Source organism: Miniopterus natalensis, chromosome 4, assembly GCF_054644295.1.
Source record: "Miniopterus natalensis isolate mMinNat1 chromosome 4, mMinNat1.hap1, whole genome shotgun sequence".
NCBI lineage: Eukaryota > Metazoa > Chordata > Mammalia > Chiroptera > Miniopteridae > Miniopterus > Miniopterus natalensis.
In genome coordinates, this window is record NC_142084.1 from 73491981 (window position 1) to 73636159 (window position 144179).

At 45.9% G+C, this 144179-nt stretch overlaps 1 long non-coding RNA gene across 1 annotated transcript; it reads left to right on the top strand.

Moving 5' to 3' along the window:
- Nucleotides 1-6496: 6496 nt before the first annotated feature.
- Nucleotides 6497-109866, top strand: LOC107535433 (uncharacterized). Its single transcript, XR_015714374.1, has 4 exons — nucleotides 6497-6632; nucleotides 105478-105728; nucleotides 108481-108570; nucleotides 109830-109866. It is a non-coding gene; the product is annotated as an uncharacterized LOC107535433 (long non-coding RNA).
- Nucleotides 109867-144179: the final 34313 nt, after the last annotated feature.

Consider the following 144179-nt stretch of genomic DNA (forward strand, 5'->3'; position numbering starts at 1 on the left):
TACTTTGCAAAATGTGGTGAGAAAATTGCGCTGGGATGGTGTGCTCGAGTTGAGCATGCAAGTCAGGGTTTTGCCTTCCATCTCTGAACAGACTGTTTGGAATGGAGGGGCCTTGCCTGCCTCTAATTTCTCTTAGGATCATTTTGATTCCACAAATCCCAAATGTGCATAGGAAGTGAAATGAGCGTGAGAGCCGCCTTGTGATAGAACAAGGTTTAGGAAAATGAGTCCCCTTGTTTATAAGGGAAAGAAAGAAATGGCTCGAAGCTCCTTACTGGATGTGGAGAAGAAACGGCCTAAAACTAAAGCCTAACTCAGCCACCGTAAAGCCTGTTCAAAATATGGCAAGATATCAATCGATAAAAGATTAGGCAAGACCGAATCTTTACAAAGAAGGCTATGCTGAACTGCAGGGTTCAAGCACTAGTAGGTCTTAACTGAAAAAAATTGTATGGTGTGCATACGAGATTGACAATTGCTGGGCTGAACAAGATTATTATTTTTTTCTTCTTGGAGTCTCTAATATGCTGATACTAATGTTTCCAAGAGAGTTAGGTTAATATGCAGAGTTTGCCAAATATTTGGGATTATGGAACTCTGGTCATCTCCCTGAGTAACATTTCACCTTGAGAAATGCTGGTCTAGACCCCAAGAACATTCCAGGCTAAAATGTAGCAGAAATGGTTAAAGGCAGGAGCACCTTTTACCCAGGATGGGGCTGTAGGCGGTTCTTGCCTGGAGGAAGGTGACTAGATCAGATAGTATGACTTCTAACCACCAGTTTAATGCTTCTTTTCGTTTAGATTAAATTTAACTAATTTTTGAGCTATAACTAGATGCCAATCTCAGAGGTCTGGTGTAGACACCATTTACACCTTCAGGATGTTTTCAGAATTCCATGCAGGAGGCAGACAGCATAGGAACATTTATTTGCCACACCGCTTGATAAATGTTATCCTCAAGGTATGTACAGAGAGTTGGCAGACAACTGTTCAGAGAAAGAAAGCAGCATTGTAGATGGAAATATGGCAGATTTTGGAGGCAGCAGACACAGGCTTGAATTTTGCCTTTCCCTTGTAGATGTGTGACAACCTGGTAGGTTGTATAAATTCTCCAAGCTATAATATCAACTAAATATCACTATGATGCATGGTTGATTGGGAGGATTAAAGGACATACATTAATATGCAAGCTGGCCTATAAAAAGCACTTAATAAATGGTGGCTGATGCAATGCTATTAATAGTAATTATAAACAAACAAAGCAATGCCAACAATATTTCTGCCTGGACATTATGGTAAGGATGGGTTCAGAAAACTTACTGAGAGGAATTGACATTTCATTTACTTCAAGAATAAAGACTGTGAAGATAAAATAGAAGATCGATTTGAAGGATGAGGGGGGAAAGAAAATAGTATGAGTTTGTGCCAGGGCCAAATTGTGAAGATACTTTTGTGGCAAGACTAGACAAGCTGATACATGCACTGGGGGTCCTACTGATATATTTTTTTAAAGAAATGGCATAATCCAGTTACACAAAGGTGCACTGGGACCACCCTCTCTTGCTAAGTGACAGATCACACTCGTTCCACATCCTTTGATCACTCGAGTGTTGATGGCGTATTACTCTCCCATGTATGGCCCACTGAGATTTAAAGTGGCATAGCAGCCCACATTCCACTCCAGCTGCCTCTCCGTATCTTAAAATATGAGTTTTCATGTTGTGTTGTCCAGAATTTTGAAGTTTAGTTGAGACCATCAATTCAAGAGTTTCACATTAATTTGATTCTCATTTATTGTAATTTAAAAATATTTATTCTGATCAAAGCTGTAGTAAGCACATACACATGCGCAAAAACACACATACACGCACGATTCAAATGTCCTATATACCAAATGATAACACACGAGAGCCCACTAGGATATAAGATTGGGCTGCTAGACTAACATGTTTTATGCATATCTCAGAATAAAGCTTCTCACACTATCTTCTGCAAGTATTTGAAATTCTTAAAGCTAAATCAGTGATTAGTATGGGTGTAGCTCAAGACCATTTTTTGCTTTTTATGTTATTTCATTTTACTTCATTTTCTTTTAATTCAGAATTGTCTGTATTTGCTCAAGTAAAATTTTATGGGCAAGTACCCTACTACCTAACCCCTTGGATTAGGGTTTTCCTGGTAATATGCAGTCAACACAAAATATAGAAACTGACTCTTGAGATGCATATGACTACCCCTGTCATCCACAATCCTGATTTCAAATTTCTGTGTTCCTCAAAACTTTTTCATTGGGCTGGATTTATATTAAGTGAAAGATAAAAATTTAAATTGATAAGTATCTAAAAACAAAATATCATTTTCTATCTTTTATGCGTTAGGATTCCCCATTAGATATTACTTGGGAGAAAAGCATATTTTTTGCTGGAAAATAAAAGTTAGAAAATTATTGTCCTGGACTGCACTTCTTTTCAAGTCCCTGTATGTTCCTGGTGTCTTTTGAACTGCTGCCCAGCACTGAAGCTCCGAGGGAGTGAATCTGAGTAAGTCGGTGTTTGGGCCCTTTAAGTGGAATGCCTGGGACTCCAGCTGCTCTCCATCTCACTCAGCCACAATCCCTGCCGGTTTCTATAGACAGAAGTTACGGGGACTTCTCTTCCTGGCACTGGAGCCCTAGGCTAGGGGGCCTGGTGTGGGGCTGGGATCCCTCGCTCCTCGGGGGGACCTCCAAAGCTGAACTATACCTCCTGATTTTTATGTGCTACTCATGGGTGTGAGACTAGCTTTTTCTATGTCTCTGTTCCTCCTACCAGTCTTGATGTGGCTTATTCATTACATCCTTAGTTGCAGGACTTCCGTTCAGCTCGATTTCAAGCGATTCGGAATGATGGTTGTTCTGCAGGTTAGTTGTAATTTTGATGTGGTTGTGGAAGAATATGAGCACCACACTTACCTCCACTGTCATCTTGACCAGAAGCCGAGACCTCATTTAAATTGGAGTTGGGAGGGCCTGTAGGGGGAGCTCTCATCAACTTCAATTGCCCCAAACAGGAAGAGATGCACTTTCCATCTCCAACATGAAGATGGTTTTCTATTCTACTACTCCAGCAGGAAGAAGGAAGATCATCTTCTCCTCAGGCAACCACTCAGCCAATGAACGACTATTAAAATTCAGCCAATGAAAAGTCACTACCCTTCAAACTTCCAGGTTCTTCCAGTAGACTCTTTGTTTACAACAGGCCCTCTGAACACCTCTTTTCTTCTATAAAAGAACATTCCTCTCCTTTGTTTTCTGGACTTGTGTGTGGTTTGCCACTACGCCACATAAATTGTAATTTTTGTTGTTCCCAAGTAAACCCATTTTGCTGGAGAAATATCTGGCTGTCTACTTGTTTAAGGTCAACAACTCACACACACAAGCACACACATAGGCACATACATAACTCCACATCAAATGCAGCCCACATGTGCTTTATGTGATAACATTGCAAGATGCATGGGAAGTACTGTACAGAGGCAGGCACAGCTGTCTTGCTTCACCCAACACCATGTCAGAAATAAATACAATTTCACCAAGCTATTGGAAAGTGATATTTACAGGTCTCAGCAGGTGAGGCTTTCTTTCCGACTTAGTGCTGCTTTATCCAGCTTGAATAAATAAAGTCTGGATTTCCAGGCTCCAGCCAAATGATGTTTATGACAAAGCTAACACACAATGCTTGAGAGATTTTTTTAAAGCCCAATTTCTATTTTAGAGCAAAGTTGAGGAAAAAAACAGCTGTTCTTCCCATTCTACTGATGAAAAAGAGAATTTATTGAATACATCAGTGATGGCTCCTTGGGTGAAGGGGTACAGAGTGGAAAGAACAACTTTTGAGACAGACAGACAGGAATTCAATGTTCAGTTCTGCTCTCATTAGTCATTGCATTTGAATAAGTTATTAATCCCACCGAGCCTTGATTTCTTTACCTGAAAATGTGATTAAAAGATGAGACTACATGGTTATTTATTTATTTATTTTTGTTTTTGTTTTAATTTATCTCTATTGTTGAAAGTGTTACAAATGTCCCCTTTCCCTCCCATTGATCCCCTCCACCCTGTACCCTCCCCCTCCAGACCTTCACCACACTATTGTCTGTGTCCATGGGCTATACATATATACACATAAGTTCTTAGGTCATTCTCTCCCCACCCATCCACCCACCCCTGCCTTCCCTCTGAGATTTGTCAGTCTGTTCCAGGCTTCTATATCTCTGGATCTATTTTGTTCATTGGTTTATTTTGTTTATTAGATTCCACGTATGAGTAAGATCATGTGGTACTTGTCTTTTTCTGACTGGCTTAATTCAATTAGCGTAACACTCTCCAGGTCCCACCATGCTGTCTCAAAGGGTAAAGGATCCTTCTTTTTTATAGCTGCATAGTATCCCATGGCATAAATGTCCGAGAAGATGTGTGATGTGATTTCAAACTTCTTGAACTTGTAGAGACTAGTTTTGTGTCCTAACATGTGATCTATCTTTGAGAATGTCCCATGTGTACTTGAGGAGAATGTATATTCTACAACTTTGGGGTGAAATGTTATGTAAATGTCAATTAAATCCATCTGATCTAGTGGGTCATTTAGAGTCATTGTTTCCTTGTTGATTTTTTAATCTGGAAGATCTGTTGGTAAAGTCAATGTAATATTAAAGTCCCCTACCATGACTGTATAGCTGTCAGTCTCTCCTTTAAAGCCCTCCAGAAGTGTTTGTTGTTGTTTTTTCCAGCCTGTGTGAGTCTTTTGTTCTGAGGTGGGGTTCTTGTAGACAGCATATATTTGGGTCATGTTTTCTTATGCATTCAGCTACCCTATTTTTTGATTGGAGCATTTAATCCACTTATATTTAAGGTTATTATTGATAGGTACTTATCTTTTACTATTTTATTTCTTTATGCCTATGTTCCCCTTTCTCTCTATTTCAACTTCTTATTACAGCAGTCCCTTTAACATTCCTTGCAATGCTGGTTTGGTAGTGACAATCTCTTTTATGCTTTTTTTGTCTGGGAAGCTCTTTATTTTACCATCTATTTTGAATGATAGCCTTGCTGGATAGATTGTTCTTGGTTTCAGATCCTTGCTTTTCATTACCTTGAATACTTCATGCCATTCCCTTCGGGCCATAGAATTTCTGATGAGAAATCAGCTGACAGCCTTATGGGGGCTCCTTTGTGGGTAACAGATTGCTTTTCTCTTGCTGTCTTTAAGGTTCTCTCACCCAGCCGGGCATGGCTCAGCGGTTGAGCATTGACCTAGGATCCAGGAGGTCATGGTTCAATTTCCGGTCTGGGCACATGCCCAGGTTGTGGGCTCAACCCCTAGTTGGGGGCCTGCAGGAGGCAGCTGATCAATGACTCTCTCATGATGTTTCTCTCTCTCTCCTTCTCCTTTCCTCTCTCTGAAATTAATAAAGATATATATATATATATTTTTTTTGAAAAAGATTCTCTCTTTGTCTTAAATTTTTGGCATTTTAATTATGATGTGTCTGGGCATGGGCCTCTTTGGGTTCTTCTTGCTTGGGACTCTCTGTGCCTCCTGAACTTGTGTGACTTTTTTCTTGATGAGGCTAGGGAAGTTTTCGGCCATTATTTCTTCAAACAGGTTCTCTAACCCTTGCTTACCTTCTATATCTTCTGGGACTCCTATGATGTGAACATTGTTATGTTTCATGCTGTCCCACAGCTCCCTAAACTGTCCTCCTGTTTTTTAATTGGTTTTTCTTTTTGGTTCTCTGATTGAGTGATTTTTTTCTACCCTGTCTTCTAATCCTCAGCTTCCCCTAATCTGCTGTTTATTTCTTCCAAGGTATTTTTTTATTTCTGCTATGTCATTTTTAATTTCCTTCATAGTTTCCATATCTTTTCTCAGGCTGTTGGGCATCCTTATGATCAGTATTCTGAACTCTATATTTGATAGATTGCTTATCTCCACTTCATTTAGCTCTTCTGGAGAATTCATTCTCTCACTTGGGGCTTGTTTTTTGTCTCCTCATTTTGGCTGTTTGGATTTGTTTCTATGTATTAGGTAGATCTGCTAGGACTCAAAGTATTTTACATGGACTCTGGTGCAGACCAATGTCAGATGCTGTTTGTAACTGTCCTTAAGTACCCTGTTTGAAGCTGTCTGCACTTCACTGCTCCTGGTTCCCTCTGCTGGGGCTGGGTGCGTCTAGATAAGACCAAGATGTGCACCAAGGTCTGCTTTTCCAAGCCCTGAGATCCAAGGCAAATCTGGCAAAGACTCAAAGCACCCAGAGGCTGATTGTTATTCACATTCTTAATGAGCCTCAGGCTGTAGAAATTCCACAGAGTGGGGCAGCTGATTTTTATTCAGTCTGAGCATCTGGCTGTAGAAACTCCAGAGGGTGGGGTGAGAGGTTCTCAATGGGCGGGGCAATTGCTTCCCTCCCAGGCAAAAGCTGCTGAGATGGTAAATGTCTGCCTGAGAAAGATGTCTTCTGCCATATGGGGGAACAACCCAGCACAGAATCCAGATAGCTGCCCTCTGAGCTCTATCCTCCCAAGCCTCACCTGTGGATTCTCCCCACACAGCTCCAGTCCATGCTGCCCTTGCTCTGCTGGAGCCCAAGGTGAGTGGCTGCACACAAAACTTTGTGCTTTGGCTCTTTAAGAGGGTGCCCGCATTTCCAGCTGTCTCTCCCTAGCAGACAGAAACCCTGCTGCTTTTCACAGCCAGATGTTATGTGGGCACCTTTCTCAGTTCTGGCGCTCTTGGCTGGGAAGCCCAGGCTGGGGTTTAGGCCCCAGAGTCCTCAGTGGGAACCCCCACAGCTGAGCTCTCCCTCTGGACCTTCAGCTGCTGCCTGTGGGAGCCCGGCCAGCCCTCTGGTGCCTGGGTACTTCCTACCAGCCTCTATGTGGTCTCCATTTTTCATCCTTGGTTATGAGGGTGCTCTCCTGCTAGTTTTCAGCTGATTATTTAGGATGGTTTTCTGTATTTTAATTGTAATTCCACTTTGGTCCTGGGAGAATGTCAGTGTAGCTTCCACTCAGTCTGCCACCATTTTGGAATCCAAAATCCGAGATTACATGTTCATTGATGAAAGAATGGAAAGAGATGAAATGAGATATTATTAAGGTCTCTATATACAGCCAAGGACAGAGATAGAATTAGAAAAATATATGCTTCCTCTCCATTATCCTTCCCTTCCCCGTATTTTCTGATTGCATATCACTAACATGCAGGGTTGCTTGTGAGGATTAAACAATATAAATTCATATGTGAGGTGACTCATGGTAGGTCCTTAATAAATGGTGGTTAATACAATTCTACTAATGGTAGTAATTATCAAACAAAATGGCCCAGCACTGTTTCTTACCATTTGGTCCAACCATGATATAAAATATGTCTTCATCAGTTAGCAAGCTCCTTGCTGAATGCTAGGGGTGAAGTGTGTGGACAGAACATGGTTCTGTGTTAAACCCCTTTCTTGGAATGGGCTAGAGCATCCAAAGCTTGTGAAGAAGCTGGTGTCTGAGGCCGCCTTTGTGGTTTAAAAATAATTTTTTTTAATGTTTTATTTTTTATTGGGGCTGACACTAGTTTCCAAAATTCTATAGGTTTCAGGTACGCAATGCTATAACACATCATCTGTACACTGTACTGTGTGTTCACCGCCCCAAGTCGAGTCTCTGTTCATCACCACTTATCCCTCCTGTACCCTCCTCCACCTTCCTCTATCTCCCCGCCCGCAACCACCATACTGTGGTCTGTGTCCATGAGTTTTTTTTTTCCTTTTTTCTTTTTTGCTCCCTCTCCAGCCCCCACCCTGGCCCAGCAGCCTTTGAAGGAGAAGAAAGCATAGGATGAATGAAATGAAAGGAGAAGGCATTTCAGGCAGAGGACCCAGCAGGGTCAGAGACCTGGAGATAAGAATGGGGTAGATATATCTGGGAGTATAGGGAGGATTCTCGCTTGGCTAGAGAATAGGGCAAGAATCCAGGAGCAGAAGACATAGGTCATGCCCCAGTGTGGAGGGCATGTAGAGGGTCCTGAAAGCCTAGTTGAGGATTTGGGGATTCGTTTTACAGGCAACAGAGACTCATCTCGGATTCCTGAGTAGAGACGTGTCATGATGGAAAAGATAATTTAATAGACAAGTGGAGGGAAAGAATTCTGGATGGATTGAAGGATAAAGAGATTGAAACAAAGTAGAACAATTAATGAATAATTGCTCTTCAGAAAAATGGTGATAAGGGTGTGGGCCAGGGATCAGCAGTTACTGTAAGAAGGAACAAGATAAATAGATGTTGGGGAAAAGGAGAGTGAGTCTTTCAAACGCCATACAGTGCAGCCGAGGATGGGTCCCCTATAATGAGGCGATGTTATTCATTTGGCCAGGAGAGATGGCACAGAGGAAAGGGAACTTGGAAATGGCTGCCATCGGAATTGCAATCAATTGGTTTATGTAAATGTTTAATTTCCCCCGTCTCCTAAAAAGGAAAGACTTATAATTTGCACAACAGTGTTATTAATATCTAGAGCTTGGGAAAACAAAAGTGATGTTTAAACTTCAGAGTTTTAAATCTTCCAATTTGCGCTGCTCTCTGCCTTGTTAAATTCACCGCACTGGAGCCCATTTGATGTTCAGCAAGCCTCGCTCTACACTCTTTTCCTCTCGATAAAACATTAAATCAGTGGATTTCCTACCCTCACCCTTCCCTTTTTTCCCCTCTAAAGATGAGTTTTTCTGGTAACTGAAATTCTGTTTAAATATGTAGAGTTCTGAAGGGAACGACGGCTGCGGTAGTGATATTTCAAATCGTTAGACTTTGTGACTTTAGGCTGTAAAATAGATGCCTATTAAAGACCATAATTCAAAATGTTCTGTCAGGCGGGTAAAGGCAGAGCGGAGACAGACAGAAAGGCAGAGTAACTGGAGGGTGAGGCCGAGTTTAGACCTGGCTCTGCCCCATGACTGCACTGGTCACTCCAGTTAAACTTTAAATGAAGCATCTAAGAACAGGAGGAAGGCAGATCTTTGTCACTAATTTATCCAAGCCATTTTTTCTGTTCTTAGCCCTGTGCTGGTGCTATTGGCATGTGAGTATGTGTGTGCATGGGGGTGGGAGTGTGGTGATATTTACAAGGATGGACATGACATGGTAACTACCTTTGGGGAAGAATATTCTAGTTCAGTGTTTCTCAGACTTTTTTTTTTCTATTACCAACCCCTACCTCTCATCCCCAGAGTCTTCTTAGGCTTTCCCCCCGCTAATTTCCTCCCACCATGAAATTTTAATACCAGACATAAACTGTATATTTGTCCATGTACTGTATGTATAGCTGTACTTTATAAAAAGTTATCTCCTTTCCCTCCTCGAATGATTTTCTCCCCCTTGGGGGCAATATTCTCTCTGTTGAGAATGAATGTTCTTGTTGGAATAGAATCAGTTATGATCTCCATTATTTGCTGTATTGTAGGTAACTGCAAAGAGATGAACAAGCTCAAAGGATGGGTAGGATGTTGACTAGTGGCCCCAGAAGGATATGTCTGTGTCCTCACCCTAGAACCTGTGAATGTTACCTTATTTGGTATTTTTACTAAATTACATTTGTATATGTAATTTAATTACGGATATATAGATAAAATCATCCTGGATTATTGGGATTGGACCTAAATCCAATGACAAGTGTCCTTATAAAACACACGTAGAGGAGAGACAAAGACACAGATGAGAAGGCCATGTGAAGACAGAGGCAGAAACTGAGTGATGCTGCCACAAGCCAAGGAAAGTGGAAGAAGCAGGGAAGGATTCCCTCCTAGAGCCTTTGGAGGGAGCCTGGCCCTGTGGACACCTTGATTTTGGACTTCTAGCTTCTGAAACTAAAAGAATCTGTTTCTGCTGTTCAAGCTACCTGCTGTGTGATAATTTGTTACAGCGGCCCCAGAAACCTAATATAGGAGACAATAGCCAACTTAGCCTCAGAGAGTATGAGGCAACCTCTAGAGGAGATGACTTTTGAGCTGGATCTAGACAAGTAAGAGGCTGGCAAATAGAGAATAGGGAGAGTTTCTAGCAGAAAGAGCTGCATGTGGAAATAGTGAAGGAGCAATGTCAATGTGGTTGTGCTTCTCCTAGACCTCTACTTTTGGAAGACCTGAAAAGTTGGTGCTAGGCCCCTTTTATTTTCCCTCCCTAAGTGAGCTCTCGCTTTTCCCAAATGCATTCTACATGCTTACGACTTCCAAATGTTCATCTTACAACCAGACCTGTCCTCCACAGTGGCTACTTACATCCAACTGCCAACTGACCTTCCCAGCTGCTGGTCTCCTAGGCATCTCCACAGGCATCTCCAGTGTCAGCTCTTCATTTGCAACTCATACTGTTCCTCCTCAACTTTCTCCTTTCTCTGCACCACCAACAATAAGCATGTCTCTCTAACAGACTGATCAAGCAAGAAACTGTGGAGTGCTCATTCATTCCTCCCATCTCCCCAGTCTTTGCTTCCAATCCATCAGCAGTTCCCCTCGGTTCCTCCTCCATATGAATATCACGTCAGTCTTTTTGTCTCTGTCATAAAGGTAGTACAACATAGTGGCCGAGAGCAGGCCTTTGGAACTGCCTCATGTCAAAATACCTTCTCTGCTCCTATCTTTGCCTCAGTTTCTCATCTGGAAAATAGGATAACATAGTACCTTCCTCACAGGGCATTGTGAGTGTTAAATGAGTTAATCCATGTAAAGTAAACCCTTCCCCGCAATACTGGGTTAACTGTTACTGTGCTCATTGCCAATACTTTTGTTCAAGCCCCTATCTTTCACTTATACAACTACAATGGCTCCTAGCTGCACTCTTTGAGTCCCGTTTTACAACCCTGGGAACCATTCTTCACATAGGAGTTCCCATTAGTTAGAATGACATCCAACCTTTTTACCACATCCCACAGGCTTTGTATGAGCAGCTGTGTCTGTCTCCTCAATCCCATCTCATGAAGTATCCCCTCACTTATTAGGGCTACACTATCCAGCGTGGGAACCACTGGCCACATGTGGCTCCTGAGCGACTGAACTGTGTCTCATTTCAGTTGAGATGTGCTCTAAGTATAAAATACATATTGGAAGAATTAGCACCAAGAAAGGTATATAAAATATAACACTAATTTCTTTTATTGACTGAATGTTGCAACAACAATATTTTGGATTTATTGAGTTAAATAAAATCTATTAATTTTACCTGTTTACTTTTTCTTTTTCTTTTTTTTTTTAACATGGCTATAACAAATTATAAACATTATATTGGGTTAAATAAAATACATTAATTTCATCTGTGCATTTTTATTTTTTAAAAGGTGACTGTGAGATTTTAGAATCCCATACGTGGCTCACATTACATTTCTTTGGAGCAGTGCTGCTTTATGGCTATTCCAATGCCTGGAGCCTCCAAGCCATCTCCAAGCGCAGTCTCTGCACTTGGACTTCCTTGGCCTGGAATGCCCTTGCTCTGCTCTTGAAGTAGCTAGTTCCCCCCCTTTAAGATGCCTCTCCTAACTACCCACTGCTGCTTGTTTCCTTCTGTGCACTAATTGTTTCTTTCTTATCTACTCCTCCACTGGAGAGCAAGGCCCATGATTCAGGAACCAACCTAGAGCACATCTCAGCTGGAACGGGTCCTGTTCACTGTTACATCCCAGTACCTGGCAAGGAGCCTGTGCACACAGTCCATCTTCCATACACATTTGTGGAATACATGAAGCAACGAAGGCTTGCTCCTTAAAGAGGACATTTCTTGCTATTCATAAGGTTCTCTGAGCTCTGTGGAGGGCGAAGAAATGGTGAAAGGGGCCTTTTAGAATTATCCGTTGAAGACAGGGGTGGTCACAAAATATATTCTAAACATCATCTCCTAAGGAGTCAAAAAACACAAAAATGAAATAGTACAAGAATTAAGATCTAATTAAAAGTAACTGCCGTGGGTGCAACAGCTGTCCTCAAGGGCCAGGACTGGGATATGGGTGAACTTACCTGCAATTACAGGGCTCTGCACATCTCTAGGTGAGATGTGAAGGGTGCTAGAGCTGAGCCCCAGAGTAATGCAGGCACCCACACAGTGTCAGAAAATATTCCTAATAGCCAAAACCAAGTGCCAGACACTGCATAGGTTATCTTATTTCATTCTCATCATCATCGTGGTAAGGTAAATTCCAGCACTTTCCCCATTTTTGATAAAGAAACTTAGAAAGACAATAATTTATTCCAGGCTACATCATTAGTGAGTGACAGAACCGGATTAGGGCCCATGCCATCTGTGTCTAAGTCTGAGCTCTTTAACAGATGATAGAAGGCTGCAAAGAAAGGACCAGCACAGCTGCCTGAGTTGTGGTTCCTGTTTGCCATTACGGGGCAATTTCAGATTAGTCCAGGGCCCAATATCTCTTGCTCAATTGCACCTCAGAACTGCTTATCTTCAAGGTTTCCTGGTCATATTGTCCCTGGACATGGATTACTCAGCTAATTCACTTTGGAGTTAGGCTTGTCTGGCTTCCCTTCCTCACTCCTATCAGACGTATTGTTTTTATTTATCTGACTTCTTCTCTCACTGCTTTGGATCAAGCCCCATCATCTCCTGCCTGGAGTGGCCCCATAGGCTCCCAGCTGCTCTTATCTCTGATCTTTCCCTCTGGAACCCTTCCTCCAGTTGCTGCCAGAGTGATCCAATCTAAAATACAAATCTAATTGCATCAGGTATTTCACTCCCCACTGTTCGAAATTTTTTAGTAGCTTTCCATAGCTCACAAAGTAAAGTCCAAGTTCCTTGGCTGAGCTTATATAAATGCCTTCGCAATTCCCTAGCCTAGGAGTGGTAGGCACTCTCCTCATATCCACCCCCTGTGCAGTTCTCTCCCCTGACCAAGTTCTCACCAGTGGGATATGGCAAAGGTATGCGATGGTACATCTGAGATTAAAAAAAGACCTTGACTTTCACCTTGCTGGCACTGCCGTGCTCTCTTACCTCCACTTTGCTCACTATGATGAAGCCAGCTGCCCTGTCCGAGAATCCCACATAGCAAGGAACTGAGGGAAGTCTCAGTCCAGCAGCTAGTGAGGAACTGAATCCTGCCAACAGCCCCATGAGTGAGCTTGGAAGTGCAAGTCCCAGCCGATCCTGGAGACAGCTGCAGTCCCTGCTGACACCCCTGACTGCCCTTGTTGGAGACAAGACTGAATCAGAGGCACTGGCCAGGCGCATGTGGATTCCAAACCCACAGAAGCTGTGAGATAATAAATGTTTATTGCTTTAAGCTAAGTTTTGGAATAACTTATTAAGCAGCAATAAATAATGACACTAGGTTTTTAGACTCACCTTTTAGCCACTTCTTACACACCCAATATTTCCTACAGAACAGTGAACTTCTAATTAGCCCCTAACACACCATGCACCCTTCATCCCCTGGCTTCTGCATACATCAGTTTTTTCTACTTTTAATGCCATTCTTTCTTTTTTGCCTGGTAAACACATGCTCCTTCATCAAAACCCATCTGTAATAACACAGCCGTTCAGACGCCTCTCTCAGTTTACCAACCAGCCGTCCCTCCTCTAGGCTCCCAACATTCTGCATGTGCTTTGCTCAGAGCACTTAGTGCCTGGTGGTTGTATGTGGGTGAAGGTCAATGAGCATGCGCACAATTTATGTTCAGTTCCACAAAATTTAAAAACTGACATTGGATGAATGAAACTCTTGGCTCAGTTTCTTCACGTGTAAAATAATAATAATAGTAAAATAACGGTATAACAATACTAGTAATAAAATAATCTGGTAATAATAATTATAATATTATAATAATAATACTACCATACTCCTACTCCTATTACTCCTACTACTAATAAATCCATGTGCTAGGCTCCACACTAAATGTTTTTACATTGACTATCTCTATACCTCAAGACACCCTGCAGGTAATTAAATTATATCCATTTCACACAGGCTCAGGGAGGTTAACTAACTTGTCTGAAGCCTCAGAACTAATGGCAGAGCTGGACTTCAATCCCAGATCTATCTGGTCACCCAGTCCATTCTCTTTTCACTTGTAACCTTTAACTGAAGGATTTCCAAGCATAAGGTTTTGAAGATGTTGTGGAGAGCCTTTTGGCACAGAAATGGCAGGTTCTCCAGGTTCTGAGAAAAGAATGTAAAGGTCCTTAGGTGATAAGTGGGAGAGGGGATCAAGGCAGAGGCACTCCTTCCCCGGTAAAAAACAGGAGAACAGATCCAGAACCAGGGTGGTGGAGAAGGTAGACTTGTAGGGGAAGGCATGGGGGAACCCCCAAACCTATTAGGAAAATGCTCTCCCAGGGCCTGAAGCGGATCCAATTAGCTGACTTGATGTATGGATATATGCAGGTTGGAGTAATGTTGGAAAGGGTTGCCCGTGACCTTGGGAATTTAGATGAGCTGTTAAAATTCAGTGGACACCAACACAGAAATTGCGGATGCAAGCTCAGTCTGAGTTTTGCTGTGCACATTGCGAAGCATGAAGCTCTCTCAACACACGAAACTGGTGAGCATCGTCACTGCTGGACTGTTGCCACTCTGTATTCTCTGACATTCACTGGCTTCCCAGGGTTTCCTTTGGGAAAACCGTCCTCTCCTACCCTCTGCTACTTGGTTCAACAAGGTCTTTACCTGGGCTGCAGCGGATCTAGGACAGCTTTCAAGGGAGGGACCTTTCGTTCCAGCCTATGGTAACATCCTGACCTTAGGAACAGGTTAGCCCATCAGAGCCTCCTCCAGATTGTCCACCAAGAAAGCAGCGCCCCAGGAAAGGAGGGTGTCTTCCCTCCTGGTGGCAGGGTGCTGTTGCATCTATTTTAAAATGGTATTTCAAATTACTAAACAGGACTGAGGGAATCGTTTTTTCGCTGTTGGACTTTAAGTCTGTTTTCTTTTTCAGAATTACCTGGTTTTCCTAATCACCTCTTTCTGCTGGGGGATGAGCTGGGCTATTGAGAGGCAAATATCCAGGTGGGGCTGGGGAGGGGGGCTGAGCGGCAGCACGTCAGACCCACCCGCTGACCCGAGTGGGAAACTGCAGCCTCGCCACTCTGAGGCCCGACGCGCGCAGGCGAGGTTATTGTGACCCTGTCCTTTCGGTTTTAAACAAAAAACAGGGAAATAGAGTAAATCTTATTCCATCTCCCGCTGTGCCCATCAACATTCCTCCCCCGTGGCGAAAATAAAAACAAGAAAAAAAGGAGGGGGCGGGGAAGGCAAAAGGAGAAAAAAGTATCCCAAACATGTTAGTGAAATATATATGTATATTCCCTGATATATAACTTAATAAAAGTTTATGGACCCAGGATGAGGAAGGCACACTGAACAGATGCACTGCGACTGAAATATGGTCCAATTAAGTCTGTAACAGGGTGAGCTTTACTTTGAACATTCTCCAAGTTGAAATGAAAGCTTCACAGAACAAATAAATCAGGCAACAGAAAATAAAAACGCTGATCCGGCGCCGCTCCCCGAAGGAGGGCAGGCGGGGTGGGGGCCTGGAGGGGGAGGGGCGGGAGGGGGGTGGGAGGTTGGAGGGGGAGGGGCAGGAGGGGGGAGGGCCTGGAGGGGGAGGGGCGGGAGGGAGGAAGGGCCTGGAGGGGGAGGGGCGTGGAGGGGGAGGGCGTGGAGGGGGAGGGCGGGGGGAGGGTCAGCGAGCCCGCCGGCTCCCCATTGGAGGCGCAAGCCGTTGCGGCCCTGTGACGGTAAATAAACAGCAGCTTTTAAGCCGTTCCAATGAATGCCTTGTGTGGGCAGCTATTCATCTGTTGAGGGGACGGCAGGGATTGCCTAGTGCAATTAAACCGTTTGCTAGCAGTGCCTTCAAAAGTGCTTTGCCTTTAGCCAGAGGCCTCTGCGGTTTGTGGCCAAGCATCCTGCTGAAGGAGCAGCTGGGTCCGAGGCAGCAGACACTCTCTCTACTGTGCCGAGTGCAGCCACAGCCCCGGGGCATCAGGGCTCCCAGCTCAGCCTCACCTCCTCCAGGAAGCCTCTGCTTCCGTCCGGCTCTTAGGACAATGGACAGGATTCCTTCTGGCTTTTCTCCCTCCTCTCTTCACCTTGCTAAATGTGGTCACCCCCACCCCCACCCCCATCCTGTTCATCTGTCCTGCAAAGTTGGTGTCTCCTCGGAAGGTGATCGGTGTGGAGAAAGCGACCTGGTTTGGTGCCGCCAGACCCGGGGTGGAAGCTCCGATCCCGAGCAAGTCCTTCTCTGACTCTGGTTCCTGCTGGGATGCTGTTGGGGTGAGGGTTTGTGAGGTAACAGTGCAAGTGCATTGGGTAGTGCCAGCGCTTAGAGCCCGGGGAGCCTTAGTTTCATGATGCACCTCCTTCCCTTGCCAAATGGAAGCGAGACCCAGTGTGTTTATTGTTGGGGTTCAGCAAAGCTATCCTGATTTCATCTTTCAGAAGGTCGAATGGTTTCCTCACTGAAAATCTTTTTGAGTGTCTGTGTGGCAGCATATCTGCATTTGATGCCATTTCCTTCATCTGTAACTAGGCAGCCTCGGGCTGCCCTCCAGTCCCCTGAAGCCTCATTTTGCTCTTCTGTGAAATGGCAATAATAACAGCAATAATAGTACCTTCCACAAGGGGTTTGTGTGACAATGCAGCAGGATCTTGCATGGCAAGGATAAGGCATGCAGGGGCTTAGTTGTGGTTACTCTGGTGATTATCTCTTTGCAAGGACTGTCTCTAAGCCTCACAGCAGCTGGATCAGTTTCCCTAGGTGCCAGAGAGCATCTCACAGAGCAAGAGCTCCCCCATGGATCTTTAGCTGTCCCCAAATTCCTGTTGTCCTCTGATGAAGCCCTGAGCCCCTTCTGCATCGTTGTGTGTCCCAGAATCCAGCTGAGCTCTGGCACATCTGGGCACTAACTGAGCCTTTACTGAATTAGAGTATGTATGCTGTGTGGGGCCAGTGTGAGAAGGTCGGTTTCCTTCGATAGACACTAGGGGAAGCCTTTTGCCAGGACCCAGATGCTGAGTAAGTGGCCTTTTTCTCTGGGGTAGTGGTGCCTCCTCTCCTAGCTCTTTTCCTCTGCTTCTTTCCTAGGCCAGGAGTGCATCCCCTGTCTTCTTCACCTGTCCCTGGCCTCAGGGACAAAACAAGATCCCTGGTACTTGGTGTCCTCTCTCAGGACTTACTTCATCTGAAGTGTGAGATCCCCTAGCAGAATGAAAGGCTTCACTCTCTGGGGTGCTAGATCCTGCCTCCCAGCAGGGCAGGGTGCTTCCCCTGACCTCCTGGGGAGGCTTTGGTCACTCCCAATTAATCCAGTGTCTCAGAAGATTGGACCTGAGGACCCTACTGCAGGGGGTGGAAGCTGTGATTCTAGTCGGCCAGCTGTGACTTTGGGACTGTTTCCTGCAGCGTTTGGATTTCAGGTGGGAGGTCAGAGTTCAGGCTAGAGTAACCTGGCTGGAGAATTAGAGCTGCAGGGCCCCTTTAGAATCCTCTGGAACTCTGGTCTGCAAATTGCTGCTGTTAGGGTTGCAGTGGACGGAGAGACAGAGAGAAAGAGAGAGAGGGAGGAGAAGGAGGGAGAGAAGAGCCAGTTCCAGGCCCACAGGTCCTTTCTCTCCTCTCCCTGTAAAAATTCGAGAATTTCAGCTGGAAAACAGCTGACTTTCCCAACATCCTATCCAGCTCTTCTGTCTCTGATTATGTTGGAGAACCTGCCTGCACACCAGGTGCCCACCTTCATGGCGCAATTTGCAGATGAGGCAGGGACATCTAAACTGGATCCCCAGGGCCTGTCACACCACTTGAAAATCCAGGCTTCAGATTTATTCCTTCGGGTTAAGTGTTTCTTTACCAGAGCCCCTATTAACAGGTATGGTCCCTGGGAGCGGCTGGCCTTACAGCCATGTCTAAGACTCTAGTAGGGCTTGAGCGCTCAGAAGAGCTGGGCACAGTCTCTGGGAGGAGAGGGAGGGCCCACGAGAGAGTGAATGGGTGAGATGGAAAGTAACAGAAACAAACTTCCTTTGTTTGTGGCCTCCCTGAGGAACTCCCGGACAGGCAGAAAGGTGAGCATTTCTTCAGCACCTACTATGTGCAGTTATATTTAATCCTTACAACGGCTCTATGAGATAGTTACCGCCTGCCTTCTCCAACGAACACACTAGAATATAAGTTCCATGAGGGGAGAGGATTCGTTTTACTTGCTGCTAAAACGAATTCCCAGTGTCTAGAACAGTCTCTTACTGCTCAGTAAACACTTGTTGAATGAATAAAGACTAGCCTCATTTTACTGATGAGGAAAACAGAGTCCCAGATGTCTTTCCTGATGGCCAGGGACCACACAGCTGGCACAGGCCGGATTCAACATAGGCCTCCCTGACCCCACAGTTTATGTTCTTCCACTCGCATTTGATGGTGATTCTGCCCTACAGTTGCCCACCGTGGAGCAGGGTCTCAGGGCCCCTGTGCCCACCTTGCAGCTCCACTGGTGCTAAAGCTGAGCATTGGGCACTAGCTTGGTTAATTAACTCTGGACTGTGACTAGGGGAGCAGTGTTCTTGTGTCCTGTGCAAACCTTGGGTGTGTCGCTAATGGATGCTGGGCCATAGTTTCCTCCTCTGTGAAATGGGTCAGCAGCTGCTTCATGGAGAGGCTGTGAGAAGCACATGAGACCAAGGGCAGGGATGGGAGCTGAAAAACCATAACGTGATATATACACGTGTTCAACTCGAAAAGCCTGCAGCTCCCTTGGCGAAGAGAAGTATAAAGAAAGGTGAGTTGCCATCATCAGTTCTCACCGTGGTGATTGGCCTGCTTATTAGCTGCTCCATTCTGAACCCCCTCCCCTCCCTATCCTCCAAGAAAAGCAGATTATTGTTAATTGCAGTTTTACACTGGATTAATGAATCTCCACAATAAGTTAATGCGCAGGACACGGCGCCGCGAGACAGCACGTCGGATTTCTTTCGTAGCTGTTCTTAAACTTCATTATCCCCAGGCTCCCTGTGGAGTCAGTGTGGCCTGTGGCCTGGCGGAGAATGTGGGAAAGATGCCAGGATTTCCTGGATGTTCCTTTATAATACCTGGGACCCTGCTGTGTGAATCCAGATGGGAAGTGTCTTGGCTGTTCTCCAAGGGAGAGGTTTCTTTGAGGTAACCTAGTCGCCCAAAGTCCCCTTAGCAGAATCATTGGACAGAAAGGAATATTTCTGCTTCTCTGTGCCCATTTTCATTTCGATTTTTATCACCACACACCTGGATTGTTGCAACAGGCTCCTGACAGGTGCCTCATTGTCACTTTCCTTCCGGTCCTTCAAGAGCTGTCCATGGCCTGAAAGATAAAATCAAACTCTTTGGTACATTTTGATCTAAACTTCGCCTTCCTCTCCCCAGACACCACACGGCCTTACTCTCTTTTCGTCTGTGGGCACTGAAATGTTGTCCCTTCTGCCTCGGGTGTCTTTTCCTTTTGCATCTTCATGGCTCCTCAGGGCAAATGAGCTGGGAAGCTTTCCTGACCCTCTGAAGCAGCTTGGGGCCTGAGAAACCACCTTAGAGCACCGTACATATAGGTGCCCTACAGCACGTATGTTGTACACACGTGGAACCCGTTCTCTCTCCAGCACGCCTGCCTTCCTGACTAGTGTGCACACATCGCACAGCCTTACTGCGTATCCCCGCCGGGAATGGACAGGTAACAGAGACTCGGTGTGGAGTTTACTGAACTAAAGAATGAGTGAATGAAAGCAGGGGTGAGTGAAGAACCCCTCGTCTAAAGGGAAGGAGATTACTTTCTTGGGCCTCCCTCCCCCACGCCACCCCTGGGGTTGTCTGCTGGAACCCTGAATTCCGTTCTCATCTCCGCCACCGTCTACCTCACTGCAGCTCTCAGGGTAGACAAGGTTCTGGAGCAGTAACAAGCGTTCCCAAATTTTCAATGGCTTCACCCAACACAAGCCCTTCTCTCGTTCTTGCCGCACGTCCATGGTGGGCTTCTGGAGGGCTCTGTTCCATGCAGTGACTCAGAGACCCAGGCTGGCTGGGGCTCCATCACGTAGCTGCTCCATCGGGCCTGAAGACGAAGGGGACACAAGAGAATGGCACAAGGCTTTTTGCTGCCTCAGCCTGGATGTGATGGAGGCTAGTATTTTATTGGCCAGAGATAATCACAAGGCCCCACCTAAGTGCAAGGAGGCAGGGAGCCGACAAAACATTTCCTGAATCTTACCATTGCCGCCACACTCACCCTAATCAAGCCTCTTTCCATCCCTGGGTTCAAAGAACCCTATGTCCAACTTTCTCATTATGTAAATGGGGAAACAGAGGCTGTCCTCAATTCTGAGATCCATGGTTTAATGAACTCTCAAACGTGACGAGTGTCAGGAGCTTTCTGGGCCTGTAGACTTTATCTAATGGTTCTGAGGTCCTGAATCTATATCCTGGACCACCACTCACAGCTCCCTGAACCTGTCGTGTTCCCTCTCTGGGGTCATCTCATCGTCCAGCCTCTAATGGTTTCAGGCAGGACAGCTCTTCACTTGTCACCATCGTCATCCCCTACACTCTTCCCTATAGGATGCTGTGTGACCATCTCCCTTGAAATTAGTCCTTCACAGCATCCTTTGCTTTTTAGCACATATTGACCCGCATGGGAGAAAATCCTATGGTGAGAGTGAGACCTGCAGGGCATTTGTAGGATTGTAGATGGTCTTGACCTAACGCTTCATGTTGCTTTGCGTGTACACTGCCACCTCATGCCTATAATGCACTCCACCATAGGCCATTCCCATTCAAATCGGTTTAGGATTCTAGAATTCCCCCTGCAGCCTTGGCCAAAGATGGAGAGAAAAAGGAGGGAAACTGCTCATGTAGTACTTTGTCCCTAGTGGAATAAAATGTGGCGCTTAGACAGAATAAGTCACAGAAGCAGCTGTAATTCTGCACCTCCAGCATTCTGGTCATCCAAGCAGAGAAAAGAGCCAGGGCCTGGGAGGCCCAGGAAGGATGCATGCCATATGTGGTTACCAAGGTTTGGAGGTTTATTTTTAGAAGAACAGCATGGGAAGTTGTTATATCTGTTTGACCCAAGAGAGACCCTGGGAAAAAAATGCTGTCTAAATCAACATTGCGGCCGTTTGTGTCTACAGGGAATTTTTTTGTGAGTCTAATTAATAAGCTAACACAATTGTATTGTCTGTTTCCCACATTAGAGAGGCAATAGCACATATGATGTGCCCACTGCCCTCGGTAGCTTCCACGTGGGTTGGAAAACAGAGTCCATCCAGCACAGTCTGCTGAGAGGTGATTCAAAATCCAGGCGGGGACGTGCCCCTCACTGTCATGTGCGGATCTGGGAGGGTGCACTCTGGGCTGGGGAGATGAGGGAAGGCAAACGAGTGGGCAAAGCAGAGTGATAACAGGGAGGCAAAGGCTGCCACAGGCAAGAGGAACAGCACAGCAACGCGTGGTGGGGGGATTATACAAGGAGTTGGGTGGCTATGAAGTAGTCGGTGAAGGGAACAGCAGGAGGTTGAAGGGAGAGATTCCAGGCCAATTAAAAGTATTATCTTTCTCCCCAGAACCCTGAAGACACCTCTCTTTAGTGATCATGACCTTCCCCTTCACTGAGTTCTTTGAGATTTATCGTAGTTGTTGAGTTCAAGCACTCCAAGGAATATTCTTCCCTCCCTCTCTTTTCCTCTCATGGGGCCAAGCATATCCCTTCATATGTGGAAAGCATGCAGTGTATATGTGTCAAGTTGAATTAGATTGGACTACAGCTAGATTTGAATGCCTTAGGACCAGCAGGAGTCTGATGTGAGAAAGTGATGGCCTGTGATCTTTAATACCAAGTTAAGGGGTTTGGATTTTATTCTGAAAGCAATGGGGAGCCATTGATGATTGTGGGCAAGGGTATGATATCTGTAAAAGTCAGTATGTAGCTGGCTGAAGTGGAGAGAGTCTGGAGACCTAGGGACCCATTATGAACGTCTTACAATTGTTCCGGAAGCAGCCTAGGGTGGTGCAAAGACTATGAGCTCCAAATGCTTGTAGGAGCCAGGTGGTTTCTGAGACACAGGAAGGTAATCGGGCATGTTCTCTTGGCAGACACTTTGTTTTCGTGTTAAACATGGGAGACTAGACTTTATAAATAAATAAATAAATAAATAAATAAATAAATAAATAACTCTGTCCCTGTTTCTGGAAGCATGAGGTCCTCTCAATCTGTCTTGTTATTTTCCTGACTTTAGTAGAGTCATAAATGCAAAGAAATTATTTCTTTCCTGTAAGAGAATCAGCAGTCTGAGCATCATAATACATTGTAGCTAACAATTGATCTAGGTGCCAGGGGCATGGTGGGCACTGGGACTGGCTGGAGCCTACATTCTAATGTATTTTTAAAAAATATATCTTTATTGATTTCAGAGAGAAGAGAAGGAGAGAGAGAGATAGAAACATCAATGATGAGAGAGTTTTTTATCGACTGCCTCTTGCACACCCCCGACTGGGGGTCGAGCCTGCAACTCGGGCATGTGCCCTGACTGGGACTCAAACCCCGATCTCCTGGATCCTAGGTCAACGCTCAACCGCTGAGCCATGCCGGGCCAGGCCAGAGCCTACATTCCAGACTAGAAGGGGCAGCTGCTGGTTAGCTGCGATCGGTTGCTGATGAGCTGCGATATAAACCTGACCACCAGATCTTCTTTCTGACAAGAGTGGAAATCCAGAGCTCTCCATGACTCCTCTGAATCTTAAAACATTGACTCCAATGTGTTTGAAACACTGTAGGTACCAAGCAAAAAAAAAAAAAAAGTGCTAATTCCCATTTTTTGGCTTCTGTTTGGGCATAAACAGGATGAATCTGGAATCCAAAGACCAAGGTTCAAGTCCCAGCTCTGACAATCACTGACCTTGAGCAAGCTCCTTAACCTATTTGAGCCTCAAACGTCCAATAGAAAACATACAATACTTTCCTCCTTGCAGGGAGGTAAGGATCAAATGAGATGCTATGTGGGAAAGCATTCAGCAAACTCTGAGTTCTATAAAAACACTTTCGGTCTTGAAGTCAGGGGTGCAAGGACACAAGCCTGAACTCCTGCTGCTAGAGAGTACAGTGCCCTGGGGGGGCCTAGATTAGGAAATGGGACATGTGAGTTTAACTTGGGGGCAGCCGTGAGGCTGAGGCATTAGTGACAGTGTTCCAAGAAATTACTTGGTCACAGAGAGCATCTGAAACCTGGGCATGGAAAATACCTTTGGCCACAGTTCTCTAAAGCACTGTCAGCTGTAATCACTGGTCCATGTAAAGAAAGGTATCGCTGTGAGTGAACCGTATATGATTTTTAGATGAACACAACTGCTCTCAGATGTTTGTTGCCTTCAGAGCCCTGGGAAGGAGGAGTGTTCCGTGGGTTGGAGATGAACAAATAGAAACAGCAAATTCAAGAGGCAAAGGCAATAAGCCTAGGCCAACCTGGTCTCCCACTTCTAGAGAGGCCTGGCATTTGCCCTCTCATTCAAGTTTAGCTTGCATTCGCTCTCAGTTTGATAAGCCCTCACCGAAAACCCCTCTTCATGTCCTCGGCTTCCACCATCGGTTGGCTGGTTGAGCCATCGAAAATCATCCTGCAAAAGAGTCCATGCTCGCCCAGCCAGCGTGGCTCAGCGGTTGAGCGCTGACCTAGGATCCGGGAGATTGTGGTTTGATCCCCGGTTGGGGGTGTGCAGGAGGCAGCCGATCAATGACTCTCTCATCACTGATGTTTCTATCTCTCTGTCTCTCCCTCTCTGTTCCTCTTTCTGAAATCAATAAAGATATATTTTTAAAAAAATAAAGTGTCCGTGCTGAATGGTTTTGGCTGGGCTGCCCCTTCCAGATTTAGCTCTCTCCAGCATCTGCATCTATACTACTCTATTCTGCAGACCTCACAGAGGGTGCAATTAAAAATTAATACAATGAAGGGGTACGCTGGTGTCTTCTAAACCCTGTCTGTGTGTGTGGGTAGATGAGGTTTCCAGTGGGAGCCTTACCTATTTTCAGACATGTGTGGGTGTTTTTGGTTGAGCAGGCCCACCCAGAGGGGATGAACTTCACCAAAGGGCTAATTGGACCTGGGAACAAAGCCTGTCATGCGGGCGGTGGGGTTGGGGGGTCATTCTGAAGACAGTGTGGTGGCTGTCCCTCCAATGGGGCCGCAGGATCACCATGCTTCACATGAGGAGACAGGATGGTGAGACGGCATGGGAAGGCCTGCCTTACTGAAAACCCTGTACAGCACCGAGGCACAGGATTCTGTACCCCGTACCCAAGGGTAACACTGCAGAAAATGCAGAGTACTTATTGTGACAAATATATATATATGTCCCACAATGCCACTCTTGCAAATATTTTTAGATAACACAGTTCTAGTAACTGCAGGTACTTAATAAAGTGATTTTGTTCCTTTTGGGCCCCAGCTATGCTGGATGCCCCGTGGCCCTCTGAGCAAATGGCTTTTGTCTGGTTGGGAACTGGCTGGCTAGCGTGAGATGCTGTGTTACCTTGGGTTAATCATTTCCTTTCTCTTCGCTTCAATTTTCTGACCTGTGAAACTGGGAGGTGGGATAGTTGGCTGGCTTCTGACATCTCCTCTGGCGATTCTCTGATGGGACTGCTGCCCTTGAACCTTCTCAAGGCCAGAGCTTGAACAGAGCCTAACAGACAACAGCACCCAGTGGACAAACCCTGGTCTAGGGTCCCACCCTGATGTGTGACCTTGCTCAAGTCACTTTCCACCCTGACCTGCAGCTCCCTCAGTGAGGAGTTGTGGTGATTAGATGGCTTCTCAGGACCTTCTAACACTAAACTTTTCCCCTTCCACTCCCACAGGGAGCAGAGAGAAGCTGCTTCCTCATACCCCAAACACTTTTAGTCAGGGCCAGGTACCCACCGGGAAGCTCTCTGATTATTCCTGTTTCAGCCAAATCATTAACCTCTTGAAAAGGTTCTGAGGGCATCATGTTATAACAAGGACATAAAAATTATGAGCTGTATTTGTCATTGACTTCATAGCCTTAAATGACCCTGCTGTCTCCTTAAGCAGGTGGAAAGCTTAGGGAAAAGAATAGTCTGGAAGGATTTTGCACAGAGGAAAAGAGCAAGCAAGGCTGCCCCAGCAGGCAATGGGCTGGTGTGACAATAGAGTCGGTGACAAAAGGAAACATTAAAACTCCCAATAAAAGTCTAAGTGCTTCATCACCAATACTAATGAAAATATATGATTGCTTAATAAAATGCTGCACGCTGGCCTCTGTTATTAACATCTGTTATGGTGACCATCTTCTTCCTGGGAAGAGAAACCTTCTACCCCAGATGGCCCGTGGCCTGGGGGGTTGAGTGTGGGGGAATATTTGGCCAGTGTGTCCCACAGGAGAACCTAGCTGACCTGGGGTCCAGCAGCGGCTGCCTGGCTCCAACAGGGGCTTCCTCGGCCAATAAAGAGACAAGGGCAGTGTCTGGGGAGCCAGACACAGCAAGAAACCCAAGGTGCGATCTGTCTCGAAAGTACCTTGCCAGCTGGGGACATGCCAGCTGGGTTATGAACGCAAGGAGCAAAACCCAGGGGTGCTGCATACATTTCAGGTTTCTTATTAGACATGAAAGAAAAAACTGAATTCTTCCCCGCCCCCCCTTTGTTCTTCTTTTTGATGAGTATTTCATCCATTGTTTAAAACGGAGTCACCAAGATGGTCCAAAATATGAAGTTCCTGAGCAGTTTGCAGCCTGACATTTGGAATTAAGCCTCATGTTAAACTGTGTACACTAATTGCATTTGCACAGTATTTTATCATTTACAAAATGTCTGAGGCTTGATAAAGTTCCCTGTCACCTCCGACACACTTATGATCTCATTTGATCTTAAAATAAACCTTGTGAGGTTGGCAATATAATTATTCCAAAATTTACTGATGGGATTTAGAGCGGTCAGTTAAATTGCTGAAGGTCTCATAGCTTGTAAGAATCAGAGCTGGGTTCCAAAATGTGGTGTCAGATGCCTTAATCTCGTGCCCGTGCATTATGAAGTGAAAAAAGCCCATTCCACCCCAAGGCCACCTTCTTTCCAAGGATGGCTACCCCATCCAAGCTCAAAGCCACATCAAATACTGTTCAGGAAAAAAATCCGATTTATGGATGGTGATGGGAGTCCTAAGGGAGCTACGCTCAGTGAGTGAGAAGTCCTGCTCTAGAATAGCCCCTCGGTTCTGAGCCATCACATACTGAGTGTCATCTCTTTGGGTCTTGGAAAGTATCTGACTCTGTTGCCACAATGGGCTTTCCTTTTAACCTTGGTAAGATGAGAGGATGGGATTAGATGACTATCAGGTTGTCTTTGGCTCCAACCTTTCACGTTTCTACTTTGCAATTACAAAGGCTTAGGTGGTGCTAACGTGGGAGACAACATTTAAGTTTAAAGGGAAAAAGTACACATCTATTATTTGGTAAGTACACGTCTGGTAATACCAGGAACTGTTCATATATTATCTCATTTAATTGTCAAGCAACTCTCTAAGATAAATACAGTTGTCACTTTTCTACACTCAGAATTTGAGTGTTTCAAGTTAAGACATTTGCTTAGACCACTCTATGGATGCCTGAGGGTCCACCCAAGGCCGGGGCTCTCCCAATACACCACACCAGCTCCCGGTGACAGCCCCACCTTGAATTGCCTTGTCTGTCAGAAAGACCCTTGGACCTTAAACCCTATTATCTAGCTGACGATGGCTCTTTTCTTATAACTTGCCTCCCAGTGAAGGCGCTTTATTACTGGCTATGTCCTCAAATACATTTTCCCCTTCCAGCCACTACAATTTTCACAAGCAGAGGGGCGTTGTTAACTCAAGTTTTCCTCGCTAGACTTGACGTTGCTGATTGCATTCGCTGACAGGCACTCCTCCTGCTGCGGGGCCCAGACAGTCCCCTATCATTTCTGCCTCCAAGCTGGCAGGTTGTGTGGCTTTGCAGCACCTTTGTTCCACTCCAGAAAGAACAGGACAGAACTGCTTTGTGGATGGAAACAAGAGGCTGACATAATGAGAAATCCAAACCCTTTCTTCCCCACAAGGAGAGAGGGAAAGTGCACCCCTGTGAGTTCTTTCCGCAGCCCCCCTTCCCTCCATTCCATCTTTCCCACTTCTCTCTTTTTTCTTTATCTTTTTGGAGTGTGCACCACTTGAAAAGCACAGCTCTACAAACATAATGAAAATATGGATAAACATTGAAAGACTTATTAATGGTGCTCCAAGGGTCCATTTTATGGGTTCGAATGTGGTATTTAACCAGAATGTGGTGACATAAAATTGTTTCAACAATTTGTTGAAAATTTATATATCATATTTGCCAATCAAGTATAGGGGCCTTTAGAATTGAGGGCACAGGTCTCTCAGGACTTGCTGAGAGGAAATGGCATTTGGTGAAGGGGCCAAAGGAAGAGACAAGGCTGAGAGGAGGAGCCCTGGCAGAGGTGAGGGTGGGGCTCTGGGACAGAGAGGCACTTTGGGGAGATAATTCAGAGACTTCTGGGGAGGGATGAGCGCAAAGGCTAAGGCAACCGATGACAGAAAGGTGTGTGGTTTCAAAAGCAAAAAACTTGCCCTTTCTCAGTTTGGTGTAGAACCAACCTAGCCAAGGACAGTGCTGGTGTCTGCAACCAGGAGAACACCAGACATCGCAATTGTGTGAAATAAGAGAAAATATGTATATTTGTCTCTGTTCCTGATTCTCCTAGAACCCTTGTGATGTCCTAAGTGGTAAGAGCACTACGAGCATCTTTTGTTCTAATATTTGGTCTTTGACCCCAGTTCCCAACACAGCGTTCCTAGGTTCTTTAGAATTTCCTGATGACAGCAGTGCCTTTGTTCTAATGAGGTGACTCTCGGGGGCTCCTAGATGGGAGCTGGTCACCAGCAAGACCAAGCTATGATTACAAGCTTGGAATTTTTAGCTCCACCCCCATTCTCCAGAGAAGGGAGCAGGGCTAAACATGGAGTTAATAATCGATCATGCCTATGTGATGAGCCCTCTGTAAAACTCCCAAAAGCAGGTCATTCAAAGAGCTCCTGGGTTGTTGAACATATGGAGGTGCTGAGAAAGTGGAGCCCAAAGAGAGGGCATGCAGGCTCCATGCCCCTTCACACATCCCTTACACTGTGAGTCTTTGCCATTGGGCATTCGTCTGTGTTCTTCACCACAGCCCCCTATAATAGACTGGTGAGCAGTAGGTAAACTGTCTCCCTGAGTTCTGAGAGGAACTCCAAAAAATTTATCACATCCGAAGACAGGGTCTTGGGAACCTCCAATGAATAGCTGATCCATCAGACGTCCAGGTGATAACCTAGACTTTCGATTGACATGTGAAAGGGGAGGGTGGTCTTGTGGGACTGAGCCCTTAACGTGGGATCTGACCCAATCTCCGGGTCAGAACTGAATTAAATTGTAGGACACCCAGCTGGTGTCATAACCCCCATGCATCTGATGTCAGAACTGCTGGGAGCATGGTAGTGCTGTGAGAGTCAAGGAGAAACACGGGAGGAAGACCGCATTTATCCCAACCCGGTGACCCAGGAGGGAAGAGAGGGCAGTGTTAACAGAAGGAGGCTGCACCCAGGGGTGATGAGAACCCCAGCTGGGCTTTACCACCAAGCTGCCTAACTTTTAGCAAGTGACAAACTCTCTGAGGATCGATTTCCTTATTTGCAAAATGGGGAGATTATCACCTATTCTGGGTGATTATTAAAATTATTAAACGGGGAGCTATATTTAAAACACAATGCACTTAAAATTATTAAGATCAGCAGGCAGGTGTTTTTTTTCTTTTATCAAGGTCATATTATGGAACTTATAGAGTCTGTAGGTCTCCCCCCCTTTTCTCTGCAGAGGCTGGGGTCCTTCAGTCCCTGTGCCTAGGTCTGGGCTCCAACTGCCACAGAATCAGAACCAACTGTCAGGATCCAGACTTCATCCCAGGCCTCCTAATGGTTTCTAATTGAGCTTAAGGTGCTACTGTCCTAGGACACAGAGAGGCCACTTGGTTTCCCTGTGAGTCAGGTGGTTTTTGCAAGGCAATAGTACTTTTAGGTAATGAGCAGCCAAAGCAGGAGGCAGCAGTAAGCTTGGGAGGTCTACGAGAGGTGCCGATCTAGACAGGGATGGGCTGTGAGGGCTCCCTTTAGGCATTCATTCATCAACAAACATTTATGCAGTGCTTGCTCTGTGAGTCATTGATTTCACCACGTTGCTGCTTTTGTGCAAACCTGACCCTTTCTGTCTCAATGCACAGCTAGAGAGTGAGGGCTTTAGGGTGGGGGGTGGGGGAGAAGATGTGGGGAGCCCACACAAGACCGGCTGCACACATGCATGGCATTCTCAGAGCGACATTCAGTCCACCTTTATTGAGACCTCCCCTGGCCAGGCATCATGCTAAGCACTGTAAGAAAAACAAAGATGAATAAAACATACTCTTTGTCCTTGAGTTTCTCTCAGTCTAGTGAGTAGGGTAAACAAATACAGAAGTAAGAACAATATAAAGTGACACATTCTGAAATAGAGAGGGAGGGGAGGTGCCTGGGAGGAACCATGGCTGCCAAGGGAGATGTGTGGGAATCCAGGATTCTGTCCGGTGCTTGGCGACTGACCCAGGACCAGGGTGCAATGTCCAGGCTGGAGGGAGACCTTGAGTTTGGCCAGGAAGGGAGTGAGGATGCACCCGTGGGATGGGGGTTCAGGGATCACTGAGAAAGACATCAGGCTTTTTTATAGATTTGGGATGGTTTGTTTTATATAGTGAAGAGTCAGTCATTTAAACATAGTGTTGAAAAATCACAAACTCCAGAAAGATTAAGCGACTTAGAGCCGTTCAGCCAGAGACTTCCCAGAACCCAGTGACAGCCATCAGTGGTCTCCGGGCTGCTTCTCAGGGCTTTGCAGCAAACAGCAGCTGTTCCCAGGCAGGTCAGCGTGGCTGTAAACTCCCCAGCCCAGCCCTCATCCCTGTAACAGGTCTGCTTGTGTCAGATATTCTGCTAGTGCTTTATAAATGCTTACTGTTACTGCTAATAAAAAACATCTAAACAAAAGTCTTGCACAATGCAAGTAGCCCCTTGACCAGTTATATCTTCCCTCTTGCCTAAACCTCTATCCATTCTGTGGCAACTGGGCGATCAATTAAAATGTGGAAATTTGGGGAGACAGGAGGAAGTTCTATGCCCTTGTGTGCAGGGGACCCTCTGGAGGCAGAAGACAGACCAAGGTGAGAAGTAGCATCAGAGCACTCCTGGCATGGCAGGCAAAGTCCTTGCAAAGCTTGGCCCACTGAAATCTACTGTTTTTTGCTCTCAGCTGCAGAATTGGTCCAGCTGAGGGGTGGGGGTGGGTGGTGGCTGTGTTTCCTACTTAGGAAACAAGAGCATGTTTCCAGAGGTCAAATAACATCTTACTTTTTCCTCTCTGACAGCCCCCATGTAACCAACACTCATTAAGTGAGGCTTCAATTATACACCCCAAGGAAATGAATTTGACTTAAGATTTCAATAGCAATGAAAATGCAATTACCTAGAATTAACATTTGGGAAATAGACAGCCTCCCCCCACAGACACCTTTTTCTAAATTTTCTAGATAATGCATCCATAATGTTCTGGGTAAGTTTTGGCAAAGAAAATATAGAGACCTGGATGATCTAAATAATGGGCTTAACTCTCCTTTTCTATAGGAAGACAAGACCACCCATAAAATTCTATCTCAGAGCCTGGCAGACAACTCTGCTAACAGTTGGTGTTTAATAAATGCTGATTAACTAAAATGGCACTGCTTTTCTACTGAGGTTTGAAAGAATATGTCTTTCCTGCTCAAATGAGCCACCCCAAGCAGCTATGTTGTTCACACGGGATCATCTCTGCAATAAGTCTTATTGAACTTCTACTCAGTCCAAGAAGCAATGATGTTTGCTAACGTGTTAATAGAGAATTCCTACTTTGGAGTTAATAAACTTCATAAATAAATAGTAAAACACAATAAATAGGTTAAGTGTGTAATAGATTTTAAAATGATAAATGCTGTGGAAAAAGAGTCAGGTGGGCGGGGCAGGATTGATATTTTAAATACTGGGCGATCAGGGTAGGCCTCGTTTAGAAGATGACAGCTCAGCAAGGACTTGAAGGAAGTGGGGTGATGGCGATGAGGAAGTGGCAGGCAGCACCCCAGTTAGAAGGGACAGCCAGTGAACAAGTCCAAGGAAGGCCCTGTAAGGACAACGGTGTGACTGGAGTAAGGGAGGAGCGTTGGGAGGAAAGGTCCAAAGTGAAGCTGGAAGCCAGGTCACGTAGGACCCTGTAGGAGATTGCAAGGACTTTGGCTTTTGCTCCATGTAAAATGGGAAACCAACTCAAGAGCTTAAACAGAGAGACGTTATGACCTTTCTAAGCCCTGAAAAGATGATTTTGGCTGTTGTGTTGAGCATAGAGCCCAGGGAGACAGAGGTGAAGCAAGGAGACCTGTTAGGAAGCACTACAGTAATCCAGGGAAATTACTGTAGGGGTGGCTCCACCAGGGCTGTGGCTGAGTAACGGACTCCCCTTGCAGATGGAAGGGACAGGATTTCGGAGTGCAGTGCGTGGCCTCAGGATGTATCATTTGAGAAGACTTCACAGAAGAGATTGAACTTTAGCTGGATCTTTAATAAAGTAAGATTTGTGAAAAGATTGGTGAAAAGGAACAGGGAAGGGGTAAGAAGTTCAATCGGCTTTAGAGGACAGTAGGTAGCTTAGTTTGGCTGGAGTTAAAGGTTTAGGAAGATTAGTAATCCGAGATTGGAACATGGAAAGGCTAAAACACATCACTTTAGGGATCCCTATTGAATGAACCTTGGTCCCTAGGTGACCCTGGTTTATATTATTGTTCAAATCGAAGAATCCCAGAAAGGCAACATTAAGCCAATGTCACTGCCCCCAAATTGTTGTCTACAGCGGGGCTGACAAATGGTTCGTTAGCCTCTTCCTGAGTACCTGCTATGGGCTTCTTCCTTAGTTTGGAATAGCCCCTTCTTCTCGGGGCATTTTTTTTTTTTTTTTTAGATTTCTCGCCATTGAACTAAATCTGTTTTTGTATAACTGCTAGCCATTGCTCTAGATCATTTGCAGTCATTAGTCATTAGTTCATTTATGCAAGAGACATTTGTTAACTGCTAATACAAAATAAGGGAGAGAATTAACATTGCCCAAATTTCTCCCTGGGACCACGGTGAAGGCTATTTTACATTAATTATCTCATTTCATAATTGTAGTACTCCTGTGATACAGCAGGCTTTCAAGTCAAACCGCCCCACCTAGTGGAGGGCGTACATGTGAGTGTGTGTGGAGGGCTCTAGGCAGGATACAACATTAGGCCTTCCTATTAGGGGTTGGAGCTTCCCCAAGAAAGAGCAAATGATATAACACCGCCTTCTTCCTTCTGCTTCATTCACCTCTTGTGTGGTTTGTGGGGGGCTGGGTGTTAAGACAGATCCAGGGACACAGGGCATGAGTCATCTGCTCACAATTACCTCTGGCCAAACCTGATGGGAGAAGAGTGGATATGGGAGGTATTCACAAAATTTGTCCCTCTATCCATTTCGTTTACTAGGTGGCAGAGTGGAGAAATATTTGGGCCGAGGCTGCAGCTAGGAGTAGAGAGTAGGTTCAGGAACCAAATAGAGTGGCTGTGGGGAGCAAGGCAGGAGTTCAGCGACTTGAAGCCTTGCTGAATCCAACAGTAGATTCCATTGTGCCCATTTCACAGAGGAGGGCTGCAGCTAGAGTGGTAAAGGAAAAGTCTGGTCAGAGATTGTAAGTGGAAGACTTCTCAGAAGAGATTGAACTCTAGCTGGATCTTTAATAGAGTAAGATTTGAAAGCCTGGGGAAATGAAGCTTTAACCAACTCCAAGAATTTCCGTGGTTCTCAGGGCACAGCGCAAGGCCCAAGTGGGGAACCAGAGAGGGAGGGGTCAGGCCCAGACACTGTCTTCCCCGGAAACAAACCAAGGTGTCAAGGTCTAGGAGTCAGACAGGCACGAATGCTGAGGGAGATCATAAGGTGCAAAGTGACTTCTGACTACATTGCTTAGAGGTTAAGAAAGGGAATATGACTTTGATAAATGGAAATGGTCAGAGTGAAGAGCAAATGCGATGCCTACAGATTGGCAGGTGGAAACTGTAGGCGGCCTAAGCATATCTTTCCATTTGACTCATGCACAGAGCTCATAAAGGGAAGTTATGTGAAGGAAGGTTGAGAATTATTGCGAGGGCCAGATTGCAAAGGGTCATGGGTGACTTGCTGGATTTGATCCCACAGGTAGCCAAAGATTCTTGGATGTTTTGAACATTGAGTAACTGGGTCAAAGCTGTGTGTGTCAATTCTGGCCTCGGTGGCCAAAAGAATAACTTTAATTCCTCTGTCCAGAATATTCCCTACAAATTGCTTAACACGGGTGGTTGCTCTTATATCTTATCTTGAGGCTTAGTATCTCCATTTCCTAAAAACCCTCTTTTCTTTAAGGCATGGTTTCAACCTCCTTAGTGTCCTGGCCACTCCCCCCAGGACACTCTACAAGTTATTTGTAAGCAATGAACAGTTATTAAAGTCTTACACTATGCCATATCGTATGATGGAGATTTGACGTGGGTTATCTCATGTAAACATTATGGTAGCTCTACAAAGAAAGTGTAGTTTTATTCTCATTTGCAGATGGGAAACCTGGCATTTACAGAAGTTAAGTTGCCCAAGGCTAGTGAATGTCAGAGGTCGAATCCAAACCTATGCTTTCCGCCAGCAGAGCCCAAGCTCCTGAACACATCACCTCCCTAGCCCCTAATCCTCAATAACAAAGAGGCTCTCTGAAATTCAGGTCTAGACTCCAGAGCACCAAGATCATTTCCTTTCCTGGATCTCAGTTTCTTTACCAACAAATAAGAGGTTGGACCAGAATCTCTCTAAGTCCAGTTCTGACATGCCATGGATTTATCTGTTCATGTAAGAAATTGCAGTCTAATGGGGCCAAGGTAGCAGTAATTGCATTCATTGAAAATGGCAGAGGAGTGGATTCTAAATCCTACCCATTCTTAGCATCACCATCTACCTCCCAACACCTTTTTTTACACCAAAGCAGAGATAGTAAACAGGTCCTGTAGGCTAATGCGTACCACGTGTTTAAAGTACGCTTTAAATCAGGTATAATCTTAGGCCCATGTGGCAGTTTTTTTTTTAATAATTATAATAGTAATAATAATAATTTATTGATGACTGAAGGGAAATATGCTTCTCATTGGTGCAGAGGAAGAGAAATTCAATAACCTCTTTTACCTCTTAGCACTCAGAGCTTGAGTTAAAATGATTGAGCGCCGCACTATAAATATAAATATAAAAGGCTATGGAAATGTGAGCAAATAACCCCAGCGATGCTGAAAGTGATGGGATTTTCAGACTGAGTGTGACCAGATGGGACAGGCGGGCGCACTCAGGTTGACCTCTGTCATCAGCCAGGGTGAGATGGCCAGTTTGACAAAGTGAGGCGGGATAGCCAGATCCTTGTAGCAGTGAGGTTTCTTACAGTCTTCACCCTTGCCTCTGCCTTGGCCAGACCCTCTAGCCAGACCACCCTGACACATTAGGCAATGCGGCAGAGCTCCCAGCCCTGTTTGATCAGAGCCACGTTTGCCCTCCTTCACTCTTCTGGACTCTGGATCCAGCCTCTTGGATAGTACTTCTTTCAAGGTTTTTGCCTGCACCTAATAATAATGGGTTTTTTGGGCTCCTGCAATACCTGCTCAGTGAGATTCTCTGTTCTGGATCCTCTCAAATAGCCCTGCCCCATTGTACATGGCCCCTTCCCCATACAAGTGGTCAGCTCAGTTGTCTATATGTTCAACACTCAGTAGAGAATCTGGATTTGAGTTGGGTCCATAATATCTGATCCACACCCCACCCCCACCTAGATGGAGGGGGTGGGGCAAAACTGGGAAGAGTTTCATAGGCAAGAAAGCATCTTACCTGAGGCTGATATGTGTTTGGGTTAAAGGGAGAATCCTGGAAGTTGTGTCCCATGGATGGTGCTGAGACCAGGGACAGGAAACTTATCTCAAATCAAGTCATCCAAGTTTTAAGGCTTGATGAGGAATGAGAGTCAGGCATAGAGCCAAACAAACGCTGTCAGAGAAATAAGAAGTGAAAGAGCCAACAGTGGGTGATTGGAGGTACGGTAGATGAATCTGGAATCATTGCCTGCAGCCATTGGCCAGCGCTTTCAGCTGGGACTTTGGCATAGGTTCATTCATATTTGATGGGCCCTCTAATTCAGTGGCTGAATTCTAGGGTTCTGAGTCAAACAGATGGATTTGCATCCCAGCTCTTACTGCTAGCAATGCTGTGATTGTTCCAGAATTTCTACTCAAAGTGCCCAAGGGGAGCCATCTGGTTGAAATAAGGGCTTGGGAGCTTGTCTTGAAGCCGCCTTGGCTTGGTACTGTAAATAATACTGAAAATAACTCAGTGTCCATGTCTAGGAATGCCTGAGGGTGGGATGGTGAAACAGTATTAGTCAGAGATTGTCATAATAATGCTACATAACAAACAACCACAAAATCTCAATGGTATATAACAAGCTTTTATTTCTGTGATCACTGGTATGCAGGTCAGTGGGGGTAGCTCTGCTTCAGGCTTCAGATGTGCTGGTCACTGGAGCTCAGCTTCTCTATTTGCACTTGGCTAAGTATGGCTTCAAGCAGAGGATTGAGTCCAGGTTTTCTCTGCATATCTTACAACTTCCTTGATCTAGTATCTACCTGAGACATAGTCTACTCATGGAGAAAGGCAAGAGCAAGAGTGTAAACCCAGCCACACAAGCGCATGTCAAGCCTTTCCCCAAGTCACATCCACCGGCCCATTGGCCAAAGTAAGTCTCAGGACCAAGTGCAAAGTCAGATGATAGAGAAATGAAATCCCCTCACTCAGTGCCATGAGAAGAGAGCTGGTGGGAAGGCAACCACCAGAGGTGAAGAATTGAGAGCAAGTTTCCTCCGATATAACTCAGAAGAGCACGAAAGGCAACTGTGTGGACTCTGGTGCCAGATATATTGGGTTCAAGTTTTGGTTCCAGCTCTGATTAGCTGTGCATCCCTGGGTAAATCACCTAACTGTTTTGTGCTTTGATTTTCTCTTCTGTAAAAGGGGAATGATGGTAGTGATACTGCTTCTTCCACAGGATGATTGAGACATGAAATGAGTAAATATCTATAAAGCAAGTAGACTATCACTGACACAGGCCTTGGGAGATGTGGATGGCAAATCTAAAACTCCTTCTGGATGTCCGCTCTGAACACATTGCTGTCCCGCTTGCCCTTTGCCCTGTCTTTCCTTGTCACATCCAGTTGAATTCTTGCTCTCTAGCCTGTGCTGACTCAGCCCTGACTTTCTCCCCTCCCCACTCCCCACTTCCAGGACACATTCCTGGAGAACATGCCCTCCTCTCTATCTCTGCACTTTCTCAGCATTTCTCCACTGTCAGTCCTCTTTCAAGGATTGACAAGATTTAAGAGCCTATATGATTTGGGAGCAGAGAGTAAGCAAGAGGTCAGAGCCTGGATTCCCTGAAAGGAGATAAGGTAAAGAAAGTCTGGAAGCCCAATGATAGTGTGGGGACATCCCAAGCTCTATGAACCACTATGGATGCCACAGGGACAGAGCTGACAGAGCCGGGTGCTGGGGGGGATCTGGAGCACTGTGAGCTGTTGGGGTCCACAAAGCTTCAGTTGTACCTCCACTGATCTTTGTCTTCATGATCCTGGCTTCTGTCTTTTAAAGTTTTACCAACAAATTTGAAAATTAGATCCTGTGTTTTGTATCTTAGTCTACCTATTGTTGCCCAAGAGATCATAAACTCTAAAGGGCCAGGAGTTTATTTTGTGTTTGTAGCACCACCCCCTCCCTTCCTCTCACTTCCTCCCTCCTCCCCAAGCTTACTATGAAGCTTTGTTCACCTTAGAAGCTCTTTATTTTTTATTTTTATTTTTTAAAATATGTTTTTATTGATTTCAGAGAGGGGAAGGGAGAGGGAGAGAGAGAAACATCAATAATGAGAGAGAATCATCGATCGGCTGCCTCCTACATGCCCCCTACTGGGGATCAAGCCCGAAACTTGGGCATATGCCCTGACTGGGAATCGAACCCTGTCCTCCAGGTTCATGGGTTGACACTCAACCACTGAGCCACTCTGGCTGAGCAGGAGCTCTTTATTTACTGCATTAAATATTGCACCAACCTTAGGGGCAGTCAGTACTAGGGTTACTGTCAGGGATGAGCTGACAAAGCCCATTTCTCCACTTCTCAGAATACCTTGGGTGTCAGGAGTTTCAGAACAAATCCACACACACACATCCCCAGACTGAAACACACACTATGTGTGCACACACACACTCCCACTCTTAGAATTTAATCACCCCATTTATCCTCTGGATTACTAGCATTTGGGGCAAAGAAAATGTAAAAAAGAAAGGTTGAAGAAAAAATTCCTCATTTTAAACACTGCAGCTAATTTCATTAATTATGTTGTGATGCAATTAAGCATTTCATTTCAGAGCTATTAAAGCTTAAATTATTTATTAATAATTACAGATCATTACCTGATAGTGTTCACTCTGCAGAACAGATGATGAATAATTTATCAGCTTTGACGTGGTTCTCTCCTCACAGCCCTGTTTGGATGGTGTCTATATTTGTATGTGTCAGCTTGTCAATACAGGGGCCTGTTTGTGTGAAACTACTGTTCTTTGTTTACACGGGATCTTCCTGAATCCTGAATGCCACTTACAACTTTTCACTCTTAAAATTTTATAGCATATGTCGTAGGTGACATAGAAATAATGGTAATGTTCTGTCGATAAAAAGGTGTATGTCTTCTCATAGTTGAGATGGACTTCAGTTCTACAGTAAATCAGAATTACATTTACTCATTACAGAAGCTTTATCTTACTCTTCTCCATTTCCAGAACTTTAATAATAATTATTATTGTATTATTAATATATATAGTAGTACTGTATACAGTCATGAGCCCAAATTAATACTTTTGTTTCAATGCTGTTTAAAGATTGTTTTTAATCAAAACTAAAAAAAAAATTATTAAAATTTAAATGCATAAAAAGAATATCAGGACAAATTAATGAAAACAGTAATTGACAAATAGATACTAACATTACATAGAGATAAAAAGCAAAGGGGTCATTGCTGAGCCTAACCAATCAATTTTAATATCACTCAGAGTGGTTCACCCTAATGTTATCTCTGGGAATAATTCTGATGTCATTAATTACCTGTACTTGGAAAATTACTCAAGACATAGGTACGAAGGCCACAGTTACACACGAGTGACTTAATCACACACTATCTACTTGGACATAATACAATGATCTATTTTGGGAGTTTAAAATGGAAGCCATGTCTTCATTTGACAGATACTTTTTTGAAGAAGTTATGCCAACACCGTGCTGGAGATACAGCTGTGTGTAGGCTGAGGCAAGGGATGTTAGTAGATTCAAAACACAATTTCTAATAGCTTTGTAATATGCTCTTTTTCAGTTGATCTTCCATCATTTCTCTATCTTTTGGTCAATTTCCCAGGAATGAGACAAGCTTTTTCATTCTAAGCAAAATTGATTTTTGATACAAAAATCAATCCATTTTCTGTGGCATGTCTTCTGCTTTCGCTCTGTATAGAACCGCTGTTCTAGCTTCACACTCAATGCTGTGAGTGTGTTGCGGGTGGATTCAGGTGCTTAAGAACAGTTGGCTTTGTGCACATTTTGCCAGAACCTGGACAAAACAGAGAAGGACAACTTGTGTTTCCTAAGCAATTATAACCTTTTCTCAAACCAGAGCAGCTTCAGACCTTTCAGCCTCCACACTTGGGGTGGTCCCACCTATGCTGTGATGCCGTCTCTCCTGCTGCAGGACTACTTCCAGAGAGAAACTTCTTATTGTGATAAAATATACAGAACATAATATTTACCATTTTAACCATTCATAAGTGTACAATTCAATGGCATTAAATACATACACAATGTATGTAACTGTCACCACCATCTATATCCAGAAACTTCATTTTCCCCAACAAAAGCTCTGTGCCCATTAACCATGGCCACAAGGGTTCCAGTTTTTTCACATCCTTTTATTAGGTGCGTAGATGTTTATAATTGTTTTATTTTCTTGCTATATTGAATCTTTTGTTAATATATAATGTTTTTCTTTGTCTCTTATAACTTTGTTTGATTTAAAATCTACTTTATTTAACAGTAGTACATCCACTCCAGCTTTCTTTTAGTTACTATTTGAATGAAATATCTTTTTCCATTCTTTCACTTTTAATCTATTTTGTCTTTGGATTTAAAATGAGTCTCTTATAAATAGCATATAGTTGGATCGCATATTAAAATTCATTCTTTTTGATTGCAGAGTTTAATCCATTTACATTTAAAGTAATTACTGATAAGGAGAAAAAGACTTCTGACATTCTGCTATTTGCTTTATATAATTCTTATAGCTTTTTCCCATTATTTCCTCTATACTGCCTTCTTCTGTGTTTAATGTTTTTTGTCATGAAGCATTTGATTCCCCTTTTCATTTCCTTTGTGTGTATTCTATAGATATTTTCTTGTGGTTACCATAGAGATTACATTTATCAGCCTAAAGTTATAATAATCTAATTTGAGTTTATAGCAACTTTACTTTAATAGTATATAAAAACTGCTGTTACTCAACTTTGCCCATGGCCTCTTCTTATTATTGATCTTATAGATTATATCTTTATATATTGTGTGCCCAATAACAGATTAATAATTATTTTATGCACTTGTTTCTTAAATTATGAGAAAACTAAAAGTGGAATAATAACAACCAAAATTATAATAATACTAGCTTTTATAATTGTACATCTACTTTCTTTTACCAGAGATCTTTATTTCTTCATCTGGCTTCAAGTTACTGTGTAGCTTTTTAAATTTCAACCTTGGACTCCCTTTAAAGGTCAGGTCAAGAGGTAACATACTCCCTCAGCTTTTTGAAAACTGAAAATGTCTTAATTTCTCTCTCATTTTTGAAGGACCATTTTGCCAGATGTAGAATTCTTGATTGACAGACAGAGTTTTGTTTTGATTTTTTAAGCACTTATATCAACCCATTGCCTTCAAGCTTCCAAGGTTTCTGATGAGAAATTGATAATATTATTTGATCCCTTATACGTGAAGGGTCACTTCTCTGTTGCTGCCTTCAAGATCTTTTGTCTTTGAATTTTTTATAGTTTGTCTTTGTGTGGGTCATTTTGAGTTTATCCCATCTAGTGTTTGCTGATCTTCTCAAATTTGGGAAGTTTTCAGCCATTATTTCTTCAAATATTCTTTCCGCCCTTTTCTCTCTCTGCTTCTGGGATTCTCACAATGTGTATGCTATTCCTTTTGATGGTGTTCCATCGGTCCCTAGACTGTTTATTTTTTTTCCTATTCCTTAGATTCAATAACTTCCATTTTCTCCTCTTCAAACTTACTGATTCTTTCTTCTCTTTGCTCACATCTGGTTTTGAACAACTCTGGTGTATTGTTCATTTCATTTATTGTACTTTGCAGCCCCAAAATTCCTTTCTGGTTCCTTTTTATAATTTCTATCATTTTTATTGCTATTTTTATTTTGTTCATACATTATTTTTCTGTCTTTGTTCTAAGCTCCCTTTGGCTCTTTGAACATCTTTAAGATAGTTTAAAAATCTTTGTCCAGTAAGTCTGATATCTGGACAACCTCAGGTACATTTTCTCTCAATTAATTTCATTCCTTTATATGGACCACTACTTCCTGTTTCTTTGTATATAGAGTGATTTTTGTTGTTGTTGTTAAAAATGTTTTTGAATCTTATAATGTGGTAACTCTAGAAATCAGATCCTGCTCTTTTTTGTGTTTCAAAATTTAATATAAATGTTATTATAATTCAGGGCTCTTTCTGAAACTTGCTTTTTACGGTGATTTTTATTTATATGATATCTATGGTTCTGGGTCACTGGACAGAAGAAATATTTGAAAACCTTGGGGTGGGAAATTGGTATGTTTAAAATGTGAGTTTTGGAAGATTAATCTGGAAAAAAGCAGTTTTGAGACAATTATTTCATTGTCATCAGTTTTCTTTTTTTTTTCTCAATACAAAACATTAGTTATTTATAAGGATCATACCTTATACTCTTCACACTCACAATTTTAGAGCTAAAAGGGATTATTGCAACCCAACAGAAGCATAGGGAAGTAAAGTGACTTTTCTTTGAAGCAGATGGACATGTGTCTCCTAGCTGGTGTCTTGGAATGTTCTTTTCTGTCCTGCTATTTCTAAGTTGTGTAGTTCAGTATTATATAGATTACTTATCTCCATAGAGTCAAAGGAAGTGAAGGAAGAAATGGCAAGTTAGTGCAATGCATTTTGTGAATAGAATTTTAAAAAAGGCAGGAAAAATAGCTGTTGGTAGCCTAGATCAGGGATCCACAAACTTTTGGATCCCTATAAAGGAATACATAGCATTATTTTAGGCTTTGTGGGTCATATTGTTTCTGTTGCAGCTACTCAACACTGACATTGTAGTGTGGAAAGCATCCATAGACAATATGTAAACAAATGGGCATGGCTGGGTTCCAGTAAAACTTTATTTACAAAAAATAGACAAGGAGCCAGATTCGGCCTGTTAGCTGTAGTTTGCTGACTTTGGCCTATGAAAATGAATTCCAGAATGAGACTAAAATACAGGAGTTAAGGATTTCCTAGTGACCTTGGACCATTCTCTTTCTCTTTGTTCTCCAGGCTCTAGTGCTCAGTGAGATGACTAACATGAACTATGTGGGGATTCATTACAAATGAAAGATACCTAAATTCCTTGATTACCACAATACCAGCTATCTAGGTTTTTTCCTTCTAAAATAGTTTATTCTGGCTCACCAGAATTGGCAGCTGTGTATAACCTATTTTTCTTATCAGTACACCTAAAGGAGCTATTTTACTTCTGAACATTATACAAATTAACAATTATTTTCAACAGCATAAATATATATTATGTTAGACCTAGAGGAGCTATTTTACTTCTGAACATTATACAAATTAACAATTATTTTCAACAGCATAAATATATATTATGTTAGTTTCCCTCGGGGTCACATCAATTGAAAGCACAATCACAGAAAATTGGCCACAATGATGGCATTCTCTGGTTTATAGTCTTTTATAGCAAAAGAGCTGGAGAAGCAGCCTACAAATCTAAATATTTAGGGGACCCCAGGCTTGTCTAAAAGAAGTTCTTGTGTAGCTATTATAATCATATATTTGGCCATTGGGTCACCTCTTATTTTGTTTTCTTGTTTACTTCTGGTGATATGGTCTTTCATTTTCTTGGAGCCCTTGTGCCCCTCTCTCCATGAAAGCTTGACTCAAGACCACGAGGGCAGGATGGAAGGATAATATGAGTAACATGAACAGTGCTGCCTTTGAACCCTTCCTTCCACCAAACCCTTAGGCAAGGTTCCTAACCCTTGAGAACTTAAGGTTGCAGTGAAGCTGTTGGGGGAAGCCTTGGGTTCATCTAAGGCTGACTATGCAAGAAATCTGCTTCCAGAATTACTCATGTGGTCATGGGCACGTGTGTGGACCTCATTACCTCTCTTGGGGTCTTCTCTCTAAGGTGAGCAAACTAGGAGAGAGCAAGAGAGCAAGGGTTATTGAGCCAGAGGCACCCAACTAAACCATGCCAGGTTCTTCACACATGGAAACTGTGAGATGCCAAATGTTTGCTGTATTAAGCTGCTAAATTTGGGGGGGGGGGGAGCGTAATTTGTTACACAGCAATAAATAATTTATACAGTCAGCAGAATCAACCTGCCCTAACCACCCACTACTTGTTTTTTTTTCTTTCTACTTTTTAAATTTATCTTTATTGTTGAGAGTATTACAGGTATCCCATTTTCCCCCCCAATTGATCCCCTCCACTTCCCTCCCACCCCCTTCCCAGGCCTTCACCCCGTTATTAACTGTGTCCATGGGTTATGCATATAATTTATTTGGTTAATCTCTTCCCAACCTCCACCTCCTTCCCTCTTTCCTCTGAAATATGATCGTCTGTTGCATGCGTCAATGTCCCTTGATCTATTTAGTTCATCAGATTCTTTTGTTCATTAGCTTCTTCTTAAAAAAGACCCTTCAACTTTTCCTGTAGTGCTGGTCTGGTGGTGATGAACTCCTTTAGCTTTTCCTTGTCTGAGAAGCTCTTTATCTGACCTTCAATTCTAAATGATATCTTTGCTGGGTAGAGCAATCTTGGTTGTAGTTCCATGTTTTTCATCACTTTGAATATTTCTTGCCACTCCCTTCTGGCCTGCAAAGTTTCTGTTGAGAAATCAGCTGACAGTTGTATGGGTGCTCCCTTGTAGGTAACTAACTGCTTTTTTCTTGCTGCTTTTAAGATTCTCTCTTTGTCTTTAACCTTTGGCATTTTAATTATGATGTGTCTTGCTGTGGGTCTCTTTGGGTTCCTCTTGTTTGGGACCCTCTGTGCTTCCTGGACTTGTAAGTCGATTTCTTTCCCCAGGTAGGGGAAGTTTTCTGTAATAATTTTTTCAAATAGGTTTTCAATTCCTTGGTCTCTTTCTTCCCCTTCTGGCACCCCAATAATATGAATGTTGGGCCTCTTGAAGTTGTCCCAGAGGCTCCTTATACTATTTTCATAGTTCTGGATTCTTGTTTCTTTTTGCTCTTCTGGTTGGGTGTTTTTTGTTTCCTCATGTTCCAAATTGCTGATTTGATTCTCAGCGTCCTCTACTCTACTGTTGATTCCATGTAAATTATTCTTCATTTCAGTTCCTGTAGCCTTCATTTCAAATTGGTACTTTATTATGTTATCGATTTTCTCAGTTATTTCCCTAACAGTCTGCTTAAACATCCTTATAACTATTATTCTGAACTCTCTCTCTGTTAGCTTGCTTGGATCTATTTCATTTAGTTCCTCTTTTAGAGATTTCTTCTGTTCTTTCCTTTGCAACATGTTTCTTTGCCTCCACATTTTGGCTGCTTCCAGGTGTTTGTTTCTATGTATTAGGTAGAGCTGCTCTGTCTCCTGAAATGTGTAGAGTGGCTTTGTGTAGTAGGTGTCCTGTAGGGTCCAGTGGCTCAGCCTCCCCAGTCACCTGAGCTGGGCCTTCTAGGTGCTCCCCTGTGTGGGCTGTGTGTACTGTCCTGTTGTAGTTCAGCCTTTGTTGCTGTTGGCGTCCCTGGGAGATATTGACCCCCAGGCCAATCAGCTGTGAGGACCAGCTGCAACTACAGCTAAAGAGCTGTGCTGGAGACATGCCTATGGAGCAGGATTTACTTCAGTGGAGCTTTGGTGTTCACCAAGTGCACCCCTTGGGTGTCACTCGTGGATGTGGTAGGGTTGTAATCCAGCGTGGTTGAGTCTGACCACCAGGTGCACTGTCTCTGGGGCGTCCCGGGAGGTGCAAAGTCAACCTGTGCCAGTGCCTTGCCCAGGGCCACCCAGCATGAGCTACACAGCAAACCGTAGTTGGCTGCTACTTGTGCTGGGCTTGGAGGTGTCCAGGAGAGGCCAAGCTATGAGCCAATGCAGGCTGCTGCTAGTGCCAGGCCTGGGGGCACTTATCAAGGCTTATGGGGCCTGCTGTTGCTTGTTTGAGAGATTTTAGGAGTCCTAAGCATGAAGCTCAAGAGGCCACTTGCACAGAAAAGCCCCTGGAAATGGCCTGGATGAGCTGCAGGTGGGGAGGGGCGGGGCCTCCGGGCATCACGGGGCGGGGCCAAAGGTGTGAGTCAGGTGCTGGCGATTCAAATATGGCGCCTGCCTGCCCGCTGTGTGCGAGGAGGATTTGCCAAAGGAGCAATGGCCTCTGCCAGCCCTTCTGCCTGGGAGGAAGCCGCCCCTCCACCTCTTGCCCCAATTTCAGGCAGGTTAGTTCCTCCCCAAGTGTCCCAGGTCCTTTCAGGCTGCTGCTCGGCGCTGGGTTCAGAGGGAGCGCGTCTGAGTGAGTCCATGCACAGGCTCTTTAAGAGGAAAGCCTGGGGCTCCTGCAGCCTCCAGGACCCTCAGGGACAGTCCCCGCTGGTTTCACAGCCCAAAGTTGTGGGGACATCTCTTCCCGGCCTGAAGCCCTGGGCTGAGGGCCTGCTGTGGAGCTGGGACCCCTTGCTCCTCCAGGAAACCTCCGCTGCCAAGATTCCCTCCCGGGTTTAAACCGCGGCACCAGGTGTAGGCCGCTGCAGCATCTCTGATTCAGCCCCGATCCGCCCGCGTCTGGGCTCCTCCTACCGCTCTCGGTGCTTCGTCAGCTCCCTGGTTGTGGGGCTTCTGTGCAGCCAGATCTCAGGAGGCCCTGAGTGATGGTGGTTCTGTATTTTAGTTGTAATTTTGATGTGGTCACGGGGGGCGGCGGGTGCAGCTGTTTCCTACGCCGCCATCTTCCCACTACTTGTTTTTGTTCCCACTGCGAATGCTCTTACCCTCAACCTCTACACGTTTTCCCTATTTTACCGGGCTTCAGGGGTGAGAGTTGTGGGTGAGGTGGCAAGAATAGAGGACTGGGACATACCAGGCAGCTCCCCAGTGGTCCAAGAGGGCGACTGGTGAGAGGGAAAAGGAAGCTTTAGCAGCTGATCTTAGCATAGCTCAGTCAGACCACAAGCTGCTCCCAGCCCGTCACCGAGGCAGTGCGATTGTTGGGGGATTTTGTGGATGTCACTGAAGCTGTGTCTTCTAAGATTTCTGTTGTCCTCTCTAGGGCTGTCCTCAAAAAACACCTACCTAATTTTGCTTGGAAGCGAGTTGTCAGTGAGAAGTTGGGGGAGAGGGCCTTAATGCTGGTTGTTTTCTCCTTGCATTGACTATTTTTTCAGTTTATGTGTCTGTGTCCTTAGGGATAGGGACCATGGCGACCATGGCTGTGACATTTTGGGGCATGGAACTGAGTGCCTGAGAAATACCTTTTTTTTAAAAAAAATCCTTGCCTAAGGATATTTTTTTTTATAATTGGTTTTAGAGAGAGAGGAAGTGGGAGGGGGAGAAAAAGAGAGAGGGAAAGTAATATGGGTGTGAGAGAGAAACATGGACGGATTGCCTCTGTACACGTTCCAACCAGAGATCAGACCCACAGCCTCTGTATATGCCCTGACTGGGAATCGAACCCACAACATTTTGGTGCACGGGACAACACTGCAACCAACGGAGCCACCCAGCCAGGGCTGAGAAATACCTTTTGATATAAGGAAACAGACAGTGAAAGGCGGTAAAGTAGAATGCTCACGTCTTCACCTGTGCTACCGATTTAGCAGAAGCTGGCCGGCCAGGTGACCCAGTCCCAAGGGTAGCAGATGTACAAGGCAATTCCAAGCTCCCCGGTGGTGCTGTCACTCCCGTGGGACGCTGCTCGCTCCTTTAGCTAATGAGAATGCCAAAGGGAGATAAACACCCATTAGGCAGGCTCTCTGGGCGCTGACCTTTTCTGCAGAAGCTGCTGCAGGCTGGCAGGCCTGGGAGGAGGGGGCAGGGAACTGAGGGAAAGGCCTGACTTCTGCACAGAGGGCCCCTGATGCCAGCCAAGCCTTTGTAACTTGGCAAACAAAATTTGATGCTGTTTGAATTTGCAAACTAATGATAAGAAATAATTGCTAAATAGCTCAATAACTGACAGGAAATTACCCTTGTTTCTCTATAACAATGCGGCAAGAGGATTCAATTAGGGCTACTGTAGATTAAAAAAAATGTTTGTTTACACAATTCATTTCCAACATTGACAATAGATGGGAGAGATGGGAGGGCTGGGGAAAGGAGGGGGGATGGCTTTAACACCCTCCCTGTTTGCAGATGCCTGTTGAGACAGATGGGGCCTCGCCATTCAGACTGTTCAAGAGAGAGGCCAGGAGGATAACGTCTGATCCGACTGCTTGATGAGCTCAAGCAGAGGTCAGTTGGAAACCAGAGGAGTCACCTGACCCCCATCCCTTCCCACCCCCATCCAGGTTGCCTGGATGAGTGACACAGAGCATGTGGGAAGCGTCCACTGGCACAGAGTCACCAACAGGTACTTGGAGCTGAACTGCAGCCCCTCTCAACATTTGCCCAAACTCTCCCTATCACCGCATCTTTTCCAGATTTGACTTACCCGCTCCCCAGGACCAAATCTTGGTCTTGGGTTTCATTACTAGGGACGTGGGCTTAACTGAGAAAGGGTTATAGTTTTTGTTTCTTCCAAGGATGTTTGCAATTTGAGAAAGAGTTCCTAAAAACCAAACTTTTTAAACCCAAGGGAATGAGCCTTTCGTGATGGGATTACTATTAATTTCAGGGAGATAATTTAGTTCAAAGGGGTCCTGCAAGACTCCCCCTGGAGGTGCATCCTGGGCCACTAGCTTCTTTGTCCCACTGGGCACAGGAAGAACAGGGAATCAGGGGCTGGAGAAGAGAGAAATTCTAGAATTCGCTGCAAAGCCATGTCCCTGAGTCTGTTCAACATCTCTGAGCCTAAGTCTCCTTCCTAGTGGGGCAGAAAAGGTGTTGACCTTGGAGAGGACAGACTGAATTCAGATTCCTGCTCGGTCACCTACTGCACCTACTGGCTGTGTGACCTTGAACACAACCGTCAGCCTCCCAGTGCCTTAGTTTCCACTTCTGTAGAAAGAGGGTCATCATGGCAAAGATTCAGGGAGATGTAGTGGGTGTGACCAAGCCCAGCACAGTGCCTGACACACAGCTGCGAGGCTCTCGATAAGGGACAGAAACTCATTCACTAGACATGCTGCGTGTCCTCAGCTTCCCCAGCCCGTCAGCCCCTAGGTCACCAGTGCAGCAGCATAGAGGCTTTGGGGCCAGATGGATGAATCTGGGGTTTGAATCTCAGCTCAGCCTCTGCAACTGAACATACAAATAAAAAAAAAAAAAAAGCCTTATAATGAGTCAATTCTCGTTGGGCAAAATTATCTACATAAATCAGAATTTCCCCCCAAATTTCTCCTGATAAATGACCCTAATATTTGAAGGACAGGAGAGAAATGAGGAGGCAGTGCCATTTGGGTAGGGAGATGAACTATTTCAGGCAAATAGCTACTCAGTGCTATGAACACCAGATGGCAGGAGCCCTCCCCAGCCCATGATTTAGGGGTCTCTCTCACACAAGTGAGGCCCAGAGATGGCAAGGAAATGATAGCCAGGAGAGAAGCTACAGCAAAACTTGTCATCTTTAATGCACTCAGCTCCCCTGAGTGGTCCAAAGCTCAAGGTTTCTCCCTTATACATAAACCCAGGGAACCCAGCCGAGTCTGCGTTTGCAGCGCCTCCTAATCGGCATTGCAATTTATTGTTTCTTATTGCAGGAGTTCTCAGAGCAGAAAGTTGAACTTGTATCTGCACGTTCACATTCTAGTCAGATTCAATCCATACTCCCCTCCCACCTCCTTCCTCTCCTGCCCACTCTGTCCCCTCCCCCGCTCGCCCACCCCGGAGAGGCAGAGTCTGTGGGAGAGGGGCTTGGTTTCCCTGCCTTAGAACCCAATTACAGTTGGCTGATGCGAAATTAACGTTCACAGCCATGAAATTATGCTATAGACGCTTTATAGAAACCACTCAATCAAACAGAGTGAAACCTTTTTTATATGGTAATCATTTCCTACCATCAAATTTCATAGGAAAGAACCATTTGATTGAACCACCTAGTTAAACTGTGTATGAAATCAGTCATTCTCACCATAAACAGTGTTCCGCTGCCTTCACAGACAAAAGCTAACAGAATCAAGGCGGTAATTGGTTAGGAAACGACAGGTCCTAATTCTGCCAGAACTGTATTCCTGTTCTTTTTACCATCAAACTGGACATCCTAGAGTTATGTGCTTCCTGGTGTGGGTATTTTCTGCCTTCTTCGAAGGTGGTCCAATAGAGTGGCAGAGGCAGGGCAAAAATCTCATTTTTGTACCCTTTTCCTAGTAACCAGCAATGTGGCCATGGGCAAGTGACTTACCCTCTCTGTGTAAAATCAGGAATTGGACTCAATCCCTTCTTGGTCTCAAGCAATGTTATCAGGTGAAATCTGTCTCTAATTCTGCAATATGGAAAGGGAACAGTTAAAGGCGCCTGCTCCCTTGGAGAGATGAAGAACGGAATGGGAGAAAATAAAGAAATGTCAAAATCAGCTCCTTCGTAGTAAGACAGGGCCATGTGTTAGTAGATGGGAAAAATTAGTTTCAGAAAACGAGATCTCTAATTTTCTTTTACTAAACAAACACTGATCCACTTCAAATGCGTTTTATCAGCGTCTCCTTTCCTTTCTGAGTAGCAGCTGTGACGGTCACTCGTTTACACAGCAGGGTCTCCCTTCCCCCTTTTCCTGAGTGAGTCTCAGGAGCTCTGTCCTGCAGCCCCGCGCACCTTGCTGATCTTGTCTTGGGGTGCACTCAGGCATGCCAGAGACCGGCGCTTTGAATATGCTAAGGACTGAGGCATAACAGTTTCTGACTGCGCACGCTTTTCCTTCCAGCAGTGTCATTAGTTTCTGCCAAAATCTTATAAATTCTGATCTTGTGGTCTTAGAGAGCACTCCAGGTGTTTTGGTAGTGACAGACATCATTTTTTTTCTAGAGTGTTTAATAGTTTATAAATCAGTTTCATGTACATTATCTTATTAAATTTTCTTAACTACTCCCATGAGATAGATGCTCTTATTATTTTTTAAAATATTTTTTTAATTACAGTTGGCATACAATATTATATTAGTGTCAAGTGTACAACATAGTGATTAGACATTTATACACCTTATGCACTGATCACCCCAATAAATCTAGTACCCATCTGACACCATACATAGTTATTACAATATTATTGACTATATTCCCTGTGCTGTACTTTACATCCACATGACTGTTTTTTAATTGGTAATTTGTACATCTTAATCTCTTTCCCTTTTTTGCCTATCCTTCCACCCCCCTCCTATCTGGTGAACATCAAAATGTTCTCTGTATCCATGAGTTATTATTGCCAATATTGATAAGAAGAGGAAGGGCCAACGGGATGAGATGAGTTTGCTGAGTCACTGAGCTAGAAAACTGGTAGTCCAGGAGGAGGCCTCAGGAACGGCAGAGGCAAGGTGAGGTCTCTGTGCACATTTGCAGGGCGCTTAAAGTAACAGAAATCACAACGACAAAAAGCAGACACAGGTCAGCTGGGGGTTTGGGCTGGGCTCGTCTTGATGGCTCTACTCACACATCTGGGGTCTCAGCTGGACTTTTATCTCCTGGTGGCCAGCCTTACTCCACAGGTCTTCCACCTTCCAAGGGGCTAGCCTGGACTTCTTTGGAGCATGGTGGCCTCAGGTTCCAGGAGCACGATGGTAGAAGCCGTAAGACTGACTCTGCCATGACTCTGGAGCTTCTTCGATATCACCTCCACCATGATCTATGGGTCAAAGCAAGTCATAAGGTCAACCTAGATTCAGGAGTAGGGGCGTAGACTCCACTTCTTGATGGGAGGAGATGCAATATACCATGATCATAATTTCCAGGCTACCATGAATGGTTACCAGAAGGTAGAATTTTGGCACATTGATATATACCCACACGGGACCTGCATGGATGTGGGTCTTTTGAGTAGACACATAAGCCTGGAGGAGATAGGAACAAGTTTCGTGGGCATGTTCTAAAAAGAAGGCAAGACTACTGAATCATTCCAGGCTAATGGAGTGAGCTCTGGATTTGGAGTTCTGAGACTGGGGTTCTTGCTCTATGTGGGTTGTAAACCAGCTGAATGAGCCAGGTCAGTTCCTTACCCTTCTGAGTTTCAGTGTGGTCTTCCTCTTCTTCTTTTTTAAGGATATGAACATTTTTTAATTTTTTAAAGATTATTTTTATTATTTTTTAATTTTTCAATTATAGTTGACATTCAATATTATATTGCTTTCAGTTGTGCAACATAGTGATTGCACATTTACATAACTTACGAAGTGACCCTACTCTTCTGTAATAAGAGTTTAATGTGCATCCCAGGCTTCTCCTGGGACAATTGGTGTGATCAAGTGAAATGAGTTAGGTAATCCATAGAGGGTGTACAGCTCCTTAACAAGGCCCACAGATTGTAAGACACTGGGAGAGAAGGAGGCATGGGGCCTGTGAGGAAGCCAAGGCAGGACTAATTAAGAATAACACTCGTGACTTGTTGATGAGATCTAGGAAGTTCTTGCCCTCCCCATATGTGCACCATCTAGATCTATAAGTCTCTATGTGAATTTCCTATACTCACAAATCGCGTGGCACTTCCTTAAGTACTGCTCAGGATTGGCTATACCAGTCTCATGGTTTTGGAGTCAGATGGTCCTTGGTTGGCAGGCTAGCTCACTGCTTACTCACCAAGCATCTTGATAGTCAGCTTCTGTGAGCATCAGCTTCCCCTTCTTGAGGAAAACAGATCTGTCTCATGGAGTTAGGAGAACCATGTTGGGTGCTTGAGCAGTACCTGGCATGTGGCAGGGGCTCAGTGAACCCTGATTCTTTGACTCTCCTATGCGCTTCATAAGGGATTTGATCCCCAGAGCCCTGAACCATGGAGACCTAGGAAGAGGCCCCCAACATGGCCAGAGAAGGAAGTGACTTACTTAAGGACATTCAGGGGCACTCTATTCTTCTTTGCTCACCACTGTTTCTAGCTTAGTGCTGGCATAGTGCTGGCACCCAATGAGCATTTGTAGAAGGAACAAACCCCAGGCCTCTGCTCTCCTGCCCTGTGCTCTTTCTGCTCCTTGCCTACCTCACCTATTTCTTTCTCATGGGTCTCTCTGGTACCTAAGACACAAGTACCATGTCTAAGCAATAGGTTTCTTGTAAGAAGAAAAGTGACATTTTATTTCACAGCATAACTGACTTGTAAGCTTCCCGGGAGTCAGAAGTAGGAAAGAGCACTCCAGTGACATGGTCTGGTCCTAGTCTTCTCTCCACTCCTAAATAACCACTCAACTTTGGGTGAGTCCCCCTAATCTACTCCTTGGCTTCTCACTTATATGGTCAGAAACCAAATCTGTAAAGTGTTTTTCAGATCTAGCATTCCTTGAACTCACAAAAAATGATACAATGTCATTTTCATAGGGTTTGAGCATGGGGAGGAGAGGGGCAGCCCAGAAGCCATGAGGTTTCTCTAGACAGTTGAGTTCAACCTCCTCTTGGCAGCTCTGACCTGCTGTCCTGCTAGCCTTAGCTGCCCAGCTTTTGGCAAAAGCTTTGCCCAAACCTTCCACTCCCACCTGGTCAAACAGCCAAAGGCCCTGGTGACTCCTTCCCAGGTTGGAAAAGCATCCCCAAGTCTGACAGTGCTGTCCCCGGTTCTGTTCCAGTTTCCCAGAGCTGTCCCCATGGATGCTACCTTTCTGAAAGCATGTTGGTGGTGGTCACTGCTCCTCCCTTGCCTCCTGTTGTTAAAATTAGACTCTTCATTCTGGATGCTCTGGAATAGAAGTCCTGCCTCTCCTCTGCCTTGGAGGGAGCTCTTGTATAGTGACAAAGTCCTGACAATGAGGGTGTGGCTCACAGGTCATCTCCACCTACTTCCCTGTCTCAGCCATCCAGCTTCAGCCACTCCCACCTGATTCAAACTAGCTCCTCAGCAATGGCCCCCATGGGCCCCCACATTACCTTTGGCCCCAGAGCACTCAAAATCCACACAAAAGAGTGTCCAGGAGGCTGTCCTCCTAGGTCTGTTGCTGAAAGAAACTTGTGCACATATCCACAGTGGCATGGACAGGAATAGTCACTGCAGCACTATTCACAAAGCAACACCTGGGGACAACTCACATGCTCGGCTGTGGGAGAGCGGATGAATGAAGCCCGCGTGGTGTTCAGTGGAACGTTCCATAGCAGTGACATAAACTGATATGGATGAATCTCAGTAATCTAACACTAACAGAAAAAATCAAAACAAATCCCAAGCAATTACATGGAACACGGTACCCTTCTTATTAAGTTATAAACAAATAATTACCTTTTAGGGAATACATAGATATGATAAGACCACATAAAAAGAAATCAGGGAAAAGAAAAATGATTCAGGTTGGTGATCACTTCTAGTGGGAAAATAGGGATGCGGGTGCCATACAGCTCCACCTAGATTATTGTTGTGGTCTTAGCTTTTGTTTGGGGTGGAGGATTTGTAGGTGTTTTTCACATTCTGAAAACTAAGCAACCAAATTAAAAAAAATAATAAAGCAAGCCATGCATGGGCCAAAAATAAGAATGTACCATAACTAAGATTATGATCAATCCATTTCTACGCACTTGGGATCCATTCCTCTCTGGAGAGGAGTATGAGAGAGTTTTGAAACATCTGGGGGACACCTGTAATACTGTCAACAATATAAATAAATAAATAAATAAATAAATAAATAAATAAATAATAAGAAAAGAAAAGCCCAGGTGATCCAAAGTGGCCTCATGCAAGGACTGACCATTCATTCATCAGGTACTGTGGGCCAAGCATTGCCCTAGGCCCTTGGTTCACTATAGTGAAAACCACAGACATTGTTCCCTGTGTTGGAGCTCATAGCAGCAATATTTTGAGTCTGGAATTTCCTCAATAAAAGACATTCTTGATTGTTACCAGTAAATTTAAATAAAAAGCATCTCTGAGAAAATGACAGAGCTGGCAAGCTGGCTGGGTGATAGATTGATATCTTCCTTTCCATTCCCAAGCTGATGGGAGAAAACTGCTTTAAACTCTGTGCAGAGGTCAAAGACATTGCCTTCTGTATAAGTTTCTTACTGCTGATGTAACAGATCACCACTAATTTAGTAGCCTAAAACGACACAACTTCACCACACAGTTCTGTGGGTCCTAAGTCTGGCATGTATCGTTTCACTGGGCTAAAATCAAATTTCAGCAGGGCTGCATTTCTCTCTGGAGGCTCTGGGGGAGACCATTTCTTTGCCTTTCCCAGTTTCTGGAGGCTGCCCACATTCCTTGGCTCCTGGACTCTTCCTTCATTCTCAGGCCCAGTGACCAGCACAGCAGCTCGCATCTCACATGGCAGCCCTTTAATCTCTTCTGCCTCCCTTTTCACTTTTAAGGACCCTGTGATGACATTGGGTCCACCCATAATCCAGGATAATCTCCCCATCTCAAGATCCTGAACTTAATCATATCTGCAAGGTCCCTTTCGCCACTTAAGGTAACATATTCACAGGTTCTGGGAGTTAGATGGGGGCATCTTTGGGGAGTCACACCCCAATGGGGACTCATCTGATCAGCCCATTTATGTGAACTGTTTTCCTATTCCCTTTCCTCTGCTCCAATTGTTTTGGAAAAAGCTGCACCGAGGGTACAGTATTGGAGGGCAGGAAGAGGAATTAATAGGCTGGGAAAGCAGAGGCAGGATGCGGTAAGGGCTTGACTTCACTTCAGAAATCACCAGCCCTAAGTGAAGGAAGGCTGACTCAGTCTCTAGCTCATTTAATCGAGCAGGATATTGGAAGTCTAGGCCATAGTACATGGCTGCACTGAGCCATGCAGTCTTGCCTTGGAGAAGGAAGCCCTGACAATGTGAATTTAAGAGGAGAGTCAAGAAATTCAAGCTCTTTTATATAGATGTAATATTGGAGCTGGCAAGCCATGTATCAGAGCCTAGATCAATGGGCAGAATCAATAGCCTCTAGCCCAGAACTGGCAAGGATTTTTCTTTTTCCATCGTCCTTTGCTTGGTAAGATTCTTCCTGGAACCCTTTTCAGGACAGTGCAATTTAGAGACCTAAGGAGAAGTGTAGAGAATATATGGGGGATGATGGAGTTCCCAAAATAGATAAAAAATATGCAAAAACAAAATACTGAGATTGTTTAGTAAAAAGGGAAATAAAAGACTAATGAGTAAGATAATCATTTCTTCCAGGTAATGCTTTCTCCCACAAGTCACCTGGACAAGTTAGTGTCTCTGGACCTCAGTATCTCTTCTAGAGAATGAGGGATTTCTGTGTTCCTTCCTGGTTCTGCGGTTCTCTGATAGAAGTATTTTTGGCATAAAGCATGTCCAGCCAGTTCTCTGTTGTCTTCAGCTTAATACCAGCCATTCACTTCTTCCTCTCTACCAACTTCACTTCTGCAGGGACCCCTGCATGTGCTGGGGCTTCCCCGGGCACCGCCAGGGCCACTGTGGCACAGTGATGGCAGGAGGTGGCTCATCTCATGGTGGCTTGGAGCGTTCCCTTCCCAACTCCACGCTGGTTTACACCGGTAGCTAGACATCTGCCATGGTGGAAACATTTATACCATAGAAATGGGCAAGCACTACAAATCAGCAGCCCCTACACACACACACACACACACACACACACACACACACACACACACACACACACACACACACAGATGCTCACACACAAACTCACACTCACATCCCACGACCACCAGAACTGACATACCAGTTCCCACCAACTGAATAACACTAGGACTTCTGCTGGCACTTCTCCCAGGAAGCAGGAGCGCAGTGTTAAGAGCACAGCCCATAGGGCCCAGCTTTCAAGTCTAGATTCACCATGTTCTCCCTGTGCCACCTTGGGCCTTACGCAATAGTGCTTCCTATTCCATAAGGTTGGGATCAGGACCAAAGGATATAATGCTCATAAGCCCTTTGCCCATAACCTGGCACAAAGTAATTCCCCAGTGAGTGTGCTCTTACTGCTCTGTCCTTATCAGTGTTATTTCACAGCAGTTTAACCACAAACACTCTGGGTAAATGAGAGAAAATTCCTCTCTTCCTTTTGCATTTGCATTTTGCATAGTAGAGAGAGAATCAATGCAGAACTTGTGCGTGCCAGTAATTTACAGTTTTAAGTGAACCCTTGATTTCTGTGTTTTGTGTTTCTTTCCTCCCCAGCCACCCGGGGTCAGACAACAGTCTCTGGAGGACTGCGTTGGGAGGGAATCCTAAGGACAGCTATTAGGCTGCTCTCAAAACCCCCCTTCTCTCCGAGCTCCAAGGCTTTCTACCAAACTAGGCTTATCCATCCTAGTTTCTCTTCTCTTAGGATAAATTCTTTCCCTAAAGCCTTCTCAGTCCTTCAAAAAAATAGACATCTGATTGACTTCCCCGCTGAGATTCATACTTGGAGATCCCAACACCAACTTGGGGACCCCTAGTCCATAAATCAATGAAGGGATCTATCAGCAGGAGGTGTGTGTGTGTCCGGGATGCCCGATCCTCACTGAAAATTAAGAGAAAGTCAGGTTCAGTTATATCTTAATTGCCCAAATTTCCATATAAAGAAGAATCTTCTCCAAATGAAAGAGGTAATACGGGGATTCTTGAGGGAAACAGTCTTTTCAAGGGTGACTTTAAAGTCAGAAAAAAATTCCTGCTTTTCAGGACAGGGATGTTAGGGAATGGCAAATATATGGCAGGCGTGCTTCATCTTCCCACGGGTGTCCGTGGCAGACACACTTAATTGATCACAGCCCTCTTTTTTTCTGAGCTCACAAGCAGCCTCAGAGTGCTTCTCAATGCAGCCCTCTAGGCAGCCATGATCAATCAATCAGAGTGGTGTGTGATATTAAAATATATTTGCCATCCTGAGTTTAGATGAAACGGGAATGGAGGAGATGCTGTGATGAGATCTCTTCCAGCCCCAGAATTCCGTAACATGAAGTGAACGCAGTGATGTAGAAGTGGGTCCTCGAGCTGCTTTTGCCAGATCTGTATAAATACCACAATTTATTTGTGAAATATACGTGCGATGTTTACTAAGGTTAGCTTATACTGCCTAGTAGAATTTTGATTTCCTCTGTATATCGTGGGTTCTCTATTTGCCACATATTTTCTGTTGATGAAATATTGTTGATGGCGGCGGTGATGGTAATTATCATTACTCCTCCTAAAGTCACCTTATAGCCCTGGCCAGTGTGGCTCAGTTGGCTGAGCATCTTTCTGTGCACCGAAGGGTCTCCAGTTCAATTCCCTGTCAGGGTACATGCCCAGGTTGTGGGTTCAGTCCCCAGTTGGGGCGCATGCAGGAGGCAGCCAATTGATGTTTCACTCTCATCGACGTTTCTCTCCTTCTCCCTGCCTCTCTCTAAAAGTCAATTTTTAAAAAATTTAAAAAGTCACCTTATATTTCCTAGTAAAAATGAAAGATAATGACTTAGCTTGATAAAGATAGAACATGCCTCTTCTGCCTGCCTGTCCTGAGCTCCCTAGTATGTGGAAGGAGCTCAGTGAATATGTGTCTCTTCTCCACCCCTTTTCACTTCTAATCTTTATTAACATTTCCAAGTGATATTTCAGTTCTTCAAATGTGTCAATCAGGATGATAAGTGGCAACTTTTGAGCTGACATCTGTCAATTTAGCTCTGAGAGAAAGATTCTGGTTCTCATGAAGGACCACATAAAGAAGCACCAACAATTCTCTACATTTGTGTGGATCCATCATTGCCTGACACCTTCTTTGCTCTGTTGGACTTTTGGCTCATGACCTTTCTGAGATTTAGAAACAGAGGATGTTCTTTATTTTACAGATGACAAACCACAACCTAAGCTGAGAAAGTGATTTCCCCAGGGCTGTAGGAAGTTGCCCTCAGGCAGGACTTGAACCCAGATCTCCTGGCTGCCATGCTCCTTGAACTTCAGACCAACTCTTTTTGTATAATGTCACACTAGCCAGTTAGACACAATCTATGTTTGGACTGAGAAGGTGGATGTGCTCATTGAATCAGATTTGGTTCTCAATTACAAATTGAGTCCTCCTGTTTTGAGGGAGTCACTGTGTGTTAGCACTGAGTTAGCAGGCTGTGTGGGTCAGGATGCACTCACTGTGGAGCACGTCCACAGTGACCCGTGGGTCTATACATATCTGTATTTGCATTCCCTCCCGCACGCGAAAACCAGCACAGCACACGCTTGTTAATTTAATTTATTTATAAACATAACCTGCCAAATTTTGAGATGATGGATGATTTGGGGCTTTAATAAATCCAACATTGAATGAGCCCAAGAAATTGTCGAGTGTCAGCTTTTCACTAAATGCAATTAGTCATGTGGAAATATTACAGATATAAAAAATAATCTTTGGCTGAATTTCATAAATTTGGTAGGGTATGCAGAACGTAGTCAAGCTTCTTGTTTAGAAATAAAAAAAAAAGAAGCGGGGGGGAGAGAGAGAGAATTAGAAGAAAAGAAAAAAAAAGGAGAGGGGGAAGGGAAGGAGGGAAGAAGAGAGGAAGAATGACTGACGAGGGGGCTGTCTGCCTGCCCTCGAGGCTGCGTTAAAGCTCTGCTCCTCTTAGCACTTCACGGCCTTTGCCCAGCGCGTGTTTGGCAATGCAGGTGAGATGACAGCCTGGCTTTGGCGCCCTCCCTGCTTTGCTTTCACACTTCTGCATTTCCCCTGCAGTCGGTCAGCAAAGAGGGAGACCGAGTATGAGATGGGTCGGCTCCAGAAAAGAAGCCACAGGCCTGAGGCCACAGGAGCCGAGCGGGGCTGTGGAGGGCAGAACACTGCGGACGTCACTCATTCGTGGTGTCACCAGGAGTCGGAGCCGACTCAGCAACACAGGTCTTCTTCCCCGGTATCACCCACCCTCTGGAGCTTTGGTTTAAGTCCTGGACAGGGGCAGCACTGAGGGATGTGCTGCTGTTGACTGGCCAGTTCTCCCTTGGGCGGGTGCCTTTCTCATGCCCTTGACTGTGAGCTTCTTGAAGGCAGGGGTGCGCCTCATACACTCCTGGGTCCCCTGTGCCTGGCCTAGGACTTGGCACCCGATAGCTTCTCAATGAATATTTGTTGACTGACTGAATGAATGGTTTTTGACTTGCCTCATCACATCTAAGTTGAGGAAAGATTCACTAGGCTCTTATAAATGAGTCCTTAGAGAGGGGTGTGCCATGCCTGCCTGAGACGGCTGTATTTTTAAGGAGTAAACAGGGTGACTTAGCTTAGAACATTTATTCTTTAACAGCAAACTTCAAAGTTTGGTGGTGCAGCTCCTTGTGGTTGATCTGCAACGTCAGGCTAACACTGACTAGGGCGATCGGAATTCTTGCTTTACTGTCTGCTGTTTTCATTGCTCGGTCTTGTGATGCAGCTGTTCCTGCCGGATAGCGTGGCATAGTTAGCGGTCAAACACGAGGGCTCCCGCTGCTCCAGTATGACTCACTCTGTGATCAGGCCACTTTGTCATCTGGCCTGTCTGTGCCTCAGTTTCCTAATCTGTAAATGGGGATGGCAACACCTCATTGGCTGTTGGTGGGGATTAACCGAGTTCACAGATGCAAAGTGCTTTGAACAGTGTCTGGTACACAGGAACGGTGGGGTAAGAATCAGCTCTTCCTTTTCTTACACCCCCTTCTGTAGGACTTGGAATAATAGGCAACCGCCACACTTCCCGCTTGTGCGACAGTGAGCGTGACACAGCAAGAGCTTTAGCTGAAGCGGGGCCCCAGTTAGTGCTATGGGGAGATGATGCCATTCGTGCTTTTAAATCTAGCACCAAAAATTAGAATGGGAAAGAATTTGCCAGAAACACTTTCACCTGGGGAAAGACTGACATCAAGAAGGAAACAGAGAGATGCTTGCACGGTCACCCCAATCTTGAGTCACTGGAGGTAGGGGCCAGAATTCTGACAGCAAGAGACAGATTTGGTTCATGAACTGTGATTTGGGGAGCAAGTCCCCCAGTGAAGTTGGGTTTGGTGTTTAAACTTAATTATGCACACATTTCCCCGGCAGAGTTTATTGAATCAGATGGTGGAAACCATAAACCAGCACTAAAAACCTGGCTGGGTTGACGGCTACAAGCTACAAAATGATCTTTAAAAATCAAATATTTATTTCTAAATCCCAGGAGCCAACACCTCAGCATTAAAGTCTGACGCAAGTAATTGTCATTCCTCAGCGGTAGCTTATGAATCCTCTCCCTGATTGGAATATGCACAAATGACTGTCCCCCTCACGCCACACCGCTCGGAGAAGCTTTGGGTGCCCCACACCAAACGCATAATGCAAAGGATTAGTAGGTTGCCTTGGCAGTGAATTATCTCTGCAGAGCTTGACATCAATCAACCTCGTGATGCATCATTCAGGGATATAAACGCCTGGGCTCCCCTGATAGTCTTCTGGATTCCCTCTGGCAGGGCCTCATTAGGTCTGGGCCTTGGAAACACTCAGCAGGATGGCTTCTGAGGGTAGCTAATGGAAAAAGGATGCTGACAGTCCATCCGCTGCCTACTACAAACAGTCTCATGATTACTGGAAACCCAGGCCTCTTTCTCATTTGCCTAGGAAGGGAGGCTCTGCTCAGTGCCCGCCCCCACCCCCAACCGCTGCCTCACTGCTAATTTCCCTTCCATTTGGGAGCCAAAATGCAAGCTGGTATCCCTGAGCTTTGCTGCAGTTCTGGGCTGCTCCTTAGAAGACTGTTGTTTGTTTTTAATTTTTTTTTATGGAGCAATTCACAAGCCAGCTTAAAGTTCATAACTCTGCCTGCGGTTGGTGGCTCGGCATGTGTTTTTATAATAGTGATATATGTGTGCACACAGACATATTTGAAGCATAAGTATAAATGTCTGTGTGTTATGGGCCCCCAGGGGGGTGGGAGCTGTCCTCTCGCAAGGAGCTTAGGTGTCTGCAAATGGCCACCTGGCTCTGCTCATAGTCCATGACCCCCAAGTCCCATCAAACCTCCCGGATAATAAAAGCTTGACAAAGATACATCTATGTTGAGATGCTGATTCAAGCTAAAGCAGGGGCAGCAAAAATCAACAAACCAACCAACCAATGTTTCTTGGAAGATTCTGCTGACACATTCAGGTTTGGAGGAACTTGTCTACAGTAGCCTTGAAGCAGGGGAGGCCTGCTGCTTATGCACCGAGAAAAACCCATTAGTACTGTAGTTGTTGACATCATCGCTTCCTCTGTCCCATCCCGGTTTGTTTTGTCTACTAAATACGACTTTGCCGTCTCTAAATACATATTGCCAGCTGAAGCCCTAGGGGCCGCAGGTACCGAGAAGAGACAGATTTTGTTTATTTCACCTATTTAAAAAAACCAAACAGCGCAAATATTAATTAAAAATAGATTTCCTGCTTCTCTTGAAAAAGAAATCAGAAGGTTAGGTCCCCTAGAGCCTCCCCTCCTGGGCATGCTTTTTCCCCTGACCACCACAGTCCCCACCTTTCCCTATCACCCCAGATACCAAAGCCCCACCCTTCCCACATCTTTAGTACCTGCCTGGCCACTGTAGGTGTCAGTGTGGGGCCCCTCGGCTAATTGGATCCCTCCCTCGTGTGGCTAGAGTAGGGCACCTGCTTGAAGATGGCACCAGCACCAGGGGCTATCCTACCTGTCTTTGTCGCAGAAGGGCCCCTGTTCCCAAATGGAGGACTTATGTACCCTCTGGATTGTCACTGAGGCTGAGGGCACTCCCACTGCTGACAGCACAGTCTAGTTCACTGCATTCCTCCACCAAACAGGCCTTTCAGAGCAGCAGTGCCTTCCCTGGCTGGCCCCCTTCTCATGTTTTCTGCCCTTGTTTATGTCCTGGAAGTTTGTCGGGAACTCAAGAATCTGAGTGCTGCTCAGCAAGCCCACCAGAAGGTCAGCTGGTGGCTCAAGCACAGGAGGAAGTAGACCTTGACTCCTTGACTGGCTATAACCACCCGAAGGACAGCTGGGAGGGAGCTGCTACTGGCTGTCACACCCATCCCTGCCACTGTCTCCCGGAGGGGACTGCCATTTGGGGCCCTGTGAGATGATGGCACCCTGTGCCCTTTGGGCTTGGGCCCCTCCCTGTGGCTCCTCTCCTCTCCACACAGCCCAGTTCCCAGGGCTCTCTGGCCAAGCTGCTCGAGAATTTAGTATATGGTAGAAGAGATGATGGATTCCTAGCAGGGGCTACGCAGATCTATCAGCTGGTTCTTCCAGAAATCAAACAAGCCAGAGCCAAAGTTGTGAAACCTACCTTGCACCACATGCCAGAGAATTCTGGTCCTGCTCATCTAGAGGAAGGGGCATGTTGTGGGGGGAACTCGTGTCCCAGTTACCATTTGCTTCTCAGCACAGGAAGTTTCAACCTGTTTACATGGCTTAGGACCCTTCCCCAGAGTCCACATCCCAGCCTCTGCTTCCAAACACCTGACTCTAACCAGCTTCCCAGTCCCACCCTGGCTCTGCTTCCAGGCCAGGACCAGCACGCCCAGGCCCCTGCCCCCCCGGGGATCACGCTGAAAGGAGCTTGCTTTCCAGCTCGAGCTTGGTTACTCGTGGTGACAAGAGAATCCATCCTTGCTCCCTAAGTTCTGTCTTAAAAAGCACTCTTGCCTTCCTCTTTGTCATTTTTTTGTTGTTCGTCAGAGCCACTAATAGCTTGCTTTTGAGCGTCCTCTGAGCCCCTTGCCCATGTCTGGCTGAGGTGCAAAGGAAGGACTGGAGCGACGCCCCTGCAGCAGGCCGCAGACGGAAGCAGCCGCTGCGTGGAGGAGGGTAGATAGTCCACAAATTGGATAGTGAACCAATAAATAAATGCACATTGATTATTTTCATTTAACTACCAGTATAACTGCCTATGGGAAGGATGGACTAGTGGGAAAAAAAATTGATGAGCTGGTTAATGTGGCTTATTGGCGAGACAGTTTTAACGTCATGCGGCTTTAAGAGTCCTGTTTAAAAAAAATTAATGTGGAGATTGTATTTTAATGGGTCTGAGTCCATAGGCAGCGGGTTGCAAATATGTGTCTCCAGGGGCTGTTCCTGCATTAGGCTCTTTGCTCCGAGATCCTTCAGGGTGGAAGAGGGTAACATATCACACTGAACATTTGTTAAGTGCCAGTGGTGCTGAGCACACCATGCGGAGAGTGCAGGCAGGTAGGATGCGTGGGCTGCAGCGTGGCGGCTCCCAGCTGCCGAGCAGGTGACAGTAATGGGCTGTCCTGGGGCTGGGGAGCTGGGATGGGCTTGAGATAAGCACTGAAGTGAGATGGGCACCGAGTGGGACTCACTGCTCAAAGTGATGGAGAGGGGAAAGCAAACCCTAATGGACTTAGGGAGAAAGGAAGGGAAGACAGGAAGGGAGAGAGAATCAGCTAGACTCATTTCCTTCTCTATTACTAAAATTCCCCCTGTCCCTCACCTCATTTCTCACACCCTTTTATCAATGGGTTTAACTCTACACCTGACCCAAGATTTTCCAGAATCTTTACTGGGCCACAGAAACAACTCACAAGGATTTCTCCCAATGATTATCTCATCGGATCACATTTCAGGAATCATTGTCATGGTATTTTACTCTTATATTAAATGTTATCTTTTTCCCCCAAATATTTTGTAAGCTCCTTGAGGTCTTGGAGGTCTTGTCATTTATTCACCTCTGTGTGCTCCACAGTTCACAGTACAATGTCGGAACACAGAAGGTGCAAAGTTGATAGTTATGAACTGTACTTAATTTGAAATTGTTCTCATGCAAATTAAGGAGCCCCCCCCCCCCCCAGCCAAGGTTAAGGCCCTTTGTTGTTCTTCAGAAATACCTAGATAGCTAATTCTGACCTACACTTCTCTCCTTGGTTCCTCTTTGCCAGAGTATCTACTCTCCAGAATCCACCTCTTCGTGATTTCCACGTTCCAGCCCTAGAAAGTGAGTCCGTGGGAAGGGCCCTCTCCTGCCATCTCTACAATCATCCTAAACAAGCATGCTCTCAGTCATAAGGCTTGTCCTTGGGAGCCTAGGGACTTTCTTCTCACCCAACTGAAGCTTCCAACATTCCCTAACTGGGTGAAAAGGTGAAGGGGTTAAGCAGAGGAAAACCAACCACCTCTTAAACACAGACAGGCAGAAGAGAGTAAAGGGGGATAAATGGTGATGGAAGGGGACTTGACGTGGGGTGGGGAACACACCATACAATATACAGATGATGTGTTATAGAATTATACACCTGAAACCTATATAATTTTATTATCCAATGTCACCCCAATACATTCAATTTTTAAAAAAAGCCACTGCAGAAGCTATCCCAGGGTCAGGGAGCTCCACAGGCTTTCTTATTTCTGAGCTATGTCCTTGAATCTGGAGCCCCTTCTCTACACGAGTCCTTCAAATGAGCAATTAAACAGAAAGCCCTGCCTGGTTCTGGGTTCTCAAGGCACCACTGTTCAGCCCCTTTGGCTCCTCCTGCTGCATTTCAGGAACAAAGGACCCTTACTCCAGTCCCAGATCCTGATTCCTGGACACCCTGCTTGTCAGTGAGGAAGATATGAACAAGATCTGTCCTTTTACTACTCACTGAGCAAGAGAATCCAAACTACGTTCTCACATGTTCACCAAGGGCACCTTGTTACATGGGGCATCAAGGTGTAGCACATTGGTGAACACATTCACTTACCATTGCTATGATTTCAGAGATCCAGAAATATAAAACACTCTTTCTTTCCCTTTTACCCTCATCTCCCCTTTCCCTGAGTACTTCTTAAAGCCTCAGATCATTTACACTTGGTGTAAAGCAATCCCTTTCAGCCCCATAGAGCTTTTAACTTTTCAAAGCATTTTCAGACCTTTAATCTCATTTGATCCCTATAGTACCCCTGCGAGGTAGGTAGGGCAGGCATTATAAACCCATGTGAGTAATGAACAGAAAAGGCCCAGGAAGATGAAGTGTCTTGTTCCATGTCCCCTGAGAAGGGACCCTTGTCTCCTGACTCCTGGGTCAGTGCGTTTCCATCAATCGAAAGACCTAAGTGACTTGGCCATCCTCTTTTGTAGCTCTCTTGTGTCCTGGCTCGAGCAGGAGTGGGAGGGGAGGGGAGGGGAAGGCGTGTAGAGGAGGTGCAGGAGGAAGAAGGTCCAGAGGGGAAAGCCGCTTACGTGACTTACATATCGATGGCTACTCATTAGCGACGGAGAGGTCAGGGCACCTGCCAATAATGATGTCTGTATTATGGTACTTAATGGAAATGGTGCAGTACCTGCCCCATCAAAAACTAATCTGCCAGGGAGACCCAGGCCCAGCACAGCAAGAATGCAATTCCCACTGGGAGTGGCTCCTGGAACTGAATCCAAAGCCATTAGTATCAGGAGGCCCAGGCCGTGCATCCAGCGTGTCCTGCTGACTCAGACAGTGGAAGACTCCAGCCATTAGTGGGGCCTGGAGAAGAAACGCTGGAGACTGGGTTAGACTCATCCAGGCGGCCTGCGAGGATTATGAGACGCCTGTAACTAGCAGCTTTGGAAAAGGGAATAGAAGACTCTCTTGGCCCCCGATTCCATGGAGGGCTTTGCATAAAATCTCTGTGAGTTCTCTAAAGTGCAGCCACGTATTTTGTTCTTCTACAAACTCTATCCTAAGCATAACCATGCCCAGGACTTATCCAGGGCATCTCTTTCCTTTTCTAGCTTCCTCTTAAGTTTAGGGTGGGGGAATTGGCCCCTAGGGTTTGCAGAGCCATCAAAAGCATCGGCTGTGGTAGCCATGGCTGAGATAGAGGAGGAAGGCTGTGTGGTACCCCTGGACCACAGCCCTGTGATAACTGGACGGGGTGTCTGGATGCTGGGGGCTAAACCAGGCTGTGCGTTAGCCACCCTGTGACGGTGGTTGAGGCTCTGCCCCTCCATGCATAACTGTTTTATCTGACAATAGCAGTATCATCAGCTGCTCATCAGGTGGCTGTGAGGCCCTGATTTTATTTGGGATGAATGGGGCTGGGGCTGGGGGCTTTTAACATTAGGAAGAACTCTAGAGGCAAATATCACTCTTCCATAGATGAGAGGATTTCCTTTTCCCCCCTAAGGTAACACTGCCACCTGGTGTCCCAGGACCCTACTAGGTAAGCAGTAGACCTGACACATTGACACATTGGATTTTCTCTTGGAGTCCTGCTAAAGGGTGGGGGAGAGAAGGCCACTGTGGATTTCTGCATGCGCCTGCAGCCGCGTTCCCCCAGTCCAGGGGAACTCAGGGACCGCTCCTGCCCACGTGAGCTATTACTTCCCTTCCTCTGGCCTCGCCCCAGTGCTGTAGTCCCCCTTAAGTGTCAGCCCCAATGGTGTTTTCTCCAAAGGCCTATCCCCTCTCATCTATGTATCTGGAAGGTCCACAGCTAGTTGACGTTAGAAAGCTTCAACAAAACTGAATGATGCTCCAGTTTTATAGAAAAAGGAAATAAAGTCCAGAGAGAAGAAGCTGCACTCAGGGCCAGTTAGGGATAGATTCCAGAGTCGAATCTCACTCTTCTGAGGTCAGGAGCTCCTCATATGGAACCAAGTAGTGGAAGGAAAAGATGTGATCATATTACCTCTTGAGCCAGCTAAGTCTCTGAACCAATTCTACACCACAGAACATCCTTCAGAAGATCCCTATCACCTCACACATGTGATCTGCTTATTTCAGTCTATAGAGGACCTAGGTCTGTGCTGACCCACAGGGCAGTAATACTGGTTACATGTAGCTAGTCAATAAAGATCAAATAATAAAATTAAATTAAAAATTAAACTCTTCAGTTGCACTAATTACATTTCAAATGCTCAATAGCCACATGGGGCTAGGGGCCACCACATTGGACAATGCAGATCTGGGACATTTCCTTCATTGAGGAAAGTCTATTGGGCAGCTCTGGTGGAGGACTGGAGATTATTTCTCTCATTTTTCAGATGGAAAAACTATGGCTTAGAGAAGGGAAAAGACAGTAACTTGTCTCAAGCCTGTAGTCAGTAACAGAGGGATCCTACTTTTTATTATATTAAATCCTAAGCCCTTGCCAATAAAAAACAATGATCACTTCCTATCTGATTGTCCCTGGATGGAACCTCCAGGCTCCCAAATTCCTATGAGGAGTGACCTAGAGAAAATGGCCAGATGGGAATGAGGTTCTTGACATAGCATTTTCATGTTAGTTCATTTACGATTAAGACAATACTGACTGTCCCTATCAAAGACTGAGGGAGAGGTGACTGAGATAGCTGGCTAATTCTCATCAGAAATGGCAAGAGCAGAGTGGCTGGCTGCCAGGAGCAAGCTGAGGTCAATGGTTCTAAGCTGAAGCTGTGAGTTGCATGTAAATGCTGGAGACTCGATGCTGGTTTTGTTTGGGGCCAGTGAACCTGGAGGCTTCGAGGCAGAATAGTTTATGAGCCAATCAAGAAATCATCCCAGTTAAATTTCCACCATGCTATGAGACTTATTTATTTTCAGTATAATTTGTAAATAAAAAAATCTTTAAAAGCTTAAGTGATTAATACAGAATTATTTCCATCTTTCAGCCAGAGAAATACACTGTCCATTTAACAATTTGTCACATATAAGAAATACAGGGTGGGGCAAAAGTAGGTTTACAATTGTCCACATGGAAAATAACATAATAATTAATAAATAGTAATGCAAGAATAAACTGCGTTTTGCATATTCACAACTATAAACCTACTTTTTCCCAAGCCTGTGTAGAAAGAAAATATTGTAAGAGTTCTAGAATGCATACCATAAAGCCTATTGGCTGAGAAGGGTCAGGAGCTCTGGGCTTGAACGCTACAGTGACTACTCTGGTATGTCCTTGGGCACATCATTCGTCGTCGTTTTAGTTTCCTCACCTGTAAAATAAGAGGATGACAGCTGAGGACAAATTGGTGGTCAGTTCTAACTGTCCAGTTCTTTGAGTCTCAGAACCTTTCATAGGGGGTGTGTGTGGTGAGATAAAGGAGGAAGGAAATATGTCTGCCTTGCTGTGGAAGGCTGGACCCTGACTATAAATTCTGGTTGGCTCTGGGCACAGGCTGGCACTCATCAGGGATTGCCCAGACCCCAGTGGGCCAGGCAGCCCAGCCCCACGGCATCAAGACTCACACAGGAGCCGCCTCTGAAAATGTGTCCTGAAGTGCGTACGGCAGAGAAAAACATCATGGGCTTGTGAGGTAGATATAAAGGGCTGTACATGCCCTTCCATCCTCAGCTCTTTGAATCTTCGACAGGCGGTTTAAGTTCCCTGAGCCCTAGTGTTCCCATCTGTGAAATGGGATTAATAACCAAGGTCTCTCAGAGTTTGAGGCCAGCAGAGATCACTTTCATTTTTTCAGTCTTTTGGTTCATTAAACAAATGAAGAAATGCCAACACAAGCTTAGCAATAACGCGGACATGTTTAAACGCTCGCATTAAAAACTATCATTTTAGATACATACAAATATGCAGGGGCGGTGCGATCGGGCAACACTGGGGCCCGCTGGGAAAGTGAATGGCCCTCCTCTCCTTTAGGTACCTACCCCCTACCTCCTCCCGGCCGTGTAGCTTGCTTGTGGGAAAGGTTACAGTAAGAAAATGTAAGGTCTGGTGTGACCTGGAGACTAGGGACTGGATCAACGGTAGCTATGATCTGTGCAGGAGGCTCAGCAAGCGCTTGCCGATGCCTGCAGGTCATCCTGGGCAGCAGAGTGTAGACTGAGGACTTGCTGGGACGGGCCTCTCCTCGGGCTCCAGCTCATCCTCCCGGCAGCCGTGAAATACCCTCAAGTGCAGCCCCTCTTACCCCGGACCTCCAGCTCCCTGGCTGTGGGGCCAGCCGACACCAGGAGCAACTCGCGTCTACATGACAGTGCGCAGGGGGTCCCTCCTGCTCCTTGGCACTTATTTACTGGGGATTATTTATTGTGGAAAAATGAGACGGATGGTTAGGGAGGGAGAGAGCAAACAAGCGCACCTTCCTCGCCCGCCTTGGCGTGTTTGAGTTCCTATGTGCACGCACTGAAATGTCTATAATTTACTTCGCAGTTTTGCAATGTTTATGGCTTTTATGTCATTTGAAGGTTATTTATAACAATTATATAAGGAAGTAAAGTGCCATAAACTGAAGTAATTTACTGTAAAATATCTGCAATGCTAAAATATCAAACGGTACATTACTGTAGTGCCAGCACTCCTGGAAATAGGAAAGGAGGGAAAAAAAGTTTAAAAATATAGCTTCTTCCCCATCAGCCAGTCTGTCACATTCATCTTGCTGAGATTTATAAACTCCAAAGCAACTGGCCAGTATTAATTTCAATGCTTTGGGGGATGGGAGTGGGAATGGAAAGGACATGGCTCCTTGTTACAGCTCTCGGGACTGAGGCAGGTCATTGTGGAGAGAAGGCAGACGGGCCCTGGGGGCATCAAGTCGGCTCTGACTTCTGCTCGTGCCACTGAATCCTGACGTCTCGGGTCCAGCTGACATCCTGGAGCCGGTCAAGGCAGCAGGGAGAGAATTTGGGAGCGATGAGCTGGAGTCCAGCTTGTTAGTTTTGGAAAACCAACTAAGTGACATGAGGCAGCTTCAGGGAGAGATTAAGGTGTAACAGGTGTTCGCCTTGGGAAAGGCGAGGACCTCTTGGCCAGGGGCAGGCCTTGGGTCCTTTGTAAGACCATGGGCCAATGAAACAACCTTTTTCTCATCTGTCGCTTGATGTACTGACTCAACAAATGTTGAAAACCTACTATGAGCCAGGTGTTGGAAATGCAATGGTGAGCAAGAGAGCTGCAGCCCTGAGGGAACTTAACATTGGAGGGTTAATATTCAGAACTAAGAGGATGTGTTTGCCATAACACTGGTAACCCCACAGACTCCAGACTGAGCTGGCGACAAGCTGACTCACTGAAGACTCGGCGGGAGATGGCTGGGCCGGGGGAAGGTGAAGACAGTGCTTGCTCCAGAGCACAGCAGGGTGGCTTGCTCTCTGAGGAGGTCGCTGGGCGCAGAGCTGGGGAGGGGGGATCGCTTCACAGACAGCTGCCCCTCCCTTGGCTTCAGCTGCGGAATGAAAATGGAGGTTTTTCTGCGTCTATTTCTCCAATGCTTCACTGAGAGTAAAGCTGCCGTGTGGTCATTTATCAACCTGAACTCGCCACAAAGAGACTAATGAATTTCAGGCCCATCACGTCCATGTGAACCAGAGCAAAAGCGCTCTAGGGACCACCTCTCAGACCCAAACACCTTGCCTGGGCTCTGGAGTGGTGAAGACAGATTTTCTCAGTTGCTGAAATAGGAGGGCAGCTTGGTATTATACACAGGCTATTCAGACTGTTGTCTACTAGTGCCATTAGAAAGATAGCTCATCTGCCCTCAAATCTTCCCTCCCCTCTGGTGCATGCAAAAAAAAAAAATCCTTCAAATCCACAGTACCTCATATTCCTTCATTATGTCTGGAGGTTAATGTACCTCCTCCCTATAAGGTCTCTTCTTTTATTATGTTTGTTTGCTTTGTAAAAATATATGGATTTATTGAAATATAACATATACCCAAAAAAGTGAAAAAATGGCAAGTGTACCACTTGACAAATGATCACAAAGTGAATGTACCCATTGAAGTACCGCTTATATCAAGGACTAGAACATTCTCAGCACCCAGAAACCTTTTATGCTCCCTCCTAGTTATTACCTCACCTCTTTCCCAGACCTCATTGCTAGTATGATACCAATACAGTGCATCCCTTTTGTTTGGTTTCACTGCTTCAACATTATATTTCAAATGTCCAACTTACTGTTGCTTGTAATAGCAGGTCCGTCATTTTTCATTGCTGTATACTATTCCATTGTAAATTCATACCACAGTCTTTCCATTCTACTGTCGATGGACTTCAGCATTAGTTCCAGTTTGTTTCTGTAACAAGTAGTGCTGCTGTAAACATCCTTTCATATATCTTTTGGTGCACATATATTCACGTTTCTGATCAGTGTATACATAAAAGTGAAATTGCTGAGTCACAGGGTGTGTGCATGTGAAACTTTATTACATACAGCTGCACAGATGTTTTCCAAAGCACACTGTTCCAACCCTGGATGAGAGTTCTGTTATTTCACAGCCTCATTACACCTTGATATTGCCAATCTCTTATATTTTCCCATGATGGTGGATATGTATGGGTGTCTCCTCATGTTTATTATTACTGATTTTATATAGCAACTCTATTGAGGTATAATTTATATAAACAATGTACTTGTTTTAAATACACAATTGGATGAATTTTGACAGATGTATACTTCTGAGGAACCATCCCCCCAATTAAGATAGAAAACATTTCATCATCCCAGAAAGCTGTGCCCCCTTGCAGTCAGTCTTTGTCCCCCATCACTTGACTCCTCACCCTGATCTGCTTTCTGTCACCGCAGGCCACTTGTGCCGTTTTAGAACTTCATGTAAATGGGATCATCACACTGTGGATGCTCTTGTGTGTGGTTTATTTGCCTTGGCATCCGAGTTTTGCGATCCCTCCACACCGTCGCTGTGGGCTGTGTGTTAGTAGTTTGCCCCTCTCTGCCGCAGAGGCGCGTCCCATCGTCCCTGGCTCACAACTGGGTGTCTCGTCACCCACCGCGCCCACAGGCATCTGGGTTGTTTCTCGGTTTGGGCCATTGCGAACAAGGCTGCTATGAACATTTGTGTTCATGTTTTTTTTTTGTGAACATATGCTTTCATTTCTCTTGGATAAATGTCTGAGTGGAATTGCTGAGTTATAGGTGAGGTGCATGTTTAACTGTAAAAGAAACTGAGAATCGTTCCCCAAAGCACTTGTGACATTTTGCATTTACCATCAATGCAGGAGAGTCCTGGTTACTCCACATCCTCACCAACATCTGGAACTAAAATCTTAGACATTCCAGCACGCACAAAGGGCTGTCTCCAGGTATATATATTTTTAATCCTCACACAAGTAGAGAGAGAGAGAGAGAGAAACATCGATCAGTTGCCTCCTGTGCATGCCCTTACCGGGGATCGAACTGGCAAACTTTTAGGTGTACAGGATGACTCTAGCCAGCTGAACCACCTGGCTGAGGCTCCTTATATTTTTACATTGAAATTTTCCTGAAGTGAAAATTAAGTTGAGTATCTTTTTAGTGTTTGTTGTCCATTTGAATGTCTTGTTTTGTGAAGTGCCTGCTACGTCTTTTCCCATTTTTGAACTTTGCATTGTCTCTCTTTTTACTTATAAAATTTTAGGAGTTATTTATACACCTTGGATACTTTTCTTTTGTTGGTTATATGTTGCAAATAGTTTCTATAGGACTTTTTTTTAATAAGGCAAATCCCACTGGACCAGAGAACATGCTGAGTCACTTCCATGTAAGTTAATGTTTAAAATCAATTCCGCTTTTAGTAGAAGAATTAGACTCAGGGTTTATTGAGCCATGAGAAAGGCAGGAAAGGAGGAAGCAGAACTGACCAGAGCCATAGGTTTTGGGTAGGGAAAGGAGCATACATGGTGCTGCGGTGGTAAAGGCTTGGGAGCTGGCATGGCAAGTGATTTAAATCATATGCAGTTGCCAGTGCCTGCCTACACAGGGTGGGATTACAGTTAAATTTGGATTTAATGGGAATTAGTGTTGCAACTAATAATGAAATTTCTCATTGGCTTTGTGGTAGTGACGGCTATGTCGCTTGCCAAATCTGATATGGAACTTAGAATTTCAGAACTCTGAGAAACCTGGGAATCATCCATTCCCACCCTCCACATTTTGCAAGTGAAACCATGAAAGTCCAGAGCAGAGTGAATTGCCCCACCTCACAACAGTTGGATTGGGAGGGGTACACCCCACAGAATGGCCTGAGAACATGGGAAGGGGCTTTACTATCAAGTGTAAGTGCAGAATTTTGATTCAGTCCTGAGAGCTGGGACAGTGATCAGCTTTGATGGCCTGGGAAAGTTGTGATGAGACTCTCCCAGCTGGGTTTTTGCCTACAAAAGGGCCTTCAGAGTCAACCATGTCACTTCTTTTCCTAAATCCAAATATGCATCGGTCTGCGGTCTGCTGGTGAGCCATGTTCTTGAAGGCCTGCCCTAATGTGGCTTTGCAGGCACTTCGACAGGAGTGGGTGCTCGATAAACACTTGTCCATTGATGGATGGATTGAGCTTGCTCATAATAGCAGCTGGGAAGAGAGAGTGCACTAGGCTTTAACTCTATTCCCAAGGGCTATTAGTCCAGGAGACTCCCTCCCGGAATGTGCAGGAGACAAGGATCTGCTGAGACAGGTCCTTTTCAAGGAGCATCGATGCCACAGGTCAGCATTCAGTGCATGTGCCCAGCAAACTAGCAGGTTTGCAAGAAAAGCAAATACTGCTTCTGAAGAATGAACAATAAACGTGGATATTTGTACACCATCGTATTTTTATTAATGATCATAATAACAGGTGCTGCTTATGGAGCCAATTCTGCTCTACGCAGACTTTAAGGCGCTTTATAGTTAACAAAATGCATTCATAAGCTTTTCTCATCTCATCCCACAAGCATCCTATGACTTAGGCAGAATAAACAATATTTTCACATAACAGATAAGGGAACAGGCAACAGTTTTCTTGCATACAAGGCATAGGATTTGGAGGCAGACAGGCCTATGTTTAAATATTAATGACTTCTTAGTTTTTTCATAGCTGGCTTCATTTAATACTAATAATTGACACGAGAAGTAGGTATTGTTATTTCCAGATCACGGATAAGAAAAACAGGCTCAAAAAGCTTAAGGATCTATAAGAGCAAGTTTGTGACAAGGCTTGAATTAAACCCCAGACCCTAACTCCCAGGGAGCCTGCCCTTCTGATCTGGTGCATCATCATCATCATCACCATGACCATGACCATGACCATGACCATGACCATGACCATCATCATCATCACCATCATCATCATCATCATCACCATCATCATCATCATCATTTTGATATCTTTCATCTCTAGTTACTTCGGTGCATATAATTCTTGAACTTGTGATCCAGGTGTGTGTACAGTTTCACAGGAGGGAGTGGTGCGGGGTTGAGCCTGTGTGTGTCCAGACAAAGCAGAGAAAGGTGTTTCTGGGGAAAGAAGGGAGGATAGTATGTCAGCTCTCTTGTGGATGAGCCCTGCCTCTCACTCTGTCTCTCTACGAGTCTCTAATATATAAAAGAGAAGTGGTTCGTTTTCTAAAGGGGTTAGAGTACAGAAAATGAAAGAGAAACCACACCTATTGTACATTGACCACTGCTGGCACAAAGAGGGCAAATCCCATTCCCTGCTCTGGAGGAGAGAGACCTCACCGCAGGTCGCTGTGACTAACCTCCTGCCCAGCTCTGCCCCTTGAGTTACTCAGGGCTTCCTCCTGTGCACCCCTAGTGGGTCATGCTTCACTCTCTCCCTTGCTTTCTTTCTCTCTCAACTCTCAGCAAACCCCAAGAGCCTGTCTCCCATTCTCTCAGAGCCCTACATCTACTGGGCCAACCTGATATATTAATTGGTACCAAGACATTCCTGATCTATGCTGATGTGTGAGGTGGCTGCGGGGGCTTCATGGGGCTGGCGAGAGGGTTTGCACCCAGCCTCATCACACTGTGTGGTTTCTGGCAAGATACCTGGCCTCAAGGTGAGTGGCCCCACTGAGTCTCAGTTTCCTCATCATCATAGGGATAATCATTCCTAAGTCTCAGAGTATTAAGGCATTTTGTAGATGCCGAGGCTGTCTGGCCACAGACAGGATAATTCTGGTTCTTGCCCAAGAGGACACCTGCAAAGATGGGCCTAGGGGCTGGCTGGGCATCTGCAGCCAGCTGGGAGCGCCTGCACCACTGACAGATTCGGAGAGTGAGCTGGCTACGGGCAGCCTCCTGAGAAATTTATAAAAGGGCTTGGTGGCCATGCCTGTTCTTCAAGGGGGACTGCAGCATTCCGCTGAGAAGTTCAGTCCTTGGGTTGTTAAATTAGTACTATCCTGGGGCGAAGCAAAGCCCCTCCAGGGAGTGAAATCAGCCAGTCCTTGTCAGTCTCTTCTGGATCAGTTTTCGAGAGGGCTAAGCAATCACAGATGTACAGTGATTATACAGGGTGGGCCTGAAGGCTGGAGAACTCAGTTCAAACCCCCATCCTGTTGAAGGACCCCAGGGAGAGCCGCACTGCAGAGCGACCACCTCACTCTGACACTCGCAAGACTCACGCCTGTGCACCGTGGGCGAGTGCACCACATGTCCAAGCCTGGATTTTCACCTGCAAAAGGGGATAACAGCACCAGCCTACTTGGCCAGCTGTGCTAGGGAATTAAATAGGAACAGATATAAAAGTCTTTTGTGCCCACTCGCAAGTATAGACCATTGTCTTGGGCACAGAGGGAGAGGGAGGACCCAGGGAATGAGACTCATGACCTTGCCTTGGGAGACCCAGAGTCCCGCTTCCTGGCTGCCCAGCTCTTGCTCTGTGAGGATTCTCACCCTTGTCTAGGCAGGTTCATATATGGCAGGTTCCTGTTCCTACAACCGAAGGGTGCTGTTCCCTGACCCAGCTCCCCAAGCTGTTTCCAGCTGGTGGTGATTGTCATGTGTCTGGGTTTCAGGGGGGCACATTTCAATAGAGCACTGCCACCCCAGGTCCTGAGGCAGCTGGCATCAAGGAAAGTGTGACCTCCAGAGACTGGAGCTCTGATCTCCAGCTCTTCCACTCAGCAGCTGTCTCAAAGGGCAAGGCCCCTGCCTTCTCAAGTCTCAGTTTCTCCACCTGTCAAATGAGGATGAATTACATGATCTCTCAGGGTCCTTTCAGCTTTAAAACTCTCTGACTCCTCAAAGGCCAAACAAAAACACACCAAACCCTGGAACAGACAAATTCATCAAAATGAACAACTCAGTTATCAGTTGATAGACACAGGCTTTGGAGAGAAGTCAGGAACGCTGACACAGTTCTCACAGCAAAAACTCTCTCTCCCCATCCCCAGCCCAGCCCACTGCCAAGCTCTCCACACTCAGGAGGAGCAGGTGCCCAGACATCTATGTGGATACTGGTTTCAGATGGGATCCAGGTGGAAGGGCCACCTGCTCATTGCATGCTGAGCAGTGGAGCTCCACCTCCCTGGCAATTCTAGGAATCTTCGAGCTTGCTCTCCCCCACCGATGGCTCTGATGGGCTTTCCAAGTGGAGAAATAAACTTGACTCACTTTTGCAATGCTCAGTTAGCAATCAGTTCCACCACCCCCTTGTTTCAGGACTTTGAACAGTCCCTCAGCCTCACAGTGGCTCCAGGGACACCATGCCTCCTTGTGCCTCAGCAGGCCACTTCCCTAGGGACAAGGCTTAATTAGAAAACAGGACACCTCGGCTCTCTCAGTCTCAAGCCCTCGGCTCAGCTTATGTAAAAGCACACGCTGCCCCGAGGTGCTAATCAGCCCACCTGCAAAAGCGTGGAAGCTCTCAGAGACCAGGCACGGCCACTGTCCTGAGGCTCAGCGTGCTGCCCCCTGAGGTCCCCAGGGCCAGTGTTTCATCAGGGCCTGTCAGGGAGGGCCGCTTCTGGGCAGGGGAGTAGGCCCTGTGGCCCTGAGCAAGGCCTGGGAGAAACCATCAGGGCCTGCTGAGTCGACGCCGCTTGTCAGCGTCAGGCGGCCAAACTGTGTTCCATCTGAGAGTTTATTTCAGACGCAGTGTTCGTGACCATCTCTGGATAAACCGAGTGCATTCGAAGTCATCAAGAAACATGACCTTTTAATTCCTCTTGTAGTCGAGAAGGCAGGCACAAGCAGCAGGCTGATAACCCCATCTCTCCCAAGTGCCACACACTTGTACTCAGGTGCCCTTGGCCCAGCTGCCTTTGACGACTGTCAAGGCCGAGGTTGGCAGAATGAGCTGCGGCTCTCAGAGCTGCCCAGGCGTTAGGCAGAGACTCTAGCATCGCTGTCTGCCCTTCCAGAGGGTCCCGTGTGGCCTGTGCTCTCCCTCCATCCTTAGGGGATGCTGTTGCTGAGGGCTTGTCACCTACCTTTCCATGTGAGTTGCTGTTCAGGCATCAGACACAGGCCCCCATGTGGACAGCAGATTGCTCTCCTCAGTGATCCATCCCCTCCTTCAGCTTTCCCGGCTCTGCAGATCTTCCCGTCCCAAGGCTGGTGCAGGGTTGCAGGGGTCAGTACTTTTGGTTTAGGGTCCTTGGGCCTAGGCTGTAAGGGAAGCTCCGCATCAGGGCAGAGGCACCATGATGTTTGGTGGCTAAGATACTGTTTATCCAGGACGTCAAAGAATGTACTGTGGAAGTGGAGCAGGCCAGGGGTCACCGCCTAGTATTGTCTCTCCCTCCCTCCCTGCTTGTCCCCATCTCTCTCTCTCTCTCTCCCTCCCTCCCTCTCCCTCCCTGCCTCCCTCTCAGTGTTTTGCCCCTGGCTCTCAGCCTCCCAAACACAGGCACTCTCTTTGTAACACTCCAGTCACCCTCCCACGCTCTATGTGGCCCAGGGGAAGCCACTTTCCTCTCTGCTCCTCCCGTCCCTACCTATAAAACAAGGAACTTGGACTAAAGATTCTCAGAAGGACCTTTTTGCTCTGACAGTTAATGATTCGATGACTTTATGCGTTGTTTGTGTTTTAAGTTCTGGAATGGGAACTGGAAAGCCAACGAACCAAGTGCCAACAATCCTGGAAGCTCAAAACTCTTATTTTTCTTGCAAAAAAAGTGGTTTTGCTGGTCAAGGCTTCTCAAAGAATAGACAAATTTTCCTGCCAGTGGCTGCATGACAGGATGACAGCTTCTCTGGGGGACTCCAGGCCCTGAGCCAGGGTCCCTGCTGATCTCTGCTTCACTCACCAGACAGCTTTCTGCACTCAGAGCTCCTGGGTTGTCTCACCATGGCTTCCTCACAGTGGGCTGGGCGGGCCTCTCCTCTCCCATCAGTGACCCCTGTTTGAGTTGGGGTGTGAGAACACAGCTGAGGAATGGTGCTATGTGGCCTCACCATGCACCATCCACCAACCGTGTTCATCGGCTAATTGGGCTCACGCAAACAGGAACCGAGACACCGAATGGAGAAATGTGGCCATGCTTGGAGGCAGCCCTGGGAAATCCGCCACTACCTGTCTTCCAGTGGAATGGGTGATGTGTATTTCTCTAGTTGTCTAATAAACTACATTAGGCCTAAAAGCAAAGCTGTTCCAAGAAAGGGAAAGGAGGGACACAGAACGTAACCCTAGTGGCTACTGTAGGGAGAAGCATTATAATTATATGAGAGTCTATAAACTTCCTTCCAGCTAAAGCAAAAGGGTAATAGGGTAGATTTGTACAATTTTTACCCAATAGAAAGAAAAATAGCATCTTCAAGAGAGAGGCAAAGCCATCTCTCCCCATAACAGGTGCCAGTGACTAACTGGACTCTCCCACGTAGCACCTTTGCAAGGAGCAGTGAGTGGCTGGTGGCCCGTGTCCTCCACTGAAATTGTGGGTTGTGGGACAAAGAGGGTAACAGTTGGGGAGCAGGTGTGGTGCTGCCCAGTGACCTGGGGGCTGCTGGTAGGGGAGGTGGCTAGGTGGGCAGAGCAGCAGGTAGATGCCCGGGCTCACCCCTTCCCTCCCCTCTCCTTGCCTGCCACTGGGTGTCAGCTTGCTGGTTCCCAAACTGTGCGTGGAACACAGCCAGGTAGGCAGTGCAGACGCTGAAGGGAAACAGCTGGGAGATTTAAGAGAAGTGTGGAGAGAAGTAAACTGGATTTCTATTTCTTGTTTGCACTGTTAAAACGTTCCTTTACTGTGAGAGCCTTTCTGGTAAATGAAGGGGAAAGGGAACTCCACGGCAAGTAGCAGCCGTAAAACAAAGGGAACAAAAGCAGGAAACTGCCGAAATGGGTTTTGCTGCTCTAGATATATGGAGACATGCAGCTGGGCTGATGGATGGAGCCAGGCGGCCCCTGTAGCGAAAAGCCCGAAACGAGAAAGGAGACTGGGAGTAGAGCAGAAAAGAGGCTTGTCTCTTGTCTCAAGAACATCGCAGGGAGTTAAGTCAAGGTGCTGGAAATAAAATAGGCAGGGAAGACTTCCCTTCCTGGGGAAGTGCCGGAGAAAGAGACTAAGAACAGGACTACACTGGAGCAGACTTGGCCCATCCCCTTTCATTTGCCTTTGCTCATCCCCTTGGTCAGCCCCGTGACTGCAGCCCACAGGGACAGGCCGGAAGACAGGAAGGTCTCAAAGGATTGGATGGGAGATATAGGGACTTGCTGTAAATGAATCTGAGAACTGCCTTCGATATTCAATCTAGCCCCCCCGCCCCCATGCACACGCACACGCTCACGCTCACGCTCACGCACACCCAGAGCTTCAAAAAGGAGCAAATAAGTTACAATAGCAGGAGACACTTAGAAATAAACCTGTCCTGCTGGTGGTACAGAGGAGCATAAATTCTGTGTAGGGCCAATGGAATAAATGAAGGCACTTTCCTACAGGAACCGTGCCGGTTGTTGCATCAGAGGTGACCTATAGCTACAGAGGCCTATAAATTCCAATGTTTATAGAGTCTTTCCTCATTCCTGCTGCAGGTAATTAAGTTGTAGGGGCACGTCTCATGAACTCCAGGGCCTTCCCTATAAAGACCCCAGGCCACCAGATTGAAGGCAGAAAGATTCCATCTAAAACCAAGGGCCCTGGACTACAGAACCCACCCTTTGCCCACCCTTGGAACTTCTCCCCCCAAACTCAGGGTGGGTTTTCGTGCTGGGCTCTCTGCAGAGGCCACCAGGAAACTGGGACAGATGAAGAGCTGGAAGGTTTTGCCGGTGATGCTAGACGTGGGGGTGAATGGAAATGGACCCTCCCGTTTCAATCCTTCTTGTGCTCAGCATGAAATCCAAATGCCTGGCGCACAAGCCTGTGAATGGCCTGGCGTGAGTCTTGTTTCAAGGTGGAGCCCCATAATCCCCTGGGAGACCTCTCAGAGTCCCTGAACAGCCCTGTGCCCTTGCTAACTCCCCTCCTCCAGGAATGCCCTCTCCCCTTCCTCCCTCCTCCCAGGGAAACAGCAGGCTCAGGTGCCCCTCCTCTGTGCAGCAAGTGCTCAGCCGTCTCCCCTCTGCCAGTTGTGCCTCTTGCCCTCTAAACCGGGGTTGCTAGAGAGCCAGGACTGTGGGGCTCATCTCTGAATTCCTGGTGCCTACAATTGTGCCTGGAATATGGACTGGAATGGGACAGGAAATGAATATGAAAGAAGGGACAGATGTTAGGAGTATCATCCCTCATCATTAGCAGGAAAGAAGAGGTGGCCCCAGCACTCGGATGGTTGAGGACAGACCTGCCGCCCCCAGCCTTCCTCCAGCCATCATAGCTCTTACCGCTGTCTGCCTGGGGTGGTCAGAATGGAAACCAGGGGGTTCTTTAGCCCTTTGTTCTTGACATCAGCTACCATGAGAAGGTCAGGGCTCCCAGGTGACCCCTCCTCATCCTTTGGGTAATAGTCTTCAAATAGCTTTAAAGGTAGAGGGACAGCCCCCTTCACTCCCTCCCTCTGTGCCCAGGCACTCCCTGTCACTCTTGCCTGCTTTGCTTTTATAGTTCGTATTACCCCTGAGACACTGCGCATTTTAAGTCTTTGTCTCCTCTCACTAGAATGTTAGCTCCTTGAAGGCAGAACTCGGTCATTTTCTTTACTGCCTTCTTCTCTTCTTTGGGAGTAGCCTAGTTAGGTGATGGTGAAGGCAGGGGTTTCTCAGACTGGATATCATTACTGCCAAGGTCACTCATTCCTTCTGGATAAGATCTGTAGCCCCATCTGCAGCCCCCCATCATGGAACCAGGCCTGAATCTTGGCAGAAATCTGTCAAAGCTAATAGTATTTATTTGGGGGGGGGGGTGTTTCATCTAACTATCCTCCTTTTGATTCCTACCTCCTGGTACGTGCCAACCCCCATCTCTCCCAGATTCCAGGTTCTAGTTCTTTAGCTGTCCTGTGATAGCCCCAGTTCACAGTGCTCAGCACTCTGGGCTGCTGCAGGGGCATCCGGCAAGCCTTGAGCATCTCAACAGCCTCATCAGACATCCTGCCCCAGGTGAAGGCACCTAGAGAAACTCCAGTGCTGGGGCACAGCTGGACCAGTGGTCCCTCCCACCCCCACACTTGGCTGACTTATTTGTACAGCCTGCTTGGGCAAATGAATGCCATGCCAAGCAGAAGGCCAGAAACTAACATGTGGTAGAGCTAGATATTTCTGTGTCCATTATCTCACTATTTCACCACATTGTTTAGGGGTCAAAAATTGTAACCCTGTTTTTAAAATCAGGTAAATGAGGCAAATCAGACACCTTGTCCAATGTCACACAGTTAGTAAGGAGCAGAGCTTCAAGTCCATATCTCTTTAACTCTAAAGGCCAGCATCTGTTGTGGAGTCATGATGACGTGAGATGTCATGGTTGGGTTTATTTTGGTGCCTGTTTTGAGTGTGACTTATGCTGTGAACATCTTGTGAACATCTCCATTACTTTGGAGATGTCAACCTGGCTGAAATGGCCTGGATGTGACTTCTAAGAATCATGAGGTGGAAAAGCAATCCCGGAGGGCCCAACCCACCCATTATATATATGTCGAAGCTGAGGCCCAAATTGTCCCAGGCAGTGTCCATTCTGGCCCCAGCTGGCCCAGAAATGGTTGCATCCAGGTTCTTATAAGTAATAAGGAGAATGGTGTTTAGAACTCCAGTGGTCTGTTTTCTAGCTTGTGTGCCAACCCCTCCACCCCTGTCTGTTTTTTACGGCCTCAGCACAGCAGAGGTAGAACTGCCACCAATCTTCCCTGATGTACCCTTCCCAAGTTGGGATGTGGGAGTCACTGGACTGGTCAAATCCTGCACAGATGGGGGGTCCCAGAATGTCAGAGGTGGGCTAGTTCCCAAGGGAGCCAGGGGCAGCAGACATGGGGGTGAGGGTTGAAGGAGGAGCTTACATGTGCCAAGAGGTTGGTGACGAGGGACACTTGCTGGAAAAAGAGGAGGGGCAACCTGAACACAATTGGGGTCCCCTTTAGGACCCAGATTATACCTCCAGAGAGGACCCTTTCCCCATTTACTAAGGGCTGCCTCTCCTTTGAATGGGGGGGGCGGGCATCGAGGTAGTGGAACATGCCAGGCAGAAGTCACACCACCCTGACCTCCAACTCCGTTGATGAGGCCACCAATCAGGCCCCCTCCGAAGCCACCTGGGGTGTTGGTTTACAGCCCTCTGCTAGAGATCCAGCTCCTGGCCCGTTTCTGCCTCATAAGCAGACCAGCCCACGTAGAAGCCAGACAACGGAGTGTTTGATTTACGCCTTTAATACCGTGAGCTTCATTTAGCCAGTCTGGAAAACACAGTTCGTTGTGGGAAGCTGGAGTTTTTCTTTCCTCGCCCACCCTCAGCAGACACCCACTTTGACGGCGGGTTTGTCTCTCTGGTTCTCCCTGCCCCTTTTCTGAAAGGTCTATTCTTCTGTCCCAGGCAGTGTCGGTCTAGAAGCCAGGGGGCCGGGCCCGCAGCTGGGTGGGCAAGGTGAAGAATGCTGATGGACATTAACTTCTTTCCCCCCCAAAGGCACGGTATGTATAACAGTGACCACCCTCCCCCAGCACAGAAGAAGAATTACAGCACCCTAAAAATGTCACCCATTTCAATGTATCCAAATAAATACACTGTTTTCACACTTGGCGAGCAAGCTGACATAAATGATTCAGACACTTTTACTCAAAGTCCCTTCTCTCGCAGAAAGCCAAATGAACTTTCAGTGATTCTCTTGGTAGTGAAGGTCTTGGTGGCAAAGTTCCTCTTTGTGGGGAGGGGGAGGGCAATGAAAATCTATAGACTTTTTTTTGTCCCAAGATATCCTTAATGATTTCCAGGACAACACACGGCAGAATGGCGCACATACCAGCTCCACACGTCCCCCGGGTCCCAGTTCATTTTCTTTTCATGAATTCCTCGTAAGTTATACATCAACCATGCTCTTCGGATTCTTTTAGATATCTTGCTTTCAAGTTGTTATGTCTTGGTTTGGCTCTGTGTTTTCTTCCGTCTTTTTTCCTTCCTTTTTCATTTGCTCTCGCTTCTTTCCTTAAGATTGGGTGCCCCTCCGCCCCTGCCTCCCACAGACACACACCCTCAGCTCCCCCAGCCCCGCCTTTCGTATTCCCCACGCTGTTGTTTTCTCTGGCGTGAACGCACTGCACTGTGCCTGTGAAGCCTGGCGTGGGTGGGGAGGGGGGAAGGCTCAGTTCACTGTCCCATCTTCACCAAGAGAACACTGTGTCTCAGCAAGGCTGGGCGTATTAAGGTAACAGGACACTGGGTCGCAACCCCCAGATTGACTCACTCTGGGCTCTTGCCTGGTCGTGTTGGGAAACCAGCATGGCCAGGTGGACTCCAGGATCTCAGGGGAGCTCCAGGGTGTGATAGAGACACGAGGGCTCTGCACCATCCCAGTGAGCGAGAGGAGTGGATAGTTATGGGACAAGGACAGGGGAAGCTTAGAGCTCAGAGAGGGTCCAGGTAGGTGGGCAGCCGGGTAGCTGGTGCCTGTATCTTCCTGGGGAGTATAGCTCCATGGCTTGAAGCGAGTTCTGAGGATGACATGACAGAGCACCAAAGGTGCCCACCTCTCCTTGCCCTTGTCTGAGTGTGTCGCCAGTGTGGTGGAGAATGGGTGAGTCTAGAACAGTCTTGCGGGGAATGGAATCCTCAGGCACGACATGGCTGTGGCCAGCAGCTTGCTCTTCTGTGAAGACCCTCTGAGGACATCAAGGGAATGTGAGAGTGGAAAGAAGCCATGGTGATAGCTGTTTTCCCTTCCTCCTCTGTTCCACCCCGGGATCCACAGGGAGACAGGCTGGGCAGGGTGTCCTTGCCCATATTTCATGTTGTGTGAGTGTTCTCTCCTTCTGTCTCTTTCTCTCTTCAACTCTCTCTCTTATAAAGACAGAACAGTCTCTTCCCTAGCAGGCTCCCTCTCTGCCACCCATCGCACTATCCCAATCACAGTGACAAATGATGCTTACCGGAGCCCCTGCTCAGGGCTTCCTGCCCTTAATGAGAACAGGGCGGGCAGGGCGAGCCAGGCCCCCACTCGAGAGGCAGTGTCCCGAAGCTGTCTCCCACCTGCCCCGTGAATCACTGACGCCTTCTGGCCGCCACCAGCCCGACCACCTGCATTCTGTCAGCCAGGGACAGGCCCTCGTCAGCCCACCCTGTGCTGACTGCTAGAGCAAAGGGGAGGTGGGAAGTCGCCTGAGGCAGCTGCAGGAGGGAGGAGGGGCGAGAACTGGACTGTTCAGAGGAGTGGACAACAGAGGGGGGGCCAAGAGGGAGGCTGAAGGAAAGGAGAAAGGCAGGGGGAGGAGAGAACCGTGGAAGGAGGCAGAGGAGGGAACGGGCCAGGGGAAAGACACTCACAGGAGGGGAAGAGACCGCGGAGAGAAGACAGGGCGCGTGCTCGCGTGGGTGTGCATGCGTGTAGTGCGTGGAATGGCAGGAGCAGGAAGGCTGTGTGGGTCACAGCACAACTGCCAAAGGACATCGGAGGGACAATTTTCCCTTTTACTCTGGCTCTCTGGGGAGGGGCCGAGGCTGCGGGAGACAAAAGACCTTATTTGCCCATAACTCCCAGCTGATTGCACTCTACCGCCTTTCTCCCGGCCTTAAAGAAAAAGTATGATTGCTATTTTGCTGTCAAATGGGACCTATCTAATTAAAACAGCTTTGTAAGTAAGCATCAAGAAAGAGGGAAGCATGTCCGTCTGCGTGTGTGGACCTAGGGACAGCCTCCCAACCCACTGTGCCTTGTTTGGGGTAGAAAGGTGGGTTTTGTGTCCCCAAGGAGCAATGCCCCCTTTCCCCCCTGTTTGCATTGGCATGAAAGGAAGAGCGGCGCCGTGGGTGGGGACCGCAGGGAGCCCGCTGTGCGCTCCGCGGGCCTCACACTGCGCCTGACTCTGCGCGATCATCCCAGGAGGGGGGGGCGCGGGGTGCCGGCTCTGCGAGCATCTGTAGCACCACTTTGCTAAGAAATGATCTTTCCTCCCGCACAGTGGCAAGATGCTACCCTCGGAAGCTTCCCCGACAGTGGCGCTGGTGGCACGGAGCGAGCATAATGTCCCCTGCCTCCACTGAGCCGGTTATTTATACAATCCTGCGCAGGAGTCGGAGTCATTTCTGTGCGTGTGTTTTTTTAACTTTGCCGGCTGCTGCGGCTTTTGCAACGAAATAATTACTTTTGTGCCAAGTACTTAGGTAACAAGATAAACAAGAGGCAACATAAATGGAATGTAAATATGGAACAGTGTCTGAAAGGAAAGCAGCCCGGGGAGAACGAGCCTGGCGTGGTTTCTGCATCTAGTAAAATCCCCAGGGAGCCGGCGAAGCTGCCTCAGCCGCCCTTAGTAGGCCTGGGGCTCTTCCAGGAAGGGTTTCTGGCCAGATTTCCCCGAGGAAGCCTCACCCGTGTTTTTCAGTGACGGTTGATGGCTGGGGTGGGGGGCAAGGGGTCAAGGATCAGAATTCACTTCTTATGGCTCTGTTTGAAATCCCAGGAAGCTATTTGGTCATTTCTCTGAGTGATCTTGAGCAAGTCATTTCTCTTCTCTGCACTCCAAGGACTCATTTCTAACCCTAGGGATGGAACTCAAGGATTCCCCCAACTCTATGTAATTCCTACGGAATATTTTCATGCCTGAGTAGGCTGGAATTCATAAGTGAGGAGGAGCTAGGAGATGTGGAATCGACATTTCTAGTCCTATCTGTAGGCAGCTGTCTTTAGATATCTGTAACAAGTTGAATAGTTGATAATTTCCCCAAAGCTGTATCCACCCAGGACCTCCTTTGAATGTGAAAGGGTCTTTGGGGAAAGGGTCCTTGCAGATGTCAGTAAGTTAAGAATCTCAAGGTGAGATGACTCTGGGTTGAGGTGGACCCTAAATGCAATGACAAGTCTTTATAAAAGAAGGGAGGGGGAAACAGACTTGGGCACAGAGGAGGCCATGTGAAGACAGAGGCAGACTAGAGTGATGCTGCCATAAGCCAAGAAATGCCAAGAGCCCCCAGAAGCTGGGAGAGTCAAGGAAGGTTCTTTCCTGGAGCCTTCAGAGGGAGCGTGGCCCTGCTGACACCTTGATTTCTGAGTTCCAGCCTCCAGAACTGAGAGAAGATATTTTTGTTGTTTCAAGCACCCCGTTTGTGGTAATTTATTACAGCAGCTACAGAAAACTAATATACCATCCATAAGCCTGAAATGAAGACCCATTCTCTTGGCAGGGTCTCCTACTCTCTCTTACATTTTGGAAGATGAAATCTGTCCAAGTGGGCGTATCAAGAAAAAAGAAAGGAGATCTGAGCAGGAGAACAGACCTCACCCTGGCCAGGCCTGTGCCCGCTTTAGCAGAGGCCCCTCAGGGTTGTGTCACAAAGAGGGGTCCGGCTGTGGTCAGGTGGTCTTTGTCACTTTGAGACCTGGATTCCAGCCCTCTCACTGTTTTCAGGTAGCCGCTTGACCTGGGACCAAGTCACATCACCTTTCTGAACCTCAAATTCTTTACATGTAAAGTGGAAGCATCGGTCAGTAGCTCTCAAATCCGTCATAGTAACTGTTGGCAATGCCCCATGATTATCCTAAAACGAAATCCAAAAACAGTATCATCTTGAAGATATAACCTATCTGCAGTCCTAATTAAACAAGTAATTATATATTAATAATGACATGAAGGAGGAATAAAGGAAAGGTAATTTGTAATAAAATAAGTTTATTTCAATATGTAAGTGATTGGCATGTCTATACTGGAAAATACTGTCAGGCGCTACTTGAAGGTTTTCACTAGGTGTCAGGTGGCCTTGAAGGCAGGAAGAAAAATGGGGACTGCTCCAGGTGGGTTGTTTGATAACTCAGGCAGCATGAAGGGCATTCCATCAGTGACATGGTTTCCTCAGATGGTGAACAAGTCCTGGAGAACTAAATAACACAATTTTTCCTAGGTTTACAAGGAAGTTGCCTTTCTGGAAAATACAGTATATATTAAAACCATATTTTAAAACATAATATGTTTTATGTCATAAAATGCAGTTATTTTCTGGGCCCAGGTCATTATCAGCAGGTTTTTCGCCTACATGCGTGTCCTACAGGACATTCAGAAGTCACTCAGCAACCCAGCCCCAGCTTGAAAGGCCTCCCCACACTCTAGGTGTCCTGCAAACCTACTCCCTGCTGTGAATGCCAGCACCACTCCCAGTCACTGCGATGAGTGAAAATGCCTCCCCAGATCCCCAACTTTCCCCCAGGAGGCATCAACACCCTTGAGGACCAGTGGACTCAATATTCCCTAAGGCCTCATCCAGTCCTGTGCTGGACCCCATGTGAGCTCACTGTCTCTAGAACATTGTAAATGATATCAGTGGCTAAAGTGTCAATCAACAAACATTCATTGAACCTCAGCTTTTGCTCTGCACTGAGCTGAAGCTAGAGAAGAGGTACAACATGCATTTACCCAAGGTGGGCTCGGCATGCTCTGAAGCCTGGGACCAAGCTCCCCTTCCTGTCTCCCTCCCTGTCCCTTCATCCCTTCTTTGTCTTTTCTTCCTTCCATACTTCCTTCCTTTCCTATCTTCACTCCCCTTTTTCCCTGACTTTTCTTCCTTTTTCCTGCCAAGTGCTTCCTAGACTCCAGTCTAGGGACTCGAATCAGGCCGATTAAATAAGAATAGCCGAGGATTAGGTGCATATCCAGATGACTGGCTATGGCTGCTCACAAAGACTCTGGTTCAGGTCTGGGCTTTCACACAAAAGCTGTTCCCAGATAGAACAGGACACGATATAAATGGGCACCATTGTCAGCTCATTTCAGAGGCCAATCAGGAGCCTTGTGTTTGGAGAATTATTTCAACTAGATAATCCCCCTAAACATGTACAAATTAGTCACCTGGAAAAATATCAAAGAACATAGCGTGGGCCCAAGAGAGGTGACAGAAAACAGTTCTCTAGGAATAGACACTGGGGCTGGATTTGGGGTCAGTGGGCTTCACACATGTTTAGCTCACCAGCTCTTAGCAGCACCCGATCTCACACACAGGGCTGTTGGTTTTTGTCAGCTCACAATAGTTATGTGGTTATATGGCATTTAATAAGCAACAAAGGTCAGCTACAGAAGTGACTTGCACATGATAATGATTAATGATAAAACGTAAGATGCATCCAACCCAACCACATCTAGGAGTGGGAAAGATGTGGACACATTTTTAACCCAGAGAAAGAGAAAAGAGGCAACTTTGGAGGCAGGCAGCTTGCCTTCCAGTTGCAGTTTCTCGGTGATTATTGGCTCCAGGGGTGGAGCTGAAGAGCTGGGTGGAGAAAACATGTTTGAGTCTGGCCAACCTGGGTTTGACTACCAATCTTGCCCTTCACTAGGGCCTGGAAACTCAGGCAAGCTGTTGAGCTCCTTCATAAACTAAGGACAATGACATCTGCCCCCAAGGCTGCTAGGTGACAGCTGGGATAATAAACAGCAGGGAGTCTTATTATGGTTCTGGCAAGTTGCAAATGTTCCATGAATTTTAGTTCTGTCATCCTACCAGCCTCACTAACAACAACAAACATGCAGAGTAGTGGGAGGGACCGCACCAAGCCAGAACGTCCCAGAGCTGGGTGCTTGGATGGATATCTGCCAGGGAGACTGAGGATAAGAAGGGGTGCTGAGAATGACCTCGGGCCTGGCCTGGATTCCCACAGTGTGGACCTAGAATAAAGCCTGGCAGAGCCTGGCCTTCACTCCCTAGTCCAGGCTTCCCAAGTGGGTCTCCACTGCCGAAGGGAAGCCTAGGAAGAATGTGAGTGATGTCTTGCGAGGCTCCTTCAGCTTCAGAGTACCCGAGGTCATCACTTTTAATTTATCACCTGAACCTGGTACACTCTGAGCAGAGAGCCCCTCCAAATCCTCTTTGCACAGATGATGGATCTAGAGAATGCCTTCAGCTCACCCCAGCCACAGCTGTCCAAGAACAAAGGGATTTGGATCAGCAGCCTACATTGATCAAACCACAAGCGCTTATTGAGTTTCTTCTTGGTGCTTTATCTTCCTAAGTGCAAAGCTGATCATGTCACTTTCTTGCTTAAAGATTTCCACTGACTCCCCATCACCTACAGGATACAGACTGAGATTCCCTAGTGTGGCTGACAAATCCCTTCCATCTGACGACTCTCCCATCTGCCAACCTTCAAATCTAGGTCCCCAGATGAGCACACATGTGCCACATGCCAACACACCCCACTGTACCATTATACAAGACTTCCCATCACACCCTGAAAATATCATGTTTTCTCATGCCTCTGCCTCTCGAGACATGCTTTTTCTCTGCTTTAACTCCTGGTCCTCTTTTTGTCACTAGGCAGGACCATATCAAATATTGTTACTGTGTCATGTCTGCTCCAGCAACCATCAGCAGAGCTGGCCCCCTCTCTCAACTAGCGATAATTAATCATTCCTCATTCTTTCTTATCTCTCCTCCTGTAACTCTGATTAAATAAACGTATGTTGGATTTCCTCACTTTATCCCACAAACGTACTTTATGCCCTGTCACTTTATGCCCTGACCTTCTTCTCTGACTCTCATCCTAGCTAGCCATGTGACTTTCCTTGGGTCTTATTTACTATGGCACAGGCAGAGACTTGAAGACATGCAAGGACATTTCCACTTGTTCTTGCACTCTGTGACAGCCAGGAGAGGGCCATGCCCCTGGTCCTGAGCAGAGACTGAGAGAATCATGGAGCTGAGCAAAGTCACCCCAGAAGCCTCATCTAATAGGATCCTAGTGGACAGCAGGTGATCTGCATACTGTGAGGGCTCAGCCAAGATCAGCAGAACTGCCTGGGTGCCACGCCAGGTGTGTGGGTAAGAAACAATTCTTCTGTGTGCCATTGTGGGCTCTTTCTCCCACAACATACTGTGCCACAGACAAGTGACACTCCTCTGAGTGGGTCTCCCTCCTAGGGCCTACCCTAGGCTTTGTCTCCTGTCCCTCCTGCTCCACAAAAGCAAGGTTCTGCAGAAGGCCACTCCAGGGCACCCGCCTTCATGGAGTGACACTTTCAAGTCAACTTCAAATTTCCAAGGAATTCCCTTACTTTCCTCACAACCAACAATTTAAAAAATATATAGTTTTTAATCCAGAATTTCAGGTATGCAGTGGTGGGAGGGGGTTGGTAGGCATGGAACTGGCTTTTATAATTACTTATCTGATAATGTCTACCTCCCCACCAGACTGTGGTCTTCCAAATAGGAGAGACACTGTAAAGTGCCTTGGGCAAGCTGTCTTTCTCTGCAGTGCCTCCTCCAGGGCAAGCCATTAGCCCCCCCACATAGATGGTCATTGTTCTCCCCGAACACTCTGTAGGATGATACCCCTGGATTAGGCAAGGGGACCCTTTCTGACATGTCCTAGATATATCACCTGCTTTCATGAACACACAGAAAGTGTACTCTTCTGGGAGCCCCTTCATCAATTCCATCGCCAGAAATACCTGGCACCCTGGGCCATTGGGGCACAGCCCAGGGGACACATCCCTGAAACAGCCTGTTTCATTCCTCATCAGCCAAGTCTATAACCATGATCATTACCTGCCACCACCTCAGAGAGGATGCTTTTCTATTTCAGCTCCCCGCACATATTTTCTTCCTTGTACAGGTTTAGTGTCTTCATAACACAGATACCGGTGTCTTTTCATGTATAAATCTTTTATAAGTACCAACAGGCTGGGCCCTGCTCGGTGCGAAAATCAGAGGAGCTGATAAGCTCCCCTTTCTAGTTCCAGTCCACTTTCTGCACTTTCCTCCTTGGCAACCTGAGTCCCGCCCCACCCCTGCTGCAATGAGCTCCTGGGGAGCACATGCGGGCATAGACCTGGAAGCAAGTTTATCCAGGAAACCCGCACGCCCAAAGCACTTACCGCTGAGACTCACTGCTGCTGAGCGTTTGCAGCTTTTCGTGAAGGGCTTTCACTGGGGATCTTCCAGTGGGTCCTGTAAGGCTCAGTTGTCTTTTGGTCAGTGGAAGGTGACAATACTCAAAGCTCAGGTCAGGAGGCCTGCAGGGCCCAACATCCACTTTACCTCCAATCTAATATAATAAGCAGTGATCGAAGGAGGAAGTGCATGGCCATGTGCCTGAGAATAGACCTGAAACCCAATATGAAGAGAAGGAAATGAGGAGAAAAGTGAAAACTGGAGGCAAGGGAGGGTCCCCCAACTCTAGGCAATGGAGAATCATATTGCTGACTTGCTAGGGGTTTTCAGGGTGATGATAGAGAGTGCCTACTTGGGAAGACAGGGTATTTCAGGTGAAATCCATGTTTCCCAGCATGCACTGCACTACTCTTGTTCTTCTGAACAAGCAGAAAGTGGTGAGCCAGGTCTGATCAGGGGAAGGTGGTTCATTTTCAAATGACACGTTTCATCCACCCTCATTTGAAAAAAAATTGCATTCAATAGACTGATATTTATAATCAGAATCCCAAATGGTTAACTTATATCCACATGAACAGTTAAGTTTCAGGGGACAGACTGAAATTTTATTAATTTATGATCAGAAATACAATTTTTCCAGAAACTGCGTTTATCAGTAGATCTGTATGTGAGACCAAGTCACAATTGAAAAGTTCTCTTGAGAGCCTGAAACCGGAGCAAAGGAAGTCAGGGCATGACTCATTCAATGGCATTAGGTGACCACAATCTAATCCACTTCCCCCCCACAGGGTTAACCTGGTACACTGGCAGGAACACAGGGGGTCTACTGGCTGCAGCTCCTGCCGTCTCCCCTGCATTGGATGGTCCTGCCCTTGTGATAGGAAACTTGGGTGAGAATCCTCTGCTCCATTAGTTGGACTGGCAGCGCCACCAGTTAATTTTTGGGAATCCATTTTGTTTTCTTCATAGCTGACCAACTCTCTTCAGATCAACAGACTCTTCCTTTAGATTTGTTCGTGCCTCCTACAGAGTTACAGCAATCATTAGACTATCATCATTCTCTCTATCTTACGCCTAACACTTTCTATAACTCTTTGCTGCTAGTGGTCCAGGTTCTAGCTCTGAATGGAAGCACAGAAGAGCTCTGTGCCCTATCTCACCGGACAGCTCCTTCAGTGAGTTGAGGCTTGGCATTACACCAGGTCGCCACATACAATTGCTTAAGTTTTGCACTGAGCAAGGGAATGGGGTTGTAGGGAGTAACTTGGGTGAGGAGCCTGGTATGGAATTGCTCCTCTGTGGAGAGAGGCATTTCCCTTCTTTGCCAAAGGCTCCATATGAACTAGCAATGGGTATGGAGATGATGGCGCTCCAATCTTAACATTTTTGGGCCCAGCAGCTGTTTCTTAGAGTTAATGACATTCTGACATTCTGAACTCTCTCTGTAATACATTCAAATGTACTCTCAAGATACATTCAAATTTATCAGTGTCCTATATCAGCAATCTTCAACGGGTGTGCCACAAGAATTTTTAAAGCATGCAATACCTGACTATTTAGTCAGGGGCACTGACCTCTTTTCCCTTAGATTGTCAACAGCCCACACAACAGCCGTTCAGTGTGCTGAATAAAAATTATACCTACTTTTTTGTCAGATTGGCAAAAATATAATATATTCTTTGGTGTGCCACAGAAGTTTAGTAATTAGTTTATGTGCCATGAGATGAAAAAGGTTGAACAGCACTATCCTATATAAATGTGACATCCAGAATTGGCTAAAATCTACCCCAAAGCAATGAGACACCTACATTCCTTTGATTTATAAATTACTATTCACACGGCTAAAAGTTACACTCATTTTTTTAGCAGCCCCATCACACTGTTGGCTCATGCTGAGCTTGTTGTTCACAAAAACCTCGGATGTTTTTCCTTTGAGATGCACTGGTGACATCCAATCTTCTAAATCTTGTGCAGAATAGGGACCCTACATTAATTTCTGTTAAAACTCGACGTGATTTTAGCCATTAGAGTTGCCGACTGAGGGCTTTGCGAGGAGCCTGAGTCATCTGTCAGCACGCTGCACTCCTGCCTGGGCGTTGCACCAGGCTGGTCACCTGCTTCCTACAGCTTTACAGAAAGCAAGGCAGGGAGGGAGGAAGGAACAGCAGCTTGGGACAGCTGTGTTTCAGGCACTGCACTCTTACATACGTCATCTTCCTAAATGTTTACAATAATCCTTGCAGATATGCAATAGTATTATTTTTTAGCTTTGAGATAAGTGACTTGCCCAAGGTTGTACAGCTAATCAATTGCAAAGCCAAGAGTCGAACCCAATTCCATTTCATTTTAAATGCCAAGTTTTCTCAGCTAAAATGTGAGGCCTCTGGAGTCATTCTGTAGGGTGCCTCGCTGGTCAAGGCCAAGAAGAGAACTCTCGGGCATCACCTTCGCATCCTCGGTCAGGGGTGGTGAACGTCACTAAGGTCTGGGAAATTGTAGGTGTCCTTTGGGAGCCCCACGTTAGATTCTTATAACAGAGGACGCTAACCAGCTCAGGGAAATGGTGAGCACATTCAGAGCATATTCCCTGGGGTTTGCCGATGCCGGTACATCTTCCTCATGTTGATTTTGAGCTCAACTCTGCTCTTCTTTTCTCTATAAATGCTACAGCTGAACTCACACCCAATTCACATGTTCTCTCTCTGGGGGACTCAGCCAGAAAAAGCTGTGAAAGAGCTGGGATTTTTTTTGCCTGATACCATTTCTTTCTGAGCAATTCAGAATAAAATAGAATATTTGAGTGGGAATCCTAAAAATCACTTAGTCCAATTCTATCATTTTAGTTAACCTATGAGGTGAAGCAACTTTCCTAAGACTGTACCAAAGGCTAATGGGAAAGTCTTGACCCTCAACTTGTAGTCAGGAAAACTTTCCATCACACCACACTACCTCTCTTTTTATTTCAAAGTGACAGAGGGAGTTTTCTAGACCAGGCCTGCAATGGAAACATTGCTATAACTGCGAGAGATCCCTGGCCCATGGTGACCGCTTTGGCCATAGCTGTCATTCTAGAAGGTTCGGACAGGCCTACCTTCATCCAAGCTGGCCTCACTGCTGGCTGCCCTCCTCTTTGTGCTGTGGTCCTCTGTCCCTTTTTCTTACCTGGCCCTTGTGCGGTATTCCATGCATGACAACAGTCAATAACCTCCTTATTAATTGAATGACACTTCATAAAAGTGTTTCTCCAAGGGCTCTGAGAAAGCCAGCTTTGGCTAGCTATAAAGTGTTCAGTAATCATTTAAGAAAAAAATGTTATTCATCATCTTTATGGCAGATCACGGCTGCTGCATTCTCCCCAAGAGTTCAATCCATCAAGTTCCTCAATACAAGGACGGCTAACAAGGTCCCTGTCACTTTGGGTGAAATATACAGCTATCATCAGAAGCCCCTGACTCCCACCAGGAACAAAGGTGTAGCCACCTCCTATCCCAGCATGCTTCATCCAGAAAGCCAGCAAGATGGTTTCGTCTGGCTTCCCATCTCCACTGACAGAAGAGGGGTGGGTGCGAGGAATCCTTTAGTCTCCTCTTGTGCAGATGGCTCTCTGTGGATGTGACGTCTGAGGCTATGAACCCAACCTTTTATGTCTGAGGTATTCATGAGAAAATGCTTATAGGCTCTTGAGAGACTTCTAGCTTGTTCCTTCACATTCCACATTAACAACCATATCAACTAGCTGTATAGTGTTTTGCAAAGTGGTTTCAATTATGTTATCTCACTTGGTCTTCATCTGAAGATAGACAAGGAAGGGTTTACTATCCCTCTTATTTCACAGAGGAGGAAACTAAGGCATATCCAGAGTCACTTGGATTGAGGTGGCATTGTAGGATTTGAACTGGAACCTGGCTTTCAGTTTCACGCATTTTGAACGATTGCATCACCCAGCCTTGTTTCCCTCCTCCATTGTGTAGCCAAGTGCATTTTGACTTAAGTTGTTTGTGTAGTCCTTTCTGTCTGCCTGTATCGGGAACATCATCATTTAAATACAAGGTTCAGGAACAAGACAGGATGCTGTGTTCTGACTTTTCAGTGAACAGCGTGGCAAGGAGCTTCCCTGTTGTTCTAGCTCTATGGAGAAACCTTGGCGTGCGGGCTGGGCAGTCAGCCCACTGCCCCAAGCGTCAGGACTCAGCGAATGGACCCGAGCCTTTCTCTGACCACGGGGCTTGGCCGAGGCTGACTCGGATCATTGTCCCAGGGGCAGCCTCTCTGCCTGTTTCTCTAGCCATTGAGAAAGACTGGAGTAGACCAAGTTGTGTGTGTGTGTGTGTGTGTGTGGGTGTGTGTGTGGTACTCAACAGGAACACATCCAGATTCTATTTACATTCATTGTGTGCACTGCATTAAGTGCTTCCAAGTGGGTTATTTTATTTAATTCTCACTCTTTGCAGTGGATAATACTGTCTGCATTTTTAAGACAAAGAACTGAAGCTCAGAGAGGCTAAGTGACTTGCACTCTGTGATCCGCCTCCTTTCCCCCGCCCCCGGATAGATGATGGAAAGCTGTTTCTCTAGACTCCGCGTACTTACGGGCCACTCCACTTGCCCTCCCATGTTTGCTTCACCCACTGGCCAAGGCCCTGTGGGCTGTAGCCTCCTTCTGCTCTCGCTGCCATGGCCTCCAGCCCTGCCCTGTGCGGGCCTGGGAAGGCCGCTGTCCCGCCCCGGGCGAGGGCCTGCTTTCCTTCCCTGGGCTGGGTGGGCTGCAGCCCTGGGAGCTGGGTGGAGGTCTCCCGACTGAGGAGCAGTGGTCTTCTGCTCCTCTGCTGCTGTTTCTTGACGCGCTGGGCCTCTCCCACTGGTTCGCCCGCCACCCAGGGCTGAGAGCCGGGGTGGGAATTCCCTGATGGACATGGCCCATGCTGGCGGGACGGGAGACACGCTGAGTCACAAGACAAGTGTTCGTTCAGAAGGACGGCGAGTGAGTCTGCGCTGCACATCCTCAGGGGGTGGGGGCGGGGAGATGGGCAGGGGATGAAAGTAAGAGAAAAGAGAGAAAGCAGAGGGAAGGACAGAGCTAAGGGCTCAAGCGAACTAAGGGAAAGCAAAGGAGAAAGGAAAAGTGGGGGAAGGGAAACCACGTGAGGGAATATAGTTTTTTCAGCTGCCCCCTTCTGGGCTTTCCCTGTGCCCCACACCCTGCCTCCCCCTTCCTGGAGGTGGTCCACTGGTGTCACTAAAGTAGATTCACAGCCACATGGATGCCCGTCCCCTCACTCTCTTGAGCAATCTTGAGGAACTATAAAATCCTTCCCTTTTAGTTTTGTTGGGATGGGTGTGACTCTTAAGGGAATACTAGATAGATGATAGATTAGATAGATAGATGATAGATAGATAGATAGATAGATAGATAGATAGATAGATAGATAGATAGATAGGTGATAGATATTTAAGGCCTACAGATACATAAAAATGAGTGAGTTTGTGGGGTCCTGGTTCCTTAGTTTAATTAAAACAAAGACACAGTAAGGAATGCCGGCTACATAAGGCATGTTATTTGGAAGTCCCCAAGAGCTCCCTCTTCCCTATTTCTCATTCCACCTTCTCCTTTGCACATTTCTCTTTTTCTAAAAGAGAAAAGCTAACATTTTTGAATGCTCATTATTTAAAATTGTTATGTCTGCATTTTATTAACCAGAAGCCTGCTAGCTGTGACATATTAATTCAAACAGCTAAGGCATAGAAAAGAAAATGCATCGGTTCTTCAACTGAACCTTGAAAAGTTAGGAGGCTTTGTAGCCCCAGGGCTGATGGACCCACAGCTAAAGCAGCAGCTGGCCCCACCCTCTGGCTCTGCACCTGTGCTCGCACCTCTTCCAGATTGGGGCACATTTCCCAGGATCCTTTGCATGGAAGGACAGAGCCACTTGCAGTTTTAGAGGCCTGAGCTCAGAGCTGGCAATGAAGGGAAAAGGGCAGGTGGTAAGTACCAGTTTCAGGGGAAAAATGCTCAGGGAAGGACTTGGGATGGTCTCAAGTGGATCACATACTTCATCCTGGACCAATCACAAGACCAAAAGGATGGGCCAATTGTCTTGCAAAGACTGGTCCCCTACCCCAGGCTGCAACAGGGTAGGGTATTAGGATTGACAGCTTTTAGGGAGATAATAATGAGAGGGGGAAAGGATTTATGTCTAAGAGAAAAAAGGGAGGGCATGAGCCACACACACAAGAAACAATAGATGTTCACTGCGGTATAAAACATTTGCTGTTTCATGTAATCCTCGAGTCAGCACGAGTAATTAGTAAGATTGGCGAGGCCGGCGTGTGTTCAGCACTGATCCCCAGTACTGGAACAGGGCCTGGCTCATAGTAGGAACTCAAATATTTGTTGTGTGAGAGTGAGGGACACGCTCTCACTAAGCCTGTTTCATAAGGCCTGCCTGGCAGGGTGAAGTAATCCGTGCAAAAGGAGGGACTGGGCCTCAGGTCTGCCTGGCCTCCTACCGCGTTTCACCACCAGGGGTTGCTCCTCCTGTCCGGCTGCAATGAGCTCTGGCTGCCACAGGCTTGCACGCTCCTGTCAGGGCAGCCTCCCCCCCCCCCCCCCCCCCCCCAGGGCCTGCTCAGTAGGGCTTTTTCTTCTCTCCAAGAAGGTGAGGGAGGAAGGTGCTGCAGGTGGACCAGAGCAGGCATGAGGGGGCCTGGCAGGCGATGGAGGGCTGCAAAGGACCTTAGAGCCAATGTTGGTGGCACCTGCCCTGTTTCGGCAGCTAATCCTCAGGTGGGCCACGGAAACATCTAGCACACTCATTGGATTCAGAAGTAGCTCAGCTTACTGTCAGGATCCAAGTGAGGCTGGAGGGAGATGGGGGAGCCAGTGACACTGAACATCAGGCTGATGGAGTTGTATGATTGAACCAAGGAGTTATTTCAGAGCAGGGTTTTAGCCACATGAATTGGACCCAGGCACAGCAACCAGGCCCTGGACAAGCCAGCTGGAATCCAGGGAGGACTGGCCAGTGCCAGCAAGGAGCTCCCATTCTGGGCAAGACAGCTGAGTCAGAGTCGTGGATTGGTTGTGGGTGGGGGCCCAAAGCTCACACAGATTCCCAGAGTAGGAAAGTAAAGGAGGCTCCTGACAGACCCTTCACACACACACTCACAGCACCTCCTGCTGGGCAGGCTGGGAAAGGAAGAGGCTGACAGGAGAAAGCAGCAGAGAGAGAGTCAAATTGTTGTCAAAAGAAGCAAGAAACTCCTTCCTTTTCTTATAGTAAGGCAGTTCTAGAAACTTCTGCATCTCACTGTGTGCTTCTGGCCAAGCCACTTAGGACTCCTTCTTTTCCTCTTGCTCAGCTCCAATGGCTGAGATGACAGCCCCCCGCCCCACTCCCCTACACACACTGCCTTTCACTTCCCAAAGTCATGAACCGCACCTGACCTGCACAAGTGAAACCCCTCTCCATACCTAACCAGGCCTGAGCCTCGTGCTGTGCACATAGCAAACATAAGCCCTGAGACTCTCACACCAGGTCCCGGGCTACCTGGCAGTGGTGAGCTGTCCCCAACAGGCCACACTCCTGTAAGGACTGTCCCCAGGGTCCTTTGCAAGAAGGTATCTGGAGTGACATGGAACTGTGGGGTCTCTGAGGCCAGCTTTAAAAAATAAAATAATAAAGAAACTAAAACATATTAGTATTGACCTCCCTTTTCCCCATTAAACCAGTGAGTACAACCAGTGTCCTGGTAGATTTATACTTAAAAAACCGGGTTCAGCAGCTAGGAGCGGGTGAGTATTGGTAAGTGGCTGCCCTGCAGCAGCTGCTGAGGGGGCCACTTCCCAGGAGAGCTGCCCTGTTCTGAGGGGCAGGGGCTCCAGCCAGGCCCTGAGCCTCCTGGTCCAACACCTGTCCCCATGGGCCTGGCCTCTGGCCCCTAGGAGGTGACTGGCCTGGCACAGCAGCGGGGCCTCCCTGGTCAAGCAGCTGTACCAGCCCCGCAGGAAGGGAAGCTCCAGGGCAGAGGAAGTTATTAGCTCCTCTGAAGCGTTCATCAGAGAAACTAACTGCATTGTTTACTGTGTAAACTTGGACCCGAGCAGCCTCGCAGAGGGGACTTCATAAGAAGGCCTGTTAATATCGATGGCAGACATCACAGGCTCCTCGTGCCATCAGAATGAGCCCCTCACAGTTTAATTCGCTGCAACCTTCCAGCTGAGGCAAAGAAAGGAAGGGGGACAGGAGTGGAAGGACGACTGTGCCAGCCTGCCTGCCAAACAGTGCACTAACCTTCCTGGTCCTGCCTGCAGGGCCCATGCCGGAGGTGGCAATGTCTGCTGAGAGCCCGGTGTGTGCGGGCATTGAGCCATGTGCTGGGATATGGTGGCGGTGGACAGTAAAACCTCCGAGGCTGGTCTGGCCCCTATTCTCTGGGTCAGGGACACCTTCCCAGAGCAGGAGGACATGTTTTTCAGTTGAACAGCCTCAATTTGGGGAAAACTGTGGTTACTATTCTTTCGAAAGCAGTGGGGTGCCCATGACCCCAGGAACTGTCTCTCTCTTGTGTGGCTGTCTCATTCTTCCATAAAGTGTCTCTCTGAGCTTTGTTCCTACAACCTCATGGACTGGGAGCTCCATAATAAGGCCCTCAAAGTTTGGTTAGAGTGGGTTGGTGGAGAGGAGGCCCCATGGGGTAGTGGGAAGACCTGAGAGAGGCCAGTGGTCCTGCACATGGAAGCATGGCACTCACTGTGAGTGACTGGCCAATGGCCACCGGGAGCAGCCGCCCTCCTCAGGTGGGCAAGGACTGGTGGTCAGCATTGAACCTAGGGGCCCTGACCTGGCTCAGGACACTTCAGCCTCTGCTCTTTAGAAGGGATGGTCCACCCTGCTCTGGGCTTGCTCTGCCAGCCTCACTGGCTATGTGATGTAGGGCAGAGAACCTCACTTCTCTAGGGCCGTTTTCATGTTTATACAAGGAGGGGTTTGGGCCAGATAGGAAGCAATAGCTTGGGTTCATCTAGCTTAAATGGTTAAGAAGCCAGATATAGGATGTGAATGTGCACAGAGAAAAGTGGCAAGGGGGTTGCCAGACAAGGCCCAAGGCTGGGCTTCTGGGGCCCCAAGCCCCTCCCGAGTGAAGGCGACAGGGTATGTGTATGTGTGCATCCCTCAGGGAAGAGGGCCAATAGCTTTCATCAGGCTCTTTAAATGTTCAACGATGGCCAAGAACCACTGTGCTCCAATCTAAGTTCTTTCAAGCTCTAAGATGCTCTAGTTCTGAAACTTCCACACCTCCATGAGATTCTCTCTTTGAGTGCAGGTTCTCGAAGGGGCTGCCCTGAGTGCACTGTGGGGCTGCACTCTGAATGGAGATAAAGGGATTCCCATCCACGTGGTGGGCTCATATATACAGGGTTGAAGGCACAGAATTTGGTGTTGTACAGACCTGAGTTTGAATCTCTGCTCTCCTTTTGCAGAGATATCTGTTAATCTCAGTTTCCTCATCTGTAAAATTGACAGACTAATGCAGGGTGACTTCAAGTCTGGAAACATAGGCAAATATATAATAAGTCATTTATGGAGAGCACATGATAGTCTATGATAAACTAACATCAACTGTGATTTATGCCTTATGGCCGTTCTAGAGTAGCATCTACATCAGAGCGTGGTTTTGAGGGTGATGTGTAATGATTAACCTAAGTTGCCTGGCATGTGTAAGTGCCAATAAATGTTACCAATAATGATAATTATAATTTTCATCTGTGCTATGGTCTGTATCCTGGGTTGATTTGCCTCCTGCCCTTAGGTGATGGCTCTGACTAGAGCCACACCCCCACATTCCCTTGTGATGCAGTGTGTCAGGAGTTGTCCTCAAACTCAAGGCCTCGCCTGGCAAGTGTGGCTCAGTGGTTGAGTGACAGCCCATGCACCAAGAGGTCACTGGTTCGATTCCCAGTCAAGGCACATGCCCAGGTTGTGGGCTCAATCCCCAGCAGGGGGTGTGCAAGAGGCAGCCCATAGATGTTGATGTTTCTCTCTCATTGATGTTTCCATCTCTCTCTCCTTCTCCCTTCCTCTCCCTCTAAAAAAATCAATAAAAACATATTTTAAAAAAAAAATCAAGGCCTCAATGGGAGAAGATAGACCAGAGAACATGGGCCAGGAGTCCAAGTGTCCAGCCAAGCAGGTAGAGGCTAAGAGGAGCTGCAGAGACAGCAAGTGAGTGGTTTGGAGGGTAGAGGGGCAGGCAGGGACCAGAGTCCTGCAGCAGTTGAGAGGGAGGTAAAGGTGGGGGCACCTGCAGTCAGTCTCCAACTGTTGATTGTGGCCAAAGCGAGAGGCAGCGAAGACCAGCAGGTGAATTCTGCTCCTGATTGACACAGAGGGCTGGGGAATGCAGAGGTAAACTCAAGGCAGGTAGGTGTGAGTGGCTGTGCTTCTTCAAGAGCAGCAAGGGCCCTGTGAGTCTCCCTGTAAGCCTGTATCTGTAATTGCCTCTCCCCACCCATTCTTTAATTAAAATGAAGCCCCAGCCTTATGGGGGTGGGGCGCAGAAGCTGCAGGGCACAGATGCTTAGAGAAGCAGAAGGTCTCTCCTGGGTTCTCTGAGTGAGAGTCAGGTCCCAGGGGGAGGGATAAAGCAGGGTTTGGAATGAGGGAGGTTGCTTGATGGATGGAGGCAACAACAAAAAATCTATTAGCAGTGCTTTGAGCTCCTTAGAGAACAGTTCTCAAGGAAGCCAAGTAAACAACTTCCTGATACTCAAGATTTGTTAATTAAGCACTTTGAACAGGCTCTGGGGGGAGGGGGCAAACAACTGTAGAATCTGAGTTCTGAGAGTCTTCCAGCTTTAAGCGAGAGGACAGTGGATCTCAGGGACTCCAAGGGCCTGAGGTGGGGCTCAGGGGCCAGCGGCCTGAGGTGTCTCCCAGCCTCAGCCTGGGAGGCCTGGTTGCTGTGACTATAGGAAGCCATGTCAATGGTGGGACCATACATGAGGAGGGGTCTGAGTTGGGTATGCAGTGACACACATACTGTGTTGTCCATCCTGGTGCTCATGAGCCGGCCGTACAGCACACAGAGCAGCAACATCTAATCTGTACAGGGAAAGGCCACCTGGTGTCACCAGAGGGCACACTGTGAAGAAATGGGTGCCCATCGATGCCTAGAATTTCTCAGGAGTCCATCAGGACTTTGGTTTAAGCACAAGACACCTCTGAGCTTCTCTTTCAAAGTGCATATACTCCTGGGAGAAGTATTGTATTAAGTAACTGTGTCTCCTGTAAAGGACACTGTTCAGAGCAGATAGCTCCTGTATTGGAGAGATGGGACCTCCGAGGAGTGAGTGAGCAGGGTTGAGGGGAGAGGGCACTCCAATGGGGAGGGGGAGGGGGAGGGGACCTGGAAGCCCAAGAATTAGGAAGATGGGAGGAAGTATGCCAAACCTGCCCCCAGCTTCCCTGTCATCTTGCCCAGAGGCCTAAATAATGTCCCAGAATAAGCCCAAATAAGAGAGGAGAAAGCAAAGAGGGAACAGGAGGACATGGGAGGGAATCCCCACGAACGAATGTCAGGAATGTGCTTTTCCCCTGATATTTTCAGGGCCAGTCCTCTGTGGGCCACTGTTCTGATTCTGGGAGCAGACCTGGGTGAGTAGTTCCCTCCTTTCCTACCTCCCACTGTCACCAGGTTACAGTCTCCCAAGTCCCACTCCACTCAGTCTCCCTGTTCCCACAGGAGGCTATGAAAATAAATGTTTGGTAAATAGACTCATCTCCTGGGGAGCTATGTAGGAGAGAGATCCTTGGACGACCACTCATAGGAGAGGGAGAATTCCCTCTTGAAGGGGGTGCGTCCAGCCTGGCTCCCACCCAAGTTACCGACGTCTCACACTGGTGGTCCTTCCCTAGACAGAAGGCCCAGCCTCAGCCCCAGACAAGAATCATAATTTATTCTGTCTCCAGCCTCCTGGGAAATGCCCTTTCCCAACCATCTTGGATGGAGAGAACTGCCCAGTGCCTGGGATCCGATACTACACCCCACAGTTCCAGAGTTGGGCTAAGCAGGAGAGGCTTGAAGACAAAGGGAAGGAGCTCTCCTCTCCCTACATGGAAGACACAGGCATACAGTGGAGGATATGGTAAAGCCAGGAACAACACATTTACATTCCAAGATGGGCCCACCGATGCCCAGCTCTGTCACAGTAAGCCCCTGGGCACAGAGGAGAGTGGTCAGTTGGAGGGGAGGAAGCCCTCAGTGAAATCTGGGCTGGCCACAGTGTCCACAAGGCCGGGTCTGCCCACAGTCTCTGGGCTGCATCCCCCCAGTGAGCGCTGAGGTAGATGGAGGTCCCTGAGAGAAGGCAGGCAAAGGAAATGCAAGGAGGCAGGGAAAGGAAGCACAGGGCTGGGCTGGGGCATCTCCTTATCTGTTCCTTTTTCTACAGCTCCAGTCCAGGCTGTGCACTGTTCTCCTTGTGCTTCCACTGGGCACAGGGGCCTGTCTCCAGTTCCCACCTTTTCTCCCTGCGCCTGACATCCCCAGCCTCAGCGAGCAGGCACACCTTTATCTCTACCATCTCATTTCTTCTTCACAGTGACTGAGTGAGGTCAAGATGTTTAAGCCTGCTTGGGTTTTGACTGCACTCCTATTGATTTTATAGATTAATTGAGAGAATTAACATCTCAACAATATTAGTCTTCCAATCTTGGATTTGCTTGATAGCTTTAGAGAGATTGCTCTTCTGCCCATCTGATGGCCTAAATTACCTCAAACAATGGGACAGTCTTGAGTCTTTGAGGTTCGGAGGAGTCTGTGGCTACTGATCCTGCAACCTCTGGAAACCTACACGCACAGAAGGTTCCTCCTCTCTTGCATCATCTCTCCCGGGGCTTGGGAGACAGAAATGTTCAGGCAAGCAGGGGCTTCCTACACTGAGGTCCCTACAACCAGTTGTTGATAAGTGGAGCTTGTAGAGCCAGACACCTCAGCTTCTTATTGAGATGGATGGTGATGACCTTGGCCAGCCTTAGTGGTAAGCAATTTGCTATCCAAACGAGAGAGTGGCAAGTATGAGACCTGGGCTGCGGTGTGGAAGGATGCACTTAGATGAGGCCCCATGGCACGGCCTCCCAGTGTTCTGCAGGAGCAGTGTGCTTGGTGGAGGAACCACTGCACTGGTGTCCTTCTCTGGATTTTCCAGGTAGTATGGTCTTTGCTCAGCTCCAAATCCCCTGCCTTCTGGCTTCACCCCAACAGTTTCCAATAAGCCTTCCTTCTTGTGAATGATCCTCCTCTACTCCCCAGTTTAAATGTGTCCCCTTATTATCTTGGGTTATGACAATCTTTTCCTCCTTAGTGCTTTATCATAATTTATGCATGTATCTACTTCTTAAATGTTCTAGACTGTAAGATAAAAATAGAACCCTGTCTGCTCTGTCATTACCAAATCCCTAGCATCTAGCAAAGTCTCTGGCACGTAGCAGATGGTCAATAAATATTTGATGGATAAATTGATAGATCAATGAATTAGTACTTTTTCCTTAGGGAGGAAGTCATTTGAGATGAATGAACAGTGATGTGGGAAACATGCTGTAGAATGTAGGACCATCTTTGGGTATGAGTCCTGGCTCTCTCATTAACACACATACCAGACTTGATTCAGCAGATCTGGGCTAGAGCCCACCAATCCTGACATGTAACAAGGACTCTAGGGTAATTCTGACACTTAAGATGTATGAAAATAGGCAAACAAGTACACACATATTCCTATAAACACAAGCCAACCCATATGTAGAGATTTTTTACTTTTATTTATTTTAACTTTACATGTCAATCACAGTCGACATTCAATATTATATTACTTTCAGGTGTACAGCATATTGGTTAGACATTTATGTAGCTTATGAAGTGATCACCCTGAAAAATCTAGTACCCACCTGGCACCATATATAGTTACAATATTATTGACTCTATTCTTTATGCTGTACTTTACATCCCCCTGATTAGTTTGTAACTAGTAATTATTTTGTAACTCCCATCACCTATTTTACCCAATCCACAACTTCCCTTCCCTCTGACAACCATCAGTCTGTTCTCTGTATCTATGAGTCTGTTCCTGTTTCTGTTTTGTTTGTTTGTTTGTTTGTTTACTTCGTTCTTTAGATTCCATATATAAGTGAAATCATGGTATTTGTTTTTCTGTGTCTGACTTATTTCATTTAGCATAATATCCTCTAGGTACATCCATGTTGCTGCAAATGGTAAGATTTCTTTCTTTTTATGGCTGAGTAATATTCCATTGTATATATGTACCACATTGTCTTTATCCAATTGTCTATTGATGGACACTTAGGTTGCTTCAATATCTTGGTTATTGTAAATGCTGCTGCAAAGAACATAAGGCTGCATATATCTTTTTGAATTAGTGTTTTGGACTTTTTTAGATAAATACTTAGAAGTGAAATTGTTGGGTCATGGGATATCTGAGTCATTGTCTGCTTAAAAAAAATGAGATCCTCTTTTACTCATATATCTGCATTGTAGTTTTCTCACTCAACAATACCTTTTGAATTCTCCCCAGGTGCTAGGTATAGAAGAAATATCACTTATTTTTTCTTTATTTATAGATACATAATAGGATATGGAGTGTATGGTAGTCCTTAGAGCTACTCACTAATACTTTTAGTTTTCTTCCCTTCCAGGCACATGGTAGGACTTCACTTCCTGGCTCACCTGTAGCTGAATGGGGCCTGTGACTACTTTTAGCCATCAAATTATGACTTCTGGTCTGAAGCATTTAATCATCCGGTACAAGATCCTCCAGAAATCTGTTTTCCTCTGGCATGGCAGCACCAATATTTAAGGTTGTGTTTGCTCCATCAGCCTGGGTCCCTGAATAACCACGTGGAGCAGAGGTTCTTTCCTGGCACGAACTGGACATATAACTGATCAGGTAACCCATTTTTGTTGTTTTAAGTCACTTCAATTTTAGAAATGTTTATTCCACATCAATATCCAGCTTAGCCTAATGGAAATATGTTGTTGTACCAGAATTTATTCAACCATTTTCTACTGATCGATGCTCACTTTGTTTCTAGAGTTTTTTTGGCCACTGACAACAATTTTCCAACAAACATTCTTTTAAATATATTCTTACATACTGGTTTCAGTATACACAAATAGAGAAACATGGATGGATACATAATAGATTAAGATGGGGTCCATGGTTTCATGGAAGAAGGCTTGTGGCTGAGGATTGTTAGTATAGAAGGGGTGGAGAGATGGGGGAGGAGAGGCTAAGCAGGAAGTAAAGAAAACAAGGAAAAAATTCACAATTCATATGAAAATATGTACAATATGACCATATTTAAGCAATTCTGTGAAAGTATAAATCCACATCTCTACCTAGTTCTATATAAATGCATCTGTATCTATCATATTTGAAATTTTTAAAATTTAAATTGCTTTGTAATTTAAAAAAAGAAAGGCACCAGACCATGTAAGACCCTAATGAAAATGCAAATGTTATTTGGGATGATCAAATACTAAGGGATTATCAAGCAGTTATTTATACTTCTGCTCAGGTTACATTAAGGGATTAGTAGCTGCATGCTGACTGAAGGAATGAACACAGCACCCAGGGTAGCCCGGATTTGATGTACTGGAGGAGGGTGAAGGGGGGGCAAGGCTGAATGCCCTTTGCTGATAGGCCAAAGCAGGGACTTCAGAGGGACAAGGAGCAGTGGGAGAGCACTGGGAAGGTAGGTCAGGACTCCAGACTTGAAGGAGAGGGTGTGTGGGCAAACCTAGTAGGTGAAATATACTTGTGAGATCACCTGGTCTAGTTTAATTTTATAAGAAGGAATTATTTTCTTTTCTGTTCATCCCTGGTGAATAGCACAAGGCCTGCTCTGTCAGAGTAAGAGCCCCCAAAGCATTTGATGATTAAGAGAGAGAGAAAGAACAAGGAAGTTGCTTTGTTACATAGCTTATCAGTTGCAGAGCCATGGATGAAATCCAGACCAGGCTCATTTTAGCCCCAGATTTTTCCAAGAGTGCTTCAAGGACATAGGCAGGGAACAAGAAGGAAGGAAGGGAAGGGAGGGAGATGGATACCTCCCTATCTATTAGTCAATCAATTATCTATCTATTATCTATCTATCTATCTATCTATCTATCTATCTATCTATCTATCAATCATCTATCTATCTGTCTATCTATCATCTATCTATCATATCTTTCTCTTGACATCCTTCCTGATTGTCAGGAGTGGAAGTGTATTTCATGTGGGGAAAGGACACCAGCTGGCCCTTCTCTAGTTGTCCAGGTTGTATAATAGTAAGGACTTCCCACTCTGGATGAAAGACCCTCTACCAGCAGAAGCCTTTCCACTCACTGCCCGTGAATACTACTATCTGTCAGTCATACTACCCCCCAGCTACCTCTGTCTCAGCAGCCACTTCCACCAGGTCCTATAGACTGATTGTGCCAAGCACCCAATGGGATCAGGCAAAGTCATCCAGTCCTCTGAAGGAGATTGGCCTATAATTCCAACAAAACTGATTGTGAATATGTTAGTGAGAAAGTAATTTACTGTTCTGCCTTTCCATGTGTATTTTTCCCCCAAAGAGATGCTCACTCTTAGGTGCCCAGAGCTATCTTCTTCTCTACATCTGACCACACCCTGAAGATGATATCTCCTGGACTGGCCATGCTAACTCCTTATGAAATGTAGAGAAATGGCAAAAGATTCAAAAGGGGATTTAATAGAGGATCTGATAAATTCATTTATCCCAAGGTGTTAGGGTCTGATAACCCCTTAATGTTATCTTTCCCAGCAGACTTGCATTATTATAGAACACAGAGAAAGTAAGTTGTTAGGCATCAGCTGATAAGGCAGCAAACTCTGGCTCAATATTCTGAACATGAATATGTTTGATGTAAGTGGATCACAGAAACCAGGTGGTTAAGTATTAGATAATTTGGGATGACGTAAGTATAGAAAGGATACAGGCTATTAAGAATTAAGCTTGAATTACATATTGAGTGGGATGCTTTCACTTAAAAATAATGGATTAGACAACCAAATATGAATAAAATATTGAAGGAATTATTATATTATATTATATTATATTATATTATATTATATTATATTATATTATATTATATTATATTATAATATATTATATTATTAATTATATTACATTATAAGAATTCTAGAGTTTGGTTAATTCAACAGCTGGAAATGCCTCCTTTTTCTTTTGTACTCCATAAGATTTCAAGGTGTCTGTAGCTCTCCTGCGTAAGGTGCAAATGTGACAGTCATTCAAGAAATTGAAGGACCTCTCCTCTCATTTCCCATGCAACATTTTTCAGCAGGGAGAAAAATACCTTTACAGAAGCCCTTTGTATTAATCAGCATGGGCTCACTGTCACAACAAACACCAGCAGAATTCCAATGGCAAAAATGAAAGGTTATTTTTTGCTCATGCCATAATCTGATTTATGTTGACTGGGATGGGGAGAATCCTCTGCTCCATGCAGACACTCAGGGATCCAGGCTTCTTCTATCTAGTGGCTTGAGTATCCTCCAGGGCCTCAGGATAATATGTTGGATCTCTTGCATCTGGCCTATGAGTGGGAGGAGAGATGGTGTGGAGAAGGTGCAGAAAGTGACGTACCTCATTCCTTTTCACATTACATAGTGAAAAGTAGCTGTACGACCTCACTGAAATGCAAAGAGCTGCGGGATGTAGTCTAACTCTGCCCAGAAGAAGAGGGAAATGTGGATATTGGTGAGTACCAGTAGTCTCTGCCACACACCTCTTCAGATAGGATTCTCATTGGCCAGCAGTGGGTCACGTGCTCATGCCACTCACTGTCAAGGGGAAGGAGAAGGGTCAGATTTGCCTGTATGGTGCACAGGCCCTCAGGCAATCCCAACAATCCTCACCTTCTGGGATTCATGCCCTTCCTTGGACAATCCTCTCCCCTTGAGTTGGGAGGGCTATGTGACTTCCTTCTCACCACTAGAATATGGGAGATTAAGAATTCTCTTGAGGACTATACAGAGGCCCCCAAGTTAGGAACATACATACTATATGAGGCTGACTAACCAGAACTTCTGGGTCATATAGATGTGAGAAATGACATCCGAAGACAGAGTTGTACAGAGTAAGAATATGTTCTTAGCAAACCTCAGCTTGTTTTTATGTTTTTATATGGAAGAAAAAAATTTTAGAGTGTGAGCACCCAGGGCTCCCCTAAAAGAGTGGAGATAGGTGTAAAGGCTGCAGGGCTGATGAACAAGAGTGGCGACCGAGCCTTCTGGACTAGCCTAAACCAGAGAGCAGATGAGAGAGATACAGAACAGCCAGGGATCCTGAATACAAGAAAGCACATGACAGCCCTGGAAGGAGGACAATTAAGAAAACAGAAGACCAAGAACCAGAGCAGCAAGAGGTACACCTCCCAGGTGAATGAGGGCATGGCTACCTCTACCAGTCGTGTCACCTGTCCTGGGGAAAGAAAGTGAAAATAAAAAGGACACGAAGAAGTTGTGTTTCTAAGTCTTTGACTTCTCTATGAGAATTGTTTAACTTTATCTTCAATTCAGTGATAATACAAAAAAATTAATAGAAACATTTTTCCAGATTATATGTATAGATAACTACCTTATAACCAACTGCTAAATTCATTGCCCACATTTGCCTTTGCACTGTGATTGTGTCAGTAACAATTAGCACTACAATAATTGATGCAGCCTAGTGAGAGAAGAACAGAGGGAAAATTACAACGTAAATGGCGTGCTCCTGCCAAGTAAAAACCAAATGACTTCACGGATGCTGGTGTACTAGTGGGAGAGTGAAATTGTCACACGGCACATGGAAACAGAAGCAGGCCAAATTCAAAGCTCCCGTTAGATGTATTTATGTCCTTGGGGGTGACTCAATTTTAGCAAGCAATACCGACGATAACATTGAATTAATTCTGTAAATTTGAATTGTAATTTTCTTTGTATTTAATCTGCAAATTCATTTTGGTTTTGTGGCAGCCTTCAGGGCTGCTTACAGATATCCAGTTCTCTCTTCCTGAATACATGGCAGGATGGCACTTTGGGGTCCCGTCTGGTGAGTAGACATGTGATTAGTCCTGGCCTGTGAGTTGTGAGTGCGGAGTGATGGAGCCACAGCCTTTGATTGCAGTGTGGTTCCCTCCAGGGTTGTCCTTGCCTCTTGCAGCATTTGGGATCGGGCTGTGTCTACCAGTGTGCTGCCTCGGTTTCTCTCCAGCTTCCTCTGTGCCTTCTGGGAGGCAGACTGTTGGGACTGGATCCATGGTCTCCCCTACCCTCTAACTTCTGGTTGGATTTAGCCAATGGAAAGTTCTGGCAGGAAACCAGAGGGCAGGAGAACAAGGTTGGACTATTAAGTCCCCTTGCTCATTCTGTGCAGGTCACCCTGGATTGGTTGCAAGACCCCTCCAGGTTCTGGTAGCTGCTTGCCCACCTGGCCCCTACAGGGTGAGGTGGCTAGTCATCACTAGCCCTAGGGTACTGCACTATATGTTCCTGGCTCCCTTACCTCTGGCTACACCCTTGTAAATAGTACAGATAAGTAATAGGTGAAATGCTCCTCAAATTCTTCAGTTTGGGTGTGCTCTTTGCTTCTTGCCAATCCTTGACTGACGCAATAATGGTGGCTGCTAGATCCGATCCCCTCCCTGCTTACTTGTAATATCATGTAATAGGAGAAAAAAATAAATCTTTGTTGTTTATTGCCACTAAGATTTTGAGATTTTTTGCTATTATGGCCTATTTAAGGGGTTAAATATAATAAATTAATTCCTAGTGTTATGCCTATAGCTATCTTAACACTATGTTATCACTGGAGGGGATTCACAGTGAATTTTGTTTTCTTAAGAGGCTGCATATCCCTCATGATGAGAAACATGGTAAGAGGTGATGATTTTGAAGTCGGACGTCTCGAGTTGGTGTCCTGGTGCTGCAGTTTACTTTAGACAATGCTTCTAAGCCACAGTGCTCTCCATGCAGAAGCAAGATAGCAGGTCTAACTCAGGAGAGTTGCATGATTTGGATAATGTGGGCAAAATGCTCAGCAGATGGCTTCACATCTAGCATTTATTCTACAAATAATGGCTACTATGAGCTTATTAGTAATAGGTACCATAATTTGTTGGCCACAGTAACCTTAAGGATTAGATTCTAGAGAAGAAACATGTAGAATAACTGGGAAGGGACTGTTGTCATCATTATAATGGGGGAAGATAATAGATTGACCTGGGTGGATGCACTTAGCTCAGGGCCTACAGCCCAGGATGTTTCATAACCATCAGGATCTGAGCTACACAGATATTTACTTGAAAAGTATATATTGTTTGTTTCTGCACATCTATGAACATTTTATGAATTGAATCATAATTTATGCACCCTTTATAACTCAAAAGTATATTTGTAATGGTCATTTATGTTGGTAGACAGAGATCTGGTTAATCTATTTTCACTTCTATGACTTTACCACACTTTACTTACCTTCTTATGTTGGTAGATCTTTTTTATTTATTTATTTGTTTTGGTAGTTTTGCTTACTTTTCCAATTATTTGTTATTGTAAATATTTCCGTTATAACTATACTTGCACTATGCAAGAGTTTCTCCAAAAGTGGAATTTCTGGCTTATTGAAAAGAAAACAAAATTGTCTTTCAAATGTTTATACTGTTCTACATTCTCATCAACAGTATATAAAAATTCGAATTGCTCTGCCAAGTGACACTTGTTCTTGTCAGACTCAAAAGCCTGAGGTGAATGACTTTGATTGGCGTTTCTCTGCTAATGTGATTAAGGGTTCTTTATCACACGTTTTGTGGCTGTACTGTTTTCTTTTAAGTGAAATACCTTATCGTGCCTTTCTCCAACTTTCTATTTCTACTTTTTTTTTTTTGGTCTTTCTTTTATTAATTCATAAAAGTTCCATATATTGTAAATACTAACACTTTGTCAGTTTGTGTGACAAATATCATTTCAGTTTGGGGCTTGTTGTTGTGATCTGTTTGACGAACAGAATATCTTAATTATAATGCAGTCAAATGTACCAATTTTAGTAACTTATGCTTTCTATAATATGTTTAAGAAAATCCTCCCTACCCTGAGGCCAAGAAGATATTCTCTGACACTGTCTTCAAAACATACAAAATTTTACCATTCACATTTAGAACCTTGATCTATCTGGATTTGATTTTTTTCTTTTGTAGTGTGAGGCAACATTTCAATTTAATTTTTTTATATGAATGACAAAAAATACCAGCATAACTTATTTTAAAATGTAATCTTTTCCCCATTGATCTACAAAGCTATCTCTGTAAAATTTCAATATCCCATGTATGCATGGATCTGTTTTTGTACTTTCTACTCTGTTCCACTGATATATTAATCTGTAGCAGCACGAATTAATTACTGAATTAATTAGTATAGGTTTAGTATCTGGTAGAGAAAATCCTTTCCTGTCTTTTTTTAGGAGTAACTTATCTATCTTGGCCTTTTGCTCTTCCTTATTTATTATTAAGTTCCAGTTATAGACATATTGGAATTTTTATTGAAATTGCATCAAACCCATAGATCAATTTGAGGACAACTAGAATCGTTTTGAAATTGAGTCTTCCTATTTATGAACATAGTATATCTATTTACTTAGGTCTAATTGAACATCTTTTAATAACATTTTGAAATTTTCTCCAGAAAGTTAGACCTCTTTTGGTAGATTTATGACTAGATAAATAATAATAATGTGGCAGTGTAAATGTTTTAGCTTTTCTAACTCTATTTTTCTAAAATATAGAAACAAAATTTAATTTGTATATTAATCTTTTATCCAGTAACCTTATTAAATTCTCTTCTTTTAAATGCTGATTTGTAGATTTTGTTTGTCTTCTCTGTAGATAATATTGTTTTTGAAGAATGATAGCTCCTCTCATGTTTTGGATTGTCTTTCAGCAACACAGGTCATTTTCTTTCTGCGGCACTTTCCTCTTTATCACAGGAGTTAGAAGCCTATAAAGTATTCTTTATTAGAAACTCTACCAGCAGGTGTTTTTTTTTTTTTCAGTTTTTAAATTAAAATTTATTGGTGTGACATTGTTTAATAAAATTACATAGTTTTCAAGTGCACAGTTCTATAATACATCACCTGTATATTGTATTGTGTGTTTACCAGCCAAAGTCAAACCTTCTTCAGTCACCATATATTTGACCCCCTTTACCCTTTACTGCCTCTCACCCCTTCTTCTCTGGTAACCACCATACTGTTGTTTGTGTGTATGAGTTTCAGTTTTATGTCCCACATGTAAGTGAAATCATATGTTTTTTTACTTCTTCTGTCTGACTTATTTCACTTAACATGATATTCTCAAGACCCATTTATGTTGTTGCAAATGGCATTAGGTATTTTATCTTTTCTAATGTCTGAGTAATATTCCATTGTATATGTGAACCACATCTTCTTTACCCAAATGAACTTTAGTTATTTCCATGTCTTGGCCATTGTGAATAGTGCTGCAATGAATATAGGAGTGCATATATCTTTGCAAATAAATGTTTTCAAAATTTTCAGGTAGATACCCAGAAAAGGGGTTGCTGTGTTATATGGTAACACTATTAGTTTTTGAGGAACCTCCATATTGTTTTCCATAGTGGCTGTACCAGTTTACATTCCCACCAGCAGTAAATGAAGGTTTCTTTTTCTCTACAATCTCACCAACACTTGTTATTACTTGTCTTGTAGATTTACCTTTGAGAGGCAATTATGCAAGGTTTGGAAGGTATAAAAGAGGCCAAAATCAATATTCTTCCAATGGCAACAACTTCTCTTATGAGCTTTGGCTGGGTAAGATTTTATATGGGCCTCCTATAAATCTCTCATCTCAGGGCTAGAGGCAATGTGCCAACCAATAGCTTTCTGGATTTCCTGCACCTTCCTAATTCCCTGAAAGCTATCTACCTACCTCTGAGATCTAGTGACAACTTTCATTAACCTTTATTTCTCTAGACCCTCCTGTATTTTAAGCTTGGTTTATATTGATCAAATTCTGACTGATTACATTATTTTGTATTAGAAATGGTTCCAGGAAACAGATCTTGAATAATAGGAGTCTTGGATTTATTTTGTGATCTGATTATACCTAAAGGCAGTGATAATTTCTCTACTGGTAGAAAATGGGATGCTGGTAGTTTACAGCCTGAAGTGGTGAAGGGATTATAAAATTTATCACTTAAAATTATGGAAATAAATTACTACTTAAAGCAAGGCCATGAAAGACCACATAGCTGGCTACTGTAATAGACATTGATAGTAAATGAGAGCATCAAGGACACGGGGTGGACTGAATACATATGACTGCCTTGAAAAACTTAGAAAAAGAAAAGTACAAGTTTGGTCCTCTAAATTTTCACTCAAGCTAATGTCAGGAAACCAGATGTTTCTATAATTGCACTAAAATAATATCTTATCAACCATAGCTGAATAACCAATATACCTAAAAATCAGCTGCAAAAGTTGATCTTGTAGGTTGCATAATTACAACATAAGTTGAATTTATGACCCTCTAAGATCTCTTATGTAAAAGTGAGGACACTGATTGAGAAATAATGGTACCTGAGAATTGGAAAATGAACATTTTGGTCAATTTGGATAAATTTAAGTACAATGATGCCTTCTCCTTAAAAAATTTTACATGCCAACAGAAGGAGACCATCTTTCTCCATCTAAAACACTAGTCTATTTTTACTTATAAACCAGGTAAAGAGTCCACCTGAAGCAGTTACCTTTCATGGGAATATTGACTTTTCTCAAGACCCACACCCACCACTCCTAGTAGCCTACACTACTCAAGGGATGAGTATATATTGTCTTACATACTAAAAGAATTGCAAGATTAGTCTAATTCATATCAAAAGAAACCAGAGTAACATGCGTGGGAATAAATTTTAGAAGTGCTAGGTCAGGAAAAAGAAACATAATGTAGGATTGGGTCATATTTATTGCTATGGGTGCATCTAAGGGAGATTCTGGATTTGATATGTTAGCTAGAATAGTTGGAAATTGTTCTAACAATGTGGTTGGTAGGTTCATTGTAACCTGAGATCAGTGGAACTACATTAAATGAAGAAGCCAGAACTTCTTTGGTATAAGGTAGAGGAAGAAATCCAATGTCTTAAAAGACATAGGGAACTTGCAATGGATTTATCACATGTGACACCCATTCATCCTCCCTCTACTATCTTCTTGGAGGGTTCAAAGGACACTTCTTTCACAAACAAACAAACAAACAAACAAACAACAAAACTGAGAATCAGACTGGTGAAGGGGTGCCAACCTCCTTGGATAGCTCTCTGGTACTTGTCCTCTGTAGAAAGGATGGGAAGGTAGACACATCCCTAACTTCAATGGAGATTGTGATATCCTGGAGTGGTTGAGGCAGGGTGGCAGCTCTTAACTAACGCAGATACAATGGGCACATATAATAAAACATGCAACATGCTCACAATGATAGTCAAATGCTAAATACACAGGGGTCTTCAGTGGAAAGTAATTTATTATGATTTCTCTAGGACTAAGAGAGATGATTTACTTTATATGGACAATAATTGAAAAAATTCCAAGTCTTGGGAACCCAATCCAGACACTAAAAATCATGGCTTTGCCCAATTCCAAGGACTGAGATAGTTTGTGAACTCAGAGCTTCTTGATAGAATGCAAGATGAGATGTCCCTAAGGAGAGACTCTCTATCCCTGCTATCAGTACGCACTATAAATTTTTTACCTAAACTTCATGGAGAGACCTATAGCCACAGAGACATGGTACCTGTGTACAGAGGGAAAGGCCCTATCCAGACTTTGGGGGGATTACTAGATATTCACTGAGTACAGACATTGATCAGTCAAAAATCCAAACATCATTGTAGTCACCAATAAGAGTAAGGTCATGAGATCAGAGGGCCCACCATGGCACACCCACAGTGAATCTAGCATGTTTTTAATTAAGGTGAGATCCCTCAGGGTCTTAGCTCATGTAGAGATTTCTAATTCAACTCCCCATGGCCCCTTAGGTGGGCCCAGGTTGTCTCTTCCCTTGTTCAACTGTGGAAACAAGGCCTCCAAGTCACTGGGGATTGGCAGAAGCCAAGGATGTTCACTGGTTTCAGCATAGTTCACATTTCCAGATTTGTATTTTCACTTCATTTTTTTTCCTTCTGAGGACATCATGTACTTTCTTAACAACTCAAGAAATATGGTTTATTTTCTCAATTTTATCAGCACTTCTGGGTATTTTATAAGAGGGAGTTATATTATAGTTTGTCATGTTGATGGAAACAAAATTCTTTATTATAGTGTAAACAGAACTTAGTATATTAGATTTTTTGCTATAAGTAGATACATAGTTGACCCTTGAACAACACAGATTTGAACAGAGTGGGTCCACTTATACCTGGAGTTTTAAAAATAAATACCTGTACTCTGTTTTTATTTTTTCAACCCTCACCTGAAGATATGTTTTTATTGATTTTTAGAGAGAGGAAGGGGGAGAAAGAGGGAGAGAGAGAGAGAAACATCAATTGGTTGCCTTCCTCATGCGCCCTGATTGGGGATCAAACCTATAACCTAGGTATGTGCTCTGACCAAGAATCAAACCCTCAACCTTTTGGTCTCCAGGATGACCAACAAACAGCCACCTGGGCTAGGGCATATCTGTACTTTGTTTGATCCCTGGTTGGAGCCCGCAGATGTGGAAATCTGCCTGTATGCATTGATCTATGCCATTTTCTATAGGGAACCTGAGTATCTGCTGATTTTGGTATCCATGGGCATCCTGGAACCAGTTCCCCAAGACTCTGAGGGAAAACTGGTGTAGTTAATTTTTTTGGCTAAAATTATACTAAGTGGGGGGGAGGGTGGCGGCACCTCTAACCCTCTCATTGTTTAGGGATCCTATATATATATATATATATATATATATATATATAAATATATTTTCTGTTCTACTGAATGTTAAGTTCCATGCAAGTCAGTGACTGTCTTACACCTTTGCTTGAGTTCAGTTCAACAAACACATAATAAATGTTTACTTCATGCTAGTCACTGTCCTGGGTGCTAAGGACCAAGTCTGGGGTTCTCGTATTTAATGTTTAGATAAGAATGGATTTCCAGCCAGTGCCCTCTATTCTAGTTAGATCAGTCTTTGCTGGGTGCTCATTCATTCTCACTGCCCGAGCCATCTCTACTTGGAATGCCTTCTTCACCATTTCCCTAGCCTGTTCCTACCTGCTTTGGAAGGCTATTAAGCCTCACCATGTTCATAATTTTTACTCTGTATTAAATAATAGAGAGGCTCTGTCCCCTACCTGCTATTCAATATGCTGTTTGTGTTGATTAATTTAACATTTAGGTACTTAATTCCTTTTGTGGTTTAAGATTGCCAGCCTCCCCTTCTCCAATCCCCTCCTAGACTTCAGGCTCCCTGGAGATGAAGGCTGAATGGCATACCTCCCTGTATTCTCCATGGCCTGTCGCACAAGCACTGGCTACATGGAAAGTGCTCAATAAATATTAAATAATTGAAGAGGAATTCAATAAACAACGATTGCTTAATTGATTAGGTTCACCAATAAATCTTGCTTTGAGCAGAGGTAGAGCCAGTGAAGGTACCCAGAAGGCAACCTGGGTTACTGTAACTCCAGACAGTGGAACGCTCCGTGGAGGGAAGGTCTGGTGGGAGAGAGGCCAGAGAGCTGACCTGCCCAACTCCCGAAGGGTCTCAGAGCCACTGGGAGGACAGGTGTCTGATTCAGAGCCTACTTTTATTACTTCCCAAACATCTGAACTTGACAAGCTGCTTCATTAAACTGGGAAGACACGGTAGCACCCACCCCCATGGTCGCTGTGAGGATGCCCTAAGGGTGATGCACAGAGAGCATTTAGCACACTGCCTGCCTCATTATAAATGCTCAATACATGTCCATTGATTTTAGTCTGGAATTGATCCTAAGGAGTGGATTGAAAGAGACACAATGAGGAAAGTTTCATTCTGTACTGATAATACCCTCCACTGTCATGTTTTACAAGCATTGCACCATTATAGTCGCCTAGTGTTCTTGTGAGGTAGTTAAGAATTGCAGGCACCTGTGCAAATGAGTGAGCGGCAGGGACATCTGGGGACTGCGAGCTCCTAACACGGGGTCCCGTCCCAATTCTTTGCCCGTGCGGTGGGACGGGGCAGGGAAGAAACGGCAGGCATTTGTTCACACGTCCCATTAAGCCACAAATGCACGCTAAGAACCTGTTATGCACCAGCATCATGCCGGACGCCAGGACGCCCACTGTGAATGAAGCATGAGGGTTCCGCGCAGAGTCTAAAGCACCTGAAGGGGTGCTGCCCTGAGCTATGAAGAACCCCAGAGCCCCTCACACCGGCAGCGGGGGGGGAGGGGCTGTCAAGAGAAGCGACATTTAGAATGAGACCAGAGAGATGAGATGAAGGTGACATTTCTATCCCCTGTGGCAGCTGGCATTTGAGTGGAAGATGGAGAAGCCAGTCTCCATGGCTGTCTTCAAACCCAGGCTCACCGGGACTGAGCAGGAGGCGGGGACACGCTGGCCCACCTCCTGCGAGGCCGAATCAGGGCGTCAGCAGCACAAAGCGACACCTTCTCTCAGGGGCTCCGAGTCCCTTCTCTCTTTCCCGTGTCACCCAGCTGCCTCCTGGGAGACAGAGAACAAAAAGCTATTGTCTCTCCGCGTGGTGTTTCATGGGGGAGAGAAGGTGACTTCCCGGGGATGGAGAGTTGTCATGGAAACAACCTTTCCCCTGGGATTGCTGAAACTGGCAGAAAGCGACAGGCGGAGTTGGGGACATTGGCTGGAGAGGCTATGAAAGGCGGAGAGAGGTGCTTTGCCACTTGGGTGCTCTCTCCAGAACGTAGCCTTTGCAGAAGTATCCCCTTCAACTCACACCCTCCTCTGGCCACACAAACAGCTCCCTCAGTGGTACCCACTTACCTTTTCAGCTCTAACCTAGACTGAAAGAGAAACAAGTCCCCTGTCCCCAGCGTTTTACCTAGAGTTGTCCCATCCTCAACAAACCTGGCAGCCTTTCATCCATCTATTCATGCCTTCAACGAGTGTGCGTCACAAACCAGCTATATGCCAGGTGGGAGCTCCGTGACGCTCTTATCGCTTTATGAATATGGACGTCGAGCCTCAGACAGGTTAAGTGACCTGCCCTGGGTCACGTGTTGAGTAGATGGTAGAGTAAATGAGTACATGGGAGGGCTCAAGTCAGCCGACCCGACTTTAAACCAAATACTTCTCCCGCCGGAGCTCAGGGGTCCCTCAGCCAGTCCTCGCTGGCGTCCTGGGCGTGCCGGGCGGGCCGCGGCTGAGAGGCTACCTCCAGGAATCCACCGCCCCTTCCACTCCTTGCCTGTCTGGCCTATTAGACTATTAGAAACCAAAACCAAACCAAACCAAAACGTGAAATCAAGCCTCTTCCCCCACCCCAACATCTACCCCTACCTCTCTTTCTAAGACAGGCTCTGACACTTACTTCCATAGAGGTATAAATGACGAAAATTGTTTCAAATGCTATGTTGCTAACCCTCCCACGGATGGGAATTGTGAGCAGGCCCTGGGGGGGGGGGGGGGGGAGGCTGAGGCCACACTCCTGCTGGGCTGCAGGAGGAGAGAAAGGGGGCAAGAGAAGAGCTGGGGAGGGAGAGGGAAGGCATGGGGAGGAAACAAGACAGGGGAGACAGGCAGACTGAGCTCTTGCTTTCCCTGCCTGTGGAGGGGAGGGGAGGGGAGGGGAGGGGAGGGGAGGGGAGGGGAGGGGAGGGGAGGGGAGGGGAGGGGAGGGGAGGGGAGGGGAGGGGAGGGGAGGGAAGGAGCTACTCAGCTGGCAGCTGGAACTGTTCCCCTCCAGCCTCCCTGTCTGCTCGCTAGAGAACCTTCAGCAGATGCCCCCTGAAGGCTGCATTCAAAGCAACTACATCGGGGCTCTTTTCCCCTTATTCAGTGAACATTAGTATTTTCTTTGCTGCCTTGCACTTCCCCAGTCCTGCCGCTCTGTGACGGGGTTTTTGTGACTTGACTCGGTCGCCCTCCATACGTAGCTCAGTGAACAGTTGCAGAGCCCATTTTAGCAGGGCAGGGTGCAAGCTAAAATGGGGTTACCCAGCTCCAGGGTCCTGCAGATGAAGTCTCACACCCACTAAGGTCAGTATCATCTCATCAGTCCTTTCTTGTCCTTCCCCAAGGAGGAGCTGTCCCCAGCAAGTTTTCACTCACTTGTCACACTGGGACAAATTATACTTCCCTAAATGCTAAGCCTGTGAGTCAGAGCAAAGTGGAGGCTGAGGGGATGGCTGTGCATCTCGGGGAGCATTCAGGGCTGCGCTGGGCTGGGCTGAGCAGAGGCACCCGAGCTGAGTTGCCAAATTCCACTTCAATGATGGCAAATCCACGGGGACTTTCTGTAGAACTGGATACATTGCCGGACGTGAATAATTAAGGATTCTGATGTGGTCAGGTAGATGAATGTCCCTCTGAAAGCTCCGGATCGATGTTGGAATGGAAAAGAATAAAAGACATGCATAATTAAAAAAAACCATCAGAAACTTGGCTTGACATGATGACATTACTGATTTTTTTATGATCTTCTCAAATATACTCTATAACCGTTATTAATTTAGTATCCTCAATAGCTCATCCTTCAAATGTCAGGCCAAAGCTAAAACTAAAAAATAGAACTGCTTAGGGTTGGAAAAGTCTGGGGGGGGGGGCGGGCAGGGGAGGTCCAGGAGCCTGAAGACCTTGGCAGTTTCCAGATCCATCCCTACTCCCAGCCACGTTGTCTGTTGCTGTGGCCTCTCTCTCTCTCCCTCTCTCTCCCTCAGATCCCTTTGCTTGTGATCCACAAATGTGGCCAGATCAATGGCTTTATGCATGGGGGAAGTGGCCAGGGCCCAGTGTGAGATGACCTCAGGGGTGCTCCAATAGGTCTCTCCTAAAAAAGCCTCCTGATGGTGCCTGGTATCCCAGGGTTCACAATCAGGGCAAGTTGCAGTTGGGTTAAGCATTGACCTCTCATAGCCAGGTCATTTCTTAAAGTGAAGATGCTTCTGGAGGGGACAATACACCAATAACATTAGTAATGAATGTTTACAGAGCACTTGCAATGGGCCAGGCAGTATTCTAAGTATTTTACACGCATCATCTCATTTTTTTTCACTGAAATTGTGTTTTTATTTTTTTAGTGTTGTTATATTTTTATTCCATTTATTTTTCCTTCAGTTACAGTTGACATACAATATTATGTTAGTTTCAGGTGTACAACATGGTGATTAGATGCATTATCTCATTTCATCCTCACAGCAACGAAGAAAATTATTATTTCCAATTTTATGTATTAGGAATCAGACACACACCTACTAGGTAACTTGCCTGAGGTCATACAACTAGTATGCGCTAGAGCTAGATTCAAACCAGGTCTGATGCTAGTGCCTGTGTCTTATTATATATATATTTAGAGATTCTGATGTGGTCAGGTACATGAATGTCGCTCAGGGTGGGGGGAATGTATGTACACACACACATATATACATATATATACAAGGATGGGCAAAAGTGGTTTACAGTTGTTTGTATGCAAAGAGGCATGCAGGTCATGATTATTACATTATTACAATAGCTTTATTAACTCTATGTTTCATGAACTTACAACTGTAAACCTACTTTTGCCAACCCATGTGTATATGTGTGTGTGTATGTGTATACACATATATGTATATATATTCCTCCTGCTGCTAGATTTCTGATATATTAATCAAGCAGATTTCTCTGTAAAGAAGAAAGCACCTGAATCTTCCAGAAACCAGGGGAGCTAAGGTGGCCAGGGGCTGGGTGGGCGGAGCTAATGAGGGATGCAGCAGGAGTTACTGCACAGGGGTGAAAAAAACTGTTCCTTTCTTCAGCAATAGCCAGCCAAGTCCTGCTCCTCTAAAAGACTCAGGGGTGCTCCCCCATCGCCTAACAGTGTCTCATGGTGGGGTGGAACCCACCCCTCACACTTTCCAGATAGCCCTGCATTCTGACTAGCTGCTGGGAAGGCAGCCCTTCTGGATAATAACTGTTGGTAATAAAATTCAGGCACTTAGGTTCTCCAAAGACTACAGGAGACCAAAAGGGGCCAAAGCCTAAACACTACCTAGAGAGGACTTGTCCCTAAAGAGCCCAGGGGGGACATGTCAGGGACAGAACCTCTGAGACAGCATTGAAAACTTGAAATCAGAAGCCCTGGGGCTGAGTAGATGATGTTGGGTAATCTCTCTCTCTGGGCCTCAGTTCTTGAGTCATATAATGGGAGTATGGCCCTCAAGGCCTCTGCCAAGCTTGTGCTCCTATGACATGGATCTTTCTGCCCCCACCCCCACAAGAGCTGGTGCCCAGGGTGCAGAGCTGTCAGAGGAGAGCAGGCAAGAAGCACTGTTCTCAAGCTTCAGCTCCTAAGCATGACTTGTCAGGCACATGGGACACCCAGCAGATTCTCAAAGGACCTCATGGTATTGTGTCCTCTTGTAGGCAAATTAAAAAATAGTCCTTAAGAGAAGGAATGGATAATCTTACAATGAGTCAAAATATACATTTAATTTATCTAGTCAATTCAGTTGCTCAGGGGGAAAAAAAACAGAGCTGTTTGAATGATCGAATGAGTTCAATATGAATGAGCGAGCTGGGCTGCCCATGTGGACACAGGCTGAGCTAGCAGAGGAGAGTTTGCTCAGCTGCTCGCAAAGGTGGCTGGATGCCACACAAACCACACACACAGCCTCTTACTATTAAATTAACCAGGCTGGCTCTCAGCTGTGAGAAATCTGTATTTTAATATTAAATCAGTAATTAATAGCCAAGGCACTTAGTTCCCTTTGCTTTTATTGGCTTTGCCGTAGATGTGGCATGGACAGGATGTCATTTCTTCCAGCCCGCGAGCTGCTGGCCACCCACTCCTCTCCTGAGTATGAATAGGTTCCTATCTCATCTGCATCCGATTATTAGGGTATTGAAGCCACAGTCACGTAGATCCTCTTTATATTCACTGGAAAATTAAATTACAAAAGTTTCTCTACATTGCAATTTATGTTCTGGTTGGAGCAGATTGTTTTTTTGTATCCCGGCAAATATCACAGTCTCCAGGACTTAATGAATTCTTGAGCATTGGCTCCCAAGGGGATAGTATGCACAGGACATTGGAAAACGGAGAAGCTCAGCCTAACGTCAAAATGTTTTCTTCTTCCCACCCAAGCCTTCCATACACGTGGGACAGTCTAGCGGACTCCAGGCCGCTGATACCTCCAGGCACCCGTCCATACTGCCCAGCGAAGCGCACTGTGTGAGGGGTGCTTGCAGGTAACCATGCCTTTGAATGTATTAAGTGATGGATGCTGTAGGATCTAGATATTTTATGTGATCTGTTATTTTAGGGCCAATCAGTAATCAGTGTCAGCTCCCACGCTGGTCATTCCCCAGTTCCTTAAAGCAGGCGCCACTGCCACGGCCAGCAACAGAAGTCACAGACTGACAGCCTCCTGGTGTGTTTTATTTGGGTTTCAGTTTTTAGAAATTTTTTTATTGAATGATTGATTTTTTTAGCGAGAGAGGAAGGGAGAGGGGGAGAGAGAGAGAGAGGAAGAGAGAGAGAAACATTGATTTGTCGTTCCACTAACTCAGGCATTCATTGGTTGATTCTTGCCTGTGCGCTGATTGGGGATCTAACCCGCAAACTTGGGTTTCATTTTTTAAGCCAACATTTAGCTATTTGGATATTTCATAATACAAAGTCCAGATTTTGATTTATTTCCAAAAATCTGAAGGTCTGACAGCACTGAGTTGACACTCAACATGACAGCAATTTAGGGGTTGGGGAAGTAGCAGTCACCTCCCTTTAAACAGGTCAGGGGACAAACGCTGCAATTTTCCATAGTCCTCACTACTTCTGGATGGAGGCCCAACATGATTTGCTATTTTAAAATAATCATCACACATATGCTCTTGTTTTTCTTGAGGGATAAATATATTTCTGCACCACAAAATCTACTAAAAGTAGGAAAACAGAAATAGACCTAGAGTTCTAGTATTTCAATGAAGGGGAAGAACATATTTCTTGAAGCAAGTAAAACTCTGTTTTTGTTTATTTTCCAAAAAGAGTGCTCTTACAGATTTTCCTTAAGCCTGGCTTCTTTTCTCATTTGCTACTCGCCTTGGCCTCAGAGGCATCTGCATTAGAGACCCCGGCCTCACATCCAAACCTTTGAGGTTTTTAGGAAACTCTGAGAAGGAGGCAGCTCTTTGCAACCTGACGTGGCTCCCCTACCTGGTGGTGCTCAGTGTCAGGCACCCTTCCAGATCCAAGGTTGGTCCCTTCCTCCCCCAGTGTTCCAGCACCTCCCGAAGTCCTGCCACTCCAAAGCTGGAGGACAGCCTAAAAGAGTCCCCACTGTCTACAGAAGGGCCCTCCAGAGGCGAACTTGCCAGCCTCACCCAGGAGCCTTGGTGATGCCCTTTGATTGGTACACATCCCCTTTTTTTGGAGACTCCTGTGTGCCTGTTACCTGAATCATTCCTGAGCTCACATAGCATCTCCAACCCAGTAGCCTGTCGTAGCCCGCTGCACGCCCTCCACTCTCTACATCTACCAGGAATTGTCCAAGAAATGATGTGGGGCTAAAACCTAGTGAGGAAAAGGACAGTGCCTTGGAGCTTGAAGGAAGTGTCGAGATCACCCGAGAGAGAGGTAGCTGGCGTGGGGTCTCTCACAGGTGGCCTGAAGAGCTCAGGCTTCCTGGCTCTCTCCACTGACCAGGACCCTTTCTGTCCGTATGAACAATGTTTGTGCATAAGCATTTGCCCAGGATCATGTGCTGCCCTTGAAGCTCACATCACAGGACCCACCTGGTCGATAGGCTGCTGTGCCGGCAGCGACGGCACCCAGGCCAGGGCCAAGTGTCACAGCGAGGGACCGGAATGCTGACCCACGTCTCCCCAGCTTTCTTGGCATCTTTCAAGGAGTTGGTGGGTGAACTGAAGGGTGCATGTTTAGAGGCTCGGTTGGCTGGAGCATTGTCCCATGCACCAAAGCGTTGCTGGTTCGATTCTGGGTCCGGGCACATACCCCAGCTTCAAGTTCAGTCTCCGGTCAGGGTCTGCACGGGAGGCAACCAATTGATGTTTCTCTCTCTCCTTCTCTCTCTCTCCCCATCTCTCAAATCAATAATAATAATAAAAAAGCACAGTGTCTCAGGTTGTGATACGTACTATGGAAGAGAGTAAACACTTCACTGACAGGTTGTGGGAGAGAGCTTTGGGGTCATGGGAAAGGCTGAGATGAGACCAGAAGAGTTAAGACCCCAAGGTGGGAAATAAAAGGGTGTGTTTGGGGATGATGATAGTATAACAACTTCAACCAGCACGTGTGTAACAGTTAATAGTTTACACAGCAATTTTACTTTCATTTATTCCTCGCCTGCAAGGATTACAGCTGAGATCACAGACCACCTGTAATCCTGTGTCTGTCTATATATTTCTCCTTGCCCCTTACCATAGGCATTTGAGACTGCTTATAAAATTTCCACAATATAAAAGAATGAAATAAATATTCGAGAGAATTACTGGGTTGAGGAGACCAAGAAAGGAACATATGAGAGTGAAAGGAAAGGGCAAGATGAACTTACAGACCATTGGATGCAGACATAAGATCAGGTGCCATTGGCATGGACAGCTCCAGAGTGCAGCTCTGGCTTCCCAGCAGCCAAAACGAAGGCAGGAGAAAACGCAGTTACCGAGGAACCAATAACATTTTATTGTCTCCATTCCACAGGGGAAGACATGAGATGGAGACACTAGAAAGAGCACATGCAAGTTTCAAAGGTCTCCATGGTTTTCCTGGACAACTAGGAAGCCCAGACGTGAGTCCCACCTGGCCTCAGGCCACAGCACCGGAGGCCGTGTCCCCCTGAAAAGCCACAGCCCGCATTGTCTATGGGCTGGCAGGGAAGAGGGGAGGAGACTGAAGGAGTCATAGGAAACAGTTCCTTGACAGTCCTAGGCTAGAGGGAACACAGGGAGAGGTTAGAACCCACTTTCAAGGGGGGTCTCTGGCCATGATGGTGAAGAGAAAGCCAGCAAGCAGGTCATACTGATGGAAAGAGGGGGGGCAGACTCCAGGTCTTATTGCTCACTCTGTCCCTTAAAGGGGTGCTCTCTTCCCCTCCAACCTCGTGGGAGCCCACTTGGGGTTTGTGGGGTAAGGCAGGATTTCAGCCTGGAAACAAGCATTCTTCCCTTGCACCTATGCACAGCAGCGAAAGGGCAACCAGAATTGCTGGCTGGGTATGAACAGCATAATCGCTGTTGGGGCCATGACATGTGGGCAGGGTGGACCCCAGCGCTGCTGGAGGACTGAGTCTGTCCATCTGTCTATATATTTCTCCTTGCCCCTTACCATAGGCATTTGAGGCTGTTTATAAAATTCCCACAATATAGAAGAATGAAATAAATATTCGAGAGAATTACTGGGTTGAGGAGACCAAGAGAGGAACATACGGGAGTGAAAGGAAAGGACAAGACGAACTTACAGACCATTGGATGCAGACATAAGATCAGGTGCCATTGGCACGGACAGCTCCAGAGTGCAGCTCTGGCTTCCCAGCAGCCAACACGAAGGCAGGAGAAAACGCAGTTACCGAGGAACTTACATGCGTGTGTGCGTTGCCCGTGGACACAGACAGCGCAGCGGTGAAGGCCTGGGTCAGGCGGGAACCGGGTGGAGGGGGGCAATGGGGCAAAAAAGGGGGACATCTGTAATACTCTCAACAATAAAGATGAAAACAAAACAAAAGAAAACAAAAACACAGTTACAAGAAGCAAATGGTCCATAATGGGGGGAAAAATAAAAAAGAATGCTATTGTAAGCAGAAAAACAGAACAGTTTTTCCTGGTGATGAGGCCCAAGAGGGATGTCTCCCGGGGGTCTTCACGAAGAAGACGCCGTGCAGGGGAAGGAAATGTTCCCGGCAATATCCCCACAGTGACATTTGTTGGACTATTAATCTGAGCCTCATGATGGAAAAATGCCAAAGCACAATATAAAAGAGAAAAAAAAGCGAAGGGGTCTGAAGAGGAAGCATTAGGATGGGGTTCTAAGCGAAAGGTAGCCTTTTGACTTCCCAGAACAGTCTTAACTTTGAAGGGTCACATACCCTTTGAAAATCAATTGAAAATGTATCGCCTCCGTAGATAAATGCATATACGAATGAATGACAAAACTTTATACGTAAGTCCCGAGGTTTTACAGACAACTGACGCCCCAGTAGACCACCTGGGGCGCGGGAGTTAAGAGGTTTTGGAAAATGAGTCCTCCTTGCTCCCCGCACTGGAAAGGCCAAATGCTGCGGGACTGAGACACTTGTGCCTTTCTCCCTGTCGCTGTCTCATATCCTCTCCCACAGCCTCCCTTCGGGAATCTGGCAGCCTAAACGGATTCCCCTGTGGAAAACAAACAAACAAAAAACCCAACAAGGTATTCCTGGAATTTTCATGGACCAGAGATGCTTTTCCCTATTCCTCCCACTAAGTACAACTAAACCCCCTGGACGTTACACAAGGAGACTCTGGAAGACAGCAAGCAGGAGATAAACTGGCTGGGGACCTCGAGACCCAGGGAACAGCACGGTGGCTGGTTCCCTGGCTTTTCTTCTTTTGCCTTGTACATTGCCAACTTGGAGCTGGAAAATCCAGAAACCTGGAAATGCCAATATGTGTAAAAATAAAAACAAACAAAAATTTAAAAATCTCAAATGAAAACCTGCTCTCTGGACCGTAGACTTCTTACTGTATTCTCACGGGGTGAAAGGGGCTAGGTGGCTCCATGGGATCTCTTTTATCAAATTGCCAATCCCAGTCATGAGGGCTGACCCTCATGACATAATCACCCCCAAAGGCCTCACCTTCTGACATCGTCACATTGGTCATTAGAAGTCCAACAAGTGAATTTTGAGCGACAGAAACAGACCATAACAAAGACGTACCAATCCTACATATATATGTACCAAGAACAGAGCTGCAAAATATGTAAAGAAAAACTGATAGAACTGAAAGGAGAAATTGGTAAATACGCAAGTATAATTTGAGACTTCAATACTCTTCTGTCAACAATTGATAAAGAGAAAACAACTAGGTAGGAAATCAGCAAAACTTAATAAAACCATCAACCAACAAGATCTCATCAATGTTTATATAAAATGCTGCGCCCAACGACAGAACGCACATCCTTTTCAAGTTCCCATTTACATGTACCAATATAGACCATAGCCTGGGCCATAAAACAAACTTCAACAAATTTTTAAAAATTGCATTCAGAGAGAATATGCTCTCCTATCACAATGTAATCATACTAGAAGTCAATAGCAAAAACATAAGCAAAATATCTCCAAACACTGGGAAATTAAACAGTACACTTCTAAATAACCCATGGGTCAAAGAGGAACTGTCAAAGAAAATGTAAAAAAACATTGAGCCTGGCCAGTGTGGCTCAGCAGTTGAGCATCGACCTAGGATCCAGGAGATCACAGTTCGATTCCCAGTCAGGGCACATGCCCGGGCTACAGGCTCCATCCCCAATTGGGGGCATACAGGAGGCAGCCGATCAATGACTCTCTCATCATTGATGTTTCTCTCTCTTTCTCTTCCTCTCCCTTCCCCTCTCTCTGAAATCAATAAAGATATATTTTAAAAAACAAATAAAAATAAAAATGCATTGAGCTGAATAAAAATCAGAATACAACATATCAAAATTTGTGTGACACAGCTAAAGCAGTGCTCAGAAGGACATTTATAGCACTAAATATGTACATTAGAAAAAAGAAAAAATTTCAAATTAATATTCTAAGCTCCCATACAAGATTTTAGAAAAAGGAGAGCAAAATAAACCCAGGGCAAGGAGGAAGAGAAAGAAAATAAGAAAGAGTAGAAATCAATGAAATTAAAAGCAGACAAAATAAAGAAAACCAATGAAACAAAGCCAATGCTTTGAAATGAGTAAAATTGAGAAACCTTTAGCAGGACTGACAAAGAAAAAATGAGAGAAGACTCAAAGTACTAATATCAGTGCCCTGCTAGCACCAGGCCTGGTCTCCTGGCCCACGCTCTCCCGGTGCAGGATGTATTCCTGGTGTCAATGATGAACAGGAGAGTTCTACAGATGGAGGCCCGTGGAGAAGACAACACAGGCAATCAGAGCAACTTAAAGAGGAGAATGGAAGTGGACATGAGTAGGTTCAGACCCGGTCTTCAATCCTCTATCATTCTGATTATCTGACTGAGCAGATCTTAGCTCTGGGAACTTGCCCACTTTCAGGGTGTGAGACTCACATTCCCAGCCTGCTTGCTCTCAGGGCTAGAGGGAAGAGACAAGGAGACAGAAGTGGGGTTGTCCTTACAAACTGTGAAGGGACAGTTCCAGGTAAGGGAGTGATCTCAGGGGTCAGAACTTGCTGGAGATGAGATTAGGGAATCTTGACAACCAGGTTGTGGAGTGTGGACGGGAACCTCTAGGAACTGGGAGAGGAAAAGGCTCCTCTAGGCATCGCCAGCTCAGTTCCTGCCAGCAGGGACCACAGTGTCAGGTCAAACGCCATGGCCCACAGGGCCATCCATGGTGGGTGCTATGGGCCTTGATTTGGGAGCAGGGCTTCTGTCCAGCTCATCATGACAGGCAAGGCAGAGCCCTGCACTGAACGTCAGTGCCTGGGGGGAGCCCTGGCGCCTACACTCATGTGGCAAATCCCTCAGGCTCTCTGAGCCTCCTCTCCTAGTCTTCCAAACAGGAATAAAAACATGGGCCTCCACAGAGTATTTGAATGGTCTTAGGAATCGGTAAAGTGCTGTCTCAGTGGAAATAATGGCTGCTTCTAGTAGCAAAGACACCTGGGCCTTTGACGGCAGGTGTTCACTGGGGTCCACACTCGCCCCAGTCTCAAAGGGGATTATGCTGCAGAAGAAGGCGGAGTGCAGCTGCTCAGGCTTAACTGAGCTCTCAGGCTAGTTTTCTCCCCCATATCTTCTAATTAATAGTCAGGATTAACAGCTGCCGCTGCTGGGCCTCCGCCATCTAATCACAGCTGCACAGGCTCCTGGGTGCTCAGTGTTCCCTGCACCGCAGCCTCCCCAACCCTAAGAGAAAAGCGTTCAAAATTAAAACAACGACAAAAACAAGAAGAGATCCCCCCCCCCCCCCCAGTGCCTACTGGGACTGGAATTACGCCTGCCTCTCTCCACTCTGAGATGAAAGCTGAAGGTCCCCTTTCTCTGGGGCCACTCTAGGTGGGGAGGGTGTCTTGAAGCTACTCTGAGGAGGCAGGGGATGCCTGTCATGCCAGCCCGCAGGCAGGACACATCCTGAGACAGTGGGTCACCCAGATAATAATGATGATAATAATAATGTATTATTGCTGCGCCGAACATTTGTTGAGTGCTTATTATGTGCCAGCCGTAATTCTAAGTTTATTGATTTCAGAGAGAGGAAAGGAGAGGGAGAGAGAGAGAGAGAAACATCAATGATGAGAGAGTCATTGATCAAGCCCGAAACCCCAGCATGTGCCCTGACCGGGAATCGAACCCCAATCGCCTGGATCCCAGGTCGACGCTCAACCGCTGAGGCACATCCGGCCGGGCGACACAAATTATTTTACATGCACAAAACCCTAAGCAATATATGCCATTATCATGCCTCTTTTATAGTCCAGAAACTGAGGCACAGAGGGGTTAAGCCACTTGACCAAAGTCATCCCAGATGACCAGGATAGGGTCCCTTGTCCTCAAAGAACATAAACTCAGAGGATAGACCCCCACTTTAGTAAGCATGGTAGGGCCTTTCTCACTGGGCTGGAGGGCCACACACCAAGTCCTGGGAGATCACCAGTCGCACGTGGGAAGAAATGCTCTGTATTGGTGCACTGGGAATGGCAGGAGGGAGAAGGCAACGCTCAGATTGCAGAGGGGGGCTGCAGGGACAAGCAGGAGATGTGCAAACAGCCCCTTGACCCTGAGGCTGGGCACGGTGGGCAGTGTTTCAGCGGAGCGGCCGTGAGGAGGTAGGAGAGCAGAGGCAGGAAGAAACTCTACTCCCTGGACAGGCTTAAGGAAAGGATGGGAGAGGAGGGAGTGAGGATCGAACAAGGATTCCTCAGGCACATGTGTAGGCAGAGAAAGAACCAGAGGAGAGGGGAACGAATGGAAATGCAGGAGGGAAGAGCAGGGGATGGAGGGGTGCAGGCCGTCTCCCGCAATGCCTTTTCCTCAGCACGCTGGCACAGATGAGCCCAAGACGCTTTATAACTTTCAATCCTCTTTTTATGATGCTCAAAACTTGTCGCCATCTGCCATGCAGGCTTTAATGCAAATCTGAGTTTGCTTTTATGGTTTCAATTAACCTAATAATAAAGCAGGGCAGGCAGGCTCCCGAAGAATCCTCTCCTCCCACCCACTTCCAGGAACGCTTCCCACCCTCCTCCCCCCAAATTAAAGACCATCATGGTCTCATTCTGCAGCTGGAAACTGTTCACTATGTTAACCATGTCCTGTCTGCAGCAAATTAACCAAACTAACCTTATCCTGTATCTACTGTGATTGCAGTTGGGGACCTCCTTAGAGGAGAAATTCACTGCCCGAGGTCCAATCCAGTGTTAGCGTGACAGATGTGACTTTAGTCCAGAGGTTCCTTGGGCCAGGAGGTGTCTCCCGAAGCATGGGGTAAGGGAGATTGTGTACCCGAGACTGACTCTCAGCTTCAGATCTTCACCTCATAGAGGGAGCCCCCTGGGCAGTTGCCTGAGCCCCTGAGTCTCACTTTCTGCACTCTGTAATTCAAGGATGATCACCTTGCATGCACCTCGCAGGGTGCTGGGAGGATTTAACTTAAGCACAGGACTCCTAAGAGGTCCCCTTCTGCTTTCAAGGGGAACCGGGCTGGTTAAGAAGATGCGTCTAGGATGAACAATGGCCTGTTTGCCTGGGACTGAGGGGTTTCCAGAAACTTAGGACTTTCAGCGCTAACACTTGAAAAGTCTTGGGCAAACGGGAAGGAGTTGGTGGTCCTGTGCCTCCTCGCAGCACTCCACAAGGCAAGCAGGGGAGGTAGGCTCTCAGTTCCCAAATCCATTCTCTAACTTGCCATGACTTGCTTAGAAATTTCACAGAGCTTTGAGCAGTAGGATTTCAAATATAGAATTATTCTTACTGCTTTCTTTCTAAAATATAATTTAACATTAAGACCCGTTGCATTTGCCTAGTGCCTTGTATATAGAACCAGCTACACTTCACATTTGGAAAACTGGACCCCCGCAAGGTTGGGAAAGTGAGCCAAGGCCAGGAAGCAACAGAATCACAGGGGTCCCCGTCTTAAGTGGGTCACCCAATCATTCTTCCTCCATTTGCTCAACTCTAAAATGGAGCTAAAATACCTCCCTTTATGAGAGTGGGAGATAATGCATTTGAAGTACCTTGAATTTTATAAGTGAGCCATTAAATGGTGGTACCAGCTCATTGTTTTTAAGCTAACAAAATGGCTATGTGTATCTTAAAAACATTTGACATTTGGCCTTAGAGGCTCATCCACCCCTTCTTTGGATGTGAAAATCCCGGTATTTTCTGAACTTCTTTGATTAGGCAGGTATCAGTTAGCATTTCTCAAGTCAGTACAGACTTTCATTATAATTTCCAGATTATCTTCTCCTGAAGCACAGGTGAAATTCATCCTCTATTTAAAGAATTCAATTATTCATTCATTCATTCACTCTATGAATATTGTACTAGACTCCTTGCTTCCAATGTACTTTTTCTAGTCTAGACATTTCCTCCAGTCACCCAGAATACATTGGTCTCTGGTTTGGGAGCTGAGATAAACTTTGGGCTCAGAGGTTTTCTTAGCCAGACAAAGGCAGCACTTCTAGAAGGATGCTATGGGGAGACAGTTGCTTGAATCTGGGAGCAGATCAGCTTTAGGTCTGTCCTGTCAGCCACCACTGCTGTAGGCACAGTGCTCAGGGTCCACAATACTCTTTTACGGGCCCTCAAAAATGTTTTAATTTCTCTTAAAATAAGAAGAAAAATCAATAATCAGTATAATCCAGACTGGATTATATTTGTCTTTACATCAACATGGTTGTAAGATATCACATATATAAGATATATAAACATATATTTAACCCATTTTTAAACATATTTAATAAGTATAAATTATAATTACAGTTTATATTATTTTCTTTTTTAATGAAGAAATAAATCCATGAAAGCCAAATGCTTAGGGCCCTTGAAAGTAAATGTGGCCCTGAGCTACTGTCATCTCAGGGCTGGAGCTCAAAGCTATGTTGTGGTTAGCAGGGTGGCCAGCTTCAGGAGTAATTAAAATCTCTAATATCCGGCTTCCTAGAAATGAAAGGGGTATGAAGGCTGTCAAATGAATGAACAAATAAATGAACCAATGAAGGAACAAAAAAAAGGCATTTATGAAGATGCAAGGATGAATTAGTCATCAGGGTCTGAAAGTAGAGATTTAGCGCTCCCAAAATTCAGAGGGAGAGGTGACCTTGGTGCTCAGGCTCAGCTGGAATTGTTTCCACGTATCTTACTCCATCCTTCTTAACCAGACTTGGAGCAGCTTTTTAAAAATACTACTCTGAGGTTGGTATTTAGAGCCCATATTCACTTCAGCCATTTAACTGAATTGTGTGCATAACAGTAAATCTAATAAAGAGAACTGGCTCTACAATTGGTATGTGCTAGATCCAAACCCAGGGCCTCTGGCTCAAATCTGTGTGTTTCCATAGCAGGAGGCTGCCTTTCGGGAGACAGCTCCTCCTTAAAGTCTTCTCCCCCACACACCATGGCTTAAAGACAAGAACCAGTTTCACCTTAAAAAAAGCAAAAAAAGCAATGTCAACTGACGGTTGTTGGAGCCAATTCAATGCCAACAGGAAGCCCCAATGTGGGATGCCATGAGAAGGAAACTTTATTTAATGCAAACAGTTTTATGATAATATATCATGGCTATGAAAACAGCATGGCAGTGAGGCGGGCCTGGACTCAGATGGGCCCTTGCAAGAAAGAGGCCTTTCACCTTTGGGGGAAAGTGTGCTCCCCCAGCCCCAGAGGAGCTGGCTTATATACAGAAGTCCCCACCCGGTCCCTGATTGGTCAGGAAGGAGCTGCTCTGATTGGTCAGGGCTGTGCAGCTCTGATTGGAGGGGGAAAGCCTCGGTCCTATTGGCTGAAACGGGACTCGGGAACTGCTTCATGAGCGCTGGCTCAGGCGCAGACACAGCGCACGCAGTTGGTGCAGAGCCCTCCTGAAGCGCAGTGCCTGGGAGCCAGAAGCTCCCATGCAGACACGACTGCCAGGCTCTTTTTTCATTCTATTTTATTTTTGAGCCCAGTTAGCCACCAGGAGCCCATCTTAGCCTTTAGCGTTCACACAAAGTAATGTCAATACATAACCCCCAAATTGCACCGCTCCTATTTCCTGAAACCTATCTGTTAAAATTCATAGACTCTTGTTATAAAATGATGTGGTTGAGAAACAAAAATGAAGGCATTTACTTTCTAAGCAGGGATGACTGCAAGACAGAGGCAAAGATGATGAAGTCCACATGATGAAGAGTAGTTTTCATTGCTGTTTGGATATCTGGGACCTCTCCCTCTGCTCCTGTGAGGATCGCTCACTTGCCCTCTCCTCTTCTATCTGGGAACTTCCTAAATGCCAAGAGCCCCAGGAGACCTGGTGCTGACTTAGCTTCTTTTTCCTGCCCTCCTCATATCCATCCCTTTCCTCCACATCCACACACTCACCCCCACTCTGTTACAAGCCATATTTAATAAACCGTAGACGCTCCAGAATGCTATGGTGAATGATGACAACATCTCTGATGGTAACAAGACATTGAAAGGGACACATTAAAGCTAATGGATAAATGGACCAGTTTGCACTAAAATGCAATTGTAAATAAGCAACTTCACAAGAGAGAGGGCAGGGGCTGTTTGTTCTTATTCCTAGTAAGAGGTAGAAATAAATCAGGTGCAAATTGAGATCCAATAGGTGCTGGCAGTAACAGATTAAGATCTATAAAATTGGGGATACTTTAATGAGTTATGTTGGACAGGTGCAAGAGAAAATGGTGTGGGTGTGAGGCCTCAGAGAGCCCCATAACCTTCCCAAACTTGGGTACCCAATGTGTCTCTCACTATGGTGGGACTGGTAAATGAATGCTCAACTTTTCTATTAGGAGCTCTTATTGGGCTAGAAGTTAAGAGGCCACATCTGTGGTTTTCCCCTGCTGAAATCTGCAAAGTCTTAAGAACATCATTTTCTTGCCATGTGCCTCAGTGTTGTGATCCCTACAATGGGAGTAATCACATCGTGCTTCTTACCTTAAAGGTTTGTAAGGAGGACGAATGTGTTAATAAATGTGAAAGAACTATGTAAGTAGGGACAATGTTCTAGGATTCAGAGGACAGCTCAAACAAAGCCAACCATGTAACCCTGCCTTTGGCTATTTGTTTCATCTCTGGGGGCTTAAAGTTTCCTCATCTGTAAAATGAGGAGCTTGGACTCATCAGTGGTTTTCAAACCTGGCTGCACCTTGGAATCATTTGGGGAGGTTTTAGAAAGTCATGATGCTGGTGCGGGGGGTGGGGGGGGCAGGCATTTGTCACTTTATAGCTCCCCAGTGATTTTACTGTTCAGCCAGGGTTGTGAACCACTGAACTAGATGATCTCAAGGTTTCTTCCCTCTAACATTCTGTGAGTCTCTAATTTGTTTAATAAGTGCTTGAGATATACTGGACTTGATCCAGAGCCTATCTGAAGAGGTAATGTCCCAAATAACAATAGAAAGTGGCAGAAGGGCGAGCCATGAAGTGGCATGCTGGAACGGTGGATGCCATCTGCTTTAGGACCATGGTCTGTATAAAATGCTGGGCATAATCAAGTGTTGGCACACTTAGAGCAATATTTTTCAGTATTTTTCCTTAACAATGGATGGGATTTTATAACACCAGGATCACATAGTCTGTCAACTTTTGAGACTGGTTTTTATTAACTCAGTGTAACTCCCTTGAGATCCACCCAAGTTGTTGCCTGTATCAGTAGTTAGTTCCTTTTTATAGCTGAGTAGTATTCCGTGGGAGGGATACACACAACTTGTTTAATTACTCAATGGAAAACATTTGAGAGGTTCCAGTTTGGGGCTATCATGAATAAAGCTGCTATAAACATTTGTGTGTAGGTGTCTGTGTGAACATAAATTTGCATTTTGGGGGATGAGTGCCCAGGAGGGCATTTCTGGGTCATATGATAAGTGAATGTTTAACTTTGTAGGAAACTGCCAAACTTTTCTGGAGTGGCTGCACAATTTTATATTCTCACCAGCACTCTGTAATTCCATTTCCCTGCATCATCACCAGCATTCGGTGTTGTCACTATTGTTTCTTGCAGTCATTCTGATAGGTATATAGCGATATTGCATGTGGTTTTAATTTACATTTTCCTAATGGCTGATGATGTTAAATATCTTTTATGACTTTAATTCTTTGAAATGTGAGTTCCTTTATTTGGTTTGTTTGTTTTAGCGGTCCAAGATATAATGTTGAATGTTCTGTGGGTACTTGAAAAATATTGTGTTCTGCCAGTGTCATTGGTGTTCTGTGTATGCCGATTAGATCCTGTTGATTGGTTGTGGTGTTAACTTATTCCATCCTTCTTGGTAGTCTATCTAGTAGTTCTATCAACTGTTGGGTGGGGTGGTGAAGTCTCCTACTATATTGCATATTGTCTTCTTCTCCTTTCTCCTCTGTCGAATTCTTGCTTCATGTATATATGGCTCTGTTGTCTGTTGCACACACATTTAAAATTTTTATGTCTATATGTGGCTCTGTTGTCTGCTGCACACACATTTAAAATTTTTATGTCTTTATGGGTTGTGTGTGGGTTGACCTCTTTATCATTAGACCATATGCCTCTGTCTAGTGATTTTCTCTGCTCTGAAGAAGATTTTATCTAATAGTAATATATTAGTTTATACAATATGCCAATATATTTACATAACATAGTAACTTATATGACATTATTGAAATGATATGATCATAGAGATGGGTAATAGATTATGGTGAAGGAAGGAGAAAGAAGAGGCAGGGAGGTGGCTGTGGCTTTAAAAGAATGAGGGGTCCTCGTGAGAGAACTGCCTGTATCTTGACTCTGGTGGTCCCATAAATCTACACATGTAGAATTGATACACACTACACATGACATGAAGTCAAAAACACACACATACACATGAGTGCCCATGACACTGGTGAAATCAGAGTAAGTTTGATGGGCTATATCAATGTTAATTTTTTAGTCATGATACCATTTTATAGCTTTGCAAGATGGTACCTTTGGGAGAAACTGAAGTATAAACAGAATCACTCTGTATTATTTCTTACAGCTACATGTGCATCAAAAATAAAAAAGGTAGCCCGGCCGGGCGTGGCTCAGCGGTTGAGCGTCAACCTAGGATCCAGGCGATCGGGGTTCGATTCCCGGTCAGGGCACATGCCTGATGTGTGGCCTCGATCAATGACTCTCTCATCATTGATGTTTCTATCTCTCTCTCTCCCTCTCCTTTCCTCTCTCTGAAATCAATAAAGATATACTTAAATAAATAAATAAATAAATAAATAAATAAATAAATAAATAAGGTAAAAAAAAAAAACAACCTGGAATTTTCTGTTCTTGTACACCTTCGAAATTTTCCATAGTCCTAATAGGGTGTGAAAAATTGATGGGACATTGACATAAGTTCTGCTCCTTTACATGTTCCTGTCTGTGTTTTTCCCCATTCGTTTGCTTCTGTAGAAAGTACATGAAGACATTTGGCCTGGACCTTGTGGGGTTACTCCCAGTACCTCTGCCATTTCAACGTTTCATTCTAGAATCCTACTTGTACATGTACTGAACCCCCAGGAGCCCAGGGCCCAGACAGCCCCCTCCTCGGTACGGAGGCGTGGGTGGCAAGGAGACTTCCTGGGGGCCTCCTGGCCGTGGTTACTCCCATTTGGAGCTGTGCCCACACTTGCTCTTTCCTGGCCTGGCTTTCTTCTCTGTTCGCCGGTCCACATGACCCTGAGGGAAAGAAGCTCAGCCTTAGAGCCTGAAGATGCGGACTCTAGACCAACCCTCCCTGCTGAGTCTAGGTTGGGGCCAGTCACTGGCCCTTTGAGAGGACCTGTTTCCTCACCCATCAGTGAGGGTTTTTTACAGCTGCCACACAGGGTGGCCCTGAGAAACCACCGAGAAGGCATGTTAAAGCACTTTATAAAATGCCATGTGTTGTGCAAATGCAAATTGGGGTCGTCCTATTTATTTATTTTGATATATTTTTTACGACCCTTCATAAAAGTTCTTTGACGGTTTCCCTTAGGATGTCCAGATAGCCTGGCCTGTACTTATTTAACTTGAGAGCATTTGCTGGCTCTTACAAGCTTGTTTCCCCAACTAATATGTACGCTCTAGTCTAGAGGGATAAAGCCGTGGCTTTTGCTTTGGAGCAACTGTAGCAAAAAGCACACCATCCTCAGAGTCATGATTAGAGGCTAAAAGAGGGATCCCAGGCCAGGCCAGCTCCTGAGAGGTGGGTGCTACTCTCCAGGCCTTAGGACTTTCCCAAGTGAACAGAGAACGTCCAGTCCAAGGCACTGGACAGTGGGCAAGGGGGGAGAAGCAGAGGCTCTCAGGAGGGCGACGCTGGTTTGGAGAGATGCATAGGAACTGGTCCTCAGTGGAAGGCTGGCCATGCCCTTGGACAGAGGCAGTGAGCGTGAGGAAGGTCAGGAGACAAGCCTCAGGGAGCTCATCCCACCCCTCCCTCCACAGAGGAGTGGCCAACTCCTGTGCTTTCCTCCCTGTCCCACCCAGTTTCCCCTCCCCAGTCCCTTCTTTCTGCTCTCCCAGGTCACAGGACTGACCACACTACCTGGCTCTCACTCTGTAAGCCCCTGGAGGGCAGAGGCTATAGCTTTCACACCTGCATTTCTCCTGCCTGGAACTTAACAACTGTCTGCTGAGTGAGTGCATGAATGAATAAATAAAGGAAGGGGCAGGAAAGGAACAAAGAAGGAGAGAGCAAGGAAGCAGTGAGCACTTAGGTGGCTGGAGAGGGGGCAGACGTGGGAGAGCGGCCAGCTGGGTTTTGCCAGCGCTTTGTCACCTCCCTTTCTCCGTTTGCTCAGGTCAAGGGTATTCCTCACCGCAGGCTCAGAGCAAACAGAAGGAATGGCAGATGCTGGTGGGACCCCAAGTGCCCACCCCTTCTTCCCCGGCACCTTTTGCTGTGAGACAGCCCAGGGCCCTGTGGCCTCCCTGCCCATCCTGCTGTGGGCTCCCCCTCCAGGAAACAAAGTGACCCGAAAGGCAGTGTGCCAGGACACACTTCTCTTGCAGGAGGTGTCGGCAGCAACAAATCACTCAGAGGAACCAGCCAGCACAGGGATGGGTGCAGGGTGAGGCTGCCGGGGCTTCTCAGACACCCCAACACCACCTTGGAAAGGGGAGCGGGAGCAGGACTTCCTTCCTCTCGCCTCGTCTCCCTGCCTCTGGACAAGGCAAGGTCATGGGCTGGCCCCTGAGGACAGGAGCTGCTTTCCATGACAACCCAAGATGCTGCCACCTCATCAGAGCAAGAATTACAGTCGCTTACGTAGCCTCGGGCAGTGCGTAAAAGGGGAAATCAGCTCTGCATTAAAGGGAAATGAGTATTTGTTTTGAAATGTATTTAAAAGCTCTGGCTGGTTAATTATTTACGGACTAGCGGGTATCTCAGCTACCATGGAAACCTCTGGCTTTGCGATTCCTTCCTGGACCCATCAGACACCCCTTCGACAACACACACAGACACACTCTCACACATTCACTCACATACTCACACATACACACACATGCACAAACACGCACACACACACAGACGCCCTCTCACATATTCACATACACTCACACATACACACATACACTCATACATACACACACACTCACACATATGTTCACATACACTCATACACACACACACACATTTGCATATACTGACACATGCACTCTCCCTCACACACACATGTATACACACATGAACCAGGGGCTCTCAGAGCCCTCGGGAAAGGCCAGTCCGAGTGCTATGTTTCTGGCTCGCATGATTTCTGAGGTGCTCAGAGGCAGCCACAGGACAGAAGAACCCATGACTTTTGCAAGGTGCCCTGGGGACATCTCTTTCAGTCCCTTTGACTCTTTGCAAATAGAATAGGGTACAGCATGTCTCCCTCTCTAAACCATAGTCAGACACCATTATTAACAGGCTGTGCCACTAACTTTGCCATCCCCTTGCCACAAAGTTTAGGGGTAAGAAACAATGGACCAGGCACACTGGGGCCTGGGATCCTGACTAACATCGCTTATTAGCTGTGTTACCTGGAACAAGCTCCTTAACCTCTCTGAGCCATAATTTCCTCACCTGTCAAGTGGGAATCTCAATAGAAAATCACCTTTTTATTTGGATCATTTCATCTGATCTCTGAACAAGCCTTGATGCAGGTGCCCCTTCCACCTTCACTTGCTGGGTGATGAGATAGCCCTGGTGCAGAAACGATGGGGAACTTCCCCAAAGTTACACACAGGAACCTAAGCCATGCACCACCTGCTTTCTACCTGTGGATCACTGTGAGGACTCAGGCAGGTGTCCCTGCGCACGAAGGGTGGGTTGCCTCCCTCTTCCCCGAACCCCTCTTGTCCGGAAGGATCTGGATGGACCCCCTACATACAGGCCAGAGGTGGTGGAGCCTCATGCTGGCTTGAAAGGCACTCAAATTCAGGGCCTAATGTTTCCTTCCACAGGAACTTTCCAAGAGCCGGAGTGGTCCCTCCCTCCCTCCCTGCTTGGCTGTGGAACTGCACCACTGAACTATATAATTGCATATTTGTTCCTGTTGGGTCTTGAAATATTAGGGCCCAGTGCATAATTCTAGGGCTCCTGCACTGAAGATACTGCCATGTAACTACAAAATAAAAAGACAAATATTGTGGCTAGGGCTGCGGCCAGGGCTGCTCTGCTTAATTAATGGGAAATTTTATTAAGAGGAGACAGAAAACAGTCACACCTCTGGTGCCCAGCCTTCTCAGAGGATCCTAACAGGGACAGTGATGCCTTTCAGACAAATCCGGTATCAGGCACTGCTCAGTGCGTCTCATCATAACCTCGCCTGTGAGCATCTTTGGTGATCTTGTGCTTGGCTAGCATGCCGTGGCGTGGGTGGGGGTGGGGGCACCTGGGAGAGTGGGGCAAAAGGCTAAGATGGTGTGACCAGGAAGATGGGGGGTCTTCAGGTGCCAGGGACCTTCATGTGTAGGCAGAACGCACATCCAGTTCAGGACAAAATGCAGAATCCAGGGAAATGAAGAAAAATCATTGTGTACATGGGCACATGAAGTCCAGGTAAGTAATTTGCCAAGAGTCACATAGGCACAAAGGGCAGAGGAGAGAGCCCAGAGTCAAAAGCACAGAGGAAGTCAGAGAGGTGAACTCTGATCAGCAGGGGGAAGCAAGGGGAAGCAAGAGATCAGAGGGAACCAAGGGGCTTGGAACCTGAGCAAAGGTGCCGGCCAAGGAATTCATTACATGTCCCTACTGGAGCCCAGAGAACCTGACAAGTGCCTTTCAAAGCTGAAGACCAGAAGAAAGTCTGTCTGGGAAATGGGAGCAAGTGTTCAGAGGAGGAAGCAGTGGTCACCATCCAGCTGGTCAAGACACACCAAGTCAGAGCATCATGCATTTACTTATTAAACAGTCCATCATGTGTACCTGCCCTGCACAACTGTCCTGCCACGTGTTCCAGCTCCGGTTTACAGTGAGGGAGCTGCAGCTCAGAGAACTTAACTAATTTGCCCAAGGTCACAAAGGTAGTAAGTGGTACTGCCTGGAAGTAAAACCCAGCAAGCTGGCTCCGGGGTCCGGAGATCAGTGTCAAGAGAGGACCATGTGTGATGCTGCTAAGGGACAGTGAGGAGATGGAAAGCTGGACCCTCCTGCTGACAGCAGCCTGGACACCTGGAGTAACAGCATGGGGACAGCCACTCTGGGTGGCAGGTAGAAGTGACAGTGTCTCTCTCTCCATTCCTCCTTCCCCATTCTAGTAACAGGAACTAGGGAGGGAGGGGTAGAGGAAATAGAGGACAGATTGGCAAAACTGTGTCTAATTAGGATGTTTCTCGAACTGGCCTGTACCTGTCAGCAGCCCTTTCCACGGTTTATATTTATGTGGCACATGTAACAGTTATCTCATATGCACCTCAGATGCATGAGTAAACAAGTCCTCGTCTGTACCTTTCCTCACTTCAACACACCTGTGGGCAGGTAGACTAGGGGCGAGGGTTTAAATCTTGCTGCCATTCCTGCCTTGGTTGGAAAGATATTGAAAAGACGAGACAGTTCTGTTCTGGGAGCAGCGAGCTGAGGGCCGGCTGAGTGCAGGGTGAAAGGAGTGGGTGTGTAGCACGATGGCCCCTGTTTCCTGGGTCTATGGGAGAATCGCATCTGTGAAGTTTCCCTCTCTGGTCCCATGCCCAGCACAGGCCCTGCAAGGAGGGAGGCACTAGGTCGCCAGGCGCGGGATCCCAGGGTCACTGTGGTGCAGGGAGATCAGGTTTCTGGGAGCTGGCTATGCAAAGGGCTGGGGGTCCTTGTCTGGTGGCATCTGGAGTGTCTCCTCCTTTCTTGGCATAGATCGGCCCAAGGCTGCCTTCCCATTTACTGACTTATGTGTCTGGAGGAAATCCCTTGGCCTCTCACGCTTTCATTTCCAGCAATGTCAAAAAGTAATGATGTTTGTTCTCTGCTTTGGGGATGCCTTCCAGGATCGGGAAGATGAATGAAGTAACTGGTTGTCAGGGCTAAATTCTGCTCCCACGTTCGCCATTCCACTAACCAGTTTGCTCTCGGTGGACTGGAACGCAGAGGCCATTTCTCAGCTCTTCAGCGGAAATTCAACAAATGGGCTTCCTGGGAACCCCAAACCCTTTTTCACGGACAAGAGATAAGCAGAAAAGAAACTGGAAGCATATTTTTTTAAATACACAGCCTCAAAGGAAAACATAAAGGGCATAGGAATCCCTAGGTCCCTAGGCCCCCAGCTCCAGCATCCAGTTCTGGCCCCCGGCGCCTAGTATAGCTTCAGCCTATTTCATCGTCAGGGGTCTGGGGGTGCACCCTTGGGCCCTTCCAATATCTGCCTTCTGGTCATCCACCAGGTCTCTGCTTAAACCCCTTACACACCCTACATATATATAGTCCTCCTTAGGGTAATTACCTTCTAGGCCCACTTCTTAATTTATAAAGTTAATACTTCCTTCACTAATCCTAAAGCTACCTCCCACAGGCATCCAAGAGGTGATCTTCCTTCTAGTGAGAATCCCAGACAGAGACCAAGCCTACCCCGCTCATGTTCTTACCATTTGGCAAGCTCCTACCATATCCACTTTCAGCCTGAATTTTATGTACTGAAAGGGGCTACACTAGGGCCACCCCAAGATCTTAGGATGGCTCCTGGATATACCTGAGGGAAGACACCAAAGCACAGCCTGAGATGTTTAAGAACCACCTTGATCTGTCTCCTAGAACTAGGTCCTTCTCACTGCTTTGTGCGTGGACCTCCTGAAGGTCAACAGCACTGAGATACCGTAACTCCAACTACATTCATGAATAAACTGTGTGCGTACATTTGTGTGTGTGTCTCAGCATGTGTGAGAACACACAGATATGTATAAGAATGGAAACCACACTGGGTTCTTCATGGAAAGGCCTGGACTCCAGACCTGTGTATTGTTCACATGATTCCCTGTGCCCATTTCCACCTTGGAAGTTAGCTTTCCTTCCATCGGTCTTCAAATAGCTCCTTTAGGTTTTCAGAAAGTGTCTGTCATCCCAGGGAAACCATCAGGGAACCATGGGCCTTGGGCCATTTTCCTACATTTTGTGACTTCTGTGTCTTTATCTGTGAAACGGGGCTACGTGTATTCACCACGTAGGACTGTAGTGATGCACAAGCCAATACAGACGTGCTTGGTGAGCTGGAGTCCTGAGGGGAGGTGCTCACACAGATAGTGGCGGAGGCCCATCCGTTTCTCAATTACGTCTTGCAAGTACAATGGCAATGCAGGTACTCAGGAGAGCACCGATCCTCAGGTAGCTTAGCCTCTGTGGGTCTCTTGACGCCTC